The sequence below is a fragment of the Mytilus galloprovincialis genome, chromosome 4, assembly GCF_965363235.1.
Source record: "Mytilus galloprovincialis chromosome 4, xbMytGall1.hap1.1, whole genome shotgun sequence".
Lineage (NCBI taxonomy): Eukaryota > Metazoa > Mollusca > Bivalvia > Mytilida > Mytilidae > Mytilus > Mytilus galloprovincialis.
In genome coordinates, this window is record NC_134841.1 from 37,529,347 (window position 1) to 37,669,421 (window position 140,075).

General features: G+C 31.7%; 6 protein-coding genes across 7 annotated transcripts; 2 read left to right on the top strand and 4 right to left on the bottom strand.

The window, feature by feature from the left end:
• Positions 1 to 4,996: 4,996 nt before the first annotated feature.
• Positions 4,997 to 7,293, bottom strand: LOC143072051 (protein toll-like). Its single transcript, XM_076246832.1, has one exon. It carries the CDS (start codon positions 6,991 to 6,993, stop codon positions 5,557 to 5,559), a length of 1,437 nt encoding a protein of 478 aa, XP_076102947.1. The 5' UTR covers positions 6,994 to 7,293; the 3' UTR covers positions 4,997 to 5,556.
• Positions 7,294 to 25,177: 17,884 nt separating this feature from the next.
• On the bottom strand, positions 25,178 to 43,828 carry LOC143070578 (M-phase inducer phosphatase-like). The gene is made up of 6 exons (XM_076244822.1): positions 43,689 to 43,828; positions 29,776 to 29,899; positions 28,903 to 29,079; positions 28,384 to 28,482; positions 27,501 to 27,610; positions 25,178 to 25,544 (listed from the first exon to the last, which is right to left on the bottom strand). Exons 1-6 carry the CDS (start codon positions 43,742 to 43,744, stop codon positions 25,262 to 25,264), a joined length of 849 nt encoding a protein of 282 aa, XP_076100937.1. The 5' UTR covers positions 43,745 to 43,828; the 3' UTR covers positions 25,178 to 25,261.
• A 1,213-nt stretch (positions 43,829 to 45,041) lies between these two features.
• On the top strand, positions 45,042 to 59,391 carry LOC143072052 (G kinase-anchoring protein 1-like). The gene is made up of 10 exons (XM_076246833.1): positions 45,042 to 45,276; positions 49,132 to 49,245; positions 49,978 to 50,055; positions 50,822 to 50,960; positions 51,707 to 51,840; positions 54,265 to 54,366; positions 56,184 to 56,247; positions 57,006 to 57,076; positions 58,093 to 58,176; positions 59,226 to 59,391. Exons 1-10 carry the CDS (start codon positions 45,109 to 45,111, stop codon positions 59,247 to 59,249), a joined length of 978 nt encoding a protein of 325 aa, XP_076102948.1. The 5' UTR covers positions 45,042 to 45,108; the 3' UTR covers positions 59,250 to 59,391.
• Positions 59,392 to 72,300: 12,909 nt separating this feature from the next.
• On the top strand, positions 72,301 to 115,456 carry LOC143072057 (synaptotagmin-4-like). Its single transcript, XM_076246838.1, has 4 exons — positions 72,301 to 72,726; positions 103,446 to 104,263; positions 111,215 to 111,338; positions 113,115 to 115,456. The coding sequence occupies exons 1-4, from the start codon at positions 72,684 to 72,686 to the stop codon at positions 113,420 to 113,422; spliced, it is 1,293 nt and encodes a 430-aa protein (XP_076102953.1). The 5' UTR covers positions 72,301 to 72,683; the 3' UTR covers positions 113,423 to 115,456.
• On the bottom strand, positions 83,828 to 88,016 carry LOC143072054 (uncharacterized). Its single transcript, XM_076246836.1, has 4 exons — positions 87,174 to 88,016; positions 86,394 to 86,531; positions 86,011 to 86,192; positions 83,828 to 85,321 (listed from the first exon to the last, which is right to left on the bottom strand). The coding sequence occupies exons 1-3, from the start codon at positions 87,402 to 87,404 to the stop codon at positions 86,022 to 86,024; spliced, it is 540 nt and encodes a 179-aa protein (XP_076102951.1). The 5' UTR covers positions 87,405 to 88,016; the 3' UTR covers positions 83,828 to 85,321; positions 86,011 to 86,021.
• On the bottom strand, positions 88,735 to 91,938 carry LOC143072053 (uncharacterized). Of its 2 annotated transcripts, none has more exons than XM_076246835.1 (4): positions 90,980 to 91,938; positions 90,708 to 90,797; positions 90,440 to 90,512; positions 88,735 to 89,920 (listed from the first exon to the last, which is right to left on the bottom strand). In XM_076246835.1, the coding sequence occupies exons 1-4, from the start codon at positions 91,301 to 91,303 to the stop codon at positions 89,754 to 89,756; spliced, it is 654 nt and encodes a 217-aa protein (XP_076102950.1). In that variant the 5' UTR covers positions 91,304 to 91,938; the 3' UTR covers positions 88,735 to 89,753. The 2 variants fall into 2 exon arrangements, with proteins under 2 accessions (XP_076102950.1, XP_076102949.1); XM_076246834.1 differs by having other exon boundaries at positions 88,735 to 90,134; positions 90,980 to 91,934.
• Positions 115,457 to 140,075: the final 24,619 nt, after the last annotated feature.

The following is a 140,075-nucleotide window of genomic DNA, read 5'->3' on the forward strand; positions in this document are numbered from 1 at the left end:
GTATTTTAAAAATTTCCATATAAGCCGGAGGTTTGTCTAGCCATTAAACCAGGTTCAACCCCCCGGTGTTTTTTTTTCTTCAATTGTCCGGTACCAAATCAGTAATCTGGTAGTCGTTTCGTTCCTATGTATGTTGCATTGGCGTTTCGTTTTTTGGTGGGTTTTTTTGCACTTCAGATATTCTATAATTCCTTTGTTTCACTCTCATAGTTGATGTGATTCCATTAGTTTTAGTTTTGTAACCCGGGTTTGTTTTCTCACAATCGATTTATGACTTTTGAACAGCGGTATACAACTGTTGCCTTTAATAGTCAATGGTGATGGAACCCGTGCGTGATTTCTATTTATGTCGTTTTTCCTTTTTAGCTCCGACAAACTCTTGGTAAAAACAAAATAACAAAATATACCGAACTCCGAGGAAAATTCAAAACGGAAGGTCCCTAATCAAATGGCAAAATCAAAAGCTAAAACAATTAAAGCGAATGGATAACAACTGTCATATTCCTAACTTGGTACAGACATTTTCCTATGTAAAAAATGGTGGATTGAACCTGGTTTTATAGCTAGCTAAACCTCTCACTTGTATGACAGTCGCACCAACAACTGTCATATGCCTGATTTGGTACAGGCATTTTCTAATGTAGAAAACGATGGATTAAACCTGGTTAACTTTTATATCTAGTTAAACCTCTAACTTGTATTACAGTCGTATAAAATTCCAAAGTATGACAACGATGTGTGAAAAAAACCCAGACATAATGGGTAAAAATTTCAAAAATAGGATTCAGCGGTCAATATTGTGTTATAATTATATTAACTATAAAAACAAACGAATATGTAACAAAGAAACACAAAAAAAGCATATACACGAAGCATATAAGCCAAAATGAAAGACGAGAATACCAAAATTTACCATAGCACAATAACACAATGACGAAATGAATAAGTACAGAGCCACGTCATATACCGTTATAACTGAGAAACACATGAAAATGTATAGACAAAGCATGTAAGCAAAAATGAAACACACAAATACAAAAATTCAACAACAGCACAATAACACAACGAGAAAGCCAACCATATTAATATAGATGTGATTATGGATAAGCGTAGCTATAAATTTCGATACATCTAATTGAGATGTCAGAAGCTATTTTACTATATGAAAATTCAAATTGCAATTAAATCAATTAAATCACAACTGTCACTTGCGTTGGATTATAAATCATTCAAGTCGTAGGAATATTCGATATCATTGATCATGTAGTAAACATTGTGCACAGTACGGATTTTTCAACCTTATACACTACGCTTGCACATAATCTGAACAACAATAAATCTGTTGAACTACTAGTATATAGAAGTGCTTTGTGTTGACATAATTTAGAAGATAAATTTTAAAATATCCCGATGATATATTTAAAAAAAAATTCAAAATAAGATTTCAACTCGACAACTCTCTTAAGCTTATTGCATCTTTTAAATCTCTTAATTTGGCTCTTCGTTTAATTCTATTTCGGTCATATACTAGTAGTTCATGTAGTATCCAGTCATAATGGCACTAAAAAAAATCTGTTTTCATTATTCATCAAATATCTTTTTGATTTAGCTTTCCAGTGGTTTGATTCGAGCACGAATGATGAGTCTTGTGAAAACGAAAAGTGTGTCTCGCGTTGTTAACGATAAGCCTGGTATCTTTCATCAGTTAAAACACCAGCTCAGATTATCATACAATATATCCACAGAAAGCAACTTAACATTATGTATGTGCCTGTCATTGGACTAACGGTTTTCTCTACAATGAAGCAGACACTGCTTACTTTTCTCATGCACCTAGGTTTACCCATAGAGTTTGGTTCGGTTGCATACGTTTTACCTTTATGTGTTTATCGTTGTCAATATAATGGAATTTAATGATACTGTCATACAAGTCAGAAGTTTATCTAGCTATAAAACCAGGTTAAATCCACCATTTTCTAAATATGATAAAGCTTTTACCAAGTCAGGAATATGACAGTTGTTATCCATTCGTTTGGTGTGTTTGAACTTTTGGATTTGCCATTTAATTACGGACTTTCCGTTTTGAATTTCTGCTCGGAGTTCGTTATTTTTGTTATTTTACTTTTTCTGAACTTTTATTCTTATTTTTTGTTTATCATGTATTTTCTTATCTTTAGCTGATTGTTTTAAATTGACACTTGCATTGTTGTCATCTTCATATATAGATATAGGAAGATGTGGTGTGAGTGCCAATGAGACAACTCTCCATCCAAATAACAATTTATAAAAAATAAACCATTATAGGTCAATGTACGGCCTTTCACACGGAGCCTTCAAGTTCGCTCACACCGAACAATAAGCTATAAAGGGCCCCAAAATTACTAGTGTAAAACCATTCAAACGGGAAAACCAACGGTCTAATATGTCTATATTTATGCTGTTTGGAGACTTCGTAGAAAACGTAAATTATCAAGTTATATGTATACACTGGGGTAAAGCTGGTGACCGTAACTGCATTCACGGTCATCCCAAGATGTCGGATGAAAAATTAGGTCAGTTTCTGTATTGTCTGTTAAAGTGTTTCTATATCATTTTCTTTACAAATCATACATTGAAACGATGTAAATTTATAAAAGAATCACTCGGAAATAATCACTAATTACTTCTGAGAAATGTGCATGAAACGGTAAATTCGATTTGAAAAAATCGCCAAGATGACCGTAAATCACAATCGAGATGACCGTAACAGAATCAGCGATTCATAACAAGGCTGACCGTAACTGCTTTTAAGATGACCGTAATTTGTAAATGATGACCGTAACTTTTAAAGGATGACCCTCAATTCTATGAAATATCCGTATTTATATAACTATCTTTTTGTATCAAATGATTAATCGTGTTGGTATACACATATTAATATGAAAGTTTTATCCTATAGGTAGAAGAAAATAAGACGTGCTTCAAATGCAAAGATTACCATATGTATCTTTTATACAGTAGAGGGTTCAATTTTTATGTGAAATGAATTTGCCAAAAGACATGCGGTGCACAGCCTTCAACTGCTCGACAAAAGATTTTTTTTTGTTTCTGGGATTCCTTTTAATGACATATAATAAATACACATTTTTAAAAATGCCAAAAAATTGCATGTACACCCATTGATATTATATCGTCTTTCATTTTGTCGTGCAAATAAAATAACAGAAATATTTTGAAAATATAATTCGAATAAACTAGTGAAGGTGAGCTCCAGCAAAGTAGATCCTTAAAATAGTATTGTACGAAAAGCGTATCACAAGGCGGAACGTTGTCAATTTGTATATATACAGAAATGTTATTCATACAGTCAGGATTCTACTTCTTCAAAATTATCTCCCCATTACACCAGTTCATGCTCACAGTCGTAGAAATTGAAGCCATTGTAGGGATGACGCTCTGCCAATTTTGCTCTTGAAAACTGATAAATTTATCCACATAGCACCATTACGATCGATCGTTATATGTCAGTTATATTTTAAAATACAAATGTATCTACTAGCTAATGAGCATTAGTTAATGATCTTGTCTGCATTGATTCAACTTAAAAATATTGTCTGTTTGGATGTCAGATGGAATTTTTGAAAATTCTTAACCATTTAAATAATTCTAATTAAATATTTCGTGGAAGGGCAGACTAAACATTTTCAGTGGTTAAAGATTATAAACCCTAGTTATCACACACACATTTTCATCATCCAAATTAAAAGACTGTCGTCAAGTACTTTTAGAAAAAATAGCTATTCGAACACACCTACTCTGTTTTTGTGATTCATTAGATAGGTATCTCAATTGACCCATATATTTCATCTTTTCGTACTGTCATTTTTTTACGTTATAAAGTAAACCTGTAGCTTTGATATATAATAATGATAGAATCTGAAGCGAGATGCTATATAAAATACTCTTGCTTTGTACGTTTTAAAGACAAAATATACACCCCAAACATGCCCTAACATAAAAAGGTGCACTCGATTTTTCTCTTTTCGATACAATCGTTACCTGTTTTGGGGAATTTTTTATTGATTCACATAATGGAAGGGCAGACACGAAAATTTCTGAACTACAAGATTGATATGTTCTCCGTCCGTGATAAAAAAAAAATCGGAGGTTATGCATTTTCTACATCCAACTTATAGATACTATATATAAAAAAGAAGATGTGGTATTATTGCCAATGAGACAGCTATCCAGAAAAGACCAAAATGACACAAACATTAACAACTATAGGTAACCGTAAGGCCTTCAACAATGAGCAAAGCCCATACCGCATAGTCAGCTATAAAAGGCCCCGATAAGAACCATGTCGTCGACTTGGTATCTTATTGTTTTGCATTACTATGTAAAACTTATGCAAATGGTGTTTTTAAAATAAGAAAATTGTCGTTTTATTTGTTTCTATTAACTTTTTAAAATTTTGTTACTATATCAAACATTACAGTTAACTTTTATCGCTTTCTCGATAAACACAGAGCTTCGATTCTTTTGTTCTATTTCAAAAGTGTTTCCGCCTGCATATATCAAGACAAATTAAGATTTTAATCTGCTTCCTCTGGACCCATACACATGGGCTCGATTACCAAATATTCGTATGTATTATTAATGTTTTTAATGCTCCATTTATTGGCATTATGTTTTTCTGGTCTGTGCGTACGTTCGTCCGTTCGTCTGTTTGTTTGTCCGTTTGTCCAGCTTCAAGTTAAATAAAATTGAAACTTAGTACACATTTTCCCTATGGAATGATCTTTTTAATTCTAATGCCAAATTACAGTTTTATCCCATTTTCATAGTCCACTAAACATAGAAAATGATAGTGTAGATGAGGCATCCGTGTACTAGGGACACATTCATGTTTCTTCAAATTTTTGTCGTATCGCTGTAAATTTGTGTTAAAATTTTAACGTCGATATCAATAAATATTTCATTGTTTACGAGAAATATGCAATTTACTTTCATTGTTATAAATCCTAAATATGGCCAATTATATTATAGTTTAAAAAAAAAAATTTATGAAACATATTTATATCCGCTAAACGAGCCCCTATTGAGATCGACAAACTCAACAAAAAAGCTTTGAATACAATACGGATATTTCTTAGAATTGATGGTCATCCTATAAAAGTTACGGTCGTCCTATATAAATTACAGTCAGTCTTTACAAATTACGGTCATCCTTTACAAGTTACGGTCATCTTTTTACCAATCACGGTCATCCTTGTTTTATGTTACGGTCATCTTGAAAATATTTTGATTATGATTTACGGTCATCTTAACGATTTTTTCAAATCGAATTTCCCGTTTCATGCACATTTCTCGGAAGTAATTAGTGATTTTCGAGTGATTCTTTTATAAATTTACATCGTTTCAATGTATGATTTGTAAAGAAAATGATATAGAAACACTTTAACAGACAATACAGAAACTGACCTAATTTTTCATCCGACATCTTGGGATGACCGCGAATGCAGTTACGGTCATCAGCTTTACCCCAGTGTATTTATATGTATGCTTGATAAATGTTCAATATTTTTGTAGATCAACTGGTTGACCCAACTTGTGTGTTATCTCTTGCATAAATTGGTGGTTCCTGTTAGAAAAATCCATGGCATAGCCTAATCGGAGAAAGGCCTTCATGTTTCTTTGCTTTACACATCCACTTTCCATGTTATCGTAGTTTATTAAGGCAATTTCCTTGGATCTGTCCTCTCTATACCTATTCCAAATTAGTTTCCATTCGAGGTTCGCAAAATGATCTTCCAAATATGCATCCGACAATAGAACAATAAAAGATTTGCATTCTGAAACTACTACTCGAATTTCTTCTTCTCGTATCATGCCGATATCAAAATCGCGACATGGTAAACAAAGTTTATAACCTTTGCTCTCTAAATATTTAATCAAGTCTTCCACAACCCATTTGCGAATAATTTCATTGTTGTCATCAAAGGATAAATAAGCGTCGTACGAAATAGTTTTGTCGTCCACTTCAACCAGTTCATTATTTCCACTTCTGTAGTGAAACGGTATCTCAATTCTTCTTTTAAATCTTAGTTTCCTTGATAATAGCAATATTTCATATTTGAACTGAGAACACAGTAACGTCCCTATTGCTACGCTTATGATTGTTACTCCAAGCAAGATATAACCAATAAAGTTTCGTTCTATGTTTAGATCTTCGCACAGATCAGATTTCGAAATAAGAGCAGCATTAACGAAACTTTTGTGTGTTTCACATGTTATTTGGTTGTATGAACAGTTAATTGCTTGCTGTCTATCTAACCAAAGCTTGATCCATAACATGTTGCAAGTACATGCTATGGTGATTTTACCAAATCTTATGGCACATGGATCTTTTAACAGGAGTTCTCTGTGCAGCGTTTCGATACGATTGTTTCTTAGATCAATAAACACCATATTTTGTATTTCGTATATTGAAGAATCTATATTTACAATGAAGTTGAAGGATAAATCAATCCTTGTTGTTCTTTCGAGGTATTCGTGTTTTTTGAAAAATGTTATTCTGTTGTGTCTAAGGTCAATGTCTAGACCAGACAGATCAGGAACTACATGGGGCATATTAATATAAAGTTGTGATGTGCAATTCACCACAACTCTATTTTTGGAAGGTTGATCAAAACAGTTACATCTATGAGGACATTTTTCTTTTTCTGTTATGTTGCAAATCAATAGGTCTGCAGTATGGGTTTTCATCCTGAAATATCCTATACTGTAGCCCTTTAAATGAGGTGGGTTTACACATTTGGGCAAACCTAATGTAATGTACTGATCCATAGCTTGAGAAGCCATAATCAAGTATCCATCCCACATTTTACAATCGCATATCCATTTATTATTTCTTAGATCAACTGTGTATCTAAACGCAATTTTTAATGCACCATCAGCTGAAAATCCCAAATCATCATACATAGGAAAGTGAGTCAAAGAGTTATTCATCATCAGAATCAGTCCACCTCCAATTGAATCATTTACGAAGTCTTTATTATTCTTTAAATTTGTAATAGTTCTTATATCGTTATTGAATACTTTTATATAATCGAAGTAGTGTTTTAAAATTAAATCTCTTATGTCAATACTCTTTATGTTATTGTATTGTAAGTGTAATTTCAGAAGACTTCCTGGTCGGTATGAGAAACATCCGGGTTCTAAATACTCGATTTTGTTATACGATATGTCAATTTGTCTCAAATTGGACAAACTAGCGAAAGAGGAAGTGTAGATTCTTTTAATTTTGTTATCTGACAGTATCAAAATATCGAGAGATCTTAGACAGTCAAGGTTTGGTAAATATTGGATTCTATTCCATGACAAATCAATTCTAACTATAGTTGGAAATTTGCAGATATTGTCAGGAAATTCCTTCAAAAATCCATGATGATGCTCAAGATCGTAAAACTGATATTTTTCTTTACTTACAATTTTTGCAAATCCAAGTAAGGATATGTATTCGATATACAAATCCCCCTTTAAGTAGGAATATTCATCAAATTCCCAAAATGGTCTCGACTTGATAGTGGAACAACATGCCGCACTGTCTCTATTATTGTTCTTATACATATCAGGAAAACAACCACTTTCGAACTTTTTACAGCAGTTCTCACAAAATAGAAATTTGCTAGCAATAGAAGGATGTTCCCATTTGAAGTATCCTGTAATGTTAACATCCGTTTCGTTTACAATTGTGGCTGTTGTGGCCTTTGAGACCAAACATCCGATAACAAAATACATCCACTGTTTATATCCCGTCTGAAATCAATAAAGTTAACACTTATTTTCTAAAAGTTATAAGCCAATGCTATGCCTTATTAATATACATACGCCTTTAAACAACTCTTTATGCTGGTCGTTCATATGTATGGGCTGAATGTATAATTTCAAAAATTCGTCAGAATTTGGACGATATATACATGTTAAAATTAGTACAGTTAATGTAATTACAACAATTTTCAAAGTGTCGGTACCAAATTAGGCAATAGTAGGTTACCGATGCTCAATTTTTTTTTAATCTATAGGGAAGGGACAAATCAAGGCAACAAACACAAAATGAGTTTAATCAATCACTTGATCTCAAAACGCGGGGCGAGATCATGTGAGTCGACAGGGTCGTCGTTTCCTGATATGCATGATCTCAAAACGAGGGGCGAGATCATGTGAGTTGACAGGGTCGTCGTCTCCTGATATGCATGATCTGAAAACGGGGGGCGAGATCATGTGAGTTGACAGGGTCGTCGTCTCCTGATATGCATGATCTCAAAACGAGGGGCAAGATCATGTGAGTTGACAGGGTCGTCTTCTCCTGATATGCATGATCTCAAAACGAGGGGCGAGATCATGTGAGTTGACAGGGTCGACGTCTCCTGATATGCATGATCTCAAAACGAGGGGCAAGATCATGAGTTGACAGGGTCGTCGTCTCCTGATATGCATGATCTCAAAACGAGGGGCGAGATCATGTGAGTTGACAGGGTCATCGTCTCCTGATATTCATGATTTCAAAACGAGGGGCGAGATCATGTGAGTTGACAGGGTCGTCGTCCTCTCATATGCATGCATCTGCCAACATTCAAATTCACACTCAGTTAAATTTCACTATATGAACAAGTCTAAAATCGCCTCTATTTCTGAAATTATATATGTTAGTCATATTATACTTCAAACTAATAAAAATTTGAATTTGTTTAATATACTTGAATAGCTAAGTTTTACTCAAAAACGAAAGTGAACGTAAACTTTTTTTAAAGGAAAATCCTTTACATTATTAAAATCTTCATAAATGTACCAATTTTGAATTGTTGACTTCTCAGACACTAATTAGCCGATTTTTTCCCGTATGCAGTAGCCTTAACTACGAGACCTCTTGTTATCACTTCGGCCACCGCACAACGCAAGTTCGAGGGGAGGCCCGAAACCCGTGATGAGAGAATGTAAATAAACTTGCTCTTGAAGGTAAATTTAACAGATTCTTAAAAAAAAATAATACAAATAATTATTTAAAAACTGTGAAGGAATTATAGTTTAATTAACAAATGGGAACGCTTGGAAAATATAAAAACAAATACCATGGCTCATTCAATTCACTTACCTGTTACGTTTTTCACGTGCTCATTTTTTATTGTTTTCAATGTCACGCTCCGGTAAACTTCGGCAACAATCTCGAAAGTTAATTATCTTGCGGTCAACTACCACTGAATGAAATATCAATCGTCGATATTTATGGTGACTCAGACTGTGTGTATTTCATATATACACATGGAAAAAAGTATTGCAACACCAAATTGAAATTGAAATTAAAAAAACACTCTTTATTTTTTTGTGATATAATTTGGTAAAATAGAACTAGTTAAACATTATTTAAGTATCACCTGAGTTTTATCAATAAATATCGACTCGATAAGTTTTTATCTGCACATGCAGCTACTGTACCCGTAAACAGCAAAACAGATGTTTTTACCCTTATTGTTTTCAACACTTTAAATAACCATGTTTTTAAAGTTATGTGATTGACACCTTGTAATGGGTCCTTGACAACTCTTAACTGAAGCAAGATGGCAGATTATCAGCATAAAAGAAGCAGGTATGTCGCTGTAACAACTGCACGTATTGTTGGTCATCACCATTCCACTATAAGTCGTTTTGAGAATAAAAATCAGGCAATAAACGCTGTTAAAGACCTTCCGAGATAATGAAGACCCCCTATACCATTTGCTAGAGAAAATCAAGCATAATGAAGGTTGGTCAGAAGGAAACCCATTGCATACAAGACAATCCTAAAAAGAGAGTGATGGCAATACAGGAGCCTTTTAACAAGAACTGTTCGAGATCAACTCATCGCTACTGGTTATCGTGCGATAAGACCATTTCGGAGACCTTTGCTAACGAATAGACACACAGTTTTCCGTATCTAATGTAGTGCAGAGCTCGCCAAAGTTGGAAATTAGCATCGTGGAGGAAGATCCAATGTTCAAATGGAATTTGATTCATCTTCCTTGGCCCGATCGTAGCCCGACTTTGAACCATATCGAGCAAATATGGGACACTATTGGGCGGAAAGTGCGCGAAAGGACACCCCAGTTCAAACACATCATGAAATTAACAATGCCCTTCATCAGAAATGGTTGCTGCTACCTTAGCTACAAATTAGTCGATTTATGGCAGGAATCAGAAGACGTTAAGATGCGATTATCCGTTTGAATGGAGGCTGCGCACAAAGTACTAATTCTTTGACATATAACGATGAACCATGATGTGAACAGTCATCATTGGATTAATTTTGAAATGTCTGACATTGTAAAGTTCGACTACAGTAAAAGTTGTAAAATGCATTTTTTTGTACAAAAAAACACTTCATTTTGTAATTAAAATTGTGGTTATATAAATCATTTTCTTTTCAAACAATTTTTGTTCGTTTCAATGCCAATGTTATCATAAACTATGTTTCAATAATATTATACACATATTTTATGATATTTCATCCAAAAAAAGAGGCCGATTTTTCAAGTTTTAACAAATCAAGGTGTTGCAATACTTTTTTCCATGTGTATATATATTCCTTTCTTTTAATATATTTTTATTTATGTTTATAATAGTCTACGTAACTGTTAGCTGTAATAGTGGTTAATAATAGATATGAGGTCCGAGTACACAGTAATTGTCCCTTGATTTTCGTTTTCGTTGTTCACGAATATAGTTCCTAGTGTGGACAATGTGTTACCACAGAACTGCTGACAGTATTTTCATATTAAAATCTTTAATTAATAAATATATACACAAAAATAACAAAAAAATATATGCATGCTTCATTGACTTAAGAAAGGCATTTGACTCTGTATGGAGGACAGCCCTTCTGTATAAATTATGCAAAATGGGAGTAGGAAAGTCTTTTTACAGAGTAATAAAACAACAATATTTAAATACAAAATCCTCTTTAAAACATAAAGATCACATTTCTGACTATTTTGACATTACTAGAGGTGTGAAACAAGGGGATTCATTAAGTCCTACTTTGTTCAATATTTTTATAAATGATATCACTAAAGGTTTGGAAGATGACAACTCAAGTCCACTGGAGCTTATAAATAGTAAACTAGGCTCCCTCCTGTTTGCTGATGATCTGCTTTTACTATCAGAATCTAAGGAGGGTCTCCAAAATAGTCTAAATAAAGTTTCCATGTTTTGTGAAAACTGGCAGCTTTCTCTAAACATAAATAAAACAAAAAGTATGGTCTTTTCAACAACAAAGCAAAAACCTGAAACATCTATACTTGTATATAAAAACAAAAAAATAGAGAATGTTTCAGAATATCCTTACTTGGGTCTGCTGATTAAATCAAATGGTAATCTTAGTCATAGTACAGCTGAATTAACAAAAAAGGCAAAAAAGGTTTTGTTCTCTATTAAAACATATACTAATTCTCTTGGCAGCCTTCCTATCAGAGTGTCAAATAACTTATTTGACACCTTAGTGAGACCTATATTGACTTATAATTCTGAAATAACATATTTGGACTCATATATAACATATTTCAAAGCTAAAAAAAGAGCTTTGGTTTCTGGAAAAATTGTGGACCCATTTAATTTTATTGACAAGACTCCAATAGAAAACTTGCATCTTGGGTATTGCAAGTTTACCCTTGGCACTAACAAGAGTGCCTCAAATTTTGGTACAAGGAACGAATTGGGAAGACTGCCTATTGAATGTCATATAAAAACCCAAACTATTATGTATTTAGCAAGGCTTTTCACCTCAAATTTGAATCCCTTATTACATGAATCTTTTCAATTAACTAAAACTTTGGATTCTAGTGGCACCTATTCATGGTTCACTTTTGCAAAAGATATTCTTTCTGAATCTAACATTGATATAGATAGACTAAAAACCTGTGATAATTTAAAACAATTAAAAAATATTAAAAGCTATATTAAACCCCAAATAAACTCGTACTACAACAACCTGTTGATAAATAAGTTAACATCTATTGATGATAAAAGTAAATTAAATTTTTATAAAGCACTTGAGCCAAATCTATTGATCAAACCTTACCTCTCTAACCCAAACTTTGAATTTAGAAAATTAATTACAAAACTTAGAATCAGTGACCATTCATTATTAATTGAAAAAGGGAGGCATTTTAAAATTCCTCGCGAAGAGAGACTTTGCAAAAAATGTAAAGTACTAGATGATGAGAAACATTTCCTAATAAATTGTTCTCATAATTCAAATATTAGATTAACATATTTTGATTGCATTAATAGAGAAAGTAATTTATTTGCTAATCTCACTGACAATGACAAAGTTATATATATACTTAACCCATCAACACCAACACAAGTGAATAAACTAGGATCCTTTATAAAAAAGTCAATGGAACTGAGGACAGGGGACCCTTTAATATTTACCTGAATTTGTGTATATATATTGAGTTACTTAGTTATTGTCTTTATTTGTTTTTGTTGTTGTTATATGTCACAAACTGTAAAGTTTATATGGCAATAAAACTTTGAATTGAATTGAATTGAATTGAATTGTAATATATATATATAAACAATCTACATGCAAGACTTATTTTAGTACATATATATGCATGCATGGTATGGGCATATTTTTGTATGTGCATATTTGCGTCTCAGTCATATATCTTACTGTTATGTGTTTTATTTGAACTATGTTTTGTGATTCAACATTTAAACACAATTGTTATAAATAATGTTAAGCTGATTTTGGTTTACGAATCAAAATATGTATTGCCAAGTGCATGAAATGATAAGTAACTGTCAGACGGAACTGATTGGTCCATTTGAACCTCTGATCAATGTAAACTATCATTGCAATCGGCTAGTCTCGGGTAACTCCACTTCTCTCCGTTTGCAGGTTCGAACACTGCCGAGTGGTGAAACGAGCAAAACCGTGCAAATATCTCAGAAAGAATAAAAACCGGTAAGCAACAATATACAGCCTTCTTGGAGCTGTGTTACATGTCAGAAGAGGATTCTCACCCATGGTCGAATACAAGCTATGGAGAACATATGCAGTACCAAAAGCATATACAGACTTGAGGTGATGAACTTACTTGCAAAAGAAAAGGATATGCTAGAACTGGCAGAGAGAAAAATCCTCCGACAAATTCAAGGGCTTCCAAATAATACAGCAAATATGGCTGTCTATACCCTGGTAGGAGCAGAACCTACTGCCATCACATTAGACAAAAATGTACTTACCTTCTTCATGAATATTGTTCGAAATTCAGGAACCATAGAATGTGAAATTCTGCGCCGACAAATAGTATTTTCAGACCAAAGAGGAAAAGACTTTATCAACAGAGTAGAAAAAACTCTATCAAAATACAATTTGAAATCTAATAGCTACTACATAGAAAATCCACTGAATAAAATCGAATGGAAAAGACTAGTAGGAATAAAGATCAAGGAATACTGGAAAAATGAATGTCATAATGAACAAATGGAAAAAACATCACTTAAATACATAGAGATACAGAACAATCCATTAAATGAAGCTCACAATATATGGAAAAGTGTAAAAAAAACAATATTAAAGATGTAAAGGCAGGAGAAATAAAAGCAAGAATAAGTACCCAAACGTACATATTACAAGCCAAAAGAGCTAAGTTCGATTCGAAAGTCAACCCGATGTGTACAATCTGTGAACAGGGAATTGAAGATCTAGAACATTTTATTCTACACTGCAAAGAATTGGAGCAAATAAGATCTAAATACTGCTCAAAAATTGAACAGACAATGGATGAAATTGATACCTAAACATACAAGAAGATCATACAACAAGGAAATTTACTGCAGCTCATAATGGACTGTTCTAGCAAGGACATAAACTGTTACTCAACTGTGTATGAAAACATTGAAACTCTGGCTAGAAATATGTGTTATGAGATGCACTTGCTGCGCACAAAAAGGATAAAAAAAAACTTGATCACAAGTACAGTATAAGTAAACTTTTTAAAATAAAATAGTTCGTTACTAATAGTTATCATCTTACTATTTTATGACTTATAAGTAATTAAAAATAAATCTTCTCTTTTTAAAATTGTAAGATATCAGTTCATATAATTTAAAGAATAATGACAAGATCTCCATATAGTAAATTTAAACTGTGATGAAAATTTATGTATATATTATGGCTTAAATTTTTTCAAAACCCCAACCATTTTACATAAGTTTTATAAAATAAAATTTTCATTATAGTTCCCGATGTATGTATAGCAGTATAGCACTCTTAACTAATAATTATAAGTAATTTTAATTTGAGACCATTTTAATTCTTATTTGTAAATATATGCAGTTGTTTCTTAACATTTTCTTACAACCCAGCACATATGAATTATAATACATTGTATATCTTTTAAAACTTTATGATGACAATTCTAAGAATGATTATAACCACATTCAGTCATCTGTATATAATTAATTGTTTCCTTATGTTTTAAGGTGTACATAGTTGCTAAAACTATACCCTTTGGGTAGTGCTTCACAATTAATGGAGGAATATACAAGAAACTGGACTGAACTGAACTGGTGACGAATGCTCCCACTGTTAAAAATTCTATTTTGTAACGTTGCCCCCACAACTGAAAGTATTTATATTTTACCACTGTCCGTCTATCCGTCTGTCCGCCCGTCCTTCCGGTCCGTTTGTCCATTCGTCCATCCCTTCGTTAGTCCGTCCAATTATGGGTACATAGTTATTCCAGATACCCCCTCCTATAGTTTGAATGACAGGAAGTTTCACTTTGCTGGCTTTTTGGACATACAATATGCATATTGAAGCTGTGCACGTGGTTAGGGTTTTGATTTCTATTGATATTTGATCTTTCTGGAGATAGTTGAATTTTGTCATTTTTGGAGTACATATTTGCATAGGAGGTAGCGTTTCCGAATAGCTCCTCCTATAGTTTTAATGCTAGGAAGTTTTAACTTTGCTAGCTCTTTGTACATATATTGAAGGTGTGCATGTGGTACAGATTTTTTTCTTATTCTTTATTTTTTTGCTCTTTTGGGAGATAGTTGAACTTTGTTATTTTTGGAGCATTTTCTCCCATAAAAGGTGCATATCATTGTCATTATGAAAATCCTAGAAAAAGTAAAATCACAAAATTACTGAACTCCGAGAAAAATTCAATCGTAAAGTCCGTAATCAAATGGCAAATGATAAAACACATCAAATGAATGGACAACAACTGTCATATTCCTGACTTGATACAGGCATTGTCTAAGTCTTGGTTTTACCGTAGTTTTGCACTTTGTAACGTGTCAAACCTACTTATGTATATCCTTTACGGTTGTACGAGAGTCTTCCGCCATCTTGAATTGTGAAATACCAAAACATAACAGGTCAAGATATGCATCAAGCCATCAAATGTTGATGCACCAATGGAATTAATTAAATCAAATTAAATGGACAAATTTACGTGATGGTCTCTTAAATTACTTATATTTTTAAAAAGGTAGAATATTAATTAACTAAGCATATCAAGGGGAGGCAGCTCAGGGGTGTATCATTTAGGCAGTGTCTGCGCGTACCCGCATGTGGGTACGAATAGTCAAATTGCCTTTCTAGGCTGCACGTACCCACATCCGGTTTTATAATAAATTGCCGTCGGATCGGGAATGAAACGTGAAGCATATATGGAATTTGTTGCAATTAGTGAATAAATTGATTAAAACTACTCAGAATTTTTATAAATATACACACATATATATAGGCAAGTGAACAGTTTTTTCTCAGTTAGTAAATATTCTTAAAATGGAAGAGAGTGATATTATAACTGTAGGGAAGACATTTCAGACTTATAATGAATTAGAAAGATTTGTACAGAACTATCAGGCGTTAAATTTCATACAATTGATGAAAACGTAAACCTCCAGCGCATTAAAAAATATTTTACCACTGAAGCTAGGAAACAACTAAAAGTTAAGATCACGGAAAGAAGGGAAACATGCGACTGGATATGTATAAAGTGTAAAAAAAACCTACACGATCAGGACTCGTTGGCATGTGATTGCTGATTAGACTGGCAACATTTGAAATGTGCAGGGTTGAAATCTGTGCCAAAACAATCATATTGGATATGTAAAATTTGTTCGAAATCTTAACTAGTCAGTTACATGAATCTTTTATAATTGGTTAAAATTGATTTATTACTTGCTTCTTTAATTTTTATAAACTCAAGTTTTAATTTTAGTAGTTTTATATATTTTAAAATTTCAGTTTCTGTTTTACATTTTACTAAAAGATTATTTTAAAATATCATATGGGTATATTTTTAAATTATTAAAATGTTATTCTTTAAATTTTCATTTAAATTTTATAATAGTATTAATTTCTATCATGTTTTTCTTTTACAGGGACTGTACAGTTTCATTTTACATCATTGTGCATTTAATTTTGCAATGTTTATTATGTATCATTTTTTAATAAATACAATTTGAAAATATTATTTTTCATACTCTTCACTTTTTCTACACGAAATCCCCATATTATCGATAATTTCCGTATATATTTCACGTTTCATTCTCGATCTGATAGCATTTTAATAGAAAACCGGATGTGGGTACGTGCAGCATAGAACGGCAATTTGACTATTCGTACCCACATGCGGGTACGCGCAGACACTGCCTATCATTTATAAGGAAATTAATAGGAAACTGTTTATACTCCCATACTGCCTATACAAAGAATAAGTCATTAAATATTAAAGGTGAGATTTCTTGAAAATTTACGTGATTTTATCTTAGTACAATTACTTATATTTTTAAAAAGGTAGATTTTTTGTTCACTTAGCGTATCAAGGGGAGGCAGCTCTATGGTGTATCATTATAACGAAACTAACAGGAAACTTGTTTATACTCCAATACTGCCTACAAAGAATAAGATTAGAAGTGAGAATTTCTTGAAAATACGCGAATCCTTCTATCGCGTCTACTACGTACAACAGTTCGTTCCATAACATTTCACAAAATATCATTATGTAGTTGACAAAATTCCCTTATATAAAACTGCACAAGTATATGTATATCAATGTGCGTTCGAATTTACGATTTGTTGTATACTTTATTTACACATACCACAATGAAGTATGAATTCGTTCAACTTTTCATTTACATGTTTGTCCCCTATTAACAGTGTATTCCATTGAAACTTTAAAATCACTAAGTATACCAGCAGTTTTTTACAAAGGTATATGTAAGTTGAGATTCGGGTCCAAGGCTAGACGATCTTTCAATACAAGTTAATCTATAAAAAGATCTACCTCATACTTTAACAGTTAAACATAAATACTAGTTATACTTATACAAATATTTTCAATTATTTAAAAATGATATAGCTTTGAAAAATAATTTGAATAGCGGTATTTGCGTTAAAGGTGTACCAGCTATGTAAAGTTAAATAAAATCGATGAAAAAATATTCACGTTTCCCATATGCTGCAAATGGCTTTCAACTGCTAGTTGTCATTTGTTAATTTATGTTGACTGTTGTCATTTTACTTAGTTTCTTATGTTACCTTTTCTAATATCGGACTTGGGCTTCTTTTGAATTGAGTTTTACTGTGCGTATTGTTGTGTGTTTGTTTAAACCACATTGACTAAGAGTAAAGAGGGATGGTTGATGAGATATCACTAAATATTTTAACCCTGTCGATTTTTTTATTCTGTCCTTAGTCATGAACCTCTATCCCTTGTTAATCTTGTAACGGTTATTTTTTTTGTTTGGTTCATTTGTATGTTTCGGATTTTAGTGTGGCGTCCTTTTCGCTGAATTGATATACGTTATTATTTAGTGAACTACTGAAACCCGCCTCGGAAAGTGAGATTTTCTCGATGTGTTGAGGATCCATGTGTGTCCTTGAGCCGATTTCTTTTTGGTCGAGTTGTTGTCTCTTTGAGAAATCCCCCGTTTTCATTCTTTATTCTATTCAATTCATGAATGAATTATTGTGATTAAGGACTATCATGGCACACATGCAGACAACACGCATACGGTATATCTTGTACTGTGTTATTTAAAAGTAAAAAGAAGTTAACAGACATCACCTATACATTTTTATAGTTCAATTTCAGTTAAATTTCCGTAGAGGGCTAAACCTTGATCGAATAAATTGCATTTCAAACAGGAACCACTGCTTATATGTAATTTTGTCGATTCACGAAATGATTTTCGTTATTGCAAAAGCCAATACAGCTTTGTTAATATTATGTCACAACGCACAAATCAAACAAAACTTTAGTGTTGTTTAACCCCTCCCAAAAAGTGCTGTGTTATTTTCAATTTTTGAAAATTATTTTCCGTTGAATATTCATGTTTGTGTTTGCTGTGACCGGCGAAAACGACGAAATTTTGCAGGCACAAAAACAATCTGAGGGGTTTTTTTGTGCATGCATTAATATACGGTAAATAGTAAGAACCTACCATTTTAACATTTGCATCATTCCAAAACGCACAAAAGGTTGAAATCCCAACTTTGTAATTCAAACATTTCCAACAATTAAAATTTGTAAAACGTCGATCACAAAAGGTAAAATTAGTCATATGATGTACTATTTACATAGGCAAATTGTATACCCACTTCACGATAAAAAAAAAAATACACTTCACTTTTGTTTGAATATATTCAGATATTTTGTTGGACCGTGTAAGTTTCAAAAGCTGAAAAAAGGTTGTGAAACATAATACATGTGTTTGTGGTGTTTTTAAATTTTTTGCAATATGTTATATTGTGTTGCTAATTACCTCTATTTTAAATGTACTATTTTTGGTTAATTAAATTAGTTTGTATACCTTTTTCCGTAATTCAATACTTTTCGTGCTTTTTTTTTTCGTTTTCTTTAATACAATAAAAATGTTAAATCTCTTTTCACTTTTTAATCTTCATCTTAAAAACATTCAACGCTGTACAGTGATATGTAATTACATATACGCCTAGCTACGCCCTAAAAAGCATAGTATGGATTTACAGTTTACAGAATAAAAAGATGTTATAGTATAAATGAATGAAACAGCAATCCAACAACACGAAAGGCAAATTTAACATTAGACGATATTTTCTTCTAATGTTTACATGTAGATATATAAATTTTCATATTTAAAACATTAATTTAAAATTTAAGATATTTGGGACTTTTGATACAGATACGAATCATACGATAAATGTATTAAATAAATGAACGATTGAAATCAGATGATAAAGCAAGTTTATGTGAAAATTACCAAAAAATGTTCTGTGATCAACTGAAAATGAAAAGCTTTAATTTACACTATGATATGTCATTTTAGATTCATATAACAATATCAATTTTGATGTGTCCTAGCTTAGTCTTAACAGTATTAAAAGTGACGTAAAAAGACGTACAGTAGAATCGGTTGACTTAAGGATTGTGGTTTGCTGAAGTTCAGTTGCAAATATGTCATGCATATTAAGAACTATTGCATTTTATCTCTGTATAGAAGGTCTTTATGGACGAAGGGCTGAAAATCTGGATTGTCAATAGATAAAGAATGCATGTTGGATAGGGGCAGACATTTTACCTTGAAACAGACAATCTTCGCGTATCTTTCTAAGTTTTGGTTCAAGGGTTCGTTATCGTGCGTGGCAGTTTACGAGGTATCGGATTGAATTTCTGTATTCCGACTGGACGTGGCTGTGTACTTATCTATCCCGAACAGTCAAACGAACAATCCTTGATGGGTGTATTTTCCATAAAACTGAGAAATAAGGACCAATTCATGTACCCTTTTTCTCACATTTGTAAATGTTTAATTTTTAAATGAGTTTTTTTATAAATCGTATTCCCTGAAAGTTGGGGTGCTTTCTTATTTTTTGCAAACCTTTGTATTATTAAATTAACTATGTATTCGGTCTACATATTGTTTGTATTCTTCTCTCTTTTATATTCACATTAACTCCAAGTGTTTCGTGACATTAAGTACCAATAAAGGCAATAAGTACCAAAACAGTCCGTTTCATGTAAAATGTAACTTTTTTAAGAATGAGCTACATCAGGTTTATGCGCCAGCTTGTGTTTTATGTGTCTTAAGTTTAATATTTAATTTTTTTTGTAATTACATATATAAGATTATAAACAAACGGATCGCTTAATATATCCAATTTGATAAACCACATTAAACATGCTAGAATAGATAAGTTTGTCTTTTAGCTTTTCTTCAAAGAAAGTTTGTTTTTCTCAATGTTTATTTCATTGTCAATGAGTACAGCAATCTCATTCCTTTTCAATGTGTTACTATTCTTATAACAAAATTGTGATGCTTATATCGTATTCTTTCTAATGCCTCTTTTCATAGTGGGATTGTAAAGAAAGTTGTTTTAATGGGTCTTTTAGAAAAGGTCATAATATAACCCTAACCCTAACCCTAACTTTGTCCCTAAAACTTAAGTCACCTATTTACGTTACTGTTACTGAAAATTAAAAGAATGTGAAAATAAAAGAAAACTTTCGGTGAAAATTTATCAACGATCCCAAGCTGATAATTCTGTATGCCAGTATGCGTTTCGTCTACATCCGACTCATCGGTGACGCTCGAATCAAAAGTTAGGAAAACCAAATCAAAAACAAATAACAAATCATTTAAAAACCGAAAATTCCAAATAGTTGTGCCAAATAAGACTAAGGTTAACTTTCTAGTTGACAGCAACCCACCGACACAAAACAAATGGCTCATTTAGAGGTCCTTAACAATAGGCGATAAGTATACACACTAATTTGACTTCTTAATTGTCAAGAGTATAAGCTGTGTCTAGATTAATGGAATCTATCAAAGATCTTTCATTGAAAGTACCTTCGTCGGGATCGCTCGAGGCCAAAGATTTAAGAAAGCCTAGATTTAAAAGACAATTTTCCTTAGCACCAAAACTAGGTTCAAGACTTTAGTACCACATCTAGGATCAGGATTATCATGATGATAATTCAACCAACACAAAATTTGGCATATATTTTTTACCTTGTTAAATCAATCATTCCTATCTCAAGAGTTCAAAGCCTCGGATAGATATCAAAATCAGTATTATAATTGTGACATATAGATTCTACCACTGAATGGAGAGTGATACAATATTTATCCACTCGAGACAGTTAAAGTTTCAAATTTAAAATGCGAGGCTAGCCGAGAGAGAATTAAATTCGTATTACACAATATTTGGTCGTGGAATCTGTTTCTCTAATGATTTTCAAACAATATGAACATCGATAAACAACCTTAATATTCCTCTTTTAATATGCAAAAAGATGGGTTCTTTCTATGTGACGTCACCAGCTCTTTTCTATTATTGAACACCTGATATTGGTCTATTTATCTATTGGTTTATTTTCATTATGTATGTAAGGTTGCTGGCACAACTACACATGTCCTTTAATTTTGTATCTTTACATACTTTCCTTCGTTAACTAAACAACTTACAAACGTCTATAGATGAACATGACTTAGGATTAACAAGTACAATTCCTGATCAGACATTCATGAGAAACAATACCGTTTGAGTTTTAATGGACTTCCTCTTTTTATTCGCCTTGGTAAATTTTTTTATAAGATGTGCAAAATAATATCCGTATTGTGTCAATATTTAGAAAATGTGCCACCAATAAAACATGAAGCATGAGGTGTTTTGGTTGTGCTGGTCATCCCAAGAAGCACGACATCAATGTAGGTCATGTGTAAAGATTTGTGATTTATAAAATACTTTTTCATGAAGTAACCGTTCATATCATATAGTTTTCCCAATATTTTTCATATTCTTTATTTATGTCATCCCTTTGAAAAAGGGGGGATATATTGTTACAAATGTATTCTTTTTTTCTTTTTTTTCTTCCACACTTTTTCTCCAGCCGATTTCTCGGAGATGCCTTGACATATATTTATAAAACTGCACCATAATGACAATCCCCATGTGCAAAGTTGCAGGAAGCATGGAATGGTTCAAGATGGCCGCCGTTACCATGGAAACATGTAAAAAACCGAGAAATGGTCCAAATTACATGAAACTTTCAGAACTAATAACTCATTGTTAGAAGGCGTGACATCCATCTTAAGAACTTTTAAAATGGCTACCGTTGTCATGGAAACAGTCCAAACGTGAAAAAAACGAAAATAAATCCTGAATTAATTCATAGAAAATCAACCGTTACAGATACGACAAAAAAAAACCCGTAACTGCGAAACAGTAGTATGAACTGTAGAATTCATTGCCGTTGGAATTTTTAAGATAGCTGCTGTTACCATGGAGATAACACTAAAAGTGCACACGGGACCCATATGGAAAAAAAACGTCAAAGTAACATTTTCGTACAAATTTTAAGCTCATTCCCGGTTAAATGCTATTATATTGTCATCTGTCTTTGAAATTTTCAAAATGGCCGCCGTTGCCATGGAAACAGCTAAAAAAAAACCACAAAAAAAACAAAAAACAAAAAAAAATCCAAAATTTGAGACAAAATTCTGTGATTATGACTGTGCAAAACATCTTCTAGAATATGCTAGAAGAAAACGAATATACAATTTAACGTGCTTCTTTCTATTCTATACAAAAAAGACACTTCTGCACTTGCATTAAAGTACACATCCGTTAATCGAACACCTGCAAAAATATACACATTAGCTGAAATCAATCGATATAAGCGTGTAATTAAATTGTACAAGTACGGCTGGTAATCTACACACGCAGAACATTTGGTTCTGCAATGAAAACCGTGAGAGGATTTTCCGGTTGTGCTTGAGTGGAGTAATTGTCACCGCTTCAAAAGGTATACATGTACATTTCTAAATCTCAATTTTCTTATTCAACTGATCAAAATATTGAAAATCGGAGAATGCTATGCTGTGGTGAATACTTTAACGAAGAGATACATGTATTATTTACTGTTGTACGTAGAGTTGAACTCCTACAAAATCAGTTGTCCCACGAGAAATTGCCTAAAAAAGTGACATTTCAATTTTGAAATGGTTCTATTTACAGACCTACAAGTTCAAATTTAGTTTTTTTTTTCGGGCAATGGGTATGAATGTTGCTTTTGGCGGCGTGTGCGCTGTCCTGTGTCGATAGACGTCTTTGTAATTCCGAAAACTACATTTTTTCATTAAGTCATGCGTGAGGGGATCGGTTCTGATTGAGGACATCGTGAATGCGTGAGGGGAGGTGAAAGTCATATCTTTATATTCAACTATGAGTTGTTGAAACTTACATAAATTTGGCTAAATTGTTCATGAAAAAACACATATGTGTGTGTGCTTAAAAAAGTTTATGAGATTGGATTTTGAAATAATTGTAGGAACCTAGGTGTAATATTATAATATGTTTCACGAAGAATAAAGACAAAAAATGTTTTCAACCATTTTGTTTTCTTGCTACAAGTAAAAACTAGATCGATTATTTGCCCCGGCACATCTGCAAATATGGAGACAGATTTGCAATTCAATAGTTAGACTTTTTTATATAAAGAATATTTGGTGATTTATTGTATAAATCAAAATATTTAAACAATATCAAATTTTGTGTTTTTAGAATCATCTGTATATCTGCCTGTGTTGTTTCGAATATTTCGTGATTTTGGGCGAACAGATTTCGTCTAATAGGTGTCGAAGTTTTCATCGGCGATATAATTTTCTTAGATATATGTGGTGATCTCTGTGACGTATATTTGACGACAGAACTACTCCCAGGGGGTTTAGTTCGCTTCGAGGGCGGGGATAACTTGTATCTCCATGGTTTTTTGTAGAGAGTCAATTTCAGTCCTCTTTTCCTTTGAACAATGGCATTTTCTGAATTTGAACAAACAATTAATAGTTTGATTTCATTAAATCAGTGATCAGTTAACATCTATTAATGTATAAGGATAAATCTGTGCTTTTTAATCAGCATTGATTTGATCACATTTATTGAGTCAACAAAAGTCACAAAGCCAAAGATTAAAAAAAATGTTTGTACTTCCCCTCACGCATTCACGATGTCCTCAATCAGAACCGATCCCCTCACGCATGACTTCATGGAAAAATGTTGTTTTTGGAATTATAAAGACGTCTATCAACACGCCGCCAAAAGCAACATTCATACCCATTGCCCGAAAAAAATACTAAATTTGAACTTTAAGGTCTGTAAATAAAACCATTCAAAATTGAAATGTCACTTTTTTAGGCAATTTCTCGTGGGACAACTGATTTTGTAGGAGTTCAACTCTACGTACAACAGTAAATGATACATGTATCTCTTCGTTAAAGTATTCACCACAGCATAGCATTCCCCGATTTTCAATATTTTGATCAGTTGAATAAGAAAATTGAGATTTAGAAATGTAGATACCTTTTGAAGCGGTGACAATTACTCCGCTCAAGCACAACCGGAAAATCCTCTCACTGTTTTCATTGCAGAACCAAATGTTCTGCGTGTGTAGATTACCAGCCGTGACAAGATAAAATACAAGTATCGTGTGATACGCGAGACATTGAATAATAAAATGAACAGTTAGTATGCCGCTCCGTCAATATATACACATGTTGTCTGTCCAAGGTCCCCTCTAAAAAAAATATTAATGTATTAACTCCACGATAATATACTTCAGTATCACGTGACACCACCTTTCTTCCTCGCGCGTGTGTCTAATTTAAGATTTTGAAGAGTTCGCCAACTATATATTGACATCATTCTTAGTCTACGAGAAGACCGGAAAAATGGGGGGGGGGGTTCAAAGGCATGTATACTAGACGTGCCATGTGACTTTGGTATGTACACTCAAACTGGTTGCTGCTACTGTGACAATGTCCAGAACGGGATGGCATCCTCCGCTATTGCTTGCAATGGCAAATCTAGTTCTTTTTGTTGTTTTTAGTTTCAACGAATCTGTTATTAGTGTTCTTTTAATGTTATCATTAGAGCAAATTGCAAACTCTCTGAAAATCAATTGTGGTTTTTTTTATCGGACCAGATAACTTTATGGATGAGCTGTTACAGTTGATGGCAATCACTAGAGACAAGAAACTGCATTCACAATTGGTAGCTGACAATAAAAGTTAAAACAAAAAAGACATAGCCTACATGTATAACATTTAATAAATTAATGTATAATAATATTAATTTATCAATTAATAGCACTTTGTGTTTTCAACAATAACAATAAATATCACAGATAAAGGGTCAATAACATAACAACACATCGTCTCATATAACAACAACATTTCAGAAGATAACCTTTCTGGATAAACGTGATGTTCTGTCACCTGACGACCAGGATTTGGACTTGGAACGGAAGTGACGTACATCTGCTACCCGTCTGTAGTGATGAAGGTCTGCAGAAAAGTCTGAATGAAGCATTGGCCTGTAGTCAATAGGATCACACAAATCGGATGATGTTCCAAAGAAAGACTTGTAGCCACTGTCAAGTAGGTATATTTCTGGATAGTTTAATGCTGGGTAATTCTCGGTGTTCATCTGACGATCTTTACTGCGAAGATGCCGTAACCTGGAAGAAAGACATTTACATTACTAAGAGGAGGAAGTCACTAATTAGGTTGATTTGAAACCAAAATGTTGATGTTATTATAAGAATAAAGAGATCGTTTTTATTTTCTGTTTGGTTCACTATACTTTTATTATAAATCAATCATTGATAGTATGTCATATATAGCTTCGAGCAGTTCGGTACACCACTACCCGTGAATCGTCTGAATACACATGAAATATTTGTCAATGGACGTTTAGGAACCAATAATCAATCAATCACTACCCTTGAAGGTAATCAATCATCTTCTGTTTCAATAGAATTGAAATTTTATTTTATTTTTCAGAAACAGCATAAAAGTGTGATTCATTTTCTCTTGCGTAAAGATTATTGGTATAACATTGAAAATAATGTATTTATTGTAACTACCTTACATAAGCAGGCGCGTAGCTACGTTTACGTCAAAACGCCCGGGCGTACACTTGAATTTTGATAAAAAAAAAAAAATATTTTAATCTAAAGAAAAGAAAAAGAATTTTTTAGAAGCACATCAGCTTTATAATTCTTTCTTCATTAGCTTGTAATTGCGGAAATTTAGTTTTCAGCCAAATGGTATCATATATTATATTTGTTCATTTTCTGTCAAGTCTGAATTTATACTGGGAGTTCTATACTGACTTCTCTTTTGTTTAAAGCAATTCATTATCTGCTGAGATTCGTTTTGTGGTTTAAAGTTTTGTCGAGTCTGTGACATATTTATGACGCCAAAGCGAGACATAGCCGCGTTCCTAAATTTCGTCGTCGGCGTCAACATAATTTTAGGTTCAGTATGTTGCAGAGGCTTTGTCAACACTTCATCTAATTAATAATAAATGAAACTTTAGCAGAATCCAAGAATTTTTTACAAATTTTGTCTGAAGCAAAGTTTTGAAAGTTAATTTGTTTATTCATTTTTCAGTATTATACCGACAGACTGTATGGCTTTTTAAAATTATAAATGCATAAACCTTCATAGACTGTCATGAAACTTGGGCGAAAACTAATATTCTAGATCAAGAAAAAGTATCAATAGAAAATGTTTAATTTTTCAAATCCTGTAATGGACTGATAAATGGATTCACTTTTGAGAGGAATATTCCACAGAACCCTTTACGATATCTAATATTGCACCTGAACATCTCTGAAGATTAATTATTACATGTTCATTTACGAAATTTGGACATAAAATAGGTGTGTTTGTTGGTTGAGTGATTTACCCCCACGGCTCTTTTTAAACATATTTTAAAAGTTACTGGTTTTGACATTTTCTCTTAGTCCAATGACCATTATATGTTGCTACTGATGAGTTTTTAATGACAGGAATGGTATCCATTATCCATAAGTCTTAAGATTCCGGGGGCTTCGCTCCCTAGCTCTAACCCACTACAAAAGTTGTTTGACATGGACCTGTTTTGGGATCCTTGGATTCCTCGCCAAGGTTCGGGCGTACACGTAACAATGACCTAGCTACGCCACTGATAAGTTCATATACTAGTAATTAAGATAAATAACATAGTGTGGTGTCTTTATGTGTATTTTTTTATTCAGTTTCAATTATTCAGCCTTTCAGCTTTGTATCTTGTACCAGTGTATATTGTAAGTAGCAATAAATGTGACTTTAGATAAACAGCAACATTTAGAATGAAACAGCAATCCAACAATACAATATAAAAGAACCTCAACCGGTATTTGAAATATCCATTTTTCAATTTGATTCTATCTTTACGGGGGTTAGAAAGGTACTAATCCGCTACTTAAAGGTGCATTGAATCGTTAAAGGGTTTTAGTAGGGCTAGGAGTATATCGACGGGTGTCCAATCTCTTCTTTTTACTTTTGCAAATAAAATATGTTTAAACAAAACTAAACTAAACTATAGCTTAAGATTGTTCTTATGGTAAATTTTCCCTCATTTTTAGAAACTATACATTAAAACTTACATTGCTGGACCTCTTTCTTGTGAAAATTCACAGTGAAAGATGAGGACTTGTACTGATGTCTGGTGTAGAAGATCTTCTATCATGCTGTGGAGGTATCTGTTTTCTGCTGACTAAAGAAAAATGACTCAATGTTACAACTCTTTGAGATATTGCTAAAAGTTTTATTGCAATACCATTTATAAAGTATTTGCATCATATATTTCATGTTTTTAGTATAAATTATGATACATAACAACTGATGTTATTTACTGATATTTATGTTTACGTTAATGTGTGTAAAAAGTGTAAAATAGCAAAAACACCGAAATACAAGGAAATTTTGAACTGGAAAGTCTTAAATCAAATCGCAAAAAAAAAAATTTCACATACATCAAACGAATGGAAAACATGTTTGACATCGTCATCTAGTGTCTGTCTATAAATTCACCGCTACTGGTGTTTGTTTCTATATTGTTTATTGTTGCGTTGGCGGCGGTTGCTGTCTCATTGATGCAATGGTTTTTTTATATCTTTATAACGACATGTTGATGCTACCCAATACTGTCCGTACAATAGTATGTTAATGTGACAACCAAACATTGGTTTCGTACTTAGGACATTTGAACTTATCAATAGAATAGGAAATGGACATTTGTTTCACAAATAAACAATTAAAAAAAAACACTTAAAAGATTTGTTCGGTCCAAACTTCATCCTGTACGCTCACAGCAAAAGAACGGTCTAATTTTATTAAAGTATATATCATAAAAAAGATGAGTTATGATTGCCAATGAGACAACTCTTCGATTACAAGAGACCAAATGACACAGAAATTAACAAATATAATAGATCACCGTACGGCCTTCGACAATGAACAAAGCCCATAGTGTTCATTTATACATACCTTAATATGTCCACCATCATACTCGTAAGGATATCTACAGTCGATGACACGGAAACTGCTGATGACATCACTGTAACGACCACATAACACATCTGTCAACTGAAGAAAAAAATCATATTTAGATAAATAAAACGACAAGAGCATGAGAATTGGTTTTGAAAGATTAGTATTATAATTTGCACGACATAATGATTTCTTCTCTTTTAGTTACTATATAACAGTACAAAGAGGATTATGTATTTAGGCCTAGATTGGAGGAAATATAAAAATGTCCCAATGTCAAAAATACTCGGGGTCTACTTTTTTGCATTTCAGGCTGAACGCCAGATAGTCTCATACCAGTTTTTTTTTTTATCATCGAGAGAGATAACATAATTCGATTAGTTTGAAGGTCAAATATAGATGTATTATGTTTAACTCATTATTGAATTATAAAAAAGTAGACCTGTTTTGGAATATATTTATGACTATCTCTTTTAAAATGAATTTCTATTAGGTATTGTTCAAAAATTCACTTACTGTCTCTGGTGAAATGCTCTTGAGGTCTTTATGCTTTCCAGGGACTGTTGGCAAAGAATAGCAACTACTACCATCTGCAATCAAATTGGTGTCACCGGCTAATACACTGTTCGCATCACACACCGTCTTCTGTCGTTTTGGTGGGGGTATGTTAACACAACTGTCGTCGAGGAAAACCTGTTCATTTAGACAGAAAGACATTATGCATGTGAAAATATATATCTTGCAATATGTGACGTAATATATCATTTGTGACGTAATAGATTTTCATACACGTTACATGTTTTGCTGACTTTTTTCCGCAGCTTAAAGTTCGTGTGTTTGATATTTGAGTAATTCAAATTTGAATTAGTACAAATTTTCGATGTTGTTTATATTGTATTTGCAGTTTCTCCACCAAGCACTGGCATTTTAAGAAGCAACAGCATAAATGGTTGGCCCAAAATCAGAATGATGTTACCATGGTGTCGTCCACGATAGTTAAATGACTATTAAATGTGAATTTTCACTCGTTACATTGTACAATCATTATTTTGTTGTCTAATTTTAGTTTTAAAATTGGATGAGAGATAAATGCACTTGTCTGGAACATCTCAAATAAGGCTGTTAGTTTGCTTATTTGAATTGTTTTACATTTTGATTTCGATGCCTTTTATAGCTGCATTACTATGTTCATTGTTGAAGGCTGTACGGTGACCAGATGGTCTCTTTTGAAGAGTTGTCTTATTGACAATCATACCACATCTTCTTTCTTTTAAAATTATATTCACAGGGGGGAAAAACTTAGCAGAAAATGTCTACTTCTAAATAATGTTCGTTCTAAATATAGAAACATTGGTTTGGTCTGAAATTTGTCTAATTTATGAAACTTACCTCATCTAAACCGAGACCGGAATCATCACTGTCAAGGGATAACCAGCTGTCCTGTAATACTGGACTGGAAGGTGTGTCTGTATTCTCTTCTAAGGCAGAAAAAGCACGTTTGCCAAATGTTGGTCTAAAAAGAAACAGATACGTTTATTAAAAAGAATTAAGCCAACATTATTTTAATTTTAAATGTACAGAGTGGTGATAGCTAAATTTGCGAACCGGTATCCCAAGGTGTGTTTCCTTGTATTCCAACTGTCCTCTAAGTCTATAATTAAGTCATGTACTTATTCTTATTTTTTGCAATAAAGATTTTAATTCTTTTATAAATCTAACAAATATTAATCTAATTTGTATACCGTCTTCAAAGATTTACCAAATTATAAATCAAGTCTAAAGTGTATTCAAGAGAACGTCACCAACCTTTGATCAACTTTGTCAAGACAACTTATTTAGTATACAACGGCAATCGCGGAAAATATTGCCAGTTTCATATACAAATAAGAAGATATGATATGATTGTCAATTAAACATCTCTCCACTAAAGACCAATTGACACAGAAATTAACAATTAAAGGTCTCCGTATGATCTTCAGCAACGAGAGAAGCACATACCACATAGTCAGGCCCCGAAATCACAAATGTAAATCAATTCAAACGAGAACTAACGGCCTAATTTATGAACAAAATGGACGCAAAATAAATATGTAACACAGCAACAAACTACAACCACTGAATTACAGGCTCTTGACTAGGGACAGGCACATAAGGATGTTTGGAGGCACCAATCATCCACCTGTCCATGGACAATGGTGTTATAGTGAAACATAGGAACAAACAATAAAAAATCAGTTGAAAAGGCTTAAGCTCGTCAGATGGGTAAAAATATGAATATATCTACTAAAACAGAGTGGGCGTGGCAGGGTACTTCTACTTCCTTAAACAAAGACATTAAGTACACATCTGAGAGTACTCGCAGTTACTGAATGCTAGTTGAAAGATAATAACAACTATTTAAATGAATCTATAAAGTTCAAAAAAACAATCCTGCAATGTTTAATGTATTTATCAAAGTTGTACAAAAGTCGAACTATAAGAGTGTTGTGTTTGTTTATAGTTAACACGTGTTTAGTTATTTATAGTAAGGTCGGTTTGAATGGGGTTTAAAGTTTCATGCACAAGTGAATTCCGGTAGTTTAAAGTCATTCGAGCCATTGCAGTTATAGTGTGTGATAACATTGTGTGAGGGAATTCGACGTTTGCTGTACCACTGTTCACTCAAACGCAATTTATGACAATACCACTGCATTAATCTGTATGATTATTTTTGCAGTGTTTTTAAAAATGATTTTACTTTGTTGTCGCGTATTATTTTTGAAACATTCGATGTTTTAAATAGGCGAAGTTTCTGTATAAAGTCAATAATTATGTTGACTTTTGAAGCCCAAACTTTCTACAGCCTTAAATACGCAAATAAAAGATCCAAAAACTATACCAATACAGAACGACATGTTTATGGAATTATAGAAAATCTTTTGGTTTACAAATTTTTATTCGTTATTGCAAAATAATGAGCTTAAAATATCTGACATTTTCTCCCTACCCAGTTTACCCCTATTATTTTTTATGATGTGGACTGGTCATTGTTATTGATTCGTACGCAATTTGATTGGATTAACTTGTAATTAGTTTACCTTCAAACTTGTTTATGCTTTTCATACATGACTATTGATAATAAGAACGTGCATGCATGTGTACGGTAACTAAAATGACCTTCAAACTGGACACTGGACGAGTCAATATTATGTTTTATCAATGAAAGTTAAGGTATGAAAGGTAAGAATTGCCACTTCTTCTATTTTCACCAAATTTTCCGACTACACAGTTGATAGATTATTTTTTAAAAGCCTATTGTGGAGATAAAAGAGAAAGTTTACAAATAAGACGTGTTGTTCCATTAAACAAGTCATTTTCTTAAGAGAAATGCCGAAATATATTTTACGCACAGCTACGGCAGGTAAAGTTATTATTTATCATAACAAAAAAAAGCATTATTCAGTCTCATTGGAATATGTTAATTACAATAACTCCCAAACTTAAGTAGTATGTATATGAAGTCAAAATATGTCCGATCTGCCTATTTTTGGACATCAAAAGTCGATACGATCGTTTTAAAGTCAATTTCGTCTACCTCACAAAATCTTGATAGGCACTATAGAGTGACCAGTAGCACTTTTTCAAATAAATAATATAATAAATTTATATTATTTATTTATTTTCAGATTTGTTGACCATAAGTATGCGGTAACCAGTACCAGCTGAGAATGTTCGGTGTATTTACACAAAAACATTGATTTCATTATACATATACGAATAATAAAATGATCATGTGCACTTGTCTCTGCAAGTGGCGTCTCCCAAGTGAGAGTTTGTGGTTATTTGATAAATATTTTATATTCGTTTGAGTTTACGAATTAGAATTTAATGTGGAATATTTTCTTATTGTCTACTTAGTGTGAACTTGTGTTTCAGTTATGACCATTTATATATTATAACCAGTCATTTTCCTGTACTTACCCGTTTTTTTAAATTTGTATATACTTGTTATTGGTCAGTTCATTAGACACGTTACGAAAAGGTATATTCTCGTCGCTGAGGTTGACAAATTACACTTTAAATTTGGGGACGGTGTCAAAACATTGATTATAGATAAAAATTAAATCATGTGCGTCTTGGTGAATTCAAATCACATTTACGTAACATCCTAATATTATAACATTTGCTTTTGTGATATTGTTGACTATCATACGACTTGAAAGTTGTACGCGTGCAATAGTGGGTGAGATAGAAAAAGGGGGGCTGAGAGTTATACAAGTTCATTCGATTCTAGATTGATTATATATACATAGTAAGCCAGTTAGATAATAATTTTATTGTTGTATTACAGTTCCTGAAAAAGTTTAATGTATGGCTTTATTAATCCCACACAACGCTCTATTGTCTGATTGATTTCTTCTCTCGGGTGTCTCCATAAGCTTCCATTGACTCTGAAAGTTTTGAAGCGCCTTATATCGTGTTCGACATATACCCGCCACTATTATATAATCAAATTCATTTTTTTGACATTTTCTTCTTTCTGCTCGTCGTTTAGCTCTTAGTTGATGCCTTTTTCAAATCTAATCCTAGCCCCCTCCCTCTCCCTAAAAAAACCAACTGGTTAGTACACATCTATAAAAACACCATAATAATTATTTTAGGAAACCCCTAGCATTGTTAGCTTATATAGAGGAAAGACCCATCGGCCATCGGTGTTAATTTTCCTAATGTCATTTTCTTATGAAACGGTGGGCGAATTTCAACCAAACTTTCCAGGAATTTGTAAAATGCAAAATATCTGCATAAGTGGTGTTAAGGTGTAAATGCAAAGTCATTATGTAATGCTTTTGAAACTCTGCGGGAATGTTCAACTGATGAGTAGTGAGTCATATTTTACACAAACCTCTTATCGTTCTAAACAGGCATTACATATTTGCCACTGAACGTTATGCAACCAATAATCAATCAATCACAAACACCTTATAAAGAAAATACAAATTGAGCTGAAACTGTTTAAATTAAGACAAAGTTGGAAGGAAATAAAGGAAGAAAAGTCATGCCCTCGAAGCTATGTGACCGGGAGTATAAATTTTCTAAACTAGAATGCAACATGATTCGAGTTGCATTGTATAAAACTCATGTCTATGTGTTTTAAAACAGACCCCGTCAGATAAAAATTTAGGTGGCAAACAACTGGATCAAAATACATACACTTCTTTGTGTGCTTTTCATACCTATATAAAAATGACCGTTACATATATTCACGAGTCAGTGGCGGATCCAGAAATTTTCATAAGTGGGGGCTCACTGACTGACCTAAGAGGGGGCCCGCTCCAGTCACGCTTCAGTGATTCCCTATATAAGCAACCAAATTTTTTTTCCAAAAAGGGGGGAGGCCGGCCCCCCCTAAATCCGCCTCTGCGAGCAGGTAATTGTAAAGCAGATTATAATACTTAAGATTATTTGCAACTTCTATCAATTTTGCAAGGGCTCGCCCGAAATATTTACACACGCATGTACACCGTGTCTCCGTTGCATTTACATGACCACTCCTCCCCCTCCCCCCCCCCCCCCCCCAATCTTTTGCATTAGAGTATTAGAGTTTCTTAAAAATATTATGGAATTTATTAATATCTTATATTTTTTATGGTAAAAATGTTTCTGAATATTCGTTCCATACGGCGGATTGCCTCCAAAAGTATCAATGCAGCTTTTAAAGAATATTCAATGTATACACAGGTAATCTCTTTTGTGTTTCGACACAGTCCCCACATTTAAAGTGTAATTTGTCAACCTCAGCGTCGTGAATATACCTTTTCGTAACATGTCTATTAAGATTAAAACGAGGGAAAACTGAGACCCAATAATTAGTATAACCACTCACATGATTCTGGCTGTAAAGAGCTTAGTCGGTAACTTCTAATCATATCTTAAGTTTGTTTGTTTATTTTTTATAAGAATTTGGTAATGATGGTATACAGATTATAGTTTTATATGTATAGCTTGTGGTCGCTTGAGAGCTTGCCATATAATTTTTTTTGTATATGACCACTGTGTATCATCGCCACCGGAAATTGGGTACTAACGAAGCGGAGAGAAATGGAAAAAAAATGTAAACAAGTTAAGAATTCATTCAATTTAAAGCATTTCCACTCTTTTGATGAGGGTGCCGCTTAAGAAATGATTTTCTGATATATAATTCTTTAAATTATTAGGCCGATAAGTACAAAATTAATACAAGATTTTGTGCAATACTCCAAAACTTGCCACTTAGTACCGGAAAATTTCGATGTCGATCGTCCTCTGTCGCCCCATTCTCAAGATACTGAACTGTATTTCATTATTTTTCCAGACACGTTTTTAGATTATTATAGTGTGGTATCATATTTACTGAAATTTGTTGTCAAAAAGATGTATTTTAAAGAATATAGACCATAAAAAATAAAGTCTAGGGTACGGCAACTTGCTCGTGTTGACAAATTTACTGTATGGCAACTTGTTTTCAGCTGTACGGCAACTTGCTAATTTTAGAATAGTTATTTACCGTCCTTTCAAAGAAAATAAAGTATTAAGTTCAAATATCTAAGGGGGGGGGGTACCCTTTTATATTAAACTGTTTTTGTCCTTTTCAAGGTTTTAATTTGTTTAAAACTGTTATTTGACTGATAAATTTTAAAAACTGTTAACTGTTTAATTGAAATTGAGATTCCTGTTATCTGTTACTTAATACTTAAAGTGTTCACTGTTTTTGACATTATTTTCTCTGTTAACTGATCTTAACTGTTATTTACAAGAATCACATTAAAATCTGCTGTCCATCTCTTTCTTTACGTTGCTTCCGCAAAGGAGTGACATAAACAGCATATATTTAACTGTACATGTCTTTAAAAAAATCTTTGAGTATAGTAAATCCTTGATAAAATTGAGAATGGAAATGAGGAAAATGTCAAAGAAACAGAAGCCCGACCAAATAGAAGAAAAAACCCAACGCAACGAGAAAATTATGCACTGGGATGGGGTGTCAATTCACAGATAGGAAAAACACTTTGAAATGACACTCATAATTTTTAAACACCCTCTTTCCCTTTCTTCCTAATAAATAAGGCTTACTATTTGAGTTATGCATGTGTATATTTATGGAAAGAGAATCGTCCATAGATTTGATTTCCAATAGTAATAATGGTGAAATATAATCTTTTTTTGTTTGTTTAACCATGGCAACAATCAGCATTTATTTGATACCAAATATTGCAAAATAGGGGGTTGAACATGTCACAAAGATCTCAACAATTTGGTCCAAAGGAAAATTTCAATCAATAAGAGTGATACCTTTCCTGAAACCATAGACATATATTTATCAAAAGGTAAAAAAAATCATATGCATTTCTGCTGTTTTTTCCATAAAATTGAAAAGATCGAGCGTCAAATCTTTGTTGAAAAACAATACAAAATTTCTAAATCTATGACGGTACGGATAGGAACGTATGGACGTTCAAACCGAAAAATGTCTTATAAAACATGCTAAAAACAATCTAAGTGTTCATATAAACCCACTATGAAGGCTATATTATTATTCAACTATCTAAAAATCAATTCAATTGTACAAAAACTTTCATGCTTAGAAAATTCGCCATGGCTATAATGCGAGACTACACTTGTAACTGTGTATTGATAACTGTGTATTGATATACCTGAAGCTGTCTCCTAAGTGAGAAATCATTTAACTACAAAAAGGGGGTAGAAGTTCAATGTTTGTTTCTTGAAACATATAAATGAACCAAAATTTAAAAAATGAAATAAATACAAGACTATATACAAATGTAGCAAAGGTTGCGGACTCAAGTTGGGTCATGCAGGTGCAACAAATGCGGCAGTGTTAAACATGTTTAGGGATATCTCATGCCCCTCTTTATACGTCTAACCAATGTAGTTATATCTGCCTTCTATTTGTAATGTACCCAAAACGTTAAAAGGAAAGGCCACTTCTTATCCAGCTAAAACTCTGGTCAGTCCTGTGATGAAAATAATTCAGATGTATATGGAATGTTTGATAAGTTATATTGACCCAGAGTACCTGGACGGAATTGTGAAAAATAAATTACCTTTTCAATTTGCAATACGTAAAATAACTGAACAGTGTGGCCTGGTAGACAAGGCAGAAAAATGAGGACTGTAAGGTTCTCAAATTGATGTCAAATTATCTAGTCTAAGACTTCAGAAATGTAAAGATGAACCAAGGCTTTTTTTTTTTATATCAGATCAGAGTTCTTAATTGGGACTTGGAGATGAAAGAGCGCTTCAACTTGTGACACCTTACATGTTTTTTTTCTTATTTATACACTGGTTTTGATGATTTAAAATAAAAATCAGTAAACCTTCGTAATTCCTTTTAATAAAATCATGTAAGCAATGGGTCGCATGAATACCCTGACTGAGATGTAACCATAATTTATAAGAGCCCCCGCCATAAAAAAAAAATAATGTTCGCGCCCTATAGTATTCATTCATTCTATCTGGGTGTTACACTTTCCTACGTCATGACGATAACCCAAGTTTGCTACGACTGATGACATAAAACATTTACTAAACAATATACATAACCAGAAGAAGCCTCACTTTTGCTGTTTGAAGCATTTTCGATTATTCATGACATAGTCCTTTTTCTTGGAGTCAATCACTCCGTCTGCTTTTCCATCCGTTCAATTGTCTGGCCATGTGTCAATAAAAAAAAATATGGTACTTGCGTGTGTCTTCTGAAAATTAGTCAGCTTTATAAAAGATTCCTTATGGAGCTTGGCATTTCTGCGACTTTATACAGTGGTTTTCAAACTTTTGAATACATTGAAGATATGCACTTGCCCTTTTCATTGCTTTTGGGTTCCTTTGGAAAAAAGGGTAAATTAAAGTTGCTGTTAACTCTTATCAGCATTTAAAATTTGTTGTTAACTGTTTTTGCCAAAATCGGGGTGTTGTTAACATGTTAACGGACCCCTCCTCTTATCTAATTATGCATTAGATAAAATGCATTAGATATAAACACCATTTGCTTGACAGCATTTAAGATGTATACAAATGAAATTTTTCAAAAAGAAACTGACAAGAAAATTAATTCGAAATGCAATTCACGATTTGTTTCTCCTTACTTTCGATGAAAACAAAGTCTTTTCTTAATTTTGTCTGTCCAAATTCTCGATCCTGTGGTTCGGTGGTTGTCGTTGCTTCATCTCTATCTGATTTGTTGTTTTCATAAATTGTTTTGTTACACTGTATATGAGTTAGGCCGTTAGTTTTCTTGTTGAGTCCTTCCACATTTTTCTGTCGGTGCTTTTTATAGCCGACTATAAGGTACGAGTTTTCGTTTTTGAAGGCCGTACGATAGCATATAATTGCTTGCATACACTTTATTTTATCCTGATGGATAGTTATCTTATTTGCTATCATACCACATCTTCACTGTTTTTATCTATAAAAAAAAAAGCCAGCACCAACAACAGATGAATGGACGGTTTATTTTATTGAACTTACACAATTTCAACCTAACAACAAATAAGACAACAGTCGTTAGTAGTATAACGATATATACATGTATTTAGGATAATATGGTTGAAAAAATCTTTTTGTACAAAATCAAAAAGCGGTACGCAACGAGGCCTTCTGAACTGAATTAACGGCATATATTTAATAATATTTGATAAGTAAGACATTTGGTATATTTGTAAGCCTGTAAAGCTTTGATATCAACAAAATATCGTCACTTGATATTATCTAAACAGCGATTAATTTCCTCTTAAAATTATAATATATTGCAAGACGCCGTACAGACAAAAGTTGTTATTTTGCAATTCGCCGTACAACGTCCTGCAATTCGCCGTACAACAAACAAACAATGTTTATGTCCATATTCTTTAAAAAACATGTTTTTGACAACAAATTTCAGTAAATATGATGCCACACTATAATAATCTAAAAACGTGTCTGGAAAAATAATGAAAAACAGTTCAGTATCTTGAGAATGGGGCGACAGAGGATGATCGACCTCGAAATTTTCCGGTACTAAGTGGCAAGTTTTGGAGCATTGCACAAAATCTTGTATTAATTTTGTACTTATCGGCCTAATAATTTAAAGAATTATATATCAGAAAATCATTTCTTAAGCGGCACCCTCATCACATGAGTGGAAATGCTTTAAATTGAATGAATTCTTAACTTGTTTACTTTTTTTTCTATTTCTCTCCGCTTCGTTAGTACCCAATTTCCGGTGGCGATGATACACAGTGATGACTGTCTATTGTTAAAGACTATACATGATGTGTACCTCTGTGTGTCTTTGTTTATTTGTATTGAGAGACAAAATCATACTGTAGGTACGAGAAATGAAATATAAAAGCAATATCTTACAAAAAACACTTTCAATATGTTCTCTGATCTCAGTTACTCAAAGCAAGCCGAAAGTACTTCATTCTAGCTGGTAATAACGGAATCGTGCTTTTCAATCAACTTTTGGAAGTTTTTATAGACTTGTAATTTTCTGGTTCTTCAGTACAGTAAATTCGTAATGCAATTGGATAAGGGATAGGTGTCTGAAAAAAGTCAGAAGATACTGTCAGAAGAAGTCATTTAAAGGTCCAAGAGAAACTGACAACGCTATGGCAGAAAACAAAAGACGGCAACAGATCACAAATAGACAATCAAGTCCACAAGACACAACATTAAAAACTAAACACTAAGAAACACGTACGAGCCCAACAAAAGAACGGGTGGTGATTAGAACATTCGATAATACCAGAAGGAGAGCTTAGTTCTAATACATGTGTTGGACTGCATGTATTGTGTAATTAATATTTTCCACGGTCTAAGCCTGGCGAAGTATAACATAACAGAAGTGAATATATATAATTGTCGAAAAAAAAACACGAATATATTATTATCATTAACCCCTGAAGAACGATATATATACATGTACATAAACTAGAATTTTAAAACAAAATCGTCTTGTATCTGTGTTAATTATTATGGTCGTATCTTCCATAATTTGTCAAAGTGCTGTTTCTTTATGTTTTGGTAGTCTGAAATGTTTTGGATTTCACTTTCAATTACCAGATCTGATGATTACAGTTAATTTTGTTGAAATAAATTATGTCCTTAGTTGAGTCAGAACCCTCGTCAATGGCTGTCGTTTCTCATGTTTCGTTTTTTGGAAGAATTAAGAAAAATTAAGAGTAGAAAAACGAAGCTTTGCTCAGCTTTGATAGTACATACTGAAAGAAAGATTGAAAGAATTTCAAAATGTTCCTATGAAATAAATTGGGGTATACATAAACTTTGACAAACTATGCACTCGCTAAAACTGCGTTCATCGTTTGTTAGTAAAAACGCTTCATTTGTTTCTAACTTCAACCTGATCAAAAGATGTATGTGTTTCAACGTTTGTGAAAAGTGTGTTTACCAACAACCTGTGCATGCATTATTGAAAGTGCAAACAGGGTCAGTAAAGACTTATCAAACGATGTATTTGTTTCTACTTTTGTAGCGTTTAGAAAACAACAACAAACGCCACACAACGTTTACAAAATTTTGGTTACAAAGAAATGCACTCTAAATATTGATAAAACCATATTGGACAAGGAACATTCAACCTCATATAAAAAAAAACTGACAACGCCATAGCTAAAAAGTCAAGACAAACTGAAGAACAACAATACACGAAACACCAAAAAGCATGTTTGCTGTCTGCAATATGCATAAAAAGAGACTTTGAATATATGCCATTGAATAATCAGACTAAATATACAGTCAGTACCGATGGTAATTAATAAAATTCTAGTTTTCAAATTTCGATTTTAGATTTCATAAAATTATAAAAAGATACATGTACCTATGGAATAGTTCTACATAATATTCTAATGAGATTTAACCAAAAATATAATTTTATTTTTTGCTTTGAATTATTGAAAGCACATCATTTTATAATAATGTAGAATAATTGACATTCAACCTGTTAAATAATGCATGACATTTGTTACAATTTTCCCTCTGCAAAAGATACATTCCAAGTTATCGGTAAATGGACTCGTTTTTCTTGGACAATAAATGGTTTGAAAATTCACATTTTAAAAAACGCAATTTCGTCGATGGGAATCTTAAACCGTTCACAAGATATTGGTTAGTCATGAGTGCAATGAATTTTATTTTTTTCATTTACGAAGTTTTTGCATTTAAACAAAGTGAAATTCTAAAAATTGTCGTTTTTATTTACAGATGAGCAAAGGACGTACCCAAAGACATTCGGCTACAGTTTGTCGTACATGGAGGCTTTTACAGTGGGTATATGATTTATTTTTGGTGATATCTTGGTTGAAACCTAACATTGGTAAATATACATTAGGTCAATGTCAGAAAAATATCAACTTTTTTGTATGAGGCTGAGAAACTGGGGAAGGACGAAGTTCTACCGAGCAGTTTTGCGCCGAGTACAAAAAAGTTGATATTTTTCTGACATTGACCTCATATTGTTTTAATACTGCAACTTAAATAAATAAATTCATAGCTATTTATATTGTAACACAAATTTCAAACTTATTTTCATCCCTTAATGAACCCCTGACTGTGGAAAAAGTGTCCCTTGATGAAATTGACATTGCACTAAATATAGCTGTGTAACTATATTTAGAAAATAAACACAACTAGTTGCAGTATAAAAACAGTTTTTGGTTACGTCTTGACTAATTTAATTTTTCTAAAACATGATCTATGAAAAAAAGATAGATTTCAGATATATATGTCAATTTCAGCGTAAAATGATAGTTTTATTTCAGATATGTCAATTTCAACCTTTTAAAAATTAGGAGATAACTGTATTGTATTTTAAGCTCCGACGGCATCAATTGGGGATTTGATGGTCGCAAATTAAGTTTACTGGCGACGCGTTAGCGGAGACAGTAAACGGGTATTTGCGACCATCAAATCCCAAATTGATGCCGTCGGAGCTTAAAATACAATATAGTTATCTCCATTCTAATGAAACTGACAGAAAACAACGTTAAAACATGTATTTAAAATCTGTCATATGCCGTCTGCGCTTGCGCGTACGTCCCATAGCATCAATTGTCAATTGATGCCATGTAAGAAAGTGACGTTATCCAATCAAAATGAACGTTACAAACGTTGTTGCATTAGAATGGTCATTTGAATTCAGCTAAAGTGTCAATTTCGGCATGTTTTGACGACACATTGACATTCAAACTGACGATATTGTTTCTGACATGAATTGACCAAATTAAATTATTCTGGTAAAAGAAACATATTGCTTGGAAATTTTAGGAGCAAGATTTTGGCTCTTATCGCAACTCAACCTTTGTCTGATGCGGTGAAGGACGTTTGCGCTGTTTGATATAACATTTGCGTTATTTGCTTTAATTCTTTTTTTAACATTGTGCTTTTAATGGTTATAAAAAAAAAATAGATTTCAAAAGCTATCTTACAAATAAGTATTATATTTACTACCAATTACCTTTTATATTGTATATTTAGTGTATTTGGTAGTAATAAACATTTAAAAAAAAAAAATTACAATAGGGCTTAAATCATTTTTTATATATTTTCTTTTATCTATTTTTCAGTTCCAAAAATACTTGGGTATACAATCAATTAATAATATATAGTAATAAAGATATATAGACAATAACTGTTTAGTGTCTTTAAATATCAGCTGTATTTGTACGAGGCTAGGAAACAAGGTGTATGCGAGCTTTTAGCGAGCTACTACACCTGTTTCGAGCCGACTACAAATACAGCTGATATTTAAAGACACTAAACAGATATTGTCTTTATCCTGTAATTAATTCTGTACATTGTTTGTGTTTTGAAAGACACAAAAACTAAACATAATTAGCATTTATTTTCGATTTGTAATCCCTTGAGGCCCGCGTAGTAATATCAAAATCACACATTACGCTGAAGACGGGTTCGCAAAAAAAGAATCTCGAAAGGTCAACAATAATACATTGCCCAAGGTGAATAATTATCTATTTTAACATAACAACTAATTTCAACAGTAAAAACAAATAACAAAACATTGTCAAATTTGAAACAGAGGTGTACGAGTTGTCCTACGCTTCAGACTTGACATTCACTAAGCATGCATGCTGAAATTGACATGACACAATCATACACATTCAAGTTTTGAAATCGACAATAGTCATCGTCATTGGAATGCAACTGGAATACACATTCTGAGGTCACACAGGTTCAAACAATACTCGGTCCGGCAGTGGGCGGAGCTTTAAAGCGATATCTGTATAGTATACAGATACAGCATACCGATATCTGTAGGGCTGTATCTGTATAGTAGGACATCCAATTGCAGGATAAAAGTTATATATACCACTGTCCCAGGTTATGGGGAGGGTTGGGATCCCGCTAACATGTTTAACCCCGCCACATTATTTATGTATGTGTCTGTCCCAAGTCAGGAGCCTGTAATAATTCAGTGGTTGTCGTTTGTTTAAGTGTTACATATTTGTTTTTCGTTCATTTTTTTACATAAATAAGGTCGTTAGTTTGATTTACATTGTCTTATCGGGGCCTTTCAGTATAGCTGACTATACGGTTTGGGCTTTGCTCATTGTTGAAGGCCGTACGGTGACCTATAGTTGTTAATGTCTGTGTCATTTTTGGTCTTTTGTGGATAGTTGTCTTATTGGCAATCATACCACAATTTTATTTTTTTTTATATATAATGACTGCTTGATACAAATATATCATTTATAAGAGCAACATAGGAGCTAGTCTTAATACTGATGAGATCATGAAAGTGCTATTAAACTCATAATGAATGTGTGTGCTTTTTTATTCCCGTGAAAAAAATATAGAATTATCAATGCCATCGCCACATGTACATCGTGAGCTCTCAGATCGTCGAGACTGAAAGCGGTGTTGTTCGTTCATATGTCATCGATAGAAAATATTTGTTTTATGGTTGCTTAAATACGGTCGGAGTATGGAAGGGGTTTACAGATTAGGGAATAATGTGTAAAAAGTGCAGAACAGAAGATCCCAAACATTCAAAATTGAGAAATACAGGGGAAATTAAGACTTAGTCTAGATAATTCAATAATGGGGTTTGACATTCATACACAATAGCGAAAATGGTTTAAAAATTAAATAATACAGAAATGAAGAACCCCTTCCACTTGCTTGCTACAATTCATTAAACTTTGATTTGATTTTTGAGACATCCTATACAATAAAGGCTTGGATGCCCGAACACAAACACCATGTTTAACAAATATAACAATGGAAAAGTAAAAAAAAAAAAAACTTACAATATCGTTGAGATGTCTTCATCAGATAACGAACTGAAAAGTCTTTTTACTGGCATTGTGTGTAGAAGGTAGAATCATTTAAAATGAGACTTCAGATGTGAAATCACGATTTTTATATTTTCTGTCAGCCGGTTATGTTTGAAATTTGAGTTGTGATGATAACTTTTCTCATTTTTTGAAAGAAATGTATTCAAAGTGCTATTTCTCATGCACCCAGCGTGGGTCATGTTTCTTTTAATCCAATTAAAACATATTTACTTCACCCCCATTAACTTTGATGATCGTTTATCAATAAGATTAATTGTAAAAACAACACACCAATCAAGAACTAATTATGCAAATTAACTGGAAAAAGAAAAGGATTGATTGAATGTGAACTGTTTAACGTCAAAATCCGATTTAATTGTAAAATGATCTTTTTGAAAATTGCTCTCACGTCATGCCAAGATTGTTTACGTTTTTATGATTACAAAAAAGAAATAATATGACATTAAAAAAAATGCACATTAGGAGAAGATACTTTCTACAATCCTTATTCTTGAAAATAACTTTTGAAATAATCTTATGGGGCGATCGCATTTATTCTTTTCAGAGCTAGGAAAATAATGAGGCGACCAAAATTTACATAACTCTGTAAATTGTATTACAGCAGTTGTCATAGTATAAACACAGGCATAGTTCTGTCGCAATAAAGTTACTTTACAAATGTTTCTGTTTCTTAGCACTCAGACTCTTGACTGTCGTCAACATTAACATTAAAAAAATCATATCAACAGAAGTCCATTATTAGTCTAGCTGAAGTTTTCAAGTCAGCTGTTTAGTTTTTTATTATGCACTTTACAAATTTTGGTATCCATCTGAGACTTCTAAAATCAGAGACGTACAATAAAAGATGTAGTACATGTCTTTTCAGCCCGATAACACATGTGTTATATATATATATAAGTTTCAGCAAAGACATGTCTCTGGTTAAAAACAAAATAATGTTATTAGTTGGTTCCTCTGACAGTATAAAGAACGTATACAACAAAATTAAAATATTTTAGCATGCTATTTATTTGTTCTTCATTTATTTATTTGTTGGCATTCTTAGTGAGAGACAAATTTGTTCACAATAACTTTGATAAGTCATTAACAGTGGCGGATCCAGAAATTTTCAAAAGTGGGGGCCCACTAACTGACCTAAGAGGGGGCCCGCTTCAGTCACGCTTCAGTGATTCCCTATATAAGCAACCAAATTTTTTCCCAAAAAGGGGGGGGCCCGGGCCCCCGGGGCCCCCCTCTAAATCCGCCTCTGATTAAGAGAACGAAGGAAAAGTCATCAGATTTTTTTAATCGAAATACGGAGCAAGTCCGGGTTTAGTTTTAAATTTAGAACGAATGGACAGGGTTATCTCCCATTTATCCTACACATGTGAAAATGGCAAAAGTTGAACAATCAAGATTTGCTCTTTTAAAAATTGAGGATGATGATGATGACGATAATTCTAAACCCACAAACAATGCTAACAAATCAAATAACCAGAGCACAAACAAAAAGAATAAGAAAAAGAAGAAAAAGGCAGAACAACAGCAAGAAAACGACGAGGTCAAAAAATTTACCATATGATATTTTCAAATACATGATATATTATAGTCGAGCTAATAAACCCGCCTTGTTAAACCTATTATTGCGTTTCTGGAAGCTTCTGTATCAAAATAGTTCATTAATCTTTAAATATCATCAGAAGCCCTCATGACTTTTTAAGTATCAAGACTAAAATATTTGGGTTTCTTTTTATGACTGATTTTAGGTAAACAGGTAAAGATGAATGCAATCAAAACCTTATACTGACTTAATATCTAAGGCCTACTTCTGTTTGCCCAACTCGGGTTAGTAGCCCCACAGGACGCAATAGACAACTTTCGAGTTCATCCGTCACCGAAAAAACTCGTCAATTATACGCGCCTTTATGACGTCATTTACCAGATAGAGGGGGTCGCCTGTATCCCTGCACTATTTACGTTCATCAAGCGTCTTGGTGATCGTCATTGTGCAGGATAAACTAGAAATAATGGTTGTTCTGTAGGTACTTAATGACAATTCCCTAATGACATCAATGCTGATTGTCAATTTTGAGAATTCAATTTGTCGTATAATTCGTACAATATAGAATTATAGTTTTCCAACCACTTGCTCAACATTGGAATGGAAGTGACGACGCCCCTAAACGCACAAATGACGTTCACTAAAACCAGAGTTTTTGACGGAAATGCATCGAACTCGAAAGTTGTCTATTACGACTGGACACAATTACGAACGATTTCCAATGTTTGCCCTCTGAGATCATATTTATTTATATTTATCAATAAATGTTTTTATAAATGAAAACCCTATTAAAATTCCTTGTTTTCATGATAATATAATTTATGTGCCATTGGTGAATGTTGATGAGGATGACAAAATCATTCTGAAAATATTATAAGAACGGCAATCTGGCCTGCAAGTTATATAAAAAAACATAAAGGTAAGTGCTATTATAAGAACGGCAATCTGGCCTGCAAGTTATATAAAAAACATAAAGGTAACAGCATATTGCCTTCTTTTGTTAATATATAGAAAGAAAAATATCTCCTGATTCTGTTCATATGCATGATGCCTTTTATCTTGCCCAAATAATCCCACAATTGACGTTTTTTAGACTCTTGTGACCCTATTTATGGTCAAAGAAAATATGTTAATTTTATTGAAAAGTCCAGAGAACTCAGAAAAAAATGTTGACCTATATAAAAAAAATTCATAGATGAATGATAAGTACACCACCGAAATGGATAAACTTAAATTTAGTGCTCCCTCAAAGGAGAAACTTACACAAAAACAAAAAAATCAGAAATCTTTCCTTTCCACATGACCGACATTTCGTCTGCAACCACTGCTGAAGTAATTGAAGCTTGTGCATCTTATTTTCCTTTGAAAATGTGTTTGAGATAAAGATTAATGTATGCTTTATCAATTTAGACTGTTGTCATTGATTTTTTCTGCAAGATATATCAATATAGTGCTGTTCGGGATTGCGTCCATATGTGGCTCTTTTGACCCGTAAAACCAGGTCACGCAAATCTTACTAAAGTATCCTAACGTGAATAAAAATTTATGTGGGATATGATGCAAAATGTAAAGCCTTCATACATCTTAAATTCTATGGTATAAACAATTCAAGAAAAGTAGTCTACATAAAAAAATATTAATCACAGTTCAAAAATCGTTCGTAATTGTGTCCGGTGAGGCTCGAGTCTGTGGAGTTTACCAGACTAACAACCATATTTTGGAACAAACAAATATTGTTCATGTGTGTATCAACTGTCCGTGATGTTTATGAATAAAACAGATCTTTTTTTCTTTTCTCAGAACTAATTTTTTCACACATTTTTTTTTCACTAACATACTTTTTTTCTAACGCATACAGAACCAGGACTTTTCTTTCTGAAACATAATGTATTTTTTTTTCTTTTCACTTTTAAAACTTACATATGTATGATAGTCAACTTGATGGAAGAGTTTTGACTTAGATTGGAAAGGTTGCACACATGCACGTTTGTACTGATTTTTTAATTCGAGTCAACCCGAGTTGGACAAATCGAAGAAGGCCTGAATGTTCCAAGGCTGATCACTACCTTTTTTTGATACACAAAATATAGTGCATTGATCATAACATTCTAAACATATATACTATCAGTGAACATTTCTAGAAATTTATTGATGTAATATATGCTGAGATATTCAAAGCACAAAATAATGATTTGTCAAGAAACATACATGTAACTTTTGCAAGGTGAAGGAATCTAATATCTGTTCTAAAAATATAAATTATGTCATTGTTAACCTGGTCTTTAAAAATTTGAGTTATCTTACTTTGTCTTAAATAGCTGTTACATCAGCAACAACCAATGCAATATTTAAATTTAATTTACTTCCCACTCATTAATTGAAGCAATCTTTATCGTTTAGTGTTTTCAAGCACTTTGATTTTTATTTTGGCTAGCCTAAGAATCAATCTGATAAATCAGAAAATTTCTACAGGTTCTGGGATTCAGAACCCCAGACAGTGTGATATTTTTGACTGATTTTCACTTTAGCTATGCACCCAAGAACTGTTATCAATTGGAAAGGTTCATATAAGCATGATAAGGCTAAGAAGAATCAAGCAGCCAAATATGAAAATAACTCCTGTTAGATTCTGAATCTAAAATAAATATTTATTAAGATTTCTTTCAGTCAAACAATGAAATATTTCATGCATATATATATATATATCTAGAACAAGCATAATACTTGCATGATGATGTACACCACTAATTATTTAGATTATAAGCAAATTGGTTTATATTATATATTACACTAATTTTAATTTTGTATCGCTGCAAGTTTGGGTGACATCCATCACCTTACTGTGTTTGTTAATGGTTAAGCCATTCATAGATCTATGATAGTATAGATTATCAATTTTAACTCATTCATTTTATCATGCAATAGTATACTACACTAAAATCACCTTCTTAACAATAAAAAACAAATGCAGGGGAAGAAATAAGGTATTCAAAAATGTGCAAAACTTACATTCTGGCTATTCAAAATTATTGGAGAAGAGTAAGAAATTGATTTTTCCTATGAAAATCACTCTCAAATTAATATTCATCTTTTAAAAATGAATATCTATGTTTTTACAAAAATATAGCAATCGTGGCATTAACAATATGAAACTTTAATGTAAATATATTCTGTTTGAAAATAAGCTTAAAAAATCATTTGCCCATTATAAATATAACCTATTTCTGGTAGTATTGTCCAGCAGGGTTCTTGGTTCACCCTCTGGTTAATACTTTGCCTACCCTGATCACATGTTATTGCACTCAATAAGATTTACATTGTATGGTACCAAGTTTAACACACCGTTTGCACATTTCAACAGCTAATATTTCTTAAATGATGCACAGCCCTAACATTTAAAAGTTCAAAACCCAATACATGTATATAGTATGGCGTTCATTATCACTGAACTAGTATATATTTGTTTAGGGGCCAGTTGAAGGACGCCTCCAGGTGCGGGAATTTCTCGCTACATTGAAGACCTGTTGGTGACCTTCTGCTGTTGTTTTTTTCTATGGTCGGGTTGTTGTCTCTTTGGCACATTCCCCATTTCCATTCTCAATTTCATATAGAACATTGAAAGATTTAATACTCTTTAGATAAAATAAAAATTGAAATGAAATGTACAGTATATATACAATGTATATACAAAAATGTACCAATGTGAAATGAAGGAAAATATTTTGATAGGCATGCAAATAATTGAAATTGGTGTGAATTGTTTTCCCTTTATCATGTTTATTCATTTGTTATTACATGTAGCTCTGGTTCTTAAATAATTACAAACACTGTTTGCAACTGCATTTTTTTTTACAGCTCAAACACTTAGCATTTGCTAAACCAGGATCTAATAAACAAAGAAATAAACAGAATGGTCACTCTGAAGTATCTGATGACCAGTGGAAGGACTGGAAGAAAGCGGACAAAAATGTAATTTGTTACAAATATTAATCATGTTAATAGTTCTATAATATATATATTTAACTCAAATTTACTTTTACAAAGTTTTTATCTTATTTATCAAGTTTATGCTGAAGAATTGTATGAAAATGAGTAATGAAAAGTTACAAAAATGTATTTATTTGTGCGGTTCCAGAGCACCTGAGATCACCCCTAGTTTTTGGTGGGGTTCGTGTTGTTTATTCTTTAGTTTTCTATGTTGTGCCTTGTGTACTATTGTTTTTCCTTTTCTTTTTTAACCATGGCGTTGTCAGTTTATTTTCGATTTATGAGTTTAACTGTCCCTCTGGTATCTTTCGTCCCTCTTTTAAACATGAAGTTTAAACTATACTATAAAGTTTAAAATGCAATACTGTGTTACTGTTTTCTGCTAGGGTCTACTTCGTGTTTCACGAAAACATATCCTTAGATGTAGAGATAAACATGTCATCAGTCTGACTAAACATGCTAAAGCCAGTCCCTACTATCCATAAATGAAGGTTGGTACATGTAGTTGGGGTAAATTTAGTCAGACTGACATGTCATGACTTATGAAAATTTTGTTTGTTACATTTCTATACATGATGCTATAAGCAAATGCTTCTTGATATATATGGTACCATGGTCAGGCCTAGAAAAAGTAATTACATTTTTTTTAAATTTTGTTGCAGATTTGTATTTAATGAAGTCACAATTGACTAAACTGGAGCATTTATATTTCAGTATGCAGCAGAATCATATGAAAAAGATCTGGAACAAGCTTTACTTCAGAGTAAAGTGGAGTTTGAACAAAAGAAAGAGGTAAAGTGTATAAGGGATGTTTGATAACCTGACAGTTTTACTCTGATTGGGACAATAAAATTAGGAACATGGGTGGTGATATGCAATGATTTCTGTTTCTGCTTGAAAATATCATTTGAAATTTTCCTGCATTCCTAGGATTAATTTGATTCAAAATGAAGTTGGGTACATGTACTTCACATCTTAAATAGATCAAAACTGGTCAGGCCATAAATCCAATCAGGAGTCTCAGGTTTAAATCTTAAGATGTGGAGTGGTATCTTGATTCTTCTTTTGTCCTGATTATTGTTGTCCTCAAAATAATGTGAACAATAATTGAATATATATTTTTGTTTGTACGTTTTCTATTTTGCAACTTGATCATTTACCAAAGAAAACATGACATTCTAGCACAATTTTAGGAACCTCAAAATAAGAGATAAATTAAGATTTGCGACATTTACCCATTTGTTTGTACTGTCTTCATATACTGTGTGGATTCATTTATTTTCTTGAATTGAGGAAAATTTGCATTTTCATGGATATTTGATTTCTGGTTTTCCAAAAGAGTGCATTTAATCATACAGCAAATTTGCAACTTTTTGAACATTTAAATTTGTGGTTTCCCTGCACCACAAAATCCACAAAAATTGGTATCCAGCGAAAAATAATGAATTCACAGTAATATACTGAAAAATTTATTATCACTAGTTTGTTATAACAAAAGATGCATCTATGAACATATCTTGTGACCTCTTCAAAATAAGTAAATTTGTTTCTTGTTCAGGTCACAAAGTCATTTAAAGATGCTGGTATAAATATAGATGATGAAAGCACAAAGGAAAAGAAGAAGAAAAAGAAGGACAAACCACAGACAATGAGCCTAGAAGAATTCAACACAGGAGGAAAAATGTCAAATTCAGATGGTAAAACTTGAACATCATTAAAAGAATAAAAAATATGTGAAAACTATTTTTATGCCCTTCCTAGGGTCATTATGTTTTTGATCTGCTTCTTTTCGTCCTTTGTCAGTTTTCCAAACTGTCCCGCTAGAGGTTAAAGTTTTAGGTCAAGGTAGTCTATGTAACCCTGACATTCAATGGATATATTTTCAGACATAAGTTATAAAAAACTTTACCAATTTAAGTTAAACTAAAATGAAGAAATTTTTAAACTTTAAGCTGGCAAACGTTTTTTGTCACTTTATGTATTTATCATATTTTTGACAACTTTTTTAATCTCTACTAAAAAAATTCTTCTTTAACTATATCATGTATATAGAATATCAGAATCATATATAGTCTGTAAATCTCACTCTTGCATTTTGTACAATCAATACTGGGAAATTTTAAAAAGTAGAATAACAAAAATAAAGTTTCACCTCAGTTTTGAAAATTCATCCAAGTGAGCAACACTGGCTCCTTTGAGCCTTTAGTTATATACATTAAACCGTTGATTTTCCTGTTTTTGTGACAATTTATAGCTTGCTGATCAGTGTGAGCCTTGGCTTCATGTTGAAGACCGTACTTTGACCTACATGTATAATACCTAACTCAGAGGAAAATTCAAAATGGAAAGTCTCTAATCAAATATGTCAAATGGCAAAATCAAAAGCTTAAACACATCAAACAAATGGATAACAACTGTCATATGCTTCATTTATTTATTACAGAATTCATATCAGTACACCCACCCAGTAAACCAGAAACACCTGTCACAGAGGCAGACCCAAAGTTCTTTAGTCATGTGGAAGGAGATGTAGAAAGAATTCTTAGAAAAGAAAAAATGCAAGAAGAATATCAAAAAGTAAAAATTAAACGTACTCTGATTAGTCTGCTAATGCACTAACTACATACTCAGTGGCTGAGGCATATATAAATCATTTATTTCTCCATGACTCATTTTGTCTGTTTGTCACTAAGAAATTGTATAGAAGTTATTTTGCAATGGTTTTCTTTGTTGTCTTTCCTGCAAGGCATGTGGCAGTATTGGAGGCATACTATTTTGGTGATTTTATCAGTTGATTGAAGTAAAAGGACAACTATATTTGGTATATTGAATCATTGAAATGTATACATCACTTTTAAAATATTTTTTTTAGGCCAATTTTTGCAATTTCTGTTTTAAATAAAATAAGTTTGAGGACCAGAGAAAATTTACAGTTCTCCCCAGGCCATTTTAGCGCTGCGCTTTTCAGCGCTATAACAATTTCCCGCTGTTCTATTGCACTGACCACAGCGCTATCTAACGCAAACACATCGCTAATTTTCATATTTTTTACAAATTTCCCGCTGATTATTCACTTTGGATCATGTGATCTACTGGTTTACTTTTTCTGAATGAATTATTTCTGTTGTATTAGGTAACTACCCGGGACCAGTCTAATAAATTTTACAAAATGGCGTCTTTTGAAGATCAAAATAAACAAAGATTTCAACATTGACATCTATTTTTTTTATTGAAAGAATATATGGAGGCATATATGAATGAAATGAGATGAAATAAATTGACCGCATTACCGGATGACACTCACAATCTTGTTTTACGAACTTTAAACAAAAGATGTTTTTAAAAACGATCAAATACAGGGGTTTGTTACATTATTTGCCGGGTTTACTATCCATACAAACCAAAGTCACTTGTTTCTATCCATAGGAAGGTCGACTATCCAAATAAATAGAAGTTGATCTTCCTATGTATAGAAACAAGTGCCTTTGATACAAACCCCAAAAATGAGCAAGTCTTTGAAGTATTATCACCTAATCGAACTAATAATTGTTTAATCAGCAATTCTACAGTAATGAATTTTACCATTTGAAAACAATTGAGAGGATATGATTAGGAAAACAAACCCCAAGCTGATAAGACTGGAGAAATTCACTTTCCCGATGTCCAGCTAGGATGAAACCATTTGAATATTATAAAACATTATTAAGGTCAGAAAAAGGAGAAATCATTATGCTAAAAAACGTCAATTTCTGTTAAACATCGTAAGGTTAACAGTACACTGCTACAGTGGGTTTCAAAACAAAACACAGAAGCTGACAATGACTTTTATTGTTGGTCCTAGATAAAAAATACATGTTCTGCAACATCACCTGTTAGTGCTAAGAAATCTTCACATAGGTAGTCTGGTATAGACACCCATCATGGAAAAGACTTCTCCTTGGGTTTTATACACATAATATGAGGATTATATGAATTTACAATGGAGAAAAAAAAAAACTCTTCTTTTATATCCAGACAATAACATTAACAAACAAAGGGGTAACTTCCATGAGCAGGATGAGGACATCATTACAAGAGAAAACATCAATAGCATAATATAAGAAAAACACATAACAAATCAATTACAAATAAATTGTAACGCACGCCGCGACAAAGTTACTGAGAATTGTCGAAAATTACGTGCTTACCACAGCACTATCCAAAAATCCTGGGGAGAACACTGTGTGTGTACTATACAAATAAATATCTTGTAAAAATGAGATATAAATTTAAGCCACTACTTAATATACAGTGTTTGGGGATAAGCATCAGTCTGTTCTGACTTCCCTCAGCTTTTACCAAGGGCCCACTAACAAAAAAATTGTAAAAGTAGACAAATAAAGAAATAGTTCAAACATACAGTATTAACGGAGAGAACACTGACTACTATTGAATTTTTATGCCCCACCTACGATAGTAGAGGGGCATTATGTTTTCTGGTCTGTGAGTCCGTTTGTCCGTCTGTCTGTCTGTCTGTCTGTTCATCCGTCTGTCCCGCTTCAGGTTAAAGTTTTTGGTCAAGGTAGTTTTTGATGAAGTTGAAGTCCAATCAACTTGAAACTTACTACACATGTTCCTTATGATATGATCTTTCTAATTTTAAAGCCAAATTAAACTTTTGACCCCAATTTCATGGTCCACTGAACATAGAAAATGACAGTGCATGTTTCAGGTTAAAGTTTTTGGTCAAGGTAGTTTTTGATGAAGTTGAAGTCCAATCAACTTGAAACTTAGTACACATGTTCTCTATGGTATTATCTTTCTAATTTTAATGCCTAATTATATTTTTTATCCAATTTCATGGTCCATTGAACATGGAAAATAATAGTGCGAGTGGGCATCCGTGTACTTTGGACACATTCTTGTTTTTAATATGATATTTCTAATGAAATACACGTAATCTCTTTCTGATATTATGTGTAGTACAATTCTATAAATGTTTTGTTTTTTTGTTTGTTTCAGCAATATGCAGCAGAAAAAGTTATGACAGCTAAGCATAGTTCAGAAACAGCCAAAAAAGATAAAGAAATTGAATTTCTAAAAGCTACAGTTAAAAAATTGGAGGTAAGGCAATTTGTTTCATATCAATACTTATCTTTGTGAGTTCTTTATTTCTCATGTAACCCTTTTCAAATGTTTTTGGGATTTTCTAGTATTCTTGATGAATTTATTTTAGTGCTCGCAAATGTTTGTTGGTTTACAATATTTTTAAGGGTGTTAACCATGTTAACTGTAGAGTCTATAATTTAGACAGTCAGTATAGATATTGAACAAGTAATTATCAGAATTGACATTACTTTATGTCAGTATGTGTATTTTATAATGAACAATATACCGTAGAAAGAAACAAATCAAGCACACCTGTTAGAACCATTAAAATGAGTTTGTGACTACCAGTACATTTCCAATGAATCTAATCTATCAGAATGGATAATCATTTAGATGAATTTTAACATTTCATTTTAACAAATTCTATTATAAGACCATACAGAAGTGGTTAAAATAATATCAGGGTATTTCATAATTTCGGTCTGCATGATAATTTTCAAAAGGACAACAAACAGCTGTTTTTTATGGAATAACTTACCAATATCCCTGAAAAAATCAACCTCAAGTACAAGCTCATTCAAAAAAGATTTAAAAAATTACTTGATGGAACATTAAGAAGCTGTGCGTTTTTTATATGCATAATAATTTTCACACACTTACTCAAACTTATGATATTGTTGATGCCAATACTATACATGTCATATATGAATTTGTAACTTTTACCTGTTTTGAAAATTGTATATTTCATAACAATTTTTATGCCCCACCTACGATAGTAGAGGGGCATTATGTTTTCTGGTCTGTGCGTTCGTTCGTCCGTCTGTTCGTTCGTCCGTTCGTCCCGCTTCAGGTTAAAGTTTTTGGTCGAGGTAGTTTTTGATGAAGTTGAAGTCCAATCGACTTCAAACTTGGTACACATGTTCCCTATGATATGATCTTTCTAATTTTAATGCCAAATTAGAGATTTTACCCCAATTTCACGGTCCATTGAACATGGAAAATGATAGTGCGAGTGGGGCATTTGTGTACTGAGGACACATTCTTGTTTATTTCATTATTCATGTATGTGTGTCTGTTTGATATTTTGTAATTGTTTGTTATATTTCATTGTATTTTATGAGGGCCTCAGGGAAGATTAGCTTTACAGCTAACTGTGTAACCCTCTTTAAATAAAGAATTATTATTATTATTATTATTATAAGAAAAAACCTTTAAATTTACTCTTAAAATTGACTTATATCATTATTTATTTCACATTTACATTGTACCAGAATATATTCAAGGAGTGTCTTGAACAACACCTTTCAAATGCACATAGTGCATGAAGGAGTCTCATTGGGGGGTCTGACCCTAGACCCCACTTATTGTTTAGTACTTGTTTGCTTCTTGTTGCTATAATTGAGCATGCTCGTCGGACTATGTTCCCGTTATCACGCTTAAAAGAAATTGGCAAATCCCCCTTCACACTTAGACCCCAATGAGACCCATGCATGAGTCAATTATCAGTGTTATTGGTGACTTGTTGAAAATTTTTCAATGTTTGGATTTTTTGATTAGTTTATATTCTTTTATTACATTGCTTTCAATTGGAATTAAAGTTGAAAATGTAAGGAACTTATTTTTTTTCTATGCATTCACTATTTGTTTTTATGCCACATCGACAACATCTTGATAACATCGTTGTATGAAGTCAGAGGAGTAAAATAATTGAGTTTATTTCACATATAAAATTATCTGTTTTTATTTCACTGGAGGATCACAGTAATTTATTGCAACCAATGTAATAATTGTTTTTATTACACATGTACGAGAATATTTGTTATCTTTTACAGGAAGAATTTAAACAAGTAAAGAAAAGAAATAAACAACTGTGTGTTATATTAGCTCAGGGAGAAAGTAAGTTAAATTTCTTAAAAATGGTAAGGGCTATTTATTAAAATGTATGTGCAAAATATCCCTACAACTAAGATCCATTTTTTATATAATTTTGCATAATGGTAAAACATATGCTGAAAAATGACCCATGACCCACATTCAATAATTTAACTACCCATTCTACACTCCCACATACATTTTAATGGAGTAGCCTTAGTTAATGCTTATAAAATTACAGTGGGAGTATCCTTATTGTCCTCTCTATGTCCTTATCCCCGATTTGTCTACAACTATATGGATATGAATGCATGTCTGCCATGTGGAGACAAAGACAAATTCTGAAATGCTTTTCCTCTTGAAATATTATTCACTGTTCTAAAACATATACCAATCTAAATAGAAATAACGAATTTGCAAACATCTGATTTAAAGATTTAATTTGATCAATTATTGTTGAATTTACAAACTCCCTGTTTCATAACTACGAGATGTAAATAAAATAACCTCAGCTCTGCAATGTCCTGCTGTCTACTCTAATGGGTATTATAACTGTAAGATTAAAATGTAAGAAATGTATAGCATGGCAAATACAGAATCTGTAAAACAAGACATTTTTTGATTCTGTAAAACAAGACATTTTCTGAAATCTTCTATAAGGATTCCAGTAATTATTGATTTGATTTATCAAATATTTTATATGTTGCCCTAATATAGATCTTTCACATTTTGTCTTTTTTTTATTTAGAAAAGTATTCCATTTTTTTGGTTTTTTTACACAGTGAAAGAAAAGGCAGAAGTATTAATGCAGGTGCAACAATTATCAGAAGTTAAAGATGAGCTCACACAACAGGTAGTGTTTAACAGTAGACTGTAATATGTACTTTACTCACAAAACAGAAGGTCACACTATGTACAAAAAGAACACTGTACAAATCTTATTTCAATTTTCACAATACTGTATATCAGGTGTTTTTTTTGCATGTGTTTAATATTTGCTTTGTTTGTAGCACCTACAGAAATGCGAAAAATTTGACCCCATGTAAATTTCCCTACATATTCCTAGATTGTTAAAAAGGTTTCATAAAAAAACCACTAATTATTAAGCTTACATAAAATAGATATGTATACTCATTTCACCCTATTACAGAAATTACGTTATAATTATATAAAATCAGTCTTTTGTGTTGATGGTAGATCACAAAGTGTGTATAATTAATTATGATATCTGTTTTTATGATAATAAAATTGGCTTACCATACATGTCATACCTTTTAATTTAACAACACAGATGACAGTGACATGTTCAAAAAATGTTAATTACTGACGTCTATTATTGTTGTCATAACCTAAACATTCTGCATTTAGTGTAAAAATTGAATTAAAATAAATCACAATTTCATAGATATTTATACAAATATGCTTTAAAAATGCTTTGTTATATGACAAAAACTAGATCAAAACCTTCATTGTCTACCATGTCCCCAATGAACTTGATTAAAACAATTATTGAAAGATCTCCTAATATGTGTATTTTAGTTTGTAGTGCACATATTAATTGAAATAGATTATCTGTTAGGCAATCAAAATTTATTTTATTTTCATCTTTAACAAAATAATATATTGATTTTGTCATGTGTATTCCTTTTCAGCAAAAATTATACACAGCAAAAATTTAACTTAACCATTTTGTCATTGATCATATATACAGTAATAGAAACATCACGAAATGATAATCTTTCTATGAGGCGAAAAGGATTTTTTTCTTCCTTATTATGTTGTGACGGGTATTAAAAGTAGTTTTGTATTTCATCATTATTTAAGAACTATTATTTTTAAGTTCTTACATATTTTATGTTTCATTTCCAGGTCCAAGAATTAACAGGAGAATTAGAAAAAGAGCGATCAAAAGTACATTCATTGAAAACAGAATTGGATAAAATAAAAGGACATGTAAGTCTTTTATTACTCAAAACATAAAACAGAAATGATCACCGACATGAAAAACATGCTGCTTTATATTCAAACTACTGTGGATTCATTAATATTCGTGGAATACCAATTTCGTGGATTTCATTGGTACTGGCAAACCATGTAATCAAATGTTCAACGAATGACAAATTTTACGTAGGCTTGTATGCAGAATTCGGCAAAACCATGAATTTAAATATCCACGAATATGTTAGGTTCTGAATCCACGAAAATTGGTACCCACAAAAATAAATGGATCCACAGTAGTTTAATCCAGTTTGCAAAAATTTGCCTGTTCCAAGTCAGAATCTGATCAGAAGTTCTCTGTGTTTATATTTTATTGTCTATGCTCTTAAGAAATTTTGTACTCTACTCCCTCCACCATTAAAAACTTTCCAACATGATGATTGTGACGAATGAGTGTCAAACACAAACAGTTCAAGCAATCAATAAAGTCAATGTGTGCAATTGATTTCCCATAGGGGGTAATGGTAACGTTTTATATGTAGCTCAGTCCATATCATTAACTTGAATATGTATGATGGCTCTTTTCGAAGCTGAGACATTTTCACATATGTTGTTAAACTTTTGGGTACGAAGTTAGATTCATTTTTTCTTAAATAAGCTTACCCTGAAAATACTTTCTTGATGCGGCTCCTTGTGGTAAATAATCCTTTTTTTCACACAATAATTTCTTTGAAAATTTAATACTTTGAACACATTAAGTACCTCTATAGTTTTTACACATTTATTCTATGGTCCTCTTCTTTCTTAAAAACACAAATGGCTAAGCTTCTTAAAAATAGAAACATGTCCAATATCACTACATAAAGATTTTTATATGCCAGTTTTTTGTTTATGCACAACTTATTAGTTTCAGTTTCTCAATTTGAGGCACATGAGGGATATTGACCGAAATAGAATTTCAGATTTCAGTTAGGCTCTCTGGCAATATATGCATAGTATACAACAGAAAATTCTTAATTAACATAAAACAATGTGTAAGTCTATAAATTTGCTTATATTTGCAGGGAACCAAGCATAGTGGAAAGTGACAAACCAGACTTGTGATATGGGCATTGATAAGAAAGATAATGACTTTATACCTTATTCTGACATAGAATTGGAAGGTAGCACATGTACTTATAATGACTGACAATTGAGTTGATATTATGTGTTAAAAAGAATAAAGATATGACTGGGACTAATTGGTGCATGCTATAATGGCTTTCCTTTGACCACTTAGAATCTCTGCCTTATTAAGGAACTTTATCAGAAATGTACAAAATTGTCATTTGCTGATGTTCATTTTAAAAATGGAAAGTGCTAGAATGTTTCTTTTTTTTTTAACAGTAATGAATGGTATTTTGTTTGTTCAAGAACGTTTTATTTTGTATGTCTACACAACAGTTTAACGTAAACGTCATGCTGTGTATATACCAGTTATTTGTTTTTGAACGATGTTTTTATTAATCATGACATTATTTTTGTATTTAGTTTTTTGAGAAAGCCATTGTTTTGTTTATTGAAATGTAAATCACAGTAATGGGTGGTTCATTTTTTGGCATGGCCATTTTGAACAAAAGAAATGGTACTAAAAAAATACATTATTAAAAGGAAATCCGAGATATACATATAATCTTAATGTAGAACTCTTGTGAAGTATTTCTAAGTAAGATAAACATGACAAAGAGAGAACCACATAAATTCAAACTCACATTTATATTATGTTTTGAAAGGATAATTAGTGTTAAAAATATTCCTGATATCATTTTAATAAACCTTGCATGTTTGTACATTTTTGAGTTCAATATTGAGAAATATAAATGTTGGATTACTTTTAATTTTTCTTGAGAGCATTCATTAATGGCTTGTCTACCTTTAAAGAAGTGTGTATGTTAACAACTTGATGTCTCTTTGTTTTATTGGGTTGTTTCGATGCTGTCTCATTGCTGTTATCAGACATCTCCTTATGTTAAAATTTTTGATTTAAGAAATAAAGAGTTCACTAGTTGTTTGAGACTATTCTGTTCTGTTATCATTTTATACATACATGCATATGTTTTTGAGAATAGCCTGGCAATAATTATATGCATAATAAATTGAAGAATTTTTTATGTTTTTATTTCTGTTTCAGGCAAGAATTGAGTACATGTTCTTACTTTCCTGGTAATTAACAAAGTTTTATGAATAAAATACATAACAGTTATCTCCCCTTCGATTGAACATAGTTAGCTCCCCTGGTTAAAGCCATAGATTCTTTTTAAAAAAAGGTCTGTATTGTGGTGTATATTTGAATTGTATCCTTTAAAAAGCAGAAACAGAAATAATCAAACAAAGTCTGTCTAATTACAAGTTGTTTGATGACACACCCAAATGATATTAGGCTTTAGATTTCCTTTTAAGAAATAGGTTTAGAATTGTTTTCAAGAAAAATTGAAATTCCAATTTCTTTATGCCATTAACTATTATCAAATTTATAAGTGCTTATTGATGTCTCCTGTATAATGATAATTGATAAGAAAAACTGGAAGACAGTAAAATAACTATCTTTTTCATTTGTTAATTTGTCGATCTATCGTTTTTTTTTAATATTGATAATTTGAGTCTGATTATGGTTGTTTTTGTATTTTCATACAAGCATTAAAGATGTTATGTAATTGTTTTTTTATCCTGACATTAAAAGTGAAAGATAAAGAGAAAACACACTTTTTTTTATCATAATTTTATAGTTTAAAAATATGTTGTGTAGAATGATCAGGAAATGTACCAAGGAATTCAAATAGCAATTAAAAAAACTAAATTAAAACCAAATATAGAAATAAATTTTATTTCATGTATGGAAAAAAATTGAGGATGGAAATTGGGAATATGTCACAGAGATAACAACCTGACCAAAGAGCAGATAACAGCCATAGTCCACTAAATGGTATTCAACACAGCTAGAAAATACCACATCCTGAGGTGGTCCTCAGCTGCCCCCCAAATAAAATTGTATATTAGTTCAGTAAAAATTGGATTTTTCAATAAATTCCCAAACATAAATGAACTAAACTTAAAAAATATACAAGACTAGAGAAGGCTCCTCAGCTGCCCCCAAATAAAATTTTGTACTAGTTCAGTGAAAATGGATATTACAATAAACTCACAAACATATACCGTAAATGAACTAAACTTAAAAAATATACAAGACTAGAAAAGGTCAGAGGCTCCTGATTTGGGACAGGCACAAAAATATGACAGGGTTAAACATGTTTTGTGAGATCTCAAGCCTCCCCTTGTACCTCTAGCCAATGTAGAATAAAGAAACACATTGCAATAAACTGCATTATAGCCCAAGGAGATTATGATGCAAGGTATATGTCATTTAGCAACCCAACAACAACACAAATCAAAATTTAAGTTCCTGTCCACACAATTCATGCATCATCTTTTTTTTCTGAAAAATTGCTATTAACTTCTAACTTTCAATTAAAATTGAGTGTATTAATGGCACACATATTGGTCACATTTGCAACATAAATGTTGCTGAAAGCAAGGCATAGTTGTGCAGGTTATCAAAAGTTAATATTACTTTACAAGGCCAGTTTCTAAATTACTGTATTTGGTCTTATGGTTGCCACTGGACAAGAAAGACAGTAAATGGTTATATATAGCAGATTTTTTTAACATTTGGAATTTCAGTATTAAAAAGGGAGTTGAAACTCATAAGTCGAAAAATAAACTAACAATGCCAGGGTTTAAAAAAGAAAAGAAAAAGGACAAGCAAACAAAAAATAGTACACAAAACACAACATAGAAAACTTAAGACTGAGCAACACAAACCTCATAAAAAAGTGGGAGTCACCTCAGGAGCTCTGGAGGAGTATGCAGATCCTGCTCCATTTGTGTCACCCTTGGTGTTGCTCATAACAGTACAAACCTGGTAATAAGTCTAATTAGGTAGATTACATTCGAGAAAAGGGCATGGGATTGTAGTTATGACATTAGGAACATATCCCCTTTTATCTGAGAAATGGATATGCAATCACAATCAACCTTAATACCATAGAGATAAACTAGGATAAGGATTTAAACTGTCATATTCCTGACTTGGAATAGGCTGTTCCTTATCTAGAAAATGATGGAGTAGCCCTGGTCTAGCTAGATAAACCTCTTTCTTGTATGACAGTGGCATAACATTCCACTATAGTGACAACAAGATGTGAACAAAATACACACATATAGGTAAGAATGTCAATAATAAATACAGCAGTCAACATTTTGTTATAATTAAATCACTATACAAAAAAAACATGTTTTTGAAAAACAAACAACTGCATGGTTTTGAGGTTCTCAACAATCTTCAATGAATTATCTTGAAGTGCTTAACAGTTATTTGCTTGTATTTTTCGCTACGTTCATAGTGTTAAAAATTTGTTGGTCAGCTGAGCACAAGTTTATTGAAATGTCCGACATATTTTAAGGCCTTTCCAAATCTTCTATTGAATTGCCGTTATGTAGTATTACAGGTCGAAATATTCTGCTGTGAAATGTCGGACATGCTGAAATATTTTCCTCATTTATTTGCTCTTTGAGTTCTATTTATATGTAGATGGTTAAACCCTCTTTAATTGCCGCATAAACAAGCTTAAAAAGATTTTTACTTTTAAACAAAAAAAAAATGATTATTTTTTGTTCGTTTATTCGCAGTGGCAAGTATTTCATGCATATTAAGGACGAGAGCAAATTAACAATAAATACAAAAAGTGGGTCCTGTAGTCGGGGAAGACATGATTTAAGTTTAGAAATTCGGACTGCTACTAAACAATTATGGTATATTTTAATGAGACAGATATTAGTCCACACAACCAAATAGAGGCCTACTTTTGTAAAAAATATTTAGTGAAGGTCGGGAAAAGACCAAAAGCGGCCATATTTCTATTTATTCCCCAGTCATCATTAGGGGTTCAAATTATAGAAAAAGGGTTATATATTTTCGCTAATTGAAATTTAAAACTTCGCTGTCGTAATTTGTGAGGAAAGAATTAATTATAAAGATGACGAGTTAGATTTTAGGTATTCTACAGAGAAAAGGATATTCTAAACTGGTAGACATAGTTCAACCTGATTATTCTTCGGAGACAGATATTACCAGAAACCAATTTTCAACTGACATTTTATTTCCAGCAGAACTCCTACGCTTTGATTTATGATAGCATTTATCTTATAGAGAAACGGAACTATTTCAGACACTAATTGATTTTATAATAGAATTGGTCTTTGTGACATTTTTCAAAATGATAATACTGTCTGTGCAAAAGATACCAAAAGACACATTAAAACTATCTAGTCGAATAGTCGAAAACAAACTGACAATGCCATGGCAAAACTCTTTAAGGGAAAAAAAACCATAGAAAAACAGAAAACTAAAGACTGAGCAACACTGAGGGTGATCTGGCAGATTAAGTAGATCTTGCTCCACGTTGTAATTGCAAGGTTTTTCTTTTTTAATTAAATTGCACTATGTGACCACTACCCACAATGTTAAGATTGTGCTATTTTATGTACATTTATGTAATGTTGAATGAAGCTGAAACACTCTACAAAATGTTATGCGCCCAAAGAGTTTTTTCATGATTAGCTTTATCAGAAACTCCCAAAACCAAAACATGAAAGCCAAGTATAAGTACTAAAACAGGCCCAGAGCTATATGACCAAAAGAGACCTGCAATAATAGCCAAACTAATCTAAGTTCAACTATGCCTGAAGAATTTAGAACCATAATTACTTAATGATTTCTAAATTGATCTTCTGAGAATTTAAATCAGGTATGTTATAAACATTTTCTACTGTCAACTGATTATATCCTCTAGCAGCGGTATATCGACAATGACGAACATAACACTTTAGAATTGTATGCGTTCAGAATGCTTTTCTGGGTTAACCTTAATACAGCACAACCAAAACCAACATTGAAAAGCAATGGACGTATTAACACTGGAACACGTCAAGAGTTATATGACCAATAGAGACAAATTATTGTCTTCATACGTATGGTAGACAGATGTTCACACATTTTATACATTGTGATTTCTTATGTTATTATTATTCAGCCTATGGTGTAAAATTGCAATGAAAATCAAGATTTGTAAAACATTGTGTGTGATTTTGTACCGTTACAGCTTACATCACTCTTATATGGGTTATCACTTTCTAGGGTTTCATTTGTAATCCTTATAGATTATATCATATGATACTCAGATGAAAAGTACTTAGGTATAGAAATACGGGCCTTATAATCTTTAAAGTACTTTTATCAGATGTCAATGCAACCAGATACAAAATCTTTAAACTCTACGATCGACTACACATGTATTAGTAAGCTATTGGTAGTGCTTCTGTAAGAAACTCAAGTACTGAGTGATAAGAACTAGTATGCTTCGTACCACGGAGATAGTCGATGTACCACTGAAATATGTGATTACAAATGCAACAGCATAATATATATCAATGTTACTCAATATGTATAGCTTGTCATCATAGAATATACACCGTAGACGTTGAAGAAGTAACTACTTTGTCCTGCTTCTGTGGTATTCGATCTATTCGAGTCTAAAAGTGATAATTGAAGTTATCTTCAAAATATTTTAACTGTATGTCACCTCTGAATGTTTTTGTGTTGTTTTTTGTCGTTTGGTTGCTGTTTCATTGACGTATTCGCTACATATCATTTTATTCATCATAACTACAATTAAAAGTATGAATTATGCATTGTATTAGAATAGCTAAGTCTGACTTTAATACATGTATTCAAAAGGTCAGTGGAAGTGGTAAACATACAATTTTACTTTACATCACGTCAAGGTATAGCGAATGACGGAGGTGATATGCGTAATATATATTACTGGATTTTTTTAATGACTCACATATAAGCACTAGACAAACGATCTTAAAGACTAAACACTAGGCGTTGCAAGAATCATGTCTTAAATCAAAACACATTTGTTTAGCATGGTCGAACAAGTCCTGTATTATTAAAGTCTCATTCACTTTTTAGGCTACATAAATTTGGTTGGTCTGTTCTCTGGAGGTTTGTTTATACAGTTTATAAGTCTAGTTTTCAATACCAGAAATAAAAATAACCATTGTTCTTACTACATACACAATAAACAAAAATATCTTTTGATAAAAAAAATAAAAGAAGCGAAAACAGCTGCTTCAAAGAAGAAACATGATTGTTATTTTTTGAAGCAGCTTTTTTCACTCTAAGCTTTTGTTGATTCGTGTACTCACTTTTTTCCAATTGCTTCTGATGAAGTACATAAATAGATATAGAAATTCTTCATTTGCCCAATCATGGACCCGTGTGGATTTTAATTCCATACCATTACGATGATTTTTTTTATTTCAAGCTTATTGTTTTTCAATGCATTATTTTAACATCGTCACGAATATCACGTGCAGACAAAGCTGTTGTTTTTTATACGTCAACAACAAATGACATTGGAGTGCCTCAGTTGTTGTCAGCCGATTAAAATAACGGTTTCTAATGAAACATATATTATATATGTACAAGTAATGAAGTTATAACAGTATATGTAACAAGAATGTGTCCATAGTACACGGATGCCCCATCCGCACTATCATTTTGGGGTAAAAACTCTAATTTGGCATTAGAATTAGAAAGATCATATCGTAGGGAACATATGTATTAAGTTTCAAGTTGATTGGATTTCACCTTCATCAAAAACTACCACGACCAAAAACTTTAACCAAAATCTTTACCCTGAAGCGGGACAGACAGACGGATGACGAACGGACACACAGACCAGAAAACATAATGCCCATGAATGGGGCATAAACATGAATAGTCAGTGCATGCACATGAGAGAGAAATGTAAAAGGTTTTTATAGACCCTCTTAGTAATAGTTTTCTTACGTTGTATACACATTTTTTTCATTAAAGAACTTTTAAATTATTCCTGTGTGAGGCTACTTCCAAAGTTCAGACGGAATCGTACATCACCGATGAGAAAATAATCTAAGTCTTTTAATCAAAATCCTACTGTGTCTTCCGACAACGCCAATTTAGCATACAACTGCAAAGTATCAAATGAAAAATAGCGATAAAAAACGAAATCAAAGGAAAATTCAAAAAAGAAACTTCTTTATCAAATGGAAAAATCAAAAGCTCTAACACATCAAACGAACGGAATACAACTGTCATATTCCTGATTTGGTACTTGCATTTCCTGCTGAAGAAAATGGCGGATTAAACATGGTTTAATAGCTAGGTAAACTAATGTAACACTGTTCAATAGTACCAACTGTACATTTTTAAAAATTAATAACATTTACATCAATTTTTCATACTTGTTTTGATATCTTGAATACAGAATAGTCACTTATAACAAAATCGAGTTCAAACACTGTAATAACAGCCATTATATAGTTACGTATTTTAAAATTCAATCCTCACTATATACCGTAAGCTGTTAGAAACAAAAGAGGTATGCTTTTTTTTCCTTCTGCATTTGTTTAACTCTCATTGCCGAGAGTCTCACTCAATTGGTATACACGTATGTGCCGCTGGAATGGGTCCCCTTTAGGATATGTTAATGGGTTGCATGTTCATCAAGGTAAAATGTCAATGCATTAGTCAGTAATTTTCGTCTTTTGATTATATATCTGTATCCATACTGTTTTGTCAAACAATTTTACATTATTTTTATCCATAAAATCTGTTCGTCATTTGTTATTCGGTGTAGTAAACTGTTGCCGGAATCAATTTTTAACATAATTTTGAAAAACATGTTTCAACATAAAAATCATAAGAAAAAACGACCTATTTCGTATAAGAAAAATAATACAAAGATTAATTATGATAATTTTTGTATTTTTGTATTCTAAGAATGAAAATGTCCTTCCGTAAACATCATTTTATGAAATATTGAAGTTATTCTATATTTGACAAAATCTATCAGATTCGCTGTTTGAAACCAAGAGTACCGTCACTACGTATTTCTAATAACGTTTGCACGTTCGGAAAACGCCATTATACCATGATAATGTTGCTATAACCGGAAAGAGAGACAGATTTATATAAGTTTTTTCCAAACTTGTTTCCGAATCCCATATTTGCACTTAATGTAACACTGTAATATGTTATCTTGTAATTTTTCATTAATATTAAATCAAATACTAGAAATTCACGCTATAAAACTGTTAAATTTAATAGAGACAGAAATTCAAAAGTATCTACGATCAGTTATTGCCATGGTTTTAAACATATTCAACGGAAATTGATTTTGCATCTTAATTCCTATTACCCAAACACTTTTCAATGTTTCTTCGTGGAAGTGCTGTAACTATTGACAAACACGTGCTATTACTATTAACCTACACGTGCTGTTACTATTAACCAACAAGTATGAGGCGCCGTTTTACTATTTAATACTTATTTGCTGATATCAAAAAATGATTTTCTGATATCAAAAATTCTATTTTTTGATATCAGGAATTCGATTTCTTGATATCAAGAAATAAAGCATATTTTCTGATATCAAAAATTCGAATTCCTGATATCAAAAATTCATTTCTTGATATCAGAAATTCGAATTTTTGATATCAGAAAATATAAATTATTTTTTGATATCAAGAAATAGATTTTCTGATATCAAAAAATGATTTTGTGATATAAAAAAAATCGAATTTCTGATATCAAAAAATCATTTTCTGATATCAGAAAATAAGAAATAAATGAATAAATGAAGGCTCCCTGTGCGTCAATAAAAGCATTCAAACTCAGCAATGAGCCCAAACATCAGGAAATATGTGAAATAATGTTTCCGGGTATACCAAATATTATGGGGTCCTACTAAAAAGCGCCCGGGTGCACCCGGGTGAAGAAAAAGCGCCTGGGGAAAGAAAAAACGTTAGATATCAAAAGACATGTTTTTCAAAAACGATATCAAAATGATAAATCCCAAAACAACTTAAAATTCACAGATAAATATAATTTTTATAAAATTAAAAGAGTTGCACATTATTTAAGAACGATAGAAGTGACACGTACATGTATATCAGCATCAGCAAATAAAACAATTATACCATGCATGTTAAAAGCAGGTGTTTGGTATAAAACAAATTCTTAGTGACAGGCATGTTGAATCCCTTCCACGATCTTCCAATGTCAATTCAAGTGTGTTTAATAAAATACAAAACTTTGAAAAGTTGTCACCATGCAGTTGCGAATATTAGACTCGGGCACTGATTTTTTTTTTAATAACGAAACATTCGTTTTGATCGAGGACAATGTCATTTATGATTTTTCTATTTCCTCTTGTTTATATTTACGGCTTACTTACTTATATACAATTTTGAAATCTAAAATGTAAAAGTGCAACAACACTATCTTCACTCTTTAGACAAAACAAGCAATGATTTTTATTTTTTTTTATTCAGGAAAACATTTATTGTTATAAAATATTATTATTTTCTTCTCCCGAGCGCTTTATTTTCTTCCCCGGGCGCTATTTCTTTTTCTCCGGGCGATATTTGTCATTTTAATTATGGCAAAGGGTCCATTGTTACAAAAACAAAATGCTTATACATTTCAAGTTTTATAAAGATGATTTAGACTTAAAAAGTCTCAAGAAAACTTAACAATATTTGAAACTAAGTACACAATTCGAGTCCGATGCACAACAAGACAATATATTGAAGATATTTGAAATTATAATGAAATATAACACAGTATTTACTTTTGCGACGAACAATCCCAATCGAAAGAATTAGTCGACCTTAGAATTAACTAAATACTGGAAAATGTTTAACAAAACTTGACTTATCGAAAACAAATAATGATGTGTTCAAGATTTAGATACGATGGCTTGATGATATTATATTCAGGTTCAACTGACGTAATACACGATCTTTTCGCCTTATATATCTAATGCAATGCATGTACCTACCTAAATTGAACATACGAATTGTGCCATTCTTGACTGTCGTGTAATACAAATTTGAAAGACCAACGCTTTCAAAATAAAGGTATTTTAGAAATTTTACATACATTTTTCAATACTTCACAGTAAAGGCTCATATAAAATAAATGTAACTTAAAGGATATATAATTGCATTGCATGTATGTTTCATTTATATGATATGTTATTTTGAATGGCTAACAGCAATCTCGCGTCCTTCTGAAATTAACTTTCATTACACAATGAAATGTAACATTCGTGATGACCCGAACTCCCACAATAAAGTGCACATGTAAATTAAAGAAAAACTTGACAGAAATCGTGTTTTTATTATCCTAGCTAAAATGTGATTATAATATCGAATGCTTCTTTTTGTAATTCGTAGGGTTGTAAAAGCTTTGACCGTGCGCACATTTTTAGAAGGAAGGGCTTCCGCACTGCATACACAATGTACTTCGGTCAACGCTTTTATACCCCAATGAATTTATAAAAAGGAGCATTCAATTCTTAAATACAAGGCCATAGGCGGATTTAGATGGCCCAGTCACACATATCATGGCAAGAATTTGGTTGTTTATAATTGGGAATCACTGAAGCATTACTGTAGTGGGCCCTTTTTATGGCAGTCAGTGGGGCCCCTATTTTAAAACGTTCTCGATCCGCCACTGAAGGCGCAGTATAATAGATGCTATAGCAGTCTTTAAAAAAATATGTCACGTAAATAGACGAAATATTTTAAAATACAAGAAATGTTTGTTGCTATTGGCTTTGAGCTAGCTGTAAGAAGGTGAGAATGCTTTCCCATCTGTATTTTTTTTCTTCTTGGTATTGTTCTACTGCCACGTCCAGTCTGTGTTTTTTTGTCAGCTATTTTTGTTCGTTGTATCGATCTGATGAATAAAGACCATTTTTACTGATTTTTATATATAAAAAAAGAAGATTTAGTATGATGAGACAACTCTCCACAAGAGATCAAATAACATAGCAATTAACCACTATAGGCCACTGTACAGCCTTCAACAATTAGCAAATCCCATTCTGCATAGACAGCTATATAAGGCCCCGAAATGACAATGCAAAACAATTTAAACGAGAAAACTAACGGCCTAATTTATGAGAAAAAAAATGAACGAAAAACAGATATGTTACACATACACAAACGACAACCACTGAATTACAAGATCCTGACTTGGGACAAGCACATACATACAGAATAGTGGTGGTGTTAAATATGTCAGTGGAATCCCAACCCTCCCCTAACCTAGGATAAGGGTGTAACAGTACAACATAAGAACGAACTATAAAAATCCGTTGATAAAGGCTTAATTCATCAGATGAATACAAGTACAAATACTGCACAGAGTGGACGTGGCCAGATACTTCTATATTCAATCAACAAAAAGACAATAATATTCAGTTTGCTTTGAATTTACCGATAACTAAATCAATATTAATACTAATAAAAACATAAATTGTTTGTTCTTACAGTATGTTATGACAAAACACCAGTGTCTGTCCCACGTAAGAAGCCTGTAAGGATATACAATTGTCGTTAGCTTTCTTAATAAATATTTTCATATTTTTCATGCCGGGACATTTTATAGCCCACTTTACGGTATTGGGTTTTCTCATTATTAAAGGGCGAACGATTGCCTATAATTTCTTATATCCACTTCATTTCATTTGGCTTTGGTGGATAGTTGTCTCAATGGCAATAACACCACATCTCCTGATTTTTATATACTAAACAGAACTAATTGACTTACTAAATTCGCAACATCATCAACTGGAAAAAACCCTAAAAAAACGATATTACCAAATACTTGAGCTTAAATTCACAAAAACCTAGTTGAACAAATCTGTTTCAGAGGAAACTAACAATTGCGTATAAAAGAAACTGGAACGTACAATTGTTTTTCAATGAAGAAATACAATTGTTGACTATAAACCTTAAAAAAAATAATGTGTGAGATACACAATCATACAAAATTTCTTAGAACTAATGAAGCCAAACTCTGTAATATTCTTTCCTTAAACAAGACCGAAACACTATACCAAATGTTAGGGCTCATGGGTGAGCTCGGAAGCTTTTATTGATACACAGAGGGCAATCATTGATATTTTTCTGATTTTCTGATATCAAAAAATCATTTCTTGATATCAGGAATTCAAATTTTTGATATCAAAAAATCATTTTCTGATATCAAAAAATGTATTTCTTGATATCAAAAAATGATTTTCTGATATAAAAAAAATCGAATTATTGATATCAAGAAATAAAGATTATTTTCTGATATCAAGAAATCGAATTTCTGATATCAAAAAATGAATTTCTTGATATAAAAAAAATTGAATTCCTGATATCAAGAAATATTTTTTGATATCAAAAAATATTTTCTGATATCAGAAATTCAATTATTTGATATCAGAAATTCTATTTTTTGCTATCAAGAAATATTTTTTGATATCAGAAAATAAGGAATAAATAGTAAAACGGCGCCTCATAAACAAGTACTGTAACTATCAACCAACAATTGTAGTAACTCAGTCTCTTGACCGAGGAATATCATGTAAGCAAAATCAAATTGTTAATTTTATGCAATGTTTCCTGTCATTAATTCCCAAACTTCCATACGGTTTATACATTATGGAAACTGGTGTATCGTCTCAGTGTACACTACTCATCCTATGTCTGGGACTGGCTTGATATATGTCAATTTAATAATTTTATAATAAACATTGTAGTGTGAACTCATTTTGCAGCACTAGCCTGATATATCACAAAAACAATCCTACACTTAGTATTTTCTGCATCTTTTTACCAATAAGTTTTAAATTCTTCAAAATCTGAAAATAATATTGCTTTGACGATAAAAATATTACTTTTTCTATTAAAGTTGTAAATAATTGATATATTTTTTCCAAATTGCTTTAATTAAACTCCAACACTATTATCGTCATGGAAGTTTGAGTTTCTATTCAATTTTGTTTACACACTGATCAAATACATTAGATTTTCTGGTTTCATGGAATACTTCAGGATGTTAGGCATGATAATCAATAAATGTTCATTGATCAAGTGATATATGTTTAAATTGCATGTTACAATTTGTTTTGCTTGTCGTCTGCTGAAGAAACATATTAATTGGTAAAAACTTTAAACTCCGATTATTTATTTCCATATTTGGTTGTGTGAATAACACTTAAGCAAAGCAAAATAAAGTTACCCCCTATAACTTATGTGTCCTATTAATAAGTCTAATTATGCTTAATTTGAATTAATTATTTACGTTATAATTATCTGTTGCTGTTCAGTTTCTTTTCAAAAGTACGCATGTGCAGAGCCGCTGTCCTCTTGGAATAACTAGACTTACGTCAAAGACTATCGCACGAAGATTTTTCTAAGAATCGATTGCCATTATTGAACATACGGATGCTGTAAAATTAACTAAATTGTTGTTTTAGAATGACCAAGAAATAATGTAGAAATAAAGCTGTAAATTGGAAAATTAAAAAGTGAAAATGGTGAAAACGTCTCATCATATTAATGAAAAGCATAAAGACAGTAAGTGGAACTATTAATATAGCAATTATTATTTCATTTTTTTATAATAATAAGAGTAATATTGTTGTATTCTTATTCATGAAAGTATACTTTGTCTTTTTGATATGTTTTTGAACATCTTCGGATAATAGACTAAATAAAATACCCATATTAACAATATAAGTGTGATCTTCTTATACATTTGTACATTACTGACATAAAATAAGCATGATGTCACAAATAATTCTATTTGTTTATTTGTTGTATATACTTTACACAAGATCACACTTCTTTTTCAACAGATACTTCAATATGCATATTTTGTAAGGTTTTATCATGAGAAACTTGAGAGTTTCATAGTCGTTTTTCTTATTTAGAAAAATATACATGATATAATAAGCATCTGTTTTAACTGTTGCTCACAAAATGAAAGTGCTTTCGTTTTCATGCTTTCAAGTTCCTTGGTTTTTTAGTGTCCCGAAATAAGATTAAAAAGGCAATCTAAGTTATATTCTCTGAGGATTTTGAATGTAACTATTGGTAACTGCTGATTTTCTTAGTCTGGTGTCTTATTAAGGCATATGATAATAATCTTAATCGATTTTGAATGTTTTGCAGAAATGCTGAAATCAAAATCCGTTTTCACGATCCAACCTGTTTGACAAGTTGTTTTGTTTTTGTTTCCCCCAAGGTACCCGACTAACAAAGCAACATGCATAATATTTTACGCTATTTACTTCAATTATTATATACATGAACAGTATATATATATTTTAAATGTTTTAGAATGAGCGCTTAGTAATTAAAAACTATAAAATATGATCGTAAAATTGAAAATACATTAAATATTAATAATGGCAGTTGTTATAGGGTTACCAACGTGTCTTCAAATATTTACATTTCATCTCTATTGGGATCTCATATTTATAGAACACCGCCATTAGGCATATGATTACACGAGTAGTATATATTGTGTGGCAGCAGCAAATATTTTTGCCACGTTGACAAAAATTTTGCCCCCGTCAGCAAAAATTGCATAATATATTTGTTGGATAATATCAAAATATTGATTTTTAATTTGTAAAATATAAAAGAATGTTTTTATTTTTTTTTTTCACTGCATTAAACAATTTTAATGCATTACCAATCAATTTAACATTGTTGATATGCTGGATATGGAAGTAGTAAAAGTAAATTGAACATTTAAAAAAAATTTTCATTTCATTAAACAATTTAACGCATTACCAATCATTTAAATTGTTGATATGCTGGATATGGAAGTAGTAAAAGGAACATTTAAAACAATTTGAGAGCTTTAATTTGATAAAAGTTTAATTGGTAAATATAATAATTAACCCTAACCCTAACCCTAACCCTAACCCTAACCCTAACCCAAACAAAAATATCATACATTATAAATTATTATTATTATTAATAAAACATGGATGAGATAGAATCATGTGAAAATATAGCCAGACTTGATAACATATTCGATATAATATATGCAAAGTCAGTTTTTGACATTCTGAAGAAGGAAAATCAAGTGGAACACATAAGTGGAGGAAATGCATGGGATTTTTTTTATCAAGTAGAAACAGATAAAGTGTACACCGATTTTGTTAATTTAGTCAGACAATCAAATATTCCAGATAATGTGAGAGTCTACTATCAACTTACATTTTTACAATCAACAGATTGGAAAAATACTATATTGAAAACACCGCACAGAGCATCTCGCATAATAGATAAAGTTGAAAAAATGATAGATTTGGAACCTATTTTTAACAATGGAAAATGATGATTTAGATGAAAAACTTAGGAATGTATATTACAATACAGCAAATGGGGGAGCATACCTAAGTGCTGAAAAAATTTATCAAACGTTGAAGACATCAAGAGATGGAAATGTACCAAGCGTATACAAGATCAGGAAATGGATGGAAAAAATAGACGACTACAATTTACAAAAACCTGTAAAACGTAGAATTAAAAGAGTGAAAATAATTGTATCGGAACCGTATGAGCAATACGATGCTGACCTTATGGATGTATCCAACATACAGAAATATAACAATAAGACACGTTTCCTGTTGGTTGTTATCGATATTTTCACACGGTTTTTATGGATTTATCCATTAAAAAACAAGTTTGGGAAGACAGTAGCTGATGCATTTGAAAAAATCTTCAAACATGGTAAAATCCCTTTGAAGGTTTCCACAGATGCGGGAACTGAATTCAAAAACAAAGATTTGAAACGTGTGTTTAAAAAATATGACATTTACCATCATGTCTATTTAAATTCCGACAGTAGTAAAGCGTCAATAGCAGAGAGGGTCAATTTGACATTTCGGAGGATGATGTTCCGATATTTTACAAAGCATAGAACTTATAGCTATCTCAATGTTCTACAAAATTTGGTAGCAAGTTATAATGCAACGCCACATAGAAGTTTAAATAATACAGCTCCAAAAGATGTGAATGAGAAAAACAAATATGATTTGTGGGCATATATGTATATTAAAACTCCACCCAAAGAAAAACGAATCAGAGAAAAGAAAGAAACATTAAAAGTACAACGTAAAAGAGGGAAACAGTTTCATTTTAAAATCAATGACATGGTAAGACTGAGCCATTTGAAGAAACCGTTTCAAAGAGCTTATCAGCAACAGTGGACCTCCGAAATATTTAAAATATATAGACGATTTCTAATACATGGGAAAATCTTTTATAAAGTACAAGATTTTTTGGACAAGGAAGTTGTAGGCAATTTCAATTATACAGAGTTGCAGCGTGTGAAAAAGGAGGCTGACGCATTGTGGTTTGTTGAGAAAGTGCTTAAATGGCGAAGGCGGAATGGTCAACGTGAGGGTTATGTAAAATTCCAGGATTGGGATAAACGTTTTTGTCAGTGGATTCCTGAGAGAGATATTGTTGACTTTTAAAATGAGCTTTTACATGGTCATTAACAGTAACAAAAATTTAGACATTTACCCACATAACAGACCACACAAATTCCGTACATATCTTCAGACGCCAATAGTGATGAAATCAAAATGGAAAGTCGCATTAGTTGATATTAAATTATCATCAAATAATGATCTATATATATATGCAAACATATGCGGTGATGTAATAGTCGATGGTAACAAACAACCCTTATTGAAGCGAATATGTTGCTGCTCTCAAACTGAATACTACCACTTTGATCAACTTGCATACATTCCAGTGGTGAAAAGTGAAATAAGAGACATTGAATTCTTTATTACTGACATGCAAGGGAGTCATGCATCATTTTTAAAAAATCCAGTGTCGATTACACTGCACTTCAGGTCGTATCCATACTTTGCATGATAATCATGGAATTGAACAATTCTCAATATGTGCTAGACCCTAGGACATGGATAATGTACTATGAAAATCTAGCGAATGACAAACATCACAATTCATATCTTAATAATTCATACAGAAGAACTATCCAGAGTGGTGGTTCCCTCACTAATTCAGCAGCTAGCTTCATGGAACCAATCACATTACCACAAAGTAAACCACATGCGCAATCACCCATTAAACTTGTAACACATGCACAGCAGCAGGTGGAAAATGCTAAGTCGGAAATTAGTCGAGCTGTGAAAAAGATAAAACGCAAACGTGGGAAGTTACAAAACAGTAATAGAAAAAGCCATAGAGGGGAGCAGAAGAAAACGAAAAAGACAAAGAAAGGAGGAAGGAAAAATAAAACAAACAGTAAGAAAGGAAGTGTACAGAGTGTGAAAAAAAGATTAAAGAATCAGCTAATTGAAAAGGATATTTTCCAGTAAAATTCAAAATGGCTAAAATAAATCCTGAAACATTTCATGAGCTGCAACCAAGTCAGTTGTCTTTATTCAATCTACCAGGTCATCAAACTGCAGTCACAAGAATCACATATGAACATATTCGACCAGCTGCAACTTTTACAAAGACATCGCCAATAGAGTTTCACATATCTGGTGGAACAGAGTATCTAGACTTAAGTAAATCAACAATGCATGTACGTCTAAGACTTAAAAGAGGAGATGGAACCATAGCAGATAGCAGTGACGTTAATTGCGGGCCTGTGAACTATGTTTTGCATGCATTATTTAATCAAATAGATGTTTTAATTCAAAATAAAATTGTCACATCTTCAACAGGATTTTACCCTTACAAAGCTTATATGCAAACTTTATTGAAATATGGGAAAGAAGCTAAAGAATCGCAGCTCTCAAGTCAATTATGGATAGACGATCATCAAGGAACATTGGATGATGCAGATTGTAACACAGGATCAAATCTTGGGCTCTACAGAAGAACAGCATACATAAAAAATGGTAAAACTGTTGATCTTGAAGGAAACATTTTCCATCCCCTGTTTTCAATGAATCGTTACATATTAAATCAAGTAGGAGTTACTGTGAAATTCTACAGATCGAGACCAGAATTTTATCTAATGTCGGTTGATGAAGATGCTGATTATTACCTTGAGATTGAAGATATGTATCTATCAATAGCAAAGATCCACGTTCACCCCGGCATTGTATATGGCCACGATTCTATACTCAGGACAGTAAACGCTAAATATCCCATTGTGCAAAATGATGTTCGCACAATTTCACTTCCAGCTGGTCAAATAAGTTTTAACTTCAACAACATATTCCAGAATAATAGACCCAATAAGGTATTGATAGCCTTTACGGGGAGTCAAAACATAGCAGGTGACTACTCACTATGTCCGTGGACATTCAAACATTGCCACCTAAGTGAAATAAATCTTAAAGTTGAGGGAGTGCCAGTTTCCGGGAATCCTGTCAGAGTAAAATTTGACTCGTCAAGTGGAGAATCATCCATTGTTGCATTTCGCAATCTATTTGAGGTTGCTGGGAAAACTCTGCAAGACTGTGGTAATGGATTAAACAGAGACAGTTTTTCTGAAGGATATGCCTTGTATGCCTTTCAACTGGAACCAATTTTTGAAGGTTTAGATTATTTAACATTGAAAAGGAATGAACGTGTCAATTTGGAATGCACATTTGATTCTCCCCTCACTGAACCAACAACTATAATCATTTATAGTGAATTTAGTGGATATTTTGAAATAACTCAAACTCGAGACATCATAATTCAAGAATGAACACTATGCAATTGGAGTGTATGATTAATTGTGATGAACTAATGAAGGATAAAATTGTTGGTATATTTGCAGCAGATCAGATACCTAAGATAGTGAGAAATCGACCCATGGGATTTATTTGTAACACTGAAAATCATTTTGAGAATGGTGCACACTGGATCGCCTTTTTCATAAATGAGGAACGAAGAGGGATATTTTTCGACAGCTTCGCACACTCTCCCGATTATTATTCACGTCACTTCTTAAAATTCTTTGAACACAATGCGATATCTCTGGAAATAAATCAAAAACGATTACAGAGTGAGAATTCATCAGTATGCGGTCAATATTGCATTTTCATCTTATCACTCTTATGTAGAGAGTATGATCTAACTAACATTCACGATTTTTTCAGTGATAATCATCAAGCAAACGACATCTTTGTTTTCAATGTGATTGGTAAAACCTATTCACACTGCATATGAAAAAGTGTTTAAAATGATGAGACACATGGTAACAATCATCATTCGAGCAAGAGGTGATCATCATGAGTTTGGTGAAATTTCAAACACCCATGACTTCAATATGTGTCGGTCCAACGGGTTCAGGAAAAACTACATACATTAAAAGATTATTAGAGAACGCTCAGGAAATGTTTACAATACCACCTCAGAAGATATACTACTGTTACAGCATATGGCAAGATGTCTTCGATGAATTGAAAAAAACTGTCTCCAACATTTCATTTCAACTGGAACTGCCTGATGAAAGTGATTTTCTTGTTGATAAGGATATACACACATTATGGATCATTGATGATAAAATGGATGAAGTAGTGGACTGTAAACTGATGCAGAAGATTTATTGCGTTTTAAGTCATCACACCTTAACATCAATTATTTTTATACTACAAAATTTATATCAGAAGGGGAAGGTTATGCGATCAATCAGTTTGAATTCTCACGTCTTTTTTCTTTTCAAAAATGGTAGAGATTCACTGCAAATACAATCTTTAGCTCGACAAATGTTTCCAGGTCAAGTTCGCTTTTTCATGGACGTTTACCAACGTGCAATTAGCAGACCATACAATTGCTTGATAGTGGATATAGCACCAGGTTCAAACCCTGAATATCAGTTGCGCGCAAATCCTTTTCCGGGGGAGGACACGATTGTTTATCAACCAAAATGATTTTAAAAGAATCAAGTAGAAGCTTCCTTAAATTATTGGCGAACACTACACCTGAACAATCTGCTCAAATCATAAAAAGCACGGACCACAGACAATTACAACTATTAGTAGAAATAGTATTCAACTGTCTAAAAAGCGTCATACCATTGTCTGAGAGGGTTAAAAGGAATCTTTCAACTTTTGCAAAGTTCATTCGTGCTGTGGTAGTTAATAATATAACACCTCAGTTGAGGAGAAAACGTTTACTGAAGATAATTGTTATTATTCCAACATTGATATCATCTTTTTTCAAATACTATGACTCGGGAGTTAATACTATTACCCAAGGAGAAATATGAAAGATTGATGAATATGTCCAACCAATGTGAAATTGTTAATGTGAAAGAAAAAGAAAAGGAATATGATGGTAAAGATAGTGACAGTATAAAAACAGAAATAAACCTAGAAGAAGATGTAACCAAACAACATGGTAGTGGTCAGGTTTTGCAAAAAACAGAATTGAAAAATTTAAAAGAAACTGTAGATCGATCAAAATCAGACAATCAAGAGGAAAATAGGATGGATGTTGATGAATATGATGGTGCAGCAGAGGGTAAAGCTATCAAGATGTCTCCTGAAAAATTCTTAAGAAATGTGGAAAAATCGCAAAATCGCAAAAGATTAAAGAGTAAATGGTTATCATTTCATTTGTAATGAAGAAGTGGATTATTTAAAACTATTGGAGACTTCAATCAATCACTTGTATTTTTCTTTAAATTTGTCTATATTTATATATGTATATAATATATTGTCTATTTGTATATTTACACTGTATACCTTTAAATTTAATTAATAAAATAAATATTTAGATAACATATGTTCGCCTATTAGTTCTAGTCCACGATCGCGTAGTATATATAAAACGTTGAAAGTGCTATTGATATCACAATTGTCATGGCTGATGATCATTTCTGCGAGGATTTATTGCGTCTTTATCCTGACAGTAACCCTCAATATCAACAGCAGTTGCGAGAGTTAAATGATCGATTGAGTGTTGATAATGACAACAGATCAAATCTTACGGTTAAGGTCTATTCATGTTATTATTGTAAACTTCTGTTTGATCACCCTTCCAAACTGAAGAGACACCAGAGAAACAGTTGTACATTTCCATGTCGACAATGTGATAGACATTTTGATTCAGCGGAAAATTTGTTTAAACATAGCAACATCGATCATACAACTTATCAGACTGGTTCAGGAAACACTGATTCAAATTCACATACTACAATCAAACATAAAAGTGTGGATAAGTCTGCTCTCTTGGGAATAGCACGAGCTCGTTTCATTTATCCGAATGAGGATAATGGGGAAAAGTATGATCTTCTAGCATTTTTATCTGGAATTAAGCATGAGGTAAAAACTCATTTACAAGAGATGTGTGATGAACTCGGTCATATTAAGTGGTATATGAATTGTCTTGTGCAAATGATCAAGCCGAATGGAGGTGAAGGTGGTAATGATTTAAAGAATAATGCACATTTTATCTCGAAGACATCGAATCTAGTTGATAGAGCAAATATAGATGATGAACATGATATTAATGTGACATATCAAAAAATATTCAAAAGTTTTGATGAGTATATACGAAATGGGAGCGGTTGGTCATTAGATCATATTAAACACATTGAGATTAATACAGCTAAATATAAACCTTTAGGCGGTGGATCGTATATACCCCTACCAAGAACTCTTGCTGCAACCAGAGCGTTACTCAACATAAGAAACTTAGATGAAAAATGTTTTGTATATGCTATTATAGCATCCATACATCCTACGTGTTCAGGTGACCCTTCTAAAGTGCATCACTACATCCCATATGAACATGAATTGAACATGGAAGGTATACAATTGCCCGTTGCACCATCATTTGTGAGTAAATTTGAAAGGCAGAATAACATTTCAGTAATGGTGTTAGGATTTGAAGAGGGTGAATTTTTCCCCCTCCATGTAACAGGTCTAAGAGAAGCTCATCATGAAGTTGACTTATTGTATTTGAAAAGTGGGAATAAAAGTCACTGGTGTTTGATTACAGATCTCAATAGACTTTTATATCGAACAAAATGCTTGGGACGCAGTCATAAGTATTGCAGATTCTGTTTATCAGGTTTCACCAGTGAACATACTTTAGAGAAACATATAAAATACTGCTCAAAATTTGAAGCTCAACATGTGACATATCCCACCAAGGGGGTAGACGATATACTAACATTTCAAGATCACGCCAAACAGTTACAAACATCATTTGTTATTTATGCTGACATGGAAACATTTTGCGAACCTATGGTTACTGAAGAGCCAGAAGATAATCGAACCAGCACAACGAAATTAACAAAGTTGATACCATGCGGGTACGGTTATCAAGTTGTTTGCATCGATGACAGATACACTCAACCACCTAAAATATATAGAGGTGAAAATGTTAGTGAACACTTCCTTCATAGTCTTCTTGACGAAAATAAACGTATAAAGGCTATTTTGAACAATCCTGAACCCTTGTGCATGACTGTTGAAGATGAGGAAGATTTTCAATCAAGTACACATTGCCACATTTGCATGGAAGAATTTACAGATTCCACTATCCGCGTTCGAGACCATGCACATGTTTCAGGTAAATTTCGTGGCGCTTCATGCAGAGATTGCAATCTTAATTTTAAAGAACACACATTCGTGCCAGTTATATTTCATAACCTGAAACAGTTTGATGCACATTTAATCTGTTCCTCGATAGGTATTTTCAAGAGTGAAGAAATTGGCTGCATAGCCACGAATGCAGAAAAGTACATCAGTTTCAACCTATCCAATCTGCGCTTTATCGATTCATACCAGTTTTTGAATTGTTCACTAGAGGAATTGGTATCGTCAATGTCTAAGGAGAATCCGAAAGAAACATTTAAACATTTTACAAAAGAATTTGATGATGATAAGCGGATTGCTCTTTTGTTGAAAAAAGGAACATATCCTTACGAATACATTGACAATGCAGCAAGGTTCAATGAAACTGAATTACCCTCTATAGACAAATTCTACAGCAATTTATCAGAGAAAACAATTAGTCAAACCGAGTATGAACATGCGCAACGGGTATGGAATCAAATGAATATTAAGAATATAGGCGAATATCACGATCTTTATCTAAAAACTGACGTTCTATTATTAGCTGATGTATTTGAAACTTTCAGGAAGAAGTGGATAACGAACTATTCCCTCGACCCTGCAAATTATTACACTCTTCCAGGGCTTTCCTGGCAATCTGCATTGAAAATGACTGGTGTGAGACTTGAGCTATTGACAGATCCTACAATGTGGCTCTTCTTTGAGCAGAGTATACGAGGAGGTTTAACAATGGTGAGCTGCAGACATGCAAAAGCAAACAATCCCTACTTGAGCAATTATGATCCAGCTTTACCAACTTCATACTTGATGTATGTAGATGCGAACAATTTATACGGTTTAAGCATGAGCATGCCATTAGCTGTGGGGAAATTCCAGTGGTTGTCAGAAGAGGAAATAAACGATTTCAATGTCTTAAATGTATCCAATAACGCTGACATCGGATATGTCATTGAATGCGATTTGGATTACCCAGATAACTTACACGATCTTCACAATGATTTTCCTCTTGCAGTTGAAAAAGGAGTGATAACAAATGAAATGCTTTCACCTCATTCACGTCATCTGTATGAGCAAGCAAATGATGATGGGAAAGAATACCAACCGAGCACCAAATTGCTAGCTACTTTGAAAGATAAAAAGCATTACATCTTGCACTATGTGAATCTAAAGTTATACCTCAAACTAGGTTTGGTTTTGAAGAAGATTCACAATATAGTTTCATTTGAACAGCGTCCATGGTTGAAACAGTATATTGACTTCAATACCGAAATGAGGAAAAAGGCTACTAGCAATTTCGAGCAAAAACTTTTTAAAAATGGCAACAATGCTATTTTCGGTAAATCAATGGAATCGTTGCGGAAACATATCAACTTCTCTCTCTGTCATAGGTGGGATAAGTTTCAAAAACTTACTGCAAAATCATCATTTAAAAGCTTTAAGATATTCAACGACCACTTGTGCGGCGTGCTACAAACCAAAACAAAAATTTTCTTCAACAAACCAATTTACCTAGGACAAATGATTCTCGATCTGTCAAAGGCGCACATGGTTGATTACTACTACAACCACATGAAAAAACTATACAAGGAGAATGTAACATTATGTTACACAGATACTGACAGTTTCATTATGCATGTGAGAACTGATGACATATATAGAGACATGTCGTTAAACAGTGAGCTATATGACTTTTCAAATTATCCAGCTGATCACCCTCTTTACACCAAAGACAGGAAATCGATTATTGGTTTATTCAAAGATGAATGCAAGTCCATTCAAATGGTGGAATATATCGGACTAAGAGCAAAAATGTATAGTTTTATCACCGCAGACGACAAGGAAACTGTAGTAGCAAAGGGTATTAAAACCCGAAATGTTAGATTCGAACAATATAAAAACACCTTGTTCAATTGTTCTCCACTACTCTCGCATATGTACACTTTGAGAAGTTTCAACCATCAGATTCACATGGTGAAGGTTGTGAAAAGTGGACTATCACCATATGATGACAAGAGACACTTGCTGGATGATAATGTGCATTCGCTAGCATATTTTCATAGAAAATTAAAAGAAAAACATTAATACAATTGTAAATTGAAAAAAAAATCCATATCCGTAATAAATTCAAGAAAAAGAAAACACACTGTACAATAATTATATAATATTTTATTTCATGTAAATAAATATATGATTTTATAATAAAATATATCAACATATTTAAGTTTTATCCGTTTGCTATCAACCTGGGGAAGTGAAATACATAGGGCAATGGGGAGTAGCATGGTAAAATGGCGACTTTAACTTAAAAACCCCAATGAAAATACATAACTTTAAAACCCAAATGGACCTTCAAACAAACTTCAAACATAATGACAATAGGACAATGGGGAATAACACCTTCAAACATTAAGGCAATAGGACAATGGGGAATAACACCTTCAAACATAGGACAATGTGAAATAACACCTTCGAACATTAGAACAATGGGGAATAGCACCTTCAAACATTAGAACAATGGGGAATAACACCTTCAAACATTATGTCAATGGGGAATAACACCTTCAAATGGGGAATAACACCTTCAAACACACCAGTGAAATACATTGGACAATGGGGAATAACACCTTCAAACACGATGAAAATATTACAAATAAATTTTAGATTAAAATATAAGAGACATATTCTTTGGTAAATTAAACACAATTATGAAAATGGGGAATTACACCTTCAAACGCACCAGTGAAATACATTGTGCAATGGGGAAAAAGACCTTCAAACACGATGAAAATATTACAAATAAATTTCTTAAATTTTAGATTAAAATATATGAGACATATTCTTTGGTAAATTAAACACGTGAAAATCGCATGTTTAATATTTTCCTTAGGGAATAACACCTTCAAATGGGGAATAACACCTTCAAACACACCAGTGAAATACATTGGACAATGGGGAATAACACCTTCAAACACGATGAAAATATTACAAATAAATTTTAGATTAAAATATAAGAGACATATTCTTTGGTAAATTAAACACAATTATGAAAATGGGGAATTACACCTTCAAACGCACCAGTGAAATACATTGTGCAATGGGGAAAAAGACCTTCAAACACGATGAAAATATTACAAATAAATTTCTTAAATTTTAGATTAAAATATATGAGACATATTCTTTGGTAAATTAAACACGTGAAAATCGCATGTTTAATATTTTCCTTAAAATATCGGAAAAGTTCTCCCTATTGAACGAAAGTCCGAGTGAATTTAAAACAGACCCTGGGACGTTCTTTAAATGAATGAATATCTCTTCAGATGTGAAATGGCTGCATTCCCTTATCATTTTATTTAATTGATATCTTTGATCAAAAATTTCCTCGGCAGCATTAAACACATCTAATTCGGCAAATCCAGGATTTAAAACAAATTGAAAGTCTGCATAATCCATAAAAATAATTAAAATTGGTGAGGGAATTTTACAAAAAAAATCTCTCATTTGAATATCACATTTTGTTGTTAATTTATTATAAATACATGCAACAGATAAAGTTCTTAATGAAGGTGGAGCTGACCGCTTTCGTTTTTCACTCAGTGTCTTTTTTTCTACTTCTTCTCCCATTGTCCTTTTTCTGTTCTGATTGGCTAAAAGAAATAAATAAGATACATAAACTCTAGTAAAATAGTTTTCACATCATAAATCTACAGATACATGCATGAAAACAAATGAACAAAGTGCGACACCTGTATTAAGAAATTGGATTTCATAATGGAGATTTCTAAAATAAATGAAAAGGATGAATTGAGTAGTGCAAATGTGGAAGAATATTCACTTAAAATGACAGATGAGCATGATTACAATTTTATCAATATGGATACAGCTGAAATCAGTGACCAGTTTCCACAACTGCACTGGCTTGGTGCAAAGATGAAAATTGTCGGATTGTTATTCTGTTCGATAACTCTAGCAGTTATATTAATAAATGGGCCATTAAACAGTGAAAATGATCCTCCATTCATATCTGATGATGTTAAACGAAACAGTAGCGGAAACGATTTATTTTGTAATAAAATGGACACTTTTGCTTTATCTGAAGATATTTTTGTAAATACATGTATATTGAATAGTGAACTGTTTGTATTATTGAGAAATGATCCTCTTAGAAATGAGATCGCTTTAAATCAAAGGCAATGGTTTTATCTTAAAGCGAGTATTTCACATATTGATAAATCAATCTTTGATTGGAAAAATGTTGCTAAGTTATAAATGATTTCTATCCTAACTATTGTATATAAGAACATATTAGAAACAGAATAAAAATTTGATCACTTACTGGTGTTATCTTCACTCGCCATCTTCAACTGCTTCAGAAAGTATGAATCCAGCTCCAGCTGTTTTCTTTTTCTTCTTTAGCCCCTTGAACGGGCCAGATTCTGCTGCAACAATCACCTTTCTGACGTCCGACTCTGACACTCCCGCCTCCTCATCGCTATCGCTGATAGCAATCACCTTTCTCTAAAATAAGAATATCATAATATAGAAAATCATCTTAAAATTTTAAAGTTATTTCAATGTTTTCAATTTTTTTTTTTTTTTTTTTTTTTTTTTTTCTTTTTATGGTACATTTAATTGGATAATTACTTTAAATTCATAAACTTGAAAATTATAACTACTTATTTTGATTTACATAGAAAAAAAAAACAAAAGTTGTTTTACCTTTCTTTTCAAAGTAACTTTTTTTACTTCTTCTTCTTCTACTTCTTCTTCTTCTTCTTCTTCTTCTTCTTCTTCTTCTTCTTCTTCTTCTTCCTCTTCAACAACTATAACCTTCTTTTTCCTGCTAGGTTTTTGCAGCTAAAAAAATTAATATATAATAAAAACAATTGAACGTGTAAGAAATCATATAAATCAACGTTTGCTGTGGGAAAGAAATTCGTATTTATTAGCGGTTGAGAAATTTACCTAGAAACAAAAATGTTGAAATATCTGCAACTGAACGTTTATCAAAACATTTTTTACTTGCTATCAATAACTTTGAAAATTAATACTAACAGTGGTGAAATCAACCCAGAAACAAGTGAAATATCTGCAGCTGAACGCAAGCCGCTTGTAAATACTCTCTATCAATAACTTACTTTTAACTAAAACGTTTGTTGTATATTAAACCTATAAAGTATATATTTATGTTCAATTATTTGCTGTTGAAGGATAATTAGAACGTTTATCATATAGTTTTTACTCGCTTTCAATAACTTTGAAAATTATGTGTACTTACTAGCAGTAGTGAAATTTACGAAAAAACATATAAGGTGAAACATCTGCAGCTGGTGCTTTTATTAAACACTCGCAATATCTTACTTTAAAATAATTTTGTAGATCGCTCCTATTTCTTAGAGAATAAAATATATATCACGCTCAACTATTTGCTGCTGAACGATAATAATTTAGCTATATGTTCATGTAAATATTTACTGCTAAATATTAGAAATCACTAACCTGTTTTTTTATTTCTGCCTCAGCTTTTAAAAGAACTGGCTTCAGATTGCATAGCTCTTTAAACTCATCAGTCCCAAGAGTTATGCTTCTGCTACTTGTTAAACTGCCTATGTGGATATAAACATATCCCTTGTACGGTGTAACCGCAATGTTCTTCTTTCTTCCAAAATTCAACTCAGCCCGCTCTACTTCTCCACCAAATCCCCTCATGTACTCAACCTGGTTCATCATTTTTATCGCTTTATGATAGAATTGAGTGTACCGCGTTAATAAAGGAATAAAGCTTCCGTTTCATTAAATTATGAATAATAGTTTCCAACACTTATTTACTCCTAAAGGCTCGCCAACCTTCCATTATCCATGTTACACCATTTTATTAATTCATATGTAATTTCAGTGTAGATCTGTCCCGATCGCGATTTTTCATGTCAGATTGATCTCCAATATTGCGGCAGTATTTGGATAATACACCTTCTGTTTACATTAAATCTTAGTTCATCAGTTTAAATATAAAGTGTTTATCACCTTTCAAATTTGAAAAGTGATCATTACTCAATAAATTTTGATTGTTTTTATTTAAGATCAATTATATATTATAGATTTGTTCGAACCGGATTTTGATGGTTATTTTTTACATCTCATTACTATTTTTTCTCTCTATATATAATTTTTCCTTCATTAAAACAAAACCTATTTTCTTTTCTTTTCTTTGGATCATATTTTCAATGGTAAATCGAGTTGGATTTTGACGATTATTTTTACATCTCATTACTATCTCCTTTTTTTTTTCTCTCTCTCTCTCGCTCTAATTTTTTTCATCGTTAAAACACCTTTTTTCTTTTCTTTGGATCATAGTTTCAATGGTGAATCCTATCTCCTTTTTCTCTCTCTCTATTTTTTCCTTCGTTAGAACATAAGCGACTTTTTTCTTTTCTTTGGATCATCTTTTCTTTGGATCATATTTTCAATGGTGGATCATATCTCCTTTTTCTCTCTCTCTCTATTTTTCCCCCTACATGCTACTTTTTTCTTTTCTTTTCTTTGGATCGTAGTTAATTGTTTTGCTCATGACTTTTTTGCAGCTAGCTAATTTTTCCCATGTGTAAATATTTCATTTGATAAGATTTGAGATTGAAGCTTGTGGATTACCATCTTTTATAATTAATAGTTGATAAAAATGTTTTAAGCAAAGTTTTTGTTTTGCAAATTTCTAGATATGCTCTTTTCTTTTCTTTGGATCATTGTAAATGGTGAATCTTGTTTTGTTCATGACTTTTTTTTCAGCTAGCTTCTTTTTTCCTGTGTAAATATTTCATTTTCTTGACAAGATTTGAGATTGAAGCTTGTGGTTTGACCTCTTTGAAGAGTTGTCTCATCAGCAATTAAACCATATTTCTTTTATAATTAATAAATTTAAAGTAGATAAAAATTAATTAAGCAAAGTTTTTGTTTGCAAATTTCTAGATGATATACAAATGGTGTCAACTGGTAATCATCCACATTGATTGGGGTAGCAATGCAGTGGGAAAAGTTTAAGAAAAGTCTAATTTATTAACACATATCAAATACAAATACTTTATTCCATGAAACAACATAGTAAGTTTCAAAACAAATCAAGTTTTCTGCACTATTTATATAACAATTGTAAATAATATAAACAAGAGAACTATCAAATGAAATTTGGTTATAAAAAACTTACATCATTTGTAATGCACCATTTTTTTCACATAAAACATGTTATAGAAAGCACCATGACAGCGGTTACAAATCAAGAATTTTTATATATTTATCTCTAGGTTTAACTTAATCATATAGCACTATAAAAAGTAATAAAAACAAAAGAAAAAAAGTTTAAGCAAACACAATATGATAAAATATGCGATAATATGTTGTAATTAAATTTGGATGCTGTAAATTCTCATATGAAAAAATTCCAAAGATGAAAATGATGATAAAGTAAACATAAAAACAAAAAGTTCTCCAAACATTATATACATATATATATTATTTACATATATACAATAATACCAATCATATTTGTTTTTTAATTTAATTTATTTCTATTACAAAACTAAACATATGTAAATGGAAAACTAAAAAGAATAATTTAATGAAAGGAATAGATTAATAATGAACTTTAATACCAGAGAAAGTAGATTATTTAATGAAAAGAATAGATTTATAATGAAATTTATGGTTTGAATGAGCATGAAACATATAAACTAAGGTGAATTTATAAAAACAAACTACATGTATACTACTATTTACAATATAATAAAATGAGAGTAGAGAAATGCGAGTATAATCAAAATCTTTTCTTTAATTAAAATAAAGTGTAACTAATCCAAATAAATCAAATGAAAGAAAATTGAAAAGTTTTGGTGATATAATTTTTCATAATATAAGTAGATTTGTAGAATACATCCTCATCAGTGATTATTAAAATTTAGATAACAGTGTATAAATAAGTTTATAAAATTTAGAAAAAAGATTATAAAATTTAGAAAAAAAAAAATAAAAAAAATATAAAATTTAGAAAAAAAATTTAAAAAATTTCATAAAATTTAAAAGTTTAGAAAATTAATCATAGGTTAGTCTCTGTGGCCGAATAGATATCCTGTTTGATCTTCTCAATATTCTTGGTGGTTGTTGTTGTGCTGGGGCTACTCGTCTGTTATTTTCACGTGGTGGAAAAAAATAATTTATAATTTCTTGAAGCCTTTCATAAATTGCGATGAGGATATATTCTACAAATTAAAAAGTAGTAAATACAGAGATAGATATTAACTTAAACAGTTTTTTTTGGTGTATTAACAAAATCTGCAATTTCTATTTCGGATAGTGAATCTGCATCGACATTGAAGGAGAATTGGTGTTGGCGGAAATTGGTTTTTGCAGTTCTCTTCTTTTTGCAGATGCAAAATAACATCAGCGACAAGAGCATAACACATGCTAGAGATGCTGTAAAGATAAATTTGAATATGTCACTTACTTTAAAAATTATAAAATATATTGATATATATAAATAGATTAGACCATTGGTTTTTCTGTTTGAATTGTCTTTATAGCTTACTGTTTGGTGTGAGCTTTTGCTCTGTGTTGAAGGTCATACTTTGATCTATAATACATTGGCACTCATACCGCATCTTTTTCTTATTTATAAATAAGTGTTTTTATTAGAACATGTATATATTTTTATTTTATTTATTTATTTTATTTTTATATTGTTTGTCAATCAAATAAATAAATTAAATTTAGATACTTACCAAAAATCATTATAAGAATGATCTTAATATTATCTAGACCCTTGTCTTCCTCCTGTGCATGTGGTGTTGACTTCTGAAATAAAGAAATAAAATCATGTATTTCATGAAAATGTTGATATTAAAAAATCTTATCCTTCACATTTTAATTTGTTTTTAAGCACTATACTATAGAGAATACAAATTGACTCGTTCATGTACATGTATTTCCTAATAAAAATAGAAAACAAAACGGACGTTTTAATTAAAAAAATATCAGATAAATGCTTACCAGTTGTTTATCAGTGGTGCCGATTGACAATGTGGATCCTGGTGTTACTCTTGTTGCTGCTGTTGTTGTTGTAGAAGCTATGACTCCATTCTGTAAAAAAAAAATATACATAATGTAAGAAATGTTTTACACAATAAAATTAATAAATAATATATAAGATCTGCTCATAGTTTAGGTTGTTTCTAGTCACTTTACATATAGAGACAATACTACGTGATTACTTTAAAGCTCTTATTATTCTGTTATTCTTTTCTAATTTCCTATATACATACATCACAATGTATACCATTAACAATTGTTATTGTTTCTGGTGCTGCTAAAACATTGCTGCATTTAGAATTTCCTTGTTTGATCTCAATTGAATGCAGGTCTCTATTATTTGCAAGGTCCAATTGTCCGGCAACAAAAAATCTTTCGAATACGACTTTCTTTACATCTAGTCGGATTCTGGTGTTGTAGAGCCCTGCTCCAGTCCATCTGCAATGGAGAGTATCCCCCTCCACTGTGCATACATCTCTCAATTCATGCGAGCATGAAACAGCTGACATTGTGAAACAAATGATGATGAATATAAACATGGTGTTGATGGGTGACATTATGCAAATATTTTGAGGAATTAAATACCCGGATGAGAAATAAAAACAATAGTCTAATTAGGGAATAAATTAGGGGTAATTAATTCCGTGATATATGGTTGGGATAAGAGTGGTAGATGGATAAGGTTTAATTAATGTTTGAGTATGGATTGTTTTAATAAATAATAATAATAGTTTTTACAATATACGCTAGGGTTAGGGTTAATTAATATATTTTCAATTCTTATTCATTTTTTGTTACAAATGAAACTTAAAAGTTTTATAAAATTTCTTCTCTCAACGCGAAGTCATTTAATCTTCTATTTTTTCAGTTTTACTTTTAACTTCTTTATCCAAAATATTAACAATTTAAATTGTCTATATGTTAAATGCGATGGAAAATAAATCAAAACATTCTTTTATAAGTGAAAAAACAAAATTTTCATTTAATATTATACAACAGTTATATTATGTAATTTTCTTGACGTCTGCAAAATGCAACGTGTGAAAAAATCAAAACAGTCTTTTATATTTCTACAAATTTTAAAATCCAATATTTTGATATTATTCAACAAATATATTATACAATTTTGCTAGCGGGAACAAATTTTTGTCAACGTGGCAAAAATATTTGCTGCTGCCACACAATATATACTACTTACACGCAATGTGCCCTTGTTTTTTGTTATTGTTTATTCCATTTTAAGTTAACATAAAGGGAATAGAAATTACGTTCGAAATCAGACATTGGAAAAAAAATGAAATACAATAAAAGATATGGGAAGATATAATAGATAACAAATAGCAAAAAGTACAAAAATAAAAATACCGAACTCCGAGGAAAATTCAAAACGTAAAGTCCCCAATCAAATGGCAAAATAAAAAGATAATACACATAAAACGAATGGATAACAACTGTCATATCCTGACTAGCAACTGATACAGTACACAAATAGTCAAAACGATACAAATGATAGAGTTTCATTGCAGGAAATCCTGAAGGTTTCTTCGTTTTTTTCTTCCCTTTTTTTCTGTTTACAGTGTGGTCGTTTTACCATAATGTGCTGCTGCACCTTGTCAGTATTAATGTTTACCTCGAATATAAACATATTACATTTTATCAATAATAAGTTGTAGTGCAGTATGAGGGGAAATAGTCTGAGGCACTCTACAGTACATGTAGCTTGGAATTAAAAAAAATAATGTGTGCACTTCAATTTATTTGCATTTAGAAAATTGAGAATAGTTACTAGAACGATCTGACAATGCCGAAATAAGATACTTCGTCAAAAGAATAGCAGTTTCTTTTTAATATTCCAGTTTCAGCCGGAATCATGTGATGAATTACAGATATAAATTACGTACAAATACTGGATACGTAATGCATAAATAATGACGCAATTTATCTCTTACAAATAACATGATATACTTACAACCCGTCATCAGTGTCAAAGTGTGCACGGAAGCTTAAATGGTGACATTACCGTCATTAAATGCGTCGTATGTATCTTGTAGTCACTAATGACCCTAGCTGATAATCAAATATTTCAACACTACTCTTTACCAACCTGTTTTCATGTAATTAGAAGCATGTATGTCACAACCTTTTTTTATTTTATGGTTGTATTTAGCTTATTTCTAAATTTTATTTTGTAATTGCATTTATTAGCCTCTATCTAAAATACATTATTATTATTATTATTATTATTATTATTATTATTATTATTATTATTATTATTATTATTATTATTATTATTATTATTATTATTATTATTATTATTATTATTATTAATACTAATAATTCATTTCACTTAGGGTTGGCGCTGGACATTAAGCACTGAACACTCAAACAATCAATCACTCAAGGGTTTTATGGTTTTAATTTAGACATCTTATTAGATATAATACTTCAATATCCCTGGCGGTTAAGAAATCAATGTTCAATTAACTTTGTCTTAAACTGCAATTAACTTTGCCTTAAACTTTACAGTCAGTTCCTATACACGTAGATCCGGCTCAAGATCCGGAACCATAGGAAGACTCAGGTGGATTTTATAACGGAAAAGATCGATGTAGTTTTCTAAGAAATATCAAGTTACGGATTTTAATGTCAAATCAATAATGCAGTCTCTTCGTTACATTTGTACATCAAATGCCTCTCCTCTATTCCAATTGAGAAATCAAAAGCCATTTATCTGATAAACACGTACGTCATCAATCAATTTTATGTTTTTATTTCATAAGTAGATAAAAAATTTATGAAGATTTTACCAGACTCGCAATAACAGTCCATTGTCTATATTCAAATGTGTAACTTTTTTTAATAAAAAGCTAGTGTAGAAATATTTTTTTTATAAATAAGTATACTAATGTCTAGTGCTCATAAAAACGAATAATATTATCATGTTCAACCTACCATTTTTTTCTGTTAAAATGTTCTGTACCAAGTCAGGAAAATGGCAGTTGTTAACTTATTATAGTTCTTATCTTTGTGTTGTATTGTAGTGTTTTTGTTCAATTCAGGGTTTCTGTTGCTTCGTTGTTTTCCGTCTCATAATTGACGTGTTTCCCTCAGTTTTAGTTTGTAACCCTGATTTGTTTTCGTCTTAATCGATTTATGACTTTCGAGCAGTGGTATACTACGGTTGCCTTTATTGGGAGACTAGATATGTAATAGATCATTTTGCAGATGAGTTGATTGTCTGGTATCTTCGGTTGTTTCGTGACAGTCGTAGGTGTTATCCATACATATATTAAATGCTTGTAACAGATCAGGTGGCTTTGAATGAATCTGATATATTCTATACTAGAATATATATCACATTTCATAACAATGTGTCCAAAATGTCATTGAAATCACACATCTTACAAAGAATGTTGAAAGATTATAAAAATCGGGAGTTACTGTAATAAACACACGACACATTTTAGATTCATGAATCCTTATACAGAAACAAAACGTAGCTAGTATACTCAACACATGACTTATATTAGATATACGTCCCTTCAACACTGAGGGATTTTGCTAAAAGATTATCGCACAAAACACGAATAGACAATATTATATATCCTTTAGTGTTACAAATGCAGTAAAAAGCTAAACCTTATGTTTTAGTTAACAAATAAAACAGTCTATTCTATTTGGTTAAAATCACACCTTTCACAGATATACATGCAGTGCATTTGTGTCGTTAGCTCTGTTGGTTTTGTTCACGCATCGCTGTCAAATGTCAATATAATGGAATTTGATACGACTGGCATACAAGTGAGATGTTTAGCTAACCACAAATCAAGGTTTAATCCAACATTTTCTACATAAGAAAATACCTGTACCAAGTCAGGAATATGACAGTTGTTATCCATTAAATTGATGTGTTTGAGCTTTTGATTTTGCCATTTGATTAGGGACTTTCCGTTTTGAATTTTCCTCGGAGTTCAGTATGTTTGTGATTTTACTTTTTATTATGTGTTTAATAACTATGTCACCGGATTTGATTTAATTTCATTTCCTTGCCGATCAAACTTCATGTATTGATTATACCCAATTTTAAAGCATGTAAAACGGACGATTTTGACTTGGACATGAAAAAATTGTCAGGTGCTTAAAATTTATGAGCACTGAAAAATAGAAAATGTTAATTAATGTCTGATATAAAATAATGGCACAGCCTGGTAAATGAAAATGAAGATTGCATAAATAAAATATACAATGGACATCCAAAATAACACGGAAAGCAGTTGGACCATATTGAAAATAGCGTGACATGCAGCATTAAATACAATAGTTTTTAAGTAATTCACGCTATGCCAAGCCGCAAATTGTATCTGGATACAGATTTATTTTGTCGTCAAGTTAGATCATTAGAAAGGCTACAGTAACGGTGTTCGATGTTTTAAAATATTATTCAGTTGGTTGATTCTGTCTAGCGGTGTGTTTTGTTAGATTCAGCTTCTATTGACATACCTTTTTGGGAATTTGCCTTGGAGTTCGATGTATCTGTTGATAATTTTTAATTGTACGGTTATGTCGATACTTAGTTCTGGAATACACAATTTTAGATTAACAGTATAGATAAATTATGGATATTATATGATCTTATGTAGGTCATTTCAGGAACCCATACAGTTGTTGCAAGTGTTAATTAAATCAGTAGGAGCTTGATACCCTTTCGATTTGGAAATTTGTATTGAACATGAATAAAGTCCCCTCAATGGACGCGGAATCAGGGTAAAAAATACTGATTTACGTATATACATAATTTTATTTACGTATATACAAAAGTAATTATCCAAAACAATATATACCAAAAAAATACGTATATGCAGAAATAATTCCGTATACACAGGAACCGAATTACTAATATACAGAAATAATTCCGTATATATACAGAAATAATTGTGTATAATACGTAAATAAGTATTTTTGACCCCGATTCCACGTCATACCCCTCACAACTGTTGATTTTACCAACAGTGAGACTGGATATGCTGCAAAATGTATTTTTTATCCATTTCAATAATTATGACGTTCAACCCCAATTAATATACATCTAAAATATCAAAAACCTTGACTAAGTTATAACCTCCCTCCCCCCCCCCCTAAAAAAAGAAATAAAAAAAGAATCACAAGAGTTTTCCATAATATGAGATATTAAGACCAACAGCAGATTTGGTGTATACGAAACAAAGACATCAACCTGACAATTTTGTTCGATAGCTTTCTGAAAATAACTATTCTACGATCTAAATATAATTATGTACATCCTGAACGTGACACTGGTATCCTTTATCTCTCCAATACAAAACCATGCTTTCAGACTGATAAATCTCTGTCTCTAGGGTTCCAGTTTATTTTTCTTGTAATAATATTATTTTTCAGTCTCTATTGATTATTTCTTGTTGATTACGACATGACAGTTTGATGGCATTGCTCTGCGTATCCATGGTAAAACTTGTCTTGCATTGTAAAAAGGAAATCTGATGTCAAAGCTGTTTGTTCACATGTTAAATAATCTCTTAATACATTGCATTATCAGAAATCGTCAATAATTTTGAACTGAATATCTTCAGTTTCTATAGAAGCACAAATAGAATGTTTCTCTATGGGAAGAACTATATCTGGTATTGGAAACAACGACTGACCGCTGTTTTCAAACAAAAAAATATATGCGTTACAAAAATATGAGTATTGAACACATCTAAAACGAGTAGGTTAACACTGACATTTTATAAGTTCAACAAAATATTTAAAAGAAAAAAACGAACTCATTTAGTTCATTTGAGTTAACAATTCTTACAAATGTATTTTCTATGAATACAAACTAAGTTAAAGCTGGCGAACTTTAATTGTTTCAAATCTGTTGAGGTTTCTATCAAATAACATTCAGTTTGCTATAATTTAAAATTCAAATGGATAAGGTTTCTAATCTCCCTCATGTTTAAGAACACGCCCACATGTTCTAGTATTGGCTAATTAGTTAGTTTAAAGTTACAGATTTAGAAATCTCTTGTCATCTGTCTTTCATCTCTTTCCGTACCAAGAGATATTTATCCGAGATTTCAAAATTACACGATTACTTTAACTCAAGTTTCCGTGACGTTCATTACAATTCCTTTGTTCGTGTACATCAATCTTCTAACAAGTTGACATTTCAATATTCATTTGTTTCACTTTGTTTCAATATAGAAGTCTAAGTCTTGTTCTTAAAAAATACATCGTCTTATCTTCTCTTAAAGCAGCATCAGCCAACAATAGGTATTACGACACTATATTGTTTTCCACCAATAAAAAGCCGTAAAAAACTTCTTACGTCTTCAATGCCAAAAAAAGAAATCTTTTAATACGCCTTTTTTTTGGTTTAAATGTTAAATCCTCTTTCCTTAAAACTTTTCTTTTTCTTTGAGTCTTAATCTTTAAAAGGAATATTAAATTTATATAAGACTTTCCATACACTTTCCGTGTACACAAACAACATTTTCTTATATTCATAATAATATTCTGGCCTGTCTTTGGAAAAAAGTAATCGAATTTATGCGCCAATGTATATATTTTTTTTTGTCCAGCGATAAAATCAATTTATTAACAAACATACTTGGCCATTCGTTTGAAATAAAACAGAACTTATCCTGTAGCATTGATGTTCTGGAACTTCATTATCTAATAAAAAATCGATATTAACAATCCCGAAGACTTTTATGAAGAGATCCAGTTATCAATTGATTAAAACCAATCCCGGTTAGAATTTGATATACTGTTGCTTTAATCCTATTATCATTGCAATGCACCGGCAGCTTCTGCAGTTAATAGACTCAATGATTCAAAATAGCATGGAAATGAAATAGTTATTGATCGAACTGTCTTGCACGGATTCGGCAGAAATTTGTTGTTATCAAAGTATAATTTACATTGTTGATTGCTTTGCTAGAATCCTTTAGAAGAAATATTTCACATTGAATGATGTACATGTATTTAACCACAAAAATAGCCGTATGAATTATTATTAGACAATACTCTTCAAAAAAAGTTCATCTTCAGGTCGAGGTTTAGAAATATTTTGGTAAAGTTAAAGCGTAGAAAGCCTTTATCGTCAAACACCAAACTGGTCCTTTTTTTGCCCACGACTATAGCATCATATTGTCCTCAGTTCACCTTAATTATCTTTTACAGAAGTCCGTGTTGTCTATGCATTTTCTGTGGTGTATTTTGAGATATATTATTTTTCAAATGTCTTTTCTCTTTTGTATACTGGTCTTGGGTGTCTCTGTCTTTAAATTAATATTCTTTCCAACATTAGCATATTGTTATAAATAATGTAAACAGATTAACACTAAATGATAATTTATAAATTTGGTAATGTCTTAGTGTTCAACAAATTACGTCTACTATCAATCATCTGTCGTGCTATCCACCATTACCAGATATGACATGAATTGTTCTGATGGGGTTGTGTCACGACGGATATCAGTATTTTAGCAGAATCAGGTAACCCTTTTGAGCTGTACCTGAGGTCATCACGATTTATTGGGGACATTGTGTTGAATGATCTTATTTTGTTGTGTATTGGAATAGTTCTTAAAAAAATGTAAAATGGGAGATCTTGAATTTTCAATAGGGTAAAAGAATTAAATTGCGCAAATGTCAAAATATCCTCTAAATTCAGATTGACATCTCCATGCCATGATGAAATGACTGTTTTTCACAACAGCAAAAAATGGTTTTAATTAAGCTTAAAATTTAACAGCTTATATCTTCTAAACCAAATTATATCTGTGTATGGTATGAAAATAAAAATGTCACGTCATATTTACAAGTTCTTTAGCTTTATTACATTCTTGCAGTACGATTTTTAAAGCTGATTGAAATTACTTCAAATCAGGGAACTCTTTCAAGTCACACGAAATGAACGCAATTTGATCGTAAAGAGGAAGGGCTGTCTATTTCAATTACAAGAATAGTCTTTTCAAAGACGCCTTTTGCTGCTTAAGTATTGTTTACATTCCATTTTTCGATTGATTTTTGCATCAATATTATTTCATTGCTTTGATAGTAACTTTGTACTTTCTGGAATTAAGCTGAAAATGACATTATAGAGCATTAAAGTACATATCAATTTACGTAAAATAAAATAAATATCGACATTTAAAAATATTGAAAGATTCTAATTACACGTTGCGTAATTATTGAATGTACTATAGTGTCGAATTGAACACGCAATGTTAATTGAAGCCAAAACAATTTACAGGTGATCTTTTTCCTCTTTGATTTGCCTAGGTAGGATGGTATTGTTAGTTTTAAAAATCATGCAAATTGTAGTGTGGGTTTGAAGCAATTGATGAATTTTAATGTTAAAATAACAAATACCGAGTTTTTTCGTTTATGTATAGTCATGTATGTGTAGTTGGTTTGTCTCCATGGCGATACTTACCCCGCATTACATTTTATTTATTTTATTACTCGTGCAAAAACAACACTTATTAAGGGACGAAAGAGACAGAAAGAGCACTGTTAAAAAACGTCGTGTATAATAATAATAATGAAAAACACTCTTAAACACACTATTTGTATTAGCTTGGTTGGTGTCTTGTTTTGATTTGAAGCACACATCTATTTGTTTTTGGCATCTTGAAAATTATTTTTAATGTATTCCTGTCATGTAATGTTGTCATTTTAGTATAATTTTTTAAAACATTGCCATTAAGCGCGAGGTTTGGATAGCCATAAAACAAGGTATAACCCACCATGTTTTCCCTTAAAATCTCCTGTTGTATCAAGTCAGGAATATGACAATTGTAATCAAATAGTTCGATTTTTTCTATGTTGAGTTGGCGTTTTTTCCTCTCTTATAGTTGAGGTTTTAGTTTGTTATCCAGATATCTTTTCTCAATCTTGTTTTGACTTTTGAACAGTGGTAATCTACTTTCGCCTTTATTAAATAAAAGATTATAACTATTCCACATAACTGTGTCTTTTTGCTTTAATGCAAAATATGACAATTTTCATCACATACCTAAATTGTAACTAGACATTTTCTTGCACGAAAAGACTCTAAGCAAAAGCTCAAACACATCAAACGAATGGATAGCAACTGTCACAATCCTTACTTGGTGCAGGCATTTTATGATAATTATAATAATTATGATAGTATGATAATGTACATTTTCCCTGAAACTAACATAGATCATGTCTTTTAAAATTCTGCCTTTGAAGAAAATAAATACTAAACACTTTATGCTCTCAGTGGAATTCTGGTTTACTGATTGATTAAAGTGTACTTTCTGACTTGTCTGGCATTTGAATAAATGTCAGGTGTGGAATTCAAATTGTAAAAGAGGTAGACATGTAAACATCAACGTAATATGGGGATTTTTGTTCAAACATTGACGCAATCAAACAAAACAGAAACGTATTATACAAAGCAAAAAATAGGTATTTAAATTGAAAAGCAAATATGTAATTACCTGGAAGTGCGAACACAGGTTGTAATCTTATACGGCTTTTGAGCAGGCTTCAAATTTATTTCCATGAGCGATTATTTTTTTACGTAGGTCTTTTGGTCTGGTTATTTCCCCAATAGGCATGTAATTACACAATGTATTATCATTTTCAAATTCTAACGAAACTAACCTTGCTTTTCATACCTTTTTGTATGAATGACAATGTTTGTCTTTTGAGAAATCAACTCTTCAAATCAAGTTATTTTCTGTATTACTACATGCTCGTCGTAAGATCCTATCGAAATTGACTGTAATAAGCGTTAAACGACCCACTGTTGTCGTGAACATATACTTTGGCGTTTTTGTCAGGCTTATTCGTTCTAAACACGTTTGATGACAACTGATCAAACCTGGCCTTCTTGTTTGAAATCACTATTACTAAAAATGGTTCATTTTGGTGTTTGTTTTATTTGCTTAGAAATTGCTTTTGCATATCAATCTGAAACTTGATTTTACGACCTTCTTTTGCCACAAACAATCTTTTCTTGGATACATTTTAGACATGTAATGTGTTCAATGTTTTATTGTTGTCAACGTTCACCAACATTTTACATTTATGGATTCTAAAGCGTTTGGTCTGCGTTTGTTGCAATTTTATAACATTTCCCTTTTTATTAATTTGACCTTCCGAATTAGACTATTTACCGGGTTTGTAATAACATGATCAACACGACGGGTGCCACATGTGAAGCAGGATCTTCTTTCCCCACCTGAGATCACGCCAAGTTTTTGGTGGGGTTCGTGTTGCTCAGTATTTAGTTTTCTATGTTGTTTCTTGTGTACTATTATTTGTCTGTTTGTCTTTTTGATTTTAGCCATATCGTTGTCTGTTATTTTACGATTTATGAGGTTTGACTGTTCCTCTGGTATCTTTCGTCCCTCTTTCTGGTTGTGAATTTGATGAAAAGATAAAAAAAACTTTCTGAATTGAAATAGAACACTTATACTAGCTAGATTGTCCCTTTGGCTTCCTTTTCTTTTATCTCCCTGCTTTACTGATCATATTGTATATCCTTGATCTGTATAGTGTGGATGTTGCCTTGTCAGATTGATCATGTTGTACTGTTTGACCTGTCTAGCACAATTATGAAAACCTACATTTAGATAAATATATCTAAATCGAACAAAAGACACAAAAAAGACATGAAAGTTTTATGTATATATCATGAGTGTATGAAATACAATAACATCGAATTTAAATGCTTATTATGTAAATTTAAACAAATCCATATATGTATTGGATGTTTGACAGTTTTGTATTTTTTTAACTTTCCAGTGATATTGCTTTTAAGATTTGTTTCCTGTGAACTTTGAATTGACGTGTAGTATCACTATCAAATTGAGTATTTAGGGATACAAACCAGTTGATTTTCTAAAGTTTAAGTCAGCTTATTGGTTTACTAGTTGACATTAGAAGTTTATTTCCAAATATACATTTTTTCTTTTAAATCCCCGAAATGGAATCTATTCTCTTTTATTTCTTTTTGGTATTCTTAGTTAAGGTTCCACTAAAGTCAAAATATAGGACACTTCATAAACATCTAAACTTTGCCTGTATTTTTCAACCTATAATGAATAAAGTCATAAACTATGAGAACATTTATTCATTTAAACATACTTAACACATACACACTGTGTAAATTGTAAATAAACTTGAAATTGTTATGTTGTGGCCAAAACGGTTCTTGGGGTGAAGACTAAATTTTCCAAAAAATCTGGAGGCCTGCAAGACGTCTTAATTTGTTTAGAATTGGTATGGACGAATAATGTTATAACTAATGCAGGGCAAAGTTTAGATGTTTATGAAGTGTCCTATATTTTGACTTTAGTGGAACCTTAAAATTTGTTCACAATGTGTCTTGACTATGTGTTACGTTGACTTTATACTGGATATTCAGTTCATAAAAATGCTATCGATAATTGTTAACTGGTTATATATTGTAACTTGGGTGAAGAGTTGTCTCATGAGGACTTATACCACATCTTCTAATTTCTATTGTTTACGACTAAATTGTTGTAAGTGCGTGTATGTTTGAAGTCACACGTCATTGTTTTCAATTCACATTCAAAGACAGAGGTCAATAATAGAGCAGAGTATGCAACTGATATCACACCCGCTTCTTTGGAGTGTTTTTTTTTCGAAGGGAGCGTCATAATGCTCAATTTTGGGCTCTCTATGTAGTGTTTTGTGTACAACGTTTTGTTTTTTCGTTGTTATTTGTTTTTGGCAATGCCTTCGTGTGCGTTATTCTACCTATGGATTCATATTGTCCCATTGGTATTTATTATATCTCCGTTTTATCTTTATGACTGCGCACGCAACAGTACCAAATGCATAATGTATCCTGTAGTGTTATTGCATCCTATAGATGCAATCAAGGATTTATAAAAAATATTTGATGCAATGTTCAGATGAATTTTAAAATTGAATAATCGTGGTATATAAAAAAAATATTGCATCGTATGTGTCAGTCGATAAAATGAGAAATTATTGATTTGTACTCGATTAACACAATAATTTAGTAATACATATATGTATAAATATTAATATATTCATGATAATTATTCTGTCGAGTCAATAGGTACACAATCACTTTTCTAGAACACTTCTTCTCGGTGCATTAAAACTCACTTAAATACTAGTGTAGTTAATGCATGTATCTTAAACATATAACACGTTAAGGTATATGGCAAAACAAATTAGACTTACTTTTTTATGGAACACTCTCCAATATCGTATTTTAAATTTAAATGAATTGCCTTATAATTATCCTTTTTTTTTTTATAAATTTGAAACGGTTGTCAAATTTGAAATGCTCTACATATTATAGCTATTATTGACATAAAATTTAATGCTAGAATCCATATCAATGTCGTGATGACATGAATGAAGTAGACCTAATATAAATAAAAGAAATGCAGACACGAAGAGGTGCACAGTTGGTTCCAATGAAAAACACGCCCACTAAGATCACAATATATTGTAAATCGAAAAATAATGTATTTTGTATATTTTGTTTTTGTTTTACGTCAAGTATAAACTTTCTATTCTTAGACGAGACATAGTTTTACTTGCATCAATTTTTAATCAAATAATTCCATATTTTTATATTGAAAGATATGATTATGACGAAACGGTAATTTTTTCTTTATTCTATTCTATTTTCAGTACATGCTATAAATGCATATGGAATTACAGCCATATGCCTTGGAGTGATAGGCTGCCTTTTATTTCTTTCTGTGGTCACTTACAAGTGTTATCGAAGACGTCGAAGTCGTCTAGCACAAAGTCGCCTTTCAACTGCCATTAAAAAAGGTCTTAAAGAGAGTTCCGGTGTTAAAAAGAACATCCCGCCACTTGGAACGCCAATTAAACACAAAGCGACAAGTCCATTAGGCCATACTAGACAGGATATATCTCCGGGGGATAGAAAATTATCACCAACCTATTCCACTCATTCAGAAAAAGAACCAGGAAGTAAGCAGAGATCACCTGACCAAGCTTATATTGAAAATGAGAAAGATAACAAGCCAGAAATGATCCACGAAAAAGAAGAGAGTATGCGCGAGAAACAGCCAGACGAAAAACAGAGATCTTTAGGAAACATGGCATTTTCCATTGCATACGATTTACAAAAGATGGCCCTGTTGGTGACCGTAGTAAACGTCAAGGACTTGCCAACACGTGACCCTAGTCTCGGTGGATGTGATCCTTACATAAAACTACAGCTTCTACCAGAAAAAAGACACAAATGTAAAACTAGAGTCTTGAGAAAGACATTGAACCCCCAATATGACGAGACATTCACATTTTATGGAATCAACCCCAATCAGATTGTTGATATCACCCTTCACTTTGTAGTGCTGAGTTTTGACAGATTCTCGCGAGATGATATAATTGGTGAAGTAATACATCCATTGCACGAGTTTGATATCTCTAAGAATGAGATGAATCTCTGCAAAGAAATTTGTCCACGTCACCTAACGGTAAGTTCAATTCATAATTAACTTATTCTAGAATAAACTTGGTGCCGTTTGGTTTTGACATAAACGCATAAAGAAGAAACATGCTTTGCATTATGAATTCAACTACCATACATGAATATTGAAATTTAGATACTTGTATTCTATTATTTCTTTGTTATTTCTATTCTTATTTATTATAATTCTTCCATTGTTTTGACAGCTCAATCTATATGAATATCTTTTATAAATGCAACAAACTATGTAAAACTGTATATTGAAATGTTGCCTGCCATGTGTAGATATGTAGACTGAGACAGTAGTTAATAAACTCATAAAAGGTCACCGTTACAATGAAATTGTATTACATAGAACCTTGTCGTAGTGTCTATCATTAACAGGAAACAGCAACAATATCTACAAAAGATCATAAACAAACAACAAAATTTAAGTTCACAGAAATATGACCAGTACTGTATTTATGTGCAGTAAAAAGTAAAATAACAAAGATATCAATCTCCGAGGAAAATCCAACCGGAAAGATCGTACATAAATGGCAAACTCAAAGCTCAAACACATCAAACGAATGGATAACAACTGTCACATTCCTGACAAGTGGTTTACATTTTACAGTTGGCTTTCTTAACCGTGAAAGATACAAGTTTGGCATAGAATTGCCTCTTATAATTGCCTGTGATTGCAATTTATTTGCATATTTTGATTTATCTTACCTCCTATACATTTCTAGGAATATGATTGGTTAAAAGCGTCAGCGTGGAGACCGTGTATGGTTCATATTAGGTTAGTAGGGAGGCGGGGTTAATTTCATACACGGTTAAGTTTGGTGTTACGTTCCTTTATATTCCATATTAGGTAAGAAGGAAGGAGGGGCTTATTTCATACAGGGTTAGTAGTGGTGTAACGTCCCTTTATAAAAACAAAACGGTTTCTAAGAAAAAATCTAAAAGGTTTCAACAGACAAAGAAATTGATGATTAAGATTGAAATAAATTCATAAAACACATTTAAACCTAACAAGTTGTTATTGTTGGCATCTGTTTTTGTAGGATCAATGAAAGTTGTTTCTTAATGGTAACAGTATTTAAGACTTGCTCATTTTGATAGGTCACTAGTCTAAATTTCACACGTTAAGATAGTCGGTATGATAAATTCGTTACATAGTGTGCTAGTGACGTAATACGGTATATATAGGGTCAGTAAATTCCATATGGGGATTCGAGCTTCAATCTCAACCCATATGGAATTTACTGACCCCATATATACCGTATTATGGCACTAGCACACTAGGTAACTAATAGTACTCGCCTATATTGTTAAAACCATTCAAACAGACTCAAAGAAATCCAAATAAGCTATAAATTATTTCTAAGCATCGTTAAACATTTGTCAAACAAGCAAGACATATTTTTTTCTAGCAGTAAAAAAGGTTTTAAATTTGGGACGAAATCCTATAAAGTATTTTTTTTTTATTTGTGAACTGGTATTTTACTTTCATTGTTACAGCTAGCTCTGTATTATTATATTTCAAGCAATTGCATAAAATGCATCTATAAATTGTTCTAAAACAGATAAAAAAAAAAGGCTTTATTTATTAATGTACGAAGCACATTCTATGCTCCAAATGTTGTTATACCCTAAATAGATCAAACCGTTTTTGCTGGTTCACCTCATACAGATTGGTAATCAATACGATAAGTAGGTGTATAGACAAAATATTACATTAAATTATTTTAGTTATGCACCTTCAGGGATTCATGTCATTTGCATTACGCTAATACATACATATTCTCTTATTAAAAGGGCAACAATATACTTATTCTTAATGTGTATATGATGTATGACTTTTAACAATTATGAACAGTCGCGTACGTCATAATATACATCGCCTCATTCTTTTTAGGGGTTATTGTTTTAACTATCCGTTATCTGTTGCGATGTAGATAAATTTTGTTTTAAATGTAACACACCAAACCAAAACCATATATGTATATACTTTTACTGGAACGAAAATTCGTTCAGTTCATTTTAGTCATAGATTAATCCAAGTCTGATGTTTAGGTTCATTAGCAATGCGTCAGACACATTTATGGCTTGAATCAAGTGGTAGGCGTCAAATAAAACATAAGACAATATTGAATTTTTATTATTGCATTTCCTGGTCGTTTCCGGAACTTTTATTCATCTTCGTTACTAGATAATCATGAAACATTTTTGTAGACGGTTGTTACTGATCATTAACTTCTGACCAAAATGTCTCTTAAGTAGTTATAAAATGAGAAGATAAGACCTAAGTGATAAAGACTAGGAAAATGAAAAACCTACACAAACAATTAGAAACAAATGACCTTTCACAAGAGCACAGGGTAAAGGTCACACTGTATATGTTTTACTCGATTATATTGCATTAACAATTTTATTGGAATCAATAAATAAAAATAATTCAGTATGGCTTTTTTGCAAACAGCGATTATTTTGAGGCACATTTTTACAGTGCGTGTCAACTGGCGAGAATGATAAACCAAGTTGCAATTTTTGGAATTACAAACAGATAAACATGTTTTTATTCATTGCTACTGAAAAGTTGAATGCATAAAGCAAGTGTAGTATAGTACAAATTATTCTTACTACCTTTTTCTAGGGATTGACTGTCGGTTTTGTATTAATTGGAATAACTTTAAAACACCTGCTCTTCATTAACACCTGTATAAAAACGGTTTGAATTGAAAATGATTTTTTTTTTGTCGTAATGACATTTCATTTTTGTTGCTAGTTCAAAATATTGTTTTATTAAACAACGAATTATTGCTTTGTTATCTGATAAACAGTTATTGTGTCCTTAAAATTGGTATGTTTTACTTCAGAAATAGATAAAGTGGATAATTTAACACCAAAAATGATTAATGTTATGCACAACTAAGACTAAGTCCCTGTAATAGCAGGCAACACTAATAGGTTATGTTCATTTAATTCCTTACACAACCAAGATGGTGTCCCTTTATATCATGTTTTCAATATTTGTTACTGTGGCAATATAACACACACTCATCTATCAAATATTTAATGTGCTGTTGGAATAGTTTAACTACCATGGAAACAATTTTTAGAAAAAAAATATCTAAAAATCATGATTATGAAGGGAGTATATATCAAAGCAAATAGGATTTCAATAAGTGTGACAATCAGGCGGTCTTTACACACACTTTTTTTTTTAAACAGAAAGCCATCTCTGAAAAACAGGTCAGATAACATCACACTTGCTTCATACCGAGAACCTTTCACTATCTAGCAAGTTGATTGCAAACGGCAACTTAGTAAACTATAAAACCCAAATGATTTTGTAAAAGGACAAAGCTTTTTTAATATGAATAGTTATATCAAATATTTCCGACGTATTTTTCATGTTTCAGTGTTCAATCAATGTGAATTTGTGTATATTTTACATCAAAATAACCTGCTAGATTCTTTTCATTTCTAAGAGGCGAAATACCGCACATCTGAGTAGACTTTGATAGAAGTCACATTTATTAAAAGTCTTCATTTGTTTGATCACCAGGACTTTCTGGAACAAACATTAACGATCAAATTTATCCGTTAAAATTCATTATATATATTGATCTTCAGTTTTTTAAATTTTATAAGAAATACACGAAGAATAACCCTAATATCATGATTTCGTTGTTGTCCATCGTTATTGACTGTCATAACCTTTATTTAAATTTCTCTGAAGTGATTGTATGATATAGAAGGAAGTAAAAATTGAGCTTCGGTATAAATGCCATTGAAACAAGTGTACATAAACTACAACTACCATATACGATTATTTTAAGTTAAACCTATTGATCTTCCACAAAAGCTTGGTATCGCTCATTATGTACGAACTGAGCAATCTTCTATTAAAAATATAAATAATTAAACTAAATACTTATCTTAGATTAGGTGTTCCAGAAACATGTGTAGTCAATAATTGACTAATTATTGTTTTGTGTTCAATGATAAACAATATTTAAAACAAAACAAATCAAAAACAACCTGTATAATTGACTTAAAGCAAGCCCAAAGTGGTTTTGCATGGTTAATCAATATATGATGTTTTCCAAACGTATAAAAATGAATAACTGCATTCTTCATAGAAGATAAAACTGAGAGGGGACTATTTAAAATAGGAGTGCGTGATATATTTCCGGATGATGTCCCAACTATTGCGAGAATAACATAAACGGTACCAATTTTACTGCTTTAGACACGCATTTTGACCATAAACTTTCATTTTTATTAACAATATGCAAAAACCACGCAATCCGAAACACAAACATTATGAAATTGTATGTCCTAGGGTATATGGCTTGACCTGAGCAGACATTAAAGTTAGACAATGAAAAAAAGCAATATCACTAAAGGACGCTAATGTAGTTGCATCATGCTTTTACTTCCAAAAATATTATTTGTATCATAACGATACGTCTTTAGCAATCAACTTCACAGAAAAAAACACTGTATATGGTATCGAATATGAACAATCCCATTATCTATATGACATGATTGATAACGACATAGCATTAAACGGAATGCCAATCTGATTTGGGGCTTTCAAAACAAATTGAATTTTTCACATTGATTATGCGTGGGTAAATGACATTTATGAAAATCATGTAGATATCTGGTCAGTATTGAATAATGTGCAATGAAATATGCGTAGTATTTGTAAATGCATGTCAATCATCTTTCCGGTTTTAAAACATGAAAACGGAGAAAAGCAAGATGATTTAAAAATTGGTAAAAGTAAAAGAACTAAAAATTGAAAAGACACAATTAGCAATCATCTACGGTTGAATTGACTAATATGAATATCAAATCTACACCTCTTTGTAACATTAAGAAATTAAAAAGTTAAAGACTACACAACAGAAAAAAAGACATCTTGAACAGAGACATTATGTCTACGACTGTATCATCAGAAATCTATTGATCCGACAGAATACCTGCACTTTTTTCCATTAAGGAAAATGCTATAAAATGCACCTGGCATGTTGTCACAAGGAGTGGACTTTAATTATAATCACGATAATCTATCGGATTTTATTATGATCTTTCCTGTTTTTATTAAGAAAAGGATAATTTACAGTTTAATCGATTCGGTCTGCATAGTACTGAGGTCTGTCATAGATTGTAAAGAATCATAGCGCTGGTGTTTTTTTTTTCATAATTCAATCCTACATTGTATCCAATCAATATCAATATGTATGGGGTTTTCTTTCGGGTAAATCGATGATAAACCAATTATCAGTGCTGCATTTGATCAAGCAGTGCTTTTATCTGTATTGACATGGTCACAGCTTGTAAGTTTCGAAACAACGAGGGCTTGATTTTCTAGGAAATATGGTCGACAGGAAGACTATATCTGCTCAAAAACATCAGTTATTCCCATGAGCATTTCGTTCAAATAGTGGTCTTATATTAATTCATGTGAAGAATAATTCTAAAATATTAAACAAAAAATGCGTCGGCAGATATTCATTTAAAGTTTACATGTCATTATTTAAAGGTCTTTTTCCCTTTTTAAAATTTACACAACATGCTATTTTAAAAAGATCTCATGTTAGTTAAAGGATGTTTCGATCAGTCACATTTTATAATATTAGCAGTTTGTTTTATTGTTCGATTTAAATAAGACGAATTTTCTCTAATAGTATAATAGATATAACTTAGAGAAAAGAGATGTTAGAGTAGACAAGAGCCAAATTTGCTTCGAAATGTATTTGCATTTCTAACTAATTGTTATTACAAAGTGATCTGACCTATATTACGCTTATTCTATTGTCTTCAACAAATGTTATTGCATTGATTTGTTTTTCTCAATTTGTCGAAACAAAAGCTGTAGTAAAAATGTCTATTCGGATACCAATATTACATTATATATTGGATGTCTATTTCCTGTGAAAGTAGGCATCTTCATCAATACCCATCACTGTAAACAAAGTCATCCACCAGAAAAAGCAATAACATTACGTTGTTATAGCCATGTTCGGAACAGTCAATACAATATTTCATGTAATATGTCACTAAAAGAGAAGTTTGATCGTTTAAATGAATAGGTTTAACCTTTCCGTTTTAAGATTCATTTTTCAGTTAATAATATTCCATGATAATTGCCATTGAAAGATATGAATTGATGTCTAGTTCATATAACTTGTTTGAGAATATCAAGGAATTAAATATCAAGTATAATCCAGTAATGGATAAAATCTTGATAATTATGCTCTGCAATTTGATTCATGATTGAACATGTCGATTATAATTATATATACTAGTATAAAGTGTATATTTGAACAACATCCGTTTTAATGATGAAGGAACATGATATCTTAATGTATTCTGATAAAGTTATATCTTTTCATACTTATTGTTTGGTTTCTGTATATGATAACAATATTCAGAATTATTGACATTGCTTGCAATCAGCATTCCCAAATTTTAATAATTCTATTTTTCAACTTGTGTATATGTTTGCATCGCTGTTTTTGACGAGGGTAAAAGGTAACAACTGAATATTTAAGATAACACTTAAGTAAACAAACGAACTAACAATGCCATGGCAAAAGAAATGATAAACTATGAAAAAAAAATTATCTTTTGATAAGAAAATCACAAGTATACACATAAATTTTTCATTCCTTTAGGGCTGAATAAAAATAAACCGGCCATGGTTAAAGTTGCTATTAATAATTTACTCGCTGATAGAATTTTATTTGACAAAAACGCGCCAAATCAACACATACAAATCCATTATATTACGACAAAGTATATCATTTCACCTGAAAGGCAGGATTACATATAGTATGTAATAGAAGTTGTTCGTTTAATTATTAATGACAAAACTGATAGCATAATGTCAGTCTGACGGAATCATAAATCATAGACTCACATATACTGATATTGCATATTTCGTATTTTGTAGTTGAAAACTCAGGGGAGAGGAGAAATACTGGTATCGTTATGTTATCAACCAGCGGCTAATAGACTCACAGTAGTAGTTCTAAAAGCAAGAAATTTGCCAAAAATGGACATAACAGGATTGTCAGGTACAAATGATAAAATATTGAAATTATTTTGTTTGAATTTAGTAGAACTCATCTGCCTTTTTTAAACTGGACGGCTTTGGGATTGTTGATTTTTTTAAATGGAAAGAGAACTCTTACAATGTGGACATAGATATTAGAAGATGTGGTATGAGTGCTAATGAAACATCTTTTCATCCAAGTCACAATTTGTAAAAAGAAAATCATTATTGCTTAATATACGCAATTCATATCTTTCTCATAATATCACCAACATCTGATTTAACAAGATATGCAAATCGAACTCACCCCTCATTATTCAATATATACGCAAACTACAGACTTATATCCCACAAAACCTTGTCGTTTTGGGGACGGAATTATATGTTTGCATTTTTGTGGTTATTTGATAAATACATCTCTTTCCATATAACTTGAAGTATAGTTTCGCCTACAATCAATAATGTTCTAGACAATTTGGAATTTTATGAAATGATTTATACAGACTGAATTACTGACTAAGAGTCATAGTGAAACGGCAAATCAATACAGCTTAGATTTCATATGAAAATGTTCCTACAGGCAATCTCCAGATTTGTTTCATTAATTGACAAATAATACCATATATGGAACATTTTATCGTTTACTGGGGATATATCATATCAAAGAGCAATCTTGGTGCGATAAACACGCCAATAACAGCGGTAGAGTGGTCAATCTGGTACTGAAATAGAAACACAGGAAATTAAATACTTTTCCAACGGGTTACATATTGAATGGTTTTTCCTAATTTGGTATCAAATTTGAGGGCTAGTAATTTATGACCAGTTTTGACCATATGTACTTTGAACAATGTCAGCAAATGAAATTAAATAACAACACTGTGTTTGCAAAGTAATTATGGCTATTTACCCGTCACTCCACCAGAGAGCACGACTATTTAAAACACTGTAGACAAATATCGTCAACATGTAGTACGCATGAACACTATTCACGAAGAGACAATAAATTTAAAATTCATTGCTTTAGTTGATATCAACTGTCTGGGATATTTTTTTGTGTTGTGTTGACGTGTTTACAAATTGGTACATCTCAAATCGTTTAACTGATCGAAAATCGAAACTGATTTATTGAACAAAAATTAGAACAAGTATAAAAAGTCTAAGGCAAAACAGAAAATATAATGGAATAGTAGAATATGAATGTTTCAAATACAGAACTGATATTTTTATTTTTAAATTGAAGACGCAGATTGAACGCAGATTGAACGCAGATTGGATGGTTTTGGTTATTTTGGGGTCATAAAGCTGTTCAATTGCTACGATTCATATAAATCATTCGCTTTCACATATTTGGCTTTGAACATTCCTGATGACGGTAAATCTATCAAAGAGCTTCGGGATTATGATCTTTTTTTCAATCTCTTAATGCATGCGCGCGAGGTAACTTCCAAAAGTAAGGTGAACAGAGTTTACCCTTGTGCAAACCCGTTACATTGATTAAGAAGACAATCAAGATAACAAACAAAAACTAAGGGAACCACATTAACTTAAATGAAACGAGAGACCGGTTGCGTATATAGCTTTAGTTAGCCTTTTCAGTCATGATATTCGTAAAAACATGCAAAATTCAACTTAGGAACGAATTTAGAAACTGATCAACGTTTCTTTACCCTTGTTTGTCAAGTTCGCTTACTAGTCATAAGTAAATAAAATAGCTTTAAGGTATACAACCTTTTTTATGCAAAATACAGTATTAGTTTTTTTGTTGTTTACATTTTCCTATCTTTTTATATTGTAGATCCTTATATAAAAGTATACTTACTTTACAATAACCAAAGAATTGCTAAAAAGAAAACACATGTCAAGAAGAGAACACTGAACCCTGTTTATAATGAATCGTTTTTGTTTGACGTCCCTTATAATGAAGGGTTGGCAAATATTAGTCTAGAGTTCCTTGTCTTAGACTGGGATAGGATGACCAAAAATGAAGTCGTTGGACGTCTTGAGATAGGGTCTAAAGCCAGTCCACAAGAAATCCATCATTGGAATGAAGTTATGAACTGTCCAAGAAAACAGATTGCTGAATGGCACAAGTTAACAGGTTGATTGTCTGTAATTGATTGACAAAATGTGTTATTGTGTTTGGAAAATGTTTATTAATGTTGTTAAGGATAACTACAAAGATATATTTTACTAAGAAAGAAACAGTTAAATCTATATTTGTAATATAATGCAAAATATATAATGTACATTTCAGAAGTGACAAATTATACATTTAAAGTGACGTTCAAAACAACATTTGGTTTTAAAATGAAACCTGTAGTTGAAAATATCCTTACGGTTCACATAAAAGGGCAACCATATTTGAAAACGTAATTGGTTCTTACGGTTCACATAAAATGACAACCAGATTTTAAAAAGTCATTTATTTGAAATGAACTAAACTATTTAGCGTTATATTACAACATGGTAATTGCATTGATTTATCGATAATTTCAGAGATACGTGTCTGTCATGAAATGCATTGAAAAATAATGATATAAAAATGTTCTGTTGTTTTCGGTTATCTGGCATCTATTTTAAGATGGATAATAATTAGATTCAGTTTATATATTACTGATGTCATTTAGAACAAAATCAAATGAATTAGAAAAGAACACGTTCACAGTTTTAATCACACCCACATAGTAATCATTTTAGCTTTAATAAAGATCTTAAGATTAGGAGTGATATTGTCCAGCTGCTGATTGTTTGTCCAAGGAAAACATTGATTTATTCCTTTTGAGCTGTAGGTCTAAAGTTCTCCTGTTTGATTTACTAGTATTAACAAAAAGGTGAATTATTATTCACCGTAACATGAATTTATTCTTTGCAAAATATTTGAGGATTTTACTTGAATAATTTACTTTCATTTCCTTTAAGGACAAATTAATTAAGTCATGTGTGTTTATAAACTTATCTGCTTTGGTCACTTCATGTAAAAACGTTTAAGGTGATAACACATATTAAACAAATAATAGACATGTAGCAGTCATCGTCTGAAAACTAATAAATATCATAGCTGCAAAGGAAATTGCTTTATATTTGCCATGCTGGAAGCAGATATTATCGCAATATAGTTTTAGACACATGAAGTTATGATGTTAATTGTTTTGACAAATGTGAATAATTGCCTTTGTCTGTATGTTATGCTCATTATTTTTTTCACTTGTTAATAAATTTGACGTAGAAGAAACAATTCAAAATTGCAATATTAAAATAAGACATTTCTAGTTTTGAACATAAGACGAGGATCCTTGGTCATAATTGAAAAACGTTATAAAAATGATTTAATTCAGCATATGGTAAATAAAGGCAACAGTAGTATACCGCTGTTTAAAAGTCATAAATCGATTAAGAGTTCAAAGGAAATTACCAACAATCATTCAATCTGCCTATTAAAACTATTTTAAGTCATTTTTTGAATATATCTAAGCAAACAATAAGACAGATGGTATATATCAATAAACGGATATGAAATATATTGTCACAAACGACTAAACTTGAAAGCCTAGGCCAAGTAATACGATATCCACAGAAGCAAGGGTTAACTAATTTGCTTGGTTAATTGAAGGTTTTTATTTGTTTGTTTGATATTGTTATTCGTTAAGAAATCCAAACCATAAAATATCCAATAATCACAAAAGTATGGGAGTCTATTTATTGAATGCTATAACATAACTATAATCAAATTAATAAGGACATTTTCAACACCTAGGCTAAACATACAGAAAAATTAATTGAACTTAAAATTTTAGATTCGAGTCTATAAAACTTTCTCTATAGACGTTTTTGAAGTGGTTCTAGTAAATGACTTAATCATTGAAATCACTATATAAATGATACGCCGTAATCTGGGGAGAAATGGGAATAATCAGAATGATTATTATATTAAGTTTGATGTTTTATATACAACATCATAGAAAGGCAATGTGAAAACATTTTGTTGAATTTGTAATGTGAATGCTTCTATTCTTGTACAAGGTTTTGAAATATATTCATACTTTTACAGTTCTTTTACTACGAGTATGTATTTTGTCATACCTTGTAACATCACAGTAATAAACTGATAATTATTTTATTTGCAAAATAAAAAATCTGATGGAATATATGTTTATTTTGTTAACAGTAAGAAAACAGTCCCGTCGCCTTTTCACGAATGTGACCTACCTTATTAGAATTTAACCGGGTTTGTACTAACATGAGCAACAAGACGGGTGCCACATGTGGAGCAGGATATGCTTACCCTTCTGGAAATAAATTCAGTTTTGGTGGGGTTTGCGTTGTGAAGTCTATAGATTTCAATGAATGCCATGGTTTCCTCAATTTTTATCATTGTACCATTCAATAATGTTGTTCCATTCAGTTGTTATATCCAGTGTTAGGCCGTCTTCGATCTTAATTGATTATCCTACTAAAGATCAAGAATTACTTTTTAAATTGTGGCTTTCGTCTCGTGACATTAAAAAATTGAACCAAAAAATATCTCTGGAAGAGAAGAATTAATCTTCTTAACATTATGATAGTTTTATTTCGATATAAGCAGAGATAATCGGATTGAGCACACAGATTGAATGAAAATATTGAAATGCCATGATGGCAAATAGGTCACAAAATAAACCAAATAGGTTTATTCATTGTTTACCACTGTGTTGTTATTATAGCAATCATTATTGTAAGGATTAGTCTTTAATCTTGTTCGATAAGTTCTGCATGCGATTTTGTATTCACCTTTTAAAATATTCGAATAGGTAAAAACCTTGTTCGTATGGTTTTTTGTTTTGTTTTTTTGTTTTTTGTATATTATAATAATATTTCAATTGTGTGTTTGATTTTACCCTTTGCAACGGAGAATAAGTGCCTATATACAAATAACATTATGTATTTTGAAATAGCAGGATACAATTTCATCACATTACAATTACAGGCGTTACAATATATATTTCTTTTGACAGGTATTCTGGCATCTTTTTATCTTTATGCAACAATCTAAAATGTAGACCTAAAATCAATTGAAAACGATATTGTTTGTCTATGGACATCACGTTGCTGCTTATGCATCGATTGATGCGTGGGATTTCTTCGAATTTGAGGATGAAAGCATTCATTAGAAATATAATCTGACAACATATGATGCGCCTTGTATCTACAAGAAAAGAAATAAAAGTTCCAATATGTTAATAGCATCAAGGTTAAAATCTGAAGGTAAAAATTGCGAAAAATGAAACGGTACTTAAATTCTTAAATAGCACCAATTATTGAGGAATACGATTACACAAAACAAAATGATACATAAAGCCATTCTGTAAAATAATACCAAGGAGGAAGAGGTATATTTCCTAATGAACAAGATTATCGCCCACCTAAAACGACTTGGGAATTTTATTGTAATTATTTATTTAGCCTTATATCAAATCTTATTATATATATTGAACATCATAACGACATTCTTAAACACACTATTTGACACAAAACATAATAAAAACCATAAATCATATATACAGTGAAAGAGAGACGAAATATATCAAATGCATGTTCTAACGAAAGACATAATTCAAAAACTGACAACTCCGTGGCAAAAAAAAAAAAACAGAAAAAAACAACAAAAAGACTCTACCAAAATTCGGGGGTAATCTCCGGGGTGTCTGAAGAGTATGCAGATACTATTCCACATTGTGGCACGAGTAAGTTCATTTACGGGGAGGAAAAAAAAGCGCAGTGAAAGAGAAGACAACAATATAGTCAACCTCACCACAAGTATTGAATAATTCGTCATTACGTCCGTGAAAGAGATGACATTAGATTCATCACTTGGAAACCTGTATATCATACAAATGTAGCTTCATTGTAGGCAGCAACCTATATCATGAAACTAATGATAGGAAATTCAAGGTATGGAATATCGAATCACAATCTTTTCGCATATCGGCTGAATTTTTGCTACATAGAAATGGAAAGTTTACAACCAGGGAGCTGAAATCATCTTTTTGTCGATAGTTTTGATCTCAACCGATCCTCAAATTCAATTTCGAAATGTAAGCATAATGTATGACAGATTCAACTGTTTTAAGCAGTTATCAAGGCAATTTACAAATCAACCATTACAGGATCATTAGTTCCTGGTTTTGAATAGACTGAATAGACGGGGAGGGTCAATTGACAAGCAGTATTATTCACTCAATGGTGGTATAAAAAATGTATGATACTGATTCCAGGGCTAACTACACGTTTTCTGGGTAACTTCTAAGAGTTTGATTGAGAGAAAGCAAAACACATGAAACCTTAAAGAGCACTTAACAAATGTAACAACGGAAGACTTTAATGGACAAACACTCTTATTTTTTTGTGTATGCAATAACTTATTACTGTAGGTTCATTTAATTTCGTGGATATCGATTTCCATGCATTGTGGATGTTTGATTTCGTGTTTTTGACAGATTCTGTATTCCATCATCAACAAATTCCTAATTTGTTTAACCTTTATTTTATGCTACCCCTGTAGCCATGCAATCTAAGAAAATTCGCATCCAGTAAATGATAATGAATTCATAATACCTTAGCTTGTTCTATCGAAATTATTATAACCAGCATGCAAGTCATACCAGTAGCAATGCAATGGTAAGTAAACGCATCATTTCGTACAGTATCACGAGTATTGTCCAGTAAAACGAGCGACATTTTGACTAATGAACAAGTTTGTCAGAAAATGAGATGCAACCACCTCAATAAAGTAGTATTACAGGCTTGACTAAAGGAGTCAGTGCGGTTAAGGCCGTTTTTACCCCTCATAATTAAGTTCAATGTTTCAAGATAAAAATTATTTTCAGTTCATGAAAAGACATTTCTCATTTTTATATAGACCGTTGGTTTTCCCGTTTGAATGGTTTTACACTAGTAATTTTTGGGGCGCTTCATAGCTTCCTGTTAAAGACCGTACCTTGACCTATAATGGTTTTCTTTTATATATAGTGACTAGGATGAAGAATTGTCTCATTCGCACTCATACCACATCTTCCTATATCTATTTGAAAAAAGTTAAATTGAGCTATTTGTCCTAGGTTTTAATATAAAGCGTTGATGTTAACATCCCATATAGTTTAAACTAGAGATTTAATCGGAAGTGACCAGATTTTTCGTATTTCAACCAAATTATTCCATAATAAATGTAGAGCGTATTTGCCGATACACTTAACATTAAAATCAGATATGTAAAACGTCATACCAAAGATACTAGAATTCAAGTTATTTTTTGTCAACGCATGCACTTCACGTTTCTTGTCCAAAAAAACAATAGATTTTGACCGTATTCATTAAATTTTCCGGGAAATTAATATGATTGATATTGTTACGCCATGAATAGAATGCAAGTACGTAAATTTTCAACAAAAAATACTTCCTATTTAATTATTGTATAAACTATGATCATTGTGATTTTGGTGAAAAGATACTTATTTGATTTTTAAGCTAAAATTAGTGGCCATTTGAGGGCCTTATCGAACCTACTCTAATTTTTAGCAGTTCATGGATGCGTGAACTGGAGTTATTCGCTCACAAATTTTACATAACTGCCTTATTTATTTGTGTTGAAGAACAAACATTTCAAATTTCGAATTATAGTTTTAATTGTTTTCTGCAAACGTTGGGAATTAATTTTCAAATTAACACAAAGTTATGCAAACAATATTTATTGTAATAATTCATTTTTTTGGCTAGAATTTAATACGTTTTGGAGTTGATCTGTTTGTTGATGCCTAATACACATACACATGTATGTACATTCCATTTGTGAATCATGCATTACTACAGAATGGAAACAATTGTCAAATGTAATCAAGCCATAAATTTGTTTGTAATAGAAACAAAAAAGGTCCAGCTATCATAGTCAATCGAAGAAACCACAACCCAAAAACAATGTAACTAATTTAGCGCAAGATAACAATTATTGAAAAGAAGGACATAACCAATGTGTCTGAGATTCTTTTCCTAGTTTCAGGGCCGAAATTAACTGTTTGCATTAGAAAATATATATTCTATATCAAATTCATAGATATAGGAAGGTGTTGTATGAGTGCCAATGAGACAACTCTCCATCCAAATAACAATTTATAAAAGTAAACCATTATAGGTCAAGGTACGGCCTTCAACACGGAGCCTTGGCTCACACCGAACAACAAGCTATAAAGGGCCTTAAAATTACTAGTGTAATAACATTCAAACGGGAAAACCGATGGTCTAATCTTTATTAAAAACGAGAAACACTTATAAATTACATAAACAAACGACAACTTCTGTACATCAGATTCCTAGCTCATGCATACTATGCAAAGCATTTTGATTTGTCGTTAGACAAATACTTATCAAAAGTTGGATTCTGGTTGCAAGATTTATTAACAGCTTATAAGCACTATACAAACTGCTTCAGGTTTTATATTCCATTTGTCTGAAGTGAAAATATTTCCATCACTTTACAAATCCATTCTACAAAATCAATTAGCCCGTGTTGAAATATTAAGGCGCCATAGTTATATAATTCAGTAAGTACCATATACAAATCTCTGTGGAATTTCATAATTACGCCACAAATAAGATGATTACAATATCTACAGATATAATATTCACAGATAATAGATATATGAATCTCAAAGTAATACTTAAGTGCAGCAAACCAGTTATAAACACCGTACATTTAGATATTTCTTATATTATTAACCATTTTATTTCAGATTATATGCGTTTTATTGCGATTCAATGTTGCCATTAATTACTTTCGATTTCTCAAATCATTAGAAAGTGACATATGTACATGTATAGATGTCCGAAGGTTGACCGAAAAAGCCGAGTAGAAATTAACTCGTTTCTACTGCTAAGATATTAACAAATCACAACTATGACTTGACAGAAACTAATACCGTGTCAAAAAAGCCAACATAGAATGAAAATGCAAACAATAAAATAAATTAAACAGTTGTGATTCAGACAACATGGTCCAAAGAAAACAAATCTACGAACAATCGAAAACTAGAAAATCTTCCACGGCTTATATATCTAAACTTATTCTTCCATTTGCATGGATACGGCAATATTCATAGCGCCTACTAAAATTTGGGATCGGATAAATGAATTGATGAGATTTCATATGAAACTCGAATTGAAGTAAGTTCAGTGTTATGCTGAGAGATTTAGAATCAATATTTAGTTGTAGAAATATCCATGTTTTGCATTATGACCTCAAACCTTATTTTGAAAAACCCTAAAATATGAGATGTGCAATGTTATTGTGTACCAAGGAATGTTTAAATTGTAATCTCTGGTTTATACAGAGTTTCTGGTAAACGTATCGTAACGATTGAAAGGACATTCAAGCAGTCAAAACGATCACCAATGAGAGAAAACAGAAACAAATCCAACGAAGAGGAACACAATTCCTTAGTGACTAAATAGTGCTATCTAAACTGATGCTCGCCATTGTGTATCTTTTGGTGAAATTTACAGCTATGAAATTATTACGTTCTATGAAGTATGATAGTAAGAAGTTGTCCATTATTTCTACATGTCTGTATTTTATGGAAACTTGCTTATATTCAATGAAATAGTAAACACATAGTTCTACTGTTTAGTATTATGATGTCCTTAAATAGTTTTAATTATAACTGAAAATAGACACATAAACATGTGTTAAAATAACTTTTATTTTTTGAATTGCTGTAGTTTATATCTTTGAAGAAAACACAAATGTGATAAGCTAATTTGATGGTTAAGTTCACTAGGCCAACATGTTATTTCTATCGACAAATGACATTTCTTAGTCGCCATTTAATTGCTAGGAAGTTTGTAATTCCAATTGATAAGACATCTGGGTTTGTATTCGATAAATTAAAAACATTTAATTACTTCTATTTTATGATTATTTCCAATACTAAACGTCGGACTATTTGTGTTCTAAAATAAATATTCTTACATATAATGTATGTGTTTATTTATTACGCGTATTAATGACAAAAGTAAGTCTCTTCATGAAAATGTAAACATATAAGCATCGGACAAATTTCGTTCTATTTAGTTTACCTTTTATTAAACATGTTACTGATGTATTTTTATCTGTATTGTATGTATCTGTAAACTTGTATTTAGTTTATAGAGTATAACAAATAGAATAACTATTCAAAAAGTGAATTTTAGAAAGTATTAAACAATATAAGATATACTCATCGAAGATACCATGCTTAAATTTGGTATGCAATTCACACGTCGTTTCAGGTTTTGAAGACACATCGGTGGTGTTCTAATTGAAAATAAACTCATCATTGATACCAGGACTAAAATTTTATATTTACACCTGACGCGCGTTTCGTCTACAAAAGACTCATCAGTAACGCTCGAATTGAAAAATGTTTAAAAGGCCAAATAGAGTATGAAGTTGAAGAGCATTGAGGACCAAAAATACCTACAGTTTTGCCAAATACAGCTAATGTAATCTATTCCTGAGGTAGACAAGCCTTAGTTTTTCAAAAATTCAGTTTTGTTAACAGTTAATTAAAAATATATATATTAATATAAACATATCAATGAAACAATTGGAGGCCAGATCAGATACGGCGTTAACGAGTTTTGAAAACCATGAATTCCGTTTGATAAATGATAAACGTATGTCAGGTTATACGTTAAACGTTTGCGTTGGGTTTTGTTTGCAGTTAAAGCCTTAATTGAGACTGTTTAAAATTCACTGTGTTTATTATTTATGCTTAATTGCTATACACAAGGCATTCAAATGAATCGTGTAATCTAAGCCTATGATACATTCGAAAAAATAGCGAAAATTTCATCATATACGGTAGTATAGTTGTTTATTATAATGACATGTCTTTAGACATGACAAACCAAAATCCGGATGATCTCTACGGAACTATTATTTGCTCAACCTCCCTATTGGGTTTTTCTAGACGAAACGTGTATCTGACAGGACTCAAACAGAAAAATAACAAAACGACCGAACTCCTGGAAAAATTCTAAATAGAAAGTGCCTATAAAGCAAATGGCAAAACCAAAAGCTCAAACACATCAAACGAATGTTTAACAACGGTCATATTTCTGACTTTAAACATGCATTTTCTTATGTAGAAAGTGGAGGATTAACCTGGTTTTATAGATAGCTAAATCTTTCACTTAAGACATTCAGGAGCATTATGACAGTCAAATTAAATTCCTTTAAACCGTGGTATCTTTGATAAGTTTTACATATAATTTTGTGAAACTTTTTCCCGTTTCTTCAGTTTTGTTAATTTGAATGTAAAAACATTTAACACTAAGACAAAAACAAGTTGCACATCAAACAATATTAGATTAAATTTCTCCATGATAAAGTTACAAACATTACCATGTAACTTAACTTTGATAGGCTTTGTGACATCCGTTTATTATGCAACCACCTTAACTGTCGACTAATTTAAATTGAAGCCGATATGTCGTGTCTTGGGAAATCACGTAGTTGTTGATGCCTTAATAGATGCGTGGGATTCCTGAACATTGAGGTCGAAGGCATGTAATAGAAAGATAATATGATAACAAACGATGTGTCGTTAATTCCAATAAAAGGGGAAATAAATTCAGTTTGTTGAAATCTGGAGGTAAAAATATCTTTTAATGAATCAGTAATTTTTGATTATGTAGAAAATCCATTATGGATGAATTTAATTAAACAAAACAGAACCACATCACGTCAGTTGGTAAATATAAAACAGATCGTTGAGCAATTTGTTCTAAAGAGTGCCGAATCTGGGCGATTGGTGAACATAGTATATTCTAAATGCAACTTTCAGAATTGGAACGGCTTTTCAAAAACACACATATTAACAATACTAAAAAAGTTTAAAAAAATGGAAAGTTATAAGCAATATCCTCGTTGAACAAATATCATGATTTCCTTGATAGAGGGATTGAATAATAGAACGTTCAGTCCTTTAGAAATTTCATTCATCAACAAATAAATTGTCTTGTCTGGTTGTAAAACGTGTGTATCGATGTCCTGTACCAAGTCAGGAATATTGCATTTTATATCATATTGTTTGTTTTTAATGTATTGTGGCGTTTGATTATTTTTTTTTGCAGTTTAGTGTTTCTGTTGTTCCGTTCTTTTTCTTTTATTTGTTTTCCTATTAAAGTTGATATAAATCATGTGTTTCCTTCGGTTTAAGATTGTAATCCGGATTTTTTTTCTTCTCTAAATCGATTTATAACTTTTTAAACAGCGGTAAATTACTGTTGCCTTTATTTATTGCATAAAATTCAACATAAATTGTCCAATGATGTCAGATATATCACCTAACACAATCCACCAAAATTTGTTAGGAGGTGATGCCGTTAAAGACTAATAAAATGTTAAGCAGACTTGTTAAACAGGATTCTAAATTTATTCGTACAATTTCGATTGTCATTAATATTGATCCCAACATAATATAAGTTTTTTTATTAAATAAAATAAATGACGATCTAAATTGAGTGCTCTCATGTTCGAAAGAAACCAAAATGATATGAAAAAACTTTATGCTTTTATGGCCGCTCAATGATTTCTTTTACCTAAAATTTACCACTGTATTTATGCCTTAAGTGTGTAAAAAAATCCAGATGTCAACAAGAACTTGGAATGTCACACATAAATAAGAAAAGAGAAAATGAAGCACTCTTCTATCATTTGTTATTCAAACTAGAATCTAATGCATATGTATAAACAGGTGTGTTGATATGACAACCATATTGAAGGATGTTTTATAGTCGCATTCTGTACTGAAAGAAGTTTTTATCGAGCAGAATTAGTTACAAAAAATAATATGAAGTTGCAAAGGTGGTTTTCAGTTTATACAAATGATATAAGATCTAAAATATTCATGAATCAATACAATCCAACTGTCACCAAGAAAGATATATCTATGAATAAAGCTCAATATTTTTCTCGCTATGAGTGAACCATTCATTTCAGATAACGCTTTGACTACTTTTATTTTCCAAGTCTGGAATCTTTCTGTTGGCGTTTAATAGTCTAATTAAATGCGTGGGTTTCATTGAAGTCAAAACTATTTCTGAAATATCGGTCGCGCTGAAAGGCTCAAGAAGAAATTAAACAGCTCATATGCTAGTCCTTATATTAATTTTTCGAGATATACATATCTTATATAGTGCAGATAGAAAGATGGGAGTCAAAAAGGGTCTTGGATTTGTGTTTGTTTATTCAAATGAAACATAAACTGACACCAACCTTATGTTTAAGAACTTCAATCAAGTTCATGTTTTTTTCTGTTCAAAAAGCAAAAAAGCAAACATATCGTACTCAAAGTAAAATACAAAACAGAAAGTTCCTTGTCAAAAGTTTTAACATATCATACGAATGGATAACAACTGTCATATTCCTAACTAGGCATAGGGATTTTCTTAGGTTGAAAATGGTAAATTGTTTTATAGCTACATGTAGATCAACCTCTCACTTGTATGACAGTCGCATAGCCTGTATATAGAGTATATTGACAACAATGTCTAAGCAACACAAACGGACATAATAGGTTAAATGTTAGTACAGCAGTCAACCTGGTGTTATAACTAAACTCGCTTTAAAAATAAATAAATGCATGGACCATTCATTTAGTTTCAGAAAGGGTATGGATACCAATACAAAGAAAACAGATTGAGCAGCATAACCACTGTTAATCTGAAGTGTTAAGGCAGAATACGTATCTACTCTATTTGTGCCACCTTTGATGTCTCTGGTATAAATATTTACATTAATTAACATACTAGTATTACGTTTTCTGAAATTCGACTCGTCACTTGTACGCCCTATTGTTTACGTTTTTTAAAAGTATTTTTTCTTGCATCTACAAATTGTACTAACAGTGATCGTCTCGTTCGAATGCACTATATACTTCAGATTAAGTTTGGATTATTCCCATTTGAGATGTCTAAACAAATCCTGTTCGCGTTTAATAGTCTAATTAAATGCGTGTGTATCATGAATCAAGAACATTATGTACATAGCTTTGCCGTTGTAAAAGGCTGATTTGACTTGTAACGAAGTTAAAGTGTGAATAATTTAGTATACATTTTATATAAGCAACATATATATATATATTCCAAAAAAGGCATTGGGGATATTTTCGCTTAATGTGCGATTACATTTTAAATTGATACAACCGCTTCAATACGCACGAGTCAAAGGTTTATGTTAAGGCATAATTGCCAGCCTTCTGTTTTCATTTGGATGGGTCAAATCGTAAAAAGAAAACCAAAAGATTGTGAATAGTTAGTGTTGATATGTACTGATGCATTGATGCCATTAAATCGTTACGTTTTGTATCGAACATATATGATATAAAATTTATTGATGAATGTTAAACACACATAAAATGTTAGTGGTCTAAAAAATAGTAATAGGCTCTTTATTCTAAATATAGTTGACTATACAAAAGCAATAATTTCGACTGTATTATTATCGTATGAAGTAAACATAGGACTATTCTTCAACGCATATAGTGTGAGTAGAATTTAATTTGTTGTTCAAAACGTATGCTATTAGACATATATTGTGATGTAATGTATCAAAAAGACATTATCACAATGAAATGACATCATTAAAAAGTATGTACATCTCTATTTGAAGACTTGTATTGCTTGATGGAACAGTTATTGGTTGATACAAGGGTAAATGCTACTCTAACAATTGACCTAGGGGAAATACTTTAAAGTTTATCATTCAATGAAACGAAAGTGGAGATATTACGTTATAAGTTGCCTGACTCCGTCTACCGTTTCTAGATTGTAGCAGGAAAGCTCGATCAGTAAATTTTCGATGTAGACCTGAAAAAATATCATAAGCGATCTGATAATCATCCACCAATAAACATTTAGTTATTGATACAAATGAATGTTTCGTGTGTGCTTTTAAAATCAACACATTGGATATATTATTATAGAAAAGGTGTTTAAGAATACACGTTTAATCCTTATATAAACGGTAGCAATATATAAAAGTATACATTACACTGTTTTTGTCAGTTATAAGAGTGCATAGGTAATGAAAACATTTATTTTAAAAGGTAACATTATAGTACCTTCTTGCAAAATCCTATTTTTAACCAACTTATTTGAATTCTTTACGTAATTTTATACAGAACCAAATATTACGGAGAAAAAGTGTCGAAGTTAGCCTTAGGATCATGTATAATACGTTTACAAAGGTATTGACCAAAGATAGAAAATAAATCTTAGGTTATTAACACTGATACACGCAGACAATGCATTGCCCTCAGTGAAATAATTGTACATTCACAAGACCATACAATAAATACATCCAAAGAAAGACGTAGTATCTAAGATAGCTTATAATTTTTGCGGCTTTGGCTATGTTTGTTTTTATTTTGTTTCGTTTTTTCTTTAGCAGTAGTATCAAATATAAAATGTTATTGGATTAAAAAACATAATTTACATGCAAACTATTCATATGTTTAAAACGATTCTAAATCCCTAATGTTCATTTGATCAAATAATTAAGAAATTATAGAATACGTATGTCATTATGTTGTATCATAAAAGCTTGTATAAATGACTATACAAATTATTCGTTTAATGAGCACAAAGCGTGGGAGAGCTTGTCTTTGATTAAACTAACTAGATATACAGTCTGTGCACTTACTAAATTTGCCGTTTCTGTTTTTTATTCCTAACTAAATATAGCAGACCGATTGTTGATAAATTCTTGTCCGTTTTATCTGTTACACATCTTGGTTCAAACATTATTGTCTCAATAGCATTAAGTATTACTTTTCAGAAAATTATAACTGTTTATCGTGTTTACCTAATATGTTGATTATTCCTGTATCTGTTTTCAGGTAAAATTGTTTGAGGATACTTCAATTCGAACTCTTATTAGTTCATCTGAAAAAGAGTTTTATTGTGGGCTTAGAATATAAATATTTATCATAATTTTATGCAAAAAAACTATAAGAGGAAAACAACGAAACAACAGAAACACTGAAGTGTAACGAAAAACAAACGTCAATGTAACCCCTTTAGATTGTAGCATCAAGATTTTCTGTAGCATAATTTTATACTTACAAATGGCCAAACTTTACAGTTGCCTGCCATACGTTTCATACAATTGTAATGGATAATAGAACCGATGTACACAAGAGTTATTGTACTTTGTTATCTACTGAAAAATATCAAATGCACTGGAAATTATTCGTTAAGAGGTTTTTCGAGAGACCACGAATTACTGTATTGCGTTGTTTTGTTAACTAATTGAAAAAAAGGAGTTACTGTCTTATTCACTGCTGTGAAATATCCTTTTCATTACAGGAAAATAACTTAATATTAGAATGTGTACAATGGCCAATTTGTTAGGACACGTCAAATGAAATAACGCGCAATCTTATTTCAATGTGTGTTCAGTTAATAAATACTGTGTGTATTTCATGTGCGTCATAGAGATTGAAATGTAAATTCATGTTCTGTTCGAAGTCCTTCGATTCAAACTATTGCAGGTTCGTGAACAAAATTCCATTTGATATAAAACAGTGCCAGATAATGTCTTTATTATGACACGAAAAATTCAAGATAAATCAAATTATTTGTGCATCAGCATGCATTTCATTGTTATAATGACATTTTCATGTTGTGTTGCACAAGGAAAAATGTACAAAGGATATAATTGCAAGGAAAAGGTAGAAAAGCTGTCACGAATTACATAAAATTGATGCTAAACTGGTGTGCTATGTTTCATTTAGTCATTAAATTCAAATAAAACTGACGAAAACTTATTTGACCATTATTACGTAATTTTGTAGAGGGGTGTAGTGGTGCCACAGTATCAGTACGATGACAGTGATTTTTCTTCTCCTTCTGGAGAATTAATGAACCCTTGTTATGACATAGTTTCTAATGTGATAGGGTACTATGCTTATTATATAAATCTTTTAAAATAATACCCATAGAGTAGCCGCATTATTGATACCAGACAGTGCCCGTATGCATAAGACCACATAAGTAAAGAAATCGAATTGTTGAACAGGTAGAAAATCTGTCCGTTCAGAAGGAATCTTTATTTAAGTAGCTTTATCCATACGGGCCCAAGCTATACACTTTTGTTTACCAGATGTGCGTTTCGTTTACAAAGACTCGTCATTGACGCTCTGTCCAAAAACATTAAAATCGTTGAACAGGTAGAAAGATCTGTCCGTTCAGAAGAAATCTTAACTTAAGTAACTTTGTATACGGGCCCAAGTTTTACAGTTTTGTTCGCCAAATATGCGTTTCGTTTACAAAGACTCGTCATTGACGCTCTGTCCAAAACATTGAAATCGTTGAACAGGTAGAAAGATCCGTCCGTTCAGAAGGAATCTTAACTTAAGTAACTTTGTATGGCACAAGCTTTACAGTTTTGTTCGCCAGATATGCGTTCGTTTACAAAGACTCATCATTGACGATTTGTCCAAAAACATTAAAATCGTTGAACAGGTAGAAAGATCCGTCCGTTTGGAACCAATCTTAACTTAAGTAACTTTGTATACGGGCCCAAGCTTTACAGTTTTGTTCGACAGATATGCGTTCGTTTACAAAGACTCGTCATTATCGCTCTGTTTAAAACATTTAAAGAAGGCAAATATCGTACGAAGAATAAAGAATAAAGAGGACCCAAATCCCAAAAGTATTTGCCAAAAGCTGTTCATACAAGTTTTTCCTAAGAAACCCTTTTATGAATAAAATCAGAAAGTAACATCTGATGACGTATTCTTTTTCAACTACGCGTAATAATAATAAATATCCATATTGGCAGTACAGTGATGATTTATTAATAAAAAAATGTCATCAATAGACGATGTTAACGTTTTTTATTCAAGTAATGTATTAAACTTAAGCATAATAGAACTCCTTACAGATTCCTGTATCGAACTTCAAGTAAATACAAAACAGAACGTCCCTTGTCAAATTACAAAATCAAAAGCTCAAAAACATCAAACGATGGATAGGATCGGTCATATACCTAACTTGGCACAGGCATATCCTTTTATGAAAAAATGGTAATTTGAACCTTGTTTTATAACAAGCTAAACCTCTCACTTGTATTAAATGATTATTTTGATGTATTCTCTCAAAGAACCTCATTTTATTGACAACAGTGTTTGCGCGAACCAAACAGACATAATAGGTAAAATTTTCAAAATTTTGGTATAGCAATCAACATAATGTTATAATCTTAATCATTATAAAAATAAATAAATGCATGGATCATTTATTGATTTTCAGGAAGTAAGGGTATGAATAACAGTTAACAAAAGATTGAACAGGATAATCAGTGTTAAACAATGTGGTCTCGTATAATAAGAAGCAACTTCTACATTTTTGCATCAATTGATATCCCTGTTAAAAGAATTTTCGCTAATGAACATAATATGTAACTTGGAATTTGACTCGTCACTTGTCCTATTGTTTTTTTTTTCTTGAATCTTCAATCTATACTGACACTGCTCGTCTAGTTTGAATGCACTATATACTTCAGATCAAGTTCAGATTATAAGTGTCTAAGAACATTTTGTTGGCGTTTAATAGTCGTATTTAAATGCGTGGGTATCATTAATCTAGAACATCAATTATATTACAGTATCGTGATTTGTCATGTAATGAGGCTACAGTGTAAATTATTTAGTATATACTTTATAAAAGCTACAGGTGTATTTCAATGAAAACTGTTGTTTTTTTGCCTTATAAGTGTCCACGTGGTTCAACAATGGTACAACATATGTAATGTACACACGTCACAGTATGAGCTGTTGTTTACGTTATGTCATGTTTTCATTCAAATAGATCAGTATCCCTCTAAAAGACAAAATATTGTCAGTAGCAAATATTAATATGTACTTATATCATATTCCATTACTTGTTAAATTTTGTATCGAACATTTATGAATAAAATCTATATTGATAAAAGTTAAAAACGCATAAAATGTTAGTTGTCAAAATAGTAACATTCTCTTCATTATGAAAACAAGTGACAAGACGAAAGTAAAAATTAAAGATTCTAAATTCTCTGATGGATGTATTCATAGAGCCAATCTTCAAGGTATTAAGTGTGCATGAGTTGTATTCAAAATGTTTTTCAAAAAGTATGGTTCTATATTGGTTCTATTAATACAGTGCGATGTAATATAGTTAAAAGACATCATAACACTGTATTGACATCCTCAAAAGTCTCACTGTTTTCAGATCTGTAATGCGTGAAATAACATGCTAAAATTACGTTTTATTGTCATAAGGAGGTATATATTCTACTGTTACGCATGGCTTACATGGTATTATAGTATGTGTTCTACTTCAACGTAACTAACGTGTATAACGTACAATAAGTAGCCTGATTCCCTCAACCATTCCTAGATTTTAGTAGGAAAGCAAATTCTGATTAAAAATTATTTTCGATGAAGACCTGAAGAAGTGTAAGTACCGATCTGATGCTCAACCACCAATGGATAATTAATTATTGATATTAATGAGTTTTTTTGCGTGTGTTGTGAATATTAACAGGTTGGATCTATAATTGTAGGAAACGTGTTTGTAGCGTACACTTTTATACCTGTGATAAGGTAACAATATTTAAAATATACAGTTATAATAATGTTTTTTAAAATGCAAATATTTGTTCAATAGTAAAGCACTTCATACAAAAATCATCTTTCCAACCAACTTCATTTGTAGTCATTATGAAAATGTTGCACAGAACCAAGGATGTTGAAATTGACATCATCCCTTCGTCTATTTTTCGGACGCCATATTAAGTTGGTTGACCGTTATGGAATACCCGCTTTACAGATGATATCGGATATGTTCCTTATGTCGTAACTATAATCCACCTCACTGACCTAACGAATTAGACTATTTACAGGTTTTGTAATGATATGAGCAAAATGACGGATGCCACATGTGGAGCAGGATCTGCTCACTCTTCCGTAGCACCTGCGATCACCTCCAGTGTTTTGTTGGGTTTGTGTTGCTTAGTCTTTAGTTTTCTATGTTGTGTCTTGTAAATATTAATTGTCTGTCGTTTTTTTTTTAGCCATTGCGTTTTCAGTTTGTTTTCGATCTATGAGTTAGACTGTCCCTTTGGTATCTTTCGCCCCTCTTTTACGTAGGAAACGTGTTGAAGTTAGCATTAGAATAATGTATAACACGTTAACACAAATGTTGACCGATGATGGCAAATAAATATGGTTTATTAACACTGATACAATTCGACAATTCATTGTCTCCTATGGAATAATTAAATATTTGCGAAACTTTACCTTTAATACTTAACGTAGGCAACAGGAATTCAAGAAAAGTCGTCATATCTTAGCTAAAACATACTTTTCGTTAGCCTTCACTTTTTCCTCTTTTTTTGTCTTTTGTTTTCTATTCTCAGTCAGAAGAATTATTTATACAAAGTTGTTGGAAAATAAGCATAATAAACATGCAAACTCAGTTCAAAACGAGTATGTCTGAAGCATTATTGTTTTTTTTTTATCATCAAATAACGTAGAAATTATCAAGTTGCATATTTCTGAAAACCGTGGAACTTATTATATAATGATATCATGACCGTTTATTAGAATTGACAGCGCTGTAAGTTCAGTTATCGGGATAACCATTACAAAATGTTGCATAAGTACAAAGATTATATATAAAAAAATTACGAAAAGATTAGGAAAATGATAGGATGCACATAAACCAGAATTGTGATTACAAAATATCAAATCCCTTTATAAAATCCTTTTCTGCTCTTAGAGTTTCACAAGCATATGCAATATCAAAGATAACTCAGTCCTGTAGCGAAAAGGGCTATTCATAAACTATAAACACCACCATACCTATATCTTCCTTCTTCAAATGTTCCCGTATGTCATAATGTTGTGTCATAAAAGCTTTTCGAACTAACCGTATAAATACCTTTTTGAATGAGCTCATTGAGTGGAAGAGCTAGATATACAGTGTGTTCACTTACTTAATTTGCCATTGCTGTTTTTCCTAAAAAGGTATAGTAAACCGATTCTTTTCCGTATTATCAATGATAAAATTTGTTCAAACATTATTATACAAATAGATTTAAATGTTTTGTATTCAGAAGAGTACAACTGCATTTTGTGTTTACCTTATATATATAAAAAAAAAGAAGATTTGGTATGATTGCCAATGAGGCAACTGTCGTCCACAAGAGACCAAAATGACACAGATATTTACAACTAAAGGTCACTGTACGGCCTTCAATAATGAGAAAAGCCCATACCGCATAGTCAACTATAAAAGGACCAGAAATGACATTGTAAAACAATTCAAACGAGAAAACTAACGGCCTTATTTATATAAAAAATTTAACGAAAAACAAATATGTAAAAAATAAACAAACGACAACCACTGAATTACAGGCTCCTGACTTGGGACAGGGACATACATACATAATTTGGCAGGGTTAAACGTGTTAGCAGAATCCAAACCCTCATCCTAACCTGGGACAGTTGTATAACAGTACAACATGAGAACGAACTATAAAAATCAGTTGAAAAAGCTTAACTTATCAGAGGGACAAACATACAAGTGGACGTGCCGGGTACTTGTACATCCCAACAACAAAAATACACTAGGAACTAGAGCTAATAAAAAAATCATGCATCTAAGACTTAATTATCAATCCGAAAACAATCCAACATCCAATAGATTGAGTGTAAAGACGTCAGAGAAAAAACATGACCTTGTGCAATGTCAAGATACAGGTATCGACAGATTGTAGATCCATGAATGTGTATATGTATATAAAGGCAACAGTAGTATACCGCTGTTCAAAACTCATAAATCCATGGACAAAAAACAAAAACGGGATAACAAACTAAAACCCAGGGAAACGCATTAAATATAAGAGGAGAACAACGACACAACACTAAAATGTAACACACACAGAAACGGACCAAGCATCAGACAAAATCCCACGAGAATAACAAATATAACATACTAGTTATATTTAGTTTGCTTTTTATTTACTGATAATAAAATCAATATTTATACCAATTAAAATAATATTCAATGATCTTATTAGAGTGCTATATGTTGATTATTCCTTTATCTGCTGTATTCTTCATAATTTAACGCACATGAAAAATAGCTGATACAATTATAATTCAATCTTTTTTCACCTTTGCAGTGAATGACCGACACATTACATATACAAATTAATACCTTTGAGATTCAGACATTTGGTCAATGATACTTAAGAGATATGTTCGTGCATAATAATATTTTGCTTAAACGGACCTTGTGAGTATGGTTTTTTAAAACAATGTGTTTATATAATAAAAAATAACGCTTATTAAATTTCGAGCGTTTTCAGTGCTTTCCATGATTTACCTTAATCAGGAAACCTCAAATTAAAACATTATAAAGACAGGCATTGATATAGATAAGGTTAACAGTTAAGCACTGTGAAATCAAAATAGGACATAACAAGGAAGTCAAATTTATCTAATGTCAGCTTTGCATGGCTAAGTTTAAACCTTAGTCCTTAAGTAACTCCGGAAATTTATCAAAGAGGGATTGAGAAATGATATATATCATAAATATGTCAGTACTGAAGCATTGCATACTAAACTGAAGTGGTCGTAACCTATGGGACTAACTATTGGCACAGTGCCAGTAAATGAAAATAACATTTCATAAATCGTGTTTCCCATCCTTTTTTTGTCAAGCTTTATATGGAAAGTTCAAACCCAAATATTTGAAAAACAGAAATTTATAAATTCGTTAAGGAATTCGGAGCTATATGATCAAATATGGCCTAAAACAATGTCCAATTTCATTTAGTTAATTTTTGCCCAAGCGCTTGTCCTGGATATATATTCATTATGAACGCGCAAACCAATGCATATCGGATGGACTCGAACTTCTTGAATAAAATACAAAACTGCAAACATTGGAAAGTCTTATTTTTGGGAAATTGTCATTAGTTTCTGGATATGATCTGACCACAGAAAGATAATTTGCTGTAAGAATTCAAATAGTTTATCAATAATGTAAATGTGAGATTTTTATCTTTGTCAGTTTTTAAAATGCCAATTTATCGCTATGCAATCTTAATTTGTTTGCTTCATGTTTTCTTATTTTGAACACCGATCTAATCAATGTCTTTTGTCTATCTTTTTCTAATTTAGCTATTTGCTCTGAGTATTTTTTTCTTATCTCGCAGTAACATAGCTCATTGTTCCAAATTATACAAATCATTACAACATTGGCTCTCTTGTAACACATGGTTAATACCCACTAGAATTATCTTAAAATTATACATTGTAACAGATCCTATGTCCTGCCATAAATTCTGCATAATCAAATGAAAGTTTATCCAATAGTAGAGAAGGATTTTGATCTACAAGGAAGTGTTTTGAGATTTTTTGTATAAAAATAAATGTTCTATCTATGTTCGTAAAAAATGTTTCAAATAGCTGTATATTAACGAAATTGAGCAGAGTAAATATATATAAAATGTTAAATATCAGAACAATATTTGATAACATTGAATCAAATATCGCGAACGTTTTTGTTCATAAACTATTTGGTTTACTAATCAAAGATTTTGTGAATAATCGCTTGCTAAATGTTAGGTCCTAAGTGAACTTGAAGACGGGTAAGAAATACGTGTTGTGCACAGAAAAAGTTTATGTAGAGTCAGTCACGTTCGGATAATTGTTCCTCATTTTAATATTTATCCAATACCTTTAGAACCTTGAAATATCTATAGATTGAAGGTCATTAAATCGATAAGATAACAGTTGGATTGTAAATCATTACATTTTCAGATGTGACCTATTTTGGCTAATTAGATGATATCCTTATGAAATAGTAAAATACTGAACTCCAAGGAAAATTAAAAACGGAAAAAATATCCCTTATCAAATGGCAAAACCAAAATCACTCATCAAACGAGTGGACAACTGCTGTCCTAACTTGTTACCTGCGTTTTTTTAATTAGAAAATGGTGGATTAAACTGATGTTATAACTAGATAGACCTCTTACTTGTATGAAACATTTACAAAATGTTCACGTTTTGGGTGTTTGTCATTAGAAATGAATACATAGCGAGTTATTCTTTTCTTATTGGATCTTTTGTTAAAATGCTTATTTACATTCACGGTAGATCACATTAGCTTTATACCATTTGCTTTATGAGGTTACCGACAAATTATCTTACTTTACCTTAATTAAGGATAAGACTTATCTGACATACGCTTAATACGTTTGTAAATGGTATACCAGAAGTATCTTACGTTCTACCGGTAAGGAACAAATGAAATAGAAGAGAAAGAAGTCCAGTTCATAACTCGGAAGTATTGCTTTGATATTCATTTCAGGAAAATAGCCTAGCCTCGCTCCTGTCTATTGCTCAACAATGGCCAAACCCCGTCATAAACTTGTGTGTTGCTTTTGATCTGCAAAATGGTTATGCATAGAAAAACAGGTTCTTTTTTACATATTTGTACTCGGATTTGATTTCAAAATGTGTACCTAAATGTATGACCAAAAAAAAAGAAATTGCGAGAAATGTTATTTCAAATGTTTGCACAGTAAATAAATATCATGATTATTCTGGAAAGTAAAATGTAAATTTAGGTAACGTTAAGACTTTTACGATTCAAACTATTGTTGTTTGTTCATAAATTTCGATTCGATATAAAACAGTGCGAGATAATGTCTTTATTATGACCTAAAACATTCAAGATCAATCTAATTATTTGTGCATCAGCATGCATTTCTTTGTTATAATGGCATTTCCGTGTAGAGTTGCACAAAGCAATAACATACAAAGAATTTAATTGCAAGAGAAAGGACGAAAGGTAGTCACGAAAAACGACAAATTGATGCATAACTGAAGTGTTATATTTAATTTAGTCATTAAAATCAACTAAAATTAGAGTAAAATTTGATTTAACAGTTATTACGTAATTTGTGTTATGTAATGTTGTGGTGCCACATGATCAGTATAATGACAATGATTGTTCTCCTACTGGAACCAATGAACGCTTGTTATATGGAACTGTCCTAGTTATCGGACAAATATTTCAAAATAATACCCATAATATAAACTCAGCATGGATACCAGTGACTGTATGCATTAAACCACTGAAGTTAAGAAATCCAATCGTAGTACTTATTTATCGTTGAAAATGTAGTAAATTCCGTCCTTTCGGAACAAAACGAAGTATAAAGAGAAATCATAACCCAAATTTTCGAGAAGGTTTTGCCAAATAAAAACCAGTTAATGAAATCTATTCCTAAGGAAAGAACCTGTAATACAAGGGTTGTAAATAACATCTGATGACGTATTATTTGTCAACTACATGTAATAAGAAATATCCATAGCGACAGGAGATGACACTGTAATGATATCTTAAAAATTTAATAAATAAGTCATTGTAAGATGACATTTACCTCTTTTCTTCAAGTAATAACCTAATGCATAAAACATAAGCATTATAGAAGTCCTGATAGACTCATGTATCTTAACAATATACATTTTTACACAGTGAAATTTAAAAAAAGATTTAAAAAAGGACAACTAAGCTGCTGGTGTTGTTTTGTTTTTTTTGCATCAATCCCAATATTTTTCAAAACATTTCGCTCATTAAGTTCTTTTTTTTTTAAACCATTCGTAAATTGATTATAATTTGCTAATACGTTATTAAAAAATATAACAATGTATATTTAATTTAACATACGGGTTTCATTGAGAACTATAATTTCCCATTGTTACAGCCTTGTTTGCCACCCGATCAACATTAAGTGAGGATAGTATGTAATGTTTTCAAAACATTTGTTTCAGAGAAGAATTGTTTTAGATGTTGCAATCAGATATTAAAGCTTGATTTTTATTATCATGTTGTTGATTGAAAACAAAACTTTACGACAAAAAAAGATGATTTCAGCTTTCCAATTGTGAACTTTCCATTTCTAAGTAGCAACATTCCAGCAGCACCTGCATACGGTTTATATATCTCCCAATTAATACGATATTACCGTGCTTGCATTTCCTATCATGATTTTCTTGATAGAGGGTTGTTGCTCACAAGGAAGCTATTAAATCAAGAGTTCTAAATGGTGAAGTTGAAATCATCTCTTCGTAAATTTTACGGACGCCATCACGAGTTGGTTGACCGTTATGGAATAACCGTTTCACAAATGATATCGGATATGTTCCGTACGTCGTAACTACAATACCCTTCCCTTTCATAACTGTGACCTAGCAAATTAGACTATCTACCGGATTTGTTATCTCATAAGCAACAAGACGGGTGCCACATGAGCAGGATCTGCTTACCCTTCCGAAGCACCTGAAATCACACCTAGTTTTGGTGGGGTTCGTGTTGTTCATTCTTTAGTTTTATATGTTGTGTCATGTGTACTATTGTTTGTCTGTGTCCTTTTCATTTTTAGCCATGGTGTTGTCAGTTTATTTTCGATTTATGAGTTTGACTGTCCCTCAGTATCTTTCGTCCCTCTTTTCAATCCAATTGAAACAAAATAAAAATCATCCATATAAAATAATCCCTTTGTCTCTCTCGTCCAGTTGAGAATAGTTTCGAAAATAACGTAATGGTAAAAGTATAGAAATTGATTTCTGCTTTCAATACTTACAATCTACTTACATAACCACAATGTTTGTCTAGCTATCATACTGATAGATATGTTGTCTTGTGATTGCACCAGATGCGGATTTAGCGGGGGGACAGGGGGCCCGCCCCCCCCTTTTTGGGAAAACATTTGGTTGCTTATATAGGAAATCACTGAAGCGTGACTGAAGCGGGCCCCCTCTTAAGTCAGTTAGTGGGCCCCCACTTATGAAAATTTCTGGATCCACCACTGTGCACTATTAACATGAAACGTTGAAAATCAGAGGTAGAGTATTTACAGGTGTCCAAAAGTTAATATGAGGCTGAACCGAATCACAAAATTGCTAATCTATTAATGTAAAATTTAAAATTATTTGTTTTATCATTTTCCTCAAATATAGTTGCATCTTAAAACGTTAAGTCCTTTTAAAATGCTATTCATGAAAAATTTATTGCTTCTTTTGGAGGAAAATATTGTGTTTCATTGCATAAATGCACTATATCTTTCTAATGATATCAAACATACATCGAACGCAAACACACATACTTTGGCTAGAGATGCAGTCTTCAAAGACTAAACAATATAAAGTAGTCTCGTTAGAATATGATCCTATATCGATCTCTACAATTACAAATGACATCAAAAAAGCATCCGACGATTTAGTTTCAGTGATTAGGTCATGTTCGAAAGAAAACAGAATGATCATTCAAAAAACTTATGTTTTTATGGCAGTTAAATGTTATTATTCAAACCTAAAATTTACCTTTTTATTTTGTATTTTTTGTGTACAAACAAATATTTCCAGATGTTAAAAAACACCCTGAAAGTCACACATGAATAAAACAAAAGAGATAAAATGAAGCACTTTTCTAATATTTTGTATTCAAATTAGAATCTAATTTATAAACAGATGTGCTGATATGACAATAATATTACGGATGAACGTAGTAACTTTAGTTTTTCAATAAAATTACTATCGGATTTTGTACTGAAGAGAGCGCTTATCGAGCATATTTATCTTTTAAGACATTAGTGTTAAGTTGCAAAGGCGGTTTGCAGTTTTTACCAATGAAATAAGGATCCCGCAAACATGTTTAACCCCGCCACATTCTCTATGTATATGCCTGTCCCAAGTCAGGAGCTTGTAATTCAGTGGTTGTCGTTTGTTTATGTGTTACATATTTGTTTTTCGTTTATTTTTTATACATAAATTAGGCTGTTAGTTTTCTTGTTTGAATTGTTTTACATTGTCATTTCGGGGCCTTTTATAGCTGACTATGCGGTATGGGCTTTGCTCATTGTTGAAGGCCTTACGTAATTTACGTGTCATTTTATTCTCATTGGCAATTATACCACATCTTCTTTTTTATATTTGAAATGTACATGAATCAATACAGTCAAACTGTCACAAAGAAATATATATTTACAAATAAAGCTCAATAATTTTCTCGCTATGAGTGAACCATTTACCTCAGATTTAACTTTGAGTTCTTTTATTTAGGAAGTCTGAGATCTTTCTGGTGGCATTTATATAGTTTATATGGTAGTCCTTAAATTGTTTGCAAGATAGAGCTTGGATTTTGCTATGTTTACTTAAGGAAAATATTAAGTCACACAAACAGTTTGTGTATGAACTGCAGTCAAGTTAATGGTAGATTCTGTTAAAAACATTAAATAGTAAACATACTGACCTCGCAGATAAAATTCATATTAGAAAGTCCATTATCAAATGCCAAAATCAAATGCTCAAACACATTAAACGATAGGAAACCAACTGCATTTCCTGCATCTACAATGTTAACTTACAAAGCAAAAACTGTGAAAAGGGGATGGCTAAGAAGTGTATTCAAAGTTTCTATATCACCAATTACTGTATTTTAGTTTAACAGATTTATCTGAAGCCTCATATATTGATGCACTCTTGACAAAAATAGATCTAAGAGTTATCAGTTTAAACATTATTATTTTTTTTCTATTCTCTATATTCTATTTATATTCTGTATTTTAATACAAACTATTCAGTAAAATATTCAACATTGGTCAATGATTATTAATGACAGT

What these genes read in the sequence shown, in the direction of transcription:
- LOC143072057 (XM_076246838.1), top strand. Translation starts at nt 72,684, where the DNA reads ATGGTGAAAACGTCTCATCATATTAATGAAAAGCATAAAGACA. An exon ending in TAATGAAAAGCATAAAGACA is followed by an intron (nt 72,727 to 103,445) that starts GTAAGTGGAACT and finishes TTCTATTTTCAG; the next exon opens with TACATGCTATAAATGCATAT. An exon ending in TTTGTCCACGTCACCTAACG is followed by an intron (nt 104,264 to 111,214) that starts GTAAGTTCAATT and finishes CGTATTTTGTAG; the next exon opens with TTGAAAACTCAGGGGAGAGG.
- LOC143072053 (XM_076246834.1), bottom strand. Translation starts at nt 91,303, where the DNA reads ATGTCACCCATCAACACCATGTTTATATTCATCATCATTTGTTTCACA. An exon ending in TTAATGGTATACATTGTGAT is followed by an intron (nt 90,798 to 90,979) that starts GTATGTATATAG and finishes TTTTTTTTACAG; the next exon opens with AATGGAGTCATAGCTTCTAC. An exon ending in GCACCACTGATAAACAACTG is followed by an intron (nt 90,513 to 90,707) that starts GTAAGCATTTAT and finishes TCTTTATTTCAG; the next exon opens with AAGTCAACACCACATGCACA.
- LOC143072051 (XM_076246832.1), bottom strand. Translation starts at nt 6,993, where the DNA reads ATGATGAATAACTCTTTGACTCACTTTCCTATGTATGATGATTTGGGA.
- LOC143072054 (XM_076246836.1), bottom strand. Translation starts at nt 87,404, where the DNA reads ATGATGAACCAGGTTGAGTACATGAGGGGATTTGGTGGAGAAGTAGAG. An exon ending in AGGCAGAAATAAAAAAACAG is followed by an intron (nt 86,532 to 87,173) that starts GTTAGTGATTTC and finishes TAATTTTTTTAG; the next exon opens with CTGCAAAAACCTAGCAGGAA. An exon ending in AAGTTACTTTGAAAAGAAAG is followed by an intron (nt 86,193 to 86,393) that starts GTAAAACAACTT and finishes TTCTTATTTTAG; the next exon opens with AGAAAGGTGATTGCTATCAG.
- LOC143072052 (XM_076246833.1), top strand. Translation starts at nt 45,109, where the DNA reads ATGGCAAAAGTTGAACAATCAAGATTTGCTCTTTTAAAAATTGAGGAT. An exon ending in AGTTTGAACAAAAGAAAGAG is followed by an intron (nt 50,056 to 50,821) that starts GTAAAGTGTATA and finishes TTTCTTGTTCAG; the next exon opens with GTCACAAAGTCATTTAAAGA. An exon ending in CTACAGTTAAAAAATTGGAG is followed by an intron (nt 54,367 to 56,183) that starts GTAAGGCAATTT and finishes TATCTTTTACAG; the next exon opens with GAAGAATTTAAACAAGTAAA.
- LOC143070578 (XM_076244822.1), bottom strand. Translation starts at nt 43,744, where the DNA reads ATGCCAGTAAAAAGACTTTTCAGTTCGTTATCTGATGAAGACATCTCA. An exon ending in GAAGACATCTCAACGATATT is followed by an intron (nt 29,900 to 43,688) that starts GTAAGTTTTTTT and finishes GTTTCTTTTTAG; the next exon opens with ACCAACATTTGGCAAACGTG. An exon ending in ATGATGGTGGACATATTAAG is followed by an intron (nt 27,611 to 28,383) that starts GTATGTATAAAT and finishes ATTTTTCTTTAG; the next exon opens with TCAGCAGAAAACAGATACCT.